The sequence below is a fragment of the Homalodisca vitripennis genome, chromosome 6 (assembly GCF_021130785.1).
Source record: "Homalodisca vitripennis isolate AUS2020 chromosome 6, UT_GWSS_2.1, whole genome shotgun sequence".
Lineage (NCBI taxonomy): Eukaryota > Metazoa > Arthropoda > Insecta > Hemiptera > Cicadellidae > Homalodisca > Homalodisca vitripennis.
The window spans coordinates 143,513,492-143,628,259 of record NC_060212.1 but is presented as its reverse complement, the minus strand read 5'-3'; the positions used below and the strand labels follow the sequence as shown (position 1 = coordinate 143,628,259).

The window sequence follows — 114,768 nt, the reverse complement described above, 5'->3', positions numbered from 1 at the left end:
CTCTATCCCTTGACCTGGCCTTTGCCACAGGCTAACCTCACACCAAAACGCAAGCTCTCTAGATACATCTATGGCTACGTTAGTCTGTTTAATTAATATTTTACACTTGTATAGGCCTACACACTAAAATACAATATACTTATAGAATAGGTAAATAGCTGCAGTGTAAACAAAATTGTGCGAGCATACCCACACAGCTGACAAAACAGAGACAAGGAGATGGTTGTCCCACTGCCCTCCTGCGTGTGGCTGCTCAGATATTTACTTCTGCTCACGTTATTTTGTGAGCAGTTGATCTATAGTCTGATGTGACAGCTCTCCTTTTTCCTGAGGGACAGCCTATGCCACTATTTTGTTTCAACAATTGCTAGAGAGCTGAAATTTTCACAGAATATTTTTAAAGCCTATTTAATGAATTGTGTAGAGTTTGAAAATGTTCGGTGCATAAATGGGCAAGTAATATAAAGTCAAACGTTTAAACCTTCATAGGACACCCAGTATAGCACATATTATTTTCAAAAAATTGTCGGATTCCGTACAAAATATTAATTGTACAACAATGTTTTCTTTAAAAAGAAGAATATTAAACTGATTATGGTGGGAAGAGACCGTACTGAACTATTGATTACATCAAATTATAGGCAATAGATGATGGAGGGTGGAAAAATTTATTCAAGTGTCTGTACACAAGCATATATAAACATATCTTTATATGTATGTACACGTGAGTTGTATCTTTTGCTTGTATATTATTTAAATATGCTGTAAACATATGAGTTGTGTTTGGACAATAGTGCAGTCATTGAAGCGAAAAAATACGGTCTTACCTCAGAATTTTTTTACTGTGAACCGATTTGCATGAAATTTTGGAATTAGGCTCATGTTACCCTTAACTTTCAAAAGTGAAAATGATCTGAACTCCGCCTATTATTTTAAGGGGTGTAAAACAACTCCTTGATGTAAAAAAATTGACATTGAGCCATTTTATTGCTAGAACACATGTCAATAGTAAGTGGTGAATTTGTAAAGGTGTTTTCTAACACAAGTACCTCATATTAAAATCATTTTCAACCCCTTGAAAATCTTACAACCCTTGCAAACAACGCTTTAAATTGAAAAAAATCACAAAAAAATACTTTGGTATGACATAAAAAGATGTAAGTATAGAGTAAGTAATATTTTATATTCTCTATAATAATTCTCAAATTTTTAATCCCCTTTCAACCCTTGAAAACTACCCCTTGATAAAAAATTGTTAACTTTTTTTTTATAAAATGAAAAGGATTTAAATATTATTCCACACTCTCGAAAATGATTATCATATTCTTAAGCTTTTTCTACCCTTAAAAAACTACCCCTAAATTAAAACAGTAAATATATATATGATTATATATTTAAAAACAATTTTAATTTAGAGTAAAAAATTGCCATTTATTGAATAAAAAGTTACAAATTATATAAATTCACTCAAATGTGTTTATATATACATATAAGAAACGTTGGTAATGTATTCATGCTTACGTTTCCAAAATATATGAGCCATATTATGTATATTATACACATTACAATAGTTTTTGGGTCTCTATTATGCTGCGTACTTTCACGTTGCTCCAAATATTCGAACTCCGAAATTTTCAGTTACTAAGTAGAAAAAATATGATAAGTTTTTTGGACCACAACTCCTTCAATTTTCATGCTATAACAATTTATAAAAAAAACCATTGTAAAGGTAATTAAGAGAGCTACAACATCCTTTATTGCAATATATAGTAAAAAACCTTTTTCTCAAACGGTGAAGGGTTAAAGGGCTTAAGAGAGACTGTGATTGCGCTGCCACGCGCTCTTTAAACAATCATATCTCCGTCCATTTTTGTGTGTCAGAAAAAACAAAAAAACCAAATTGTTTGTCAGAAAAATACCTAAATTTGTCATCCCTACACTTTTATACGTATCTGTAGTCATTTTTGAGATGTTATGAAAAAAGGTGTTTTTAAATTTGAAATTGTTTTTAAATCGTGGAATTTTTGGAAAAATATGTGTCCAGAAGCATCAAAAACTGATACAATCGATAAAAAAATCTTCATAATGAAGTTAATTTCTAGGCGAAATCGATTTAATTTTTAATTTTGGTGGAAATGGCACTTGTGAAACCCATTGATTTCAAAGAAAAAAACATTAGATGCTCCTCTTATTTGCAATACAGCTCACTTACTTTACGTGCAAAAGACGTTTAATAGTGCTCATTTTTCAAAGGTTATTTCAAGCACTACAAAACTCTTTTTTATTTAGAATGCCTAAAATGCATCTGCTCCCCGCTAGATGGCATTGACAACATCGATTAAATTTTCAGACAAAATAAAAAAACTGCTTTGATCTTTAATATCTAGCTTAATATTGCACTTAGAATACTTTATAAAAACCCAAATTGTTCATTTTATTTACCTGCTACAATTTTGTTTTTTATAAAACTTTCGATAAAACGTTTATTTTTTGGAGATATTTGCAAAAAACCGATGGAAAAACGTGAAAAAAATTGTGAATTTTCAATTGCCATTAACTTGAAAAAGTATTTGATTTTTCGAAAAACTTTATATATGATTTTTTTGCTTAAAATGATGCCTTCTATCGATATCCGAGGTTTATTATGAAACAAAAAGATTCACCCCCGAGAAGGGGTAGGCAACCACCCCCAGGGTGGTTGCGGAGTTCAAATCATTTCACTTTTGAAGTTAAGGGTAAGATGAACCTAATTCCAAAATTGTATGCAATTCGGTTCACAGTAAAAAAATTCGGAGCAATAATGCTTCAATGACTGCACTACAAGTATGTATTAGGGAAGAAGTAATATAGTGAGTGTGAAGTTACTTATGTATGCATGTGCGTGCACATGTATGTCTGCTGGGGGAGAGGTTATGCATGCCCAATACAATGATGTAATGAATACAGATAACAATCCTCGATGATAAAGTATGGTGAATATTGTACACAGTTTTCCCGATGTCCGTCTGTTAACAAAGAGTTGCACCAAGGCCCATCCAGTGTCATTGTCTCCAACAGTTGGTAGTTTTGCTCTTTTTTTTCGATAATTTCCATTCAGTTATTGCATCCAAATAAATTCCTCATTTTCATTTTGATAAAAAATGTATTTATACTTTATTTTTGTTTCTTACTTAATTTCTTTTAAGTTATACTAAAACTTCTTACAGTTTGAAATTCTACCTAAGTACTTTGTGATAACTCGTTCTCACGCTCAGGCTTCTGTAGCCTATGTGAGAATATTTCTCAAATCATTAAATTAAAGATATAAATTTATTTAGCACATTATATTTTAAAAAACCAGATATTCAATTTAATTATATTTTTAAAGACAATAAATATATTAATAATGTACCTTTTATTAATTTTTGTAGAGAATAACCGATTTTGATTTGATTTGACTGCGACTGTAATATCGGAGAGGTTATTTTTTAGTGTCTTTTTTCTATGGACGAAGACAACTGAACAAGCACAATAATATTAAAGTTGGTACAGTACCAGATGAACCATATTGATGACAGGATTTGAACCCATTACTAATCTGGATTTAAGATGTGGAGAACAGTAACCACATGATCCTTATTTACCAACCATATTGGTGTGTCTTATCACAAGACTAAAATACAGCTTTTACCCTTAGATTTCACCACAGCTATTTTTCAAAGTTTTATGCATAAAGTGCCAAACAGTTATTTGTCAATTTGGAAGCATTTAGGGAAAAAAGCTACAAACAACACACCTTGCTTGATAACTACATACAGCTTGTGTATGTTAACAATACACCAGATTTTAGTAATCTTGAATCAGCAAAATGGTAACATTTATAATTATTTAGCAAAAACATTTTTATAACAAGTCTCACTCATGCTTCTGTCACTGCTATCTTGCAAGTCAATCATGATATTTGGTTGATTTAAGGATCACTCTTGACTCTTAGAGCAGCCTGCACCAGTATAGTCCAGTGATATTTGAGGTAGTGTTCCTATATCGCCAACTATTTCTGTGACGACATGGCTATGGTCATATACCATTTGCTTGATCAACATCTGCAAACCAGATTAATGAAATCAATTGTATATATTTGTTTCAGAAACAGCTGATGATGCTTATTTGTTATTACAGATGTTGGAATGAATCAGTAATTTTCTATACAAATATAACAGTGTTGGGCATGAGGTGAAGAGTTTTTAGAAACACCAGCCACCATCGAACTATTTTTGTGTGTGTAGAGCTCTAGTAGTTATTTCAGTAAATGTTGTTTCCACAAGCTGTTATATCACTTCCTTTGAAAACAACACATAGCAACTCTTTGTTTCGTTATACTCCAAATCATTTCAATAGTTTGAAGTTCCGTGTGGTAGAGGAGCAGATGTAGAGCTGAACGACGATGGTTAACCAAAATTGCCTAAATTTTTAGTTTGCGTTTGTGCAGTTTATTCAGTTCTGGTTTTAAGCTAGAAGTTGTTGGAAAGGTTATATTTGTGTGCATTATTCACAACTAATCTAGAATTAGATTTATACTTATTTAAACTTTAACTTTTCTAGAATTAGATTTGTTACTTGATAAATCTTGCATTGTGGTATGGAGCATTGTCAATCAATATTCAAGGAGATTTGGTATTACTCTCCAGCCATTCCTTAAACAGGAGGTTCACTCAAAATCTTTTTTCAAATTCGTGATTTTCCTAGTAAAACAGATTTGACTCTAGACCATTTTCAAACCAAATATGAACAACTGTAATACTGTATTTAAACCTTATCCTAAGTGCAACGGTTACTGTTTCTTGTCACCAGCTGTATTTGCAGGAAATGTCATGAAGTTGCAGTTGCCTAGCAAATTTCATCGTTGTTGGTATATGCCTACCACCAATTTTAAGAATTTTTGTTCATATCTCTCTACTTTTCAATGTGTCGACACAACATCTTGTATACATAATAATTTTCCTTTCTCTTATGTTTAGAAAATGCACTTATCCAATTCAGGAATATAAAGAATTACCAACCAACATTACCGTGGGGAAGACAGTCTTAACAGTGCAGGTCACTTTCAGTATGAGACCACGGTAAACGAGGGGGTACCCAAAAAAAAACCGGAATTATTTTATAAAAATTATATATTATCAAATTTTTTACAATACGACCTTATCTCCTTCAAAATAATCTCCATTACAACTAATACACTTGTCCCAACGGTATTTCCATTGATCAAAACATTTTTTGTAGTCATCTTTAGAAATGGCTGCAAGCTCGAGCTTCGTTTTTTTCTTAACCTCTTCAACGCTGTCAAATCGTTGACCTTTCAAGCCTCTTTTCATGTGTGGAAATAAAAAAAAGTCGCATGGAGCAAGGTCAGGCGAGTAAGTAAGGTGCGTGGGGCAGTGGAACCATGCCGTTTTTGGCTAAAAACTGCCTAACTGAGATGGCTGTGTGTGCCGGTGCGTTGTCGTGGTGGAAGAACCAGTCTCCAGTCTGCCACAAATCGGGTCTTTTCTGGCGAACTTTTCGCTGAACCGAGCTCCAAGTTAACCCACTACTCTCTGATAGTTCCTCAATTGTCTGTCGACGGTCGATGAGCACAAGTTCACGAATTTTCTCAACATTTTCATCCGTTCGATAGGTTGATGGACGTCCAGAACGAGGTTTGTCTTCAATCGACATGTCGCCATTTTTAAATCGAGCGAACCACTCATAGATCTGAGTTTTCCCCATAGCATCATCTTTGTAAGCTGTATTCAACATTAAAATAGTTTCTGCAGCATTTTTACCAAGTAAAAAACAAAATTTCACAGCTGCACGTTGTTCACTTAAACTTGCCATGACAAAAAACGAAACAAGAACAAAACAGGGTTAGCGAAAACAGTCACTACGAACGAACAGAATGCACTAGGAACTGGGGTCACTGAGCTCGCAATGGGTTGCGCGACACACGCCTAGCGGCAGGAATGTGTACTACACGCTGCCGGCTGCCAGCAATACAATTCCGGTTTTTTTTTGGGTACCCCCTCGTACAAGGTTGTTTCGGTACAACCAGAGAAACTCATCTGAACTCTACTTTTAACTTGGTTTATCTTTTGGGGCAATACAAGCTTAAGAATGCCCTGCTATTTCTAAGGAATTTACCGCGAATAGATGCAACAGACTCGTCACATTGCGTCAAAATAAATATAAGAAATACAAATTATAACCAAAATATTTTTTGTTGAACTATGTTATTTTGTTTATGAATCTAAAATTTTTCCATATAGAAAGTACAATAACACATATTAGCAATTGGTAGTTGTGTACTAACGATTAGCCGTCGTACACGAATAGAATTATTTGTGTTTGAGATTCAGCTTCTACATATTACTAGTCATAATATTGTAAAATAGTGACTTTTCAACTGTATTTTAAGCACTTTTGTTATTTATCAGAATCAAGTGAAAAGAGCCATGGTATCGAGGATCAGAATTATACATTTTATAAATAAAAACGAATCGCTCAAAATGTTGCTAAGCACTAATTTCAAGAAAGGGTGGACCAATTCGGCTAATTCTTTTTTTAATATTAGTTGAAGTACAAAGAATGTTTTTAAGAAGAGAAAGATAGGAAAAGTTCCCCAAACACTTTAGAATTTGGAAAAGCAATTAGTTATTTCATAAACCAAATTTAACTGACGCTAAATAGTTGTTGACTCTTTAAAACTTTCTTTAATGTTTCAGCTGAAGTTCATCAAACAAACAAACATTTGTTTACATTTTAATTTTATAAAATATTAAGTACACAATGACATGTAGTATAATGCAGATAACAAAGACGAAGTTACCCTACAAGATGTATTCCAGATTGCGTCAGTGATGAATTAAAAAAAATATAATGTATTTGAAATGTTACTAAAACACTGCTCCATTTCAGCTTAGTCCAACCTCTGAAGTCTGACACTGTCACGGACTTCATTTGACAAGATACAAAATAAATCAGTGACGAGAAGCTCAAAATGAACTCTATATCATTTTGACATCAGAGACACCTAGACTACAAAAGAAGTCTATCTGGTATCCCAGCAGCCATACATTGCAATCCAAAGAATCCAGCAGCCATACATTGCAATCCAAAGAATCCAGCAGCCATACATTGCAATCCAAAGAATCCAGCAGTCAAGTCTGTGACAGTATCAGATTTCAAACACTGCACTAAGGAGAAGGTGAAATGGAGCTAAACTCAACATTCAAATTGAACCAGCTTATACAGGCATTCATCTTATTTACATCAATTTATTAAGGTATAATGAACATTTTAAATTATGACAAACAAATAAATATGAAGTGGGTGGTTGACGATCAAAATGAAGTCTGCTGAAATGTTTTACTGAAAGTAGTGGTTAATGTGTTTGCTATATTAAATAATAGAGGAATATTAATTGTATCATTTTAATCAAATCTTAAAATTACTGGTCAGCCAATTTTAAGATAAAGAATGAAAGTGTTATAGAAGCAACATTGGATCGGTTTAAAATTTTTTTATTAAATATTTATATCACATCATCTACAAAACATTGTCTTACAAACTATTGATACGTTAAGAGGAAAATAATGTAGTAAAATATCAGTAACTGAACATAATTTATTGAATTTACGTTGCAGTCTTTTCGTCATCAATAGAGTTCAAAAAGTAGTCTAGTCGTCTTCGGCATCTTCAAATTGGCCATCCATCTCCATTTCTTCCTCCCCTAATCTTGCACCATTCGACGGCCCTTCGTCATCTGTTATCAACAACATTTGTAAAAGAGCAAGATTGTAATGTACATAAGAATAGCAGCAACTTTATTATTCAATAACATTCAAAATTACCCAAACAGTTGCCATTTTGTATTGGTACTTTCGTATTATCCGGAGGCCACTATTACTTGAAGAGTTTTTCTTACCTGGGACCTTAAAAAAACTAATTATTAAAAAGAACAGACTAACATACTCTGAAAATTACATGTCATTATGACAATTGGTTCTCGTTTTCTACTTCCTAATAGGAAGCGATGTCTGCGAGAAGAAGGTCACTCTGTTTCTATCTACTACTTAATATAAGTTGGTTTATATCAATGGTAATGTTGTCAGTATTGTCATAAATGTTACTAGTAATACCAAATTTAAAGATAAACTTTACGAGCACTCACGTTATCTGAAATGACTTTAGGTACAATTGAGGGATGTTTTTCTTATTTTACCAGAAGTGCTGTGTGACGCTGAAACCTGCAGTGATGGCCAGGGACATTTCTGGTCAGTACTTTCAGATCACATCCTAGATCGTCCAACGTTGGTCATTTTGGCACGTGATCTGAGGTTGGGAAATTACCATTAGGAAATGATTCTGGCCATCAGTGCCGACTACAGCGGCACCTTCTGCACTTTCTTTTGGGAGGTAGAAAACAAGAACTGATCATCATGACTTGTCATTTTCACAGCAAGTGAAATAATCTGTTCTTTCTAATAATGTAGTTTTTAGGTCCCCGTTAAGAAAAACTTCCAAAAATAGTGGCCTTTGGACAATGACAAAGTACCTTTGTATTTTTCACTTATCTATTTTTAATTTGAGACCAGCTTGTTGTAAAACATTGAAATTTGGGATGTAGCTTTATAACCTAAAAACCTAATTACAGACAAAACATCAATATTTTACAAGCTTTATTGTTAAATGGCGGCTTCATAAAAACAACACATGATTAAAAATTAAAAATTATTACATTTTAGTTAGACAATTTAATAAAACATCCAATGATAAAAAGTTTACGAAAATCGGTTGATAAAATAAGGGAGATAATTCACTTTTATTAATCTGAGTGCTAAACAACATCAACTATCACGTAATATCAGCACTGCTAGTAAGCAAAAACAAACAGCTGTTTTAATTTTAGTTGATCATAACACAACATTGTTGGAATGTGATCATAATATCCTAAGTACCTGTTGTAGGATGTAGGTTTTTTTTTACAAAACATTACATAGAAAATATGTATACATAAAAAAAATAACTTAATTTACATAGGATTTCTATTGAATTTCACATGTTTTTATACTATAGAATAATTTCCGTAACTGAACAGTTTCTTTACAGTATTTAACAAGCTGTGCTTAAAATCCCACCACTATTTGATTGCAGATTTAAAACCATGGCACTAGATTTAGCCAACATTTTCAAATCCGATTTTGTTCTCTGCTTTAATAAAAAAAAACTTAACTTCAATTTATTAGTAATCCTACGTAAATAAAGTTGTTATTTTTAAAGATTATACATGTTTTTATTTTGTGTTCAAAAGAAATATAACTCCTACAATAGATTTATCAACTGATTTCCTTAAACTTGGCATCATTGGATTTTTATTAAATTTTCTAACTAAAATGTAACAGTTTTTTTTCTTACTATGTGTTGCTTTAAGATTTATGCTTAAAGTTTTTAAGAAACTGCCATTTTCAATATAAAGCTTGTAAAATTTGTTTTTGTAACTAGGCCTTTAGGTTATAAAGCTATACCCCCCTTCTAGGATCCACTGATTTTAAAGAACACAAAAGTACACATAAGTAAACATTTTCAATTGCACTGCAATATTTATAAACCAATGGAGAACATTTTAGTTGTCGGTCCACTTTGGGTCGCAGAATCAATGTGGGAAGCAGAGTTGCCAATTCACTTTTTTGTAGACACTGTAATCACAGTAGACATGTAGAAAAAAGTGAAAGTACCTGTGTTAAGTAGTTCGTACGTAACAAAGATGGAAAAGTATTGTTGTTTATATTTGTTTATATATATGTTATATTTATAGTTGTTTAATTTTTATTCATAATCGTCTAAATTCAGGAAATATAAAGCAACATGAGCACCAGTATAACACCCGTTTTAAAGATAGACTGCAATTTCCTGTACACAAATTAACATTATTTGAAAGTTCACCAAGTTATATGGGAACTAAGTTTTATAATAAGCTTCCTCCTCATTTAAAACAGCTTAAAATGTCTTGTTTTAAGAACTCAGTTAAAAGTCTACTAATTAGTAAAGCTTACTATAGCATAACTGAGTTTTTACATGACAGTCTTTACGATCACATGTTTTAAGTGTTTGTAATATTTTAATGTAATGTAAGTTTTATTCTGATGTAATTGTATTACAGATTTAGTATTTATTATTGACAAGCAACCTGTTCACACAACATCTGAAGTTGTAAAATCTGTGAATGTTTTGTTGCAATAAACTTCTTGATTCTTGATTCTATTGGGACAAATAGTTGTTGAGTTAACTATAACTTGGCAAGAAGTTAAGTTTTCTAGACATGCAGCTTGTTCTTAATCAGTTTTAGTCCCAAATTTTGCTCTCAGTAATTTTTTTATGTTATAGGTAGGGTTAACAATAATAACGCTTATTATAGTGAAACATGTTTCTTTATATACATAATTATGTTTAAAATGTTATAGTTCATACAGCTGTATACTTTTTGGTATAAAACATCACAAAGCACTTAGCACAAAGTCCAATGCCGCATTTAGTACTTTCTGTTCTTACATGTAACATGCAATTTTCATACCCACATCTTCTTCTTTGAGTTGTCGGAGTAAAACAGTGTATTAAAATAAAACCTAATTGCCGGCTATATTGTCTATCATGACTACTAGAGGCGACACTGCTTACCCAAAGTCAGCGTCATACCGAGTTTGCAGAAGCTTACGTGCCTTGGTAAATGTAAAGAATATTAGATAGCCATCTTTAGCATTTATACACCAAGCTTTGCAGTGAAATCTTATGGGTGCCCTTATGAGCTGCTTACATGAGTGTTTTATCGTAATACGGTATCACACTCTCAATCAAAATCTAGATGTTGTTTTGGCCTGAGCTGCTCATGAAACTTTTCTCATAGAAGATTCATAAGAGGCTTCAGCTTTCACATTTTGTCTTCAAGATTTGGTAAGCTGTTGTCTGGCAAATGCGTATGTTTCATTATTTGAATAAATCCGTCCCTTCATAATGAACTGTATACAAGATTGTTCTGTCAACGACACCATTTTCCCAGTAATATCTTTTGCCAGGAAGAGTATTGTAACCACACACAATCAATATGCCAATGAAGACTTTGACTTTTTCTGGAGTCAACAGTGGATCTGTTTCGTTTTTAAAGAGAGCATACTTTGTTGATTCCGTTATCATAGTTTGAATAATCTGGTTATTGCAGAATACTTCAAATGCCTCTATAAGAATTAAGGCATGAAAAGTAGTGTAGTCCCTATCAGGAAAAAAGTGTACTTATACTTGTCAAATCAATTTGTCTCCAAGTACATGGCTTTATTGCTTTCTTTTTTACTACTTGTCCCTCGCATTTCTTCTTTTTTGTCTTCTTCATAAGAATTTTCTTTCCGCTCACTTTCTCTAAAATTATCACCATATCATTCTAAATCTTTATTCTTAGAAACAATTTCGGCCCCTGCTCTACACTGCTGTCCACTCAAATGATCAACAAGACCACTTTCATCTTCAAACAGAATCTTCGTCTGTTAACACTACAGCTTAAGGTGGCTCAATGAAGATTCCGCCAACATCGTCGACTTCAATAATCTAAGTGCATCCTCCAAAGTTGTCTCTGAAAAATTTTTTTTGTAAGTTGCACGTAACACATAATATAATATGTATGCCCAATTTGACTAAATGTAATAACAATACAAGCACTATACCTCTAATTATATGTTCAATAGATATTTATTAAAATATTCTCATTTTGTTGGTATATTTTGGGTACTTACTTGAAAACACAGTCAGTCCATGGTCAGCAGAGAAACATAGAATGTGTAGAATAAACCAGAATAGTGACAAACAAAATGGTGACCAATCAGCTGAGAAGTCTGGTACAATGTTGCCAACAGTAGAGCCAACTGCTTCATCAAACTAAAACTAATTTTACTTTTGGTTTTTAATTTATAATAATTATGTTAACATTGTATATCATATGGTACCGCTAGGATTACTCGGATTAACTACCAGAATCGAGAAATACTTATATAATAACCTAGTGGTACCATGCCATATATATATATAAAAAAAACTAGTAAGTGGAAATTAAAAACTCTCATGAAATATGTGTTTTAGTTAAGATAATGTTAAAAATATAAAATATTTTTGAAATTAATAAACTTAAAAACTCAGATTTTCCAGGGTTAAGGGAATCGGCACTAGAATAATTATCTTAGGCAGCTAGGAAAATATGTCCCCATGGAACAAGATGAGTGGTAGGAGCTGTGCAATATTGGATAGTTCTGCCAACCATCTTATAGGTGGGACTGCTAAAGCAGTTGTCTCAAACATCTTGAAGAATTTGCTTTTTTAAAATGCACAATATTAGAGTTTAGTTGGTCATATTGGTATTTTAAACAGGGCTGGTATTTTGGACACCAGCCCTTTCCATTATTCCTTTTCTCATTTACCCATTAGCTGCCATTGTAGTTAGATATGGTTCTTAAATCTAAAATCACAAGCCTTGGACCGCTTTGTTGCCCGGACATCAACAAATATCACAATGCCTATTTCAGATACAAATGGTGGCAAACAAGGAAGGACTATTGATGTGATGATTTTATCTTGTATATTCCTTATAACATTTTACAGATTTTTTAAAATTTTTAGTACTTAGCTTTCTATATATATAGAAAATTGTATCTCCACTGCTTACATTTTCACTATTCACACTGATAATACTGTTATTAACAATATTTATCAACTTACGGTGGCCTTCAATGTAAGGACCATCTCCACCAGCGAAATAGATCCTCTCCCTCATCTTCTGCATCCTCATATTGCTCATCTAAGGGAAGAAGAAATTGTACCCCTTACATGGGAAAGTAGATGAATAATCTTATTAATAAGTACATTATGTATAATTATATTATTATACATTGTTGATGTCGGAGCAGTTAATAATGTAAGTATTACTGATTTCCCATAAACCACAAATGTACTGAATTTGTAATGAATTTAACATTTCAAAGAAAAATAAGAATCCCCTCCCTCGTATTTTTTACTCCACCTTCATTTCTTACTGAAAGAGGATATATAGAAACTGAAAAAAATGTACAATATATTAAATTCAGAGTCATTGTAACCTTTACTAAGATCGTTAAACAAGGATGTAATTTCTAACAAAGATTTATACAATTGTTTTAATTAATAATTCACTTTTAATGGGAGGACAGGTGCATCTTATATTAGTGAGTAAAAATGTCTCCCTTTTCTTATTTGGTAAATACTATATTCCTAATAGTATTTAATAATACATAAATAATACATTTATGCATTTTACTTCATTAATTTATTTTACAATTATTAACAGATATCACATGTCTCGCTTCCACCAGTGACCGCTATCGCATATCAACAGGCCATGTGATTCTCCCTTACATTAACCACTGGGTTTTCTGGTGATTTAACACTAGCTTCTGCTGGATTTTTTAAAACAATTTTGTAATTGTTTGTATGAAATACTTTTTTTAAACCGAGTGATATGCTTGATACATAACTGTATTATAATAGGTAATGAGCTGTTTTATAAAGTACCATATGTTTAATGAAAATATATGACACTTTTATATTTTGTTGTTTATTATTTCAGTTGTGATAATGTTAACGGCAGTAAAATAAAGTATCATTCTGGTGAGATAAATTGATTTAATATTTTAATACACTAATTCATAGCAATAATAAAATAATTTATTTCAATGCAGGAATGTTTTAACCCTACAGTTGGCATGAAAAGAATTTTTGTCGCGAAAAGTCTGTCCGATTTGGCAACAACGAATATTCGTCACCAAAGTAGACATGTACAGTTATTTACATTTTAGGCATTTAAAATCTCGCACAGTGTGAGAGTAGTGTCAAATGAACAGCCATGCTGTGTAGTGATGACAGCAGCGCTGGTGCGGTGTGGCTGACACGCATATGAATGAAACAAACATTTTAGACTTCTATATGTCTTGCCTTGGCGTCTGTAACTAGTATTGGAGATTTTTTTAGTTTATATTATTTGGAATGAGAGACATTCATAAATGGGTAAGTATAATCAATTTATGCACGTAACAGAAAGGAGTTGATTTATTTAAGGTTTATACACTGTTGTTTAGAAAACAAAGAAGTCTACAGAGGTTTAATTGAGGTTGGTTCTTAAGCTAGTGCCTAATTAGTTTACTAAAGAACTGATGTTAAAAGTAACTAGTTTTATAAAAAAATTAAAATCACTATACTATTTAATTGTATTTAGTATTTTACATTGAGAGAAGACTTCATTTTTTGTATATATTTTCAAAATAAATTTAAAATCTTAATTTCGTACATAAATTGTTTTTGTTAAAACCTCTACACAAAAATCTCATCCTGCAATTATTGAGTTTCTAAATATTTTAACAATATTTTTGTTCAAATAATTATTGGTTCTGCGAGGCTAAAATATTAGAGAGCTTCAGACTGTTTTTCGATAAGTAGTGTTGGAATCTCCGCTGAACACCAATGCTATTACTAAGTGCTATAGGAATAATATTTTTGCTAAAGAGTTTGAAGAGCTTGTAGCACTTTTGCTAAAATAATGTTCGTCACAGCTTAAACTCTGCCATATTGTAACGTATTGTAAGAGCCCCTTTTTCGCAGCATAGATTAAATGAACAGTGCCTCCATCTGACTGGTTTCTAGCCTCGGCTTTGATGTAGTTCCCGAAATTCAAAGCAGATTACAGTTATTTTTGTACACCATTTAGTGAAAATACCTTCTTCGTCATCGTCTTCCTCCTCGCTCTGTGGAGAGTCATTGGGATCTGGATGGAGGGCCTGACAGTACGACATTGCTCGGTACATATAGTCCAGCTGGGCTTTGTCAGCAGGTGCAAACCTCATCTCTGTTGTACCACCTGAGTCAGCATCATCTCCGTCTCCATTCTCTTCATCGTCAGAGTTGGTTTCTAATTTAAAAAATACAACAGACATTAGATTAAATTTTCCTCCACTTTTAATAATAATTTAATAATAGTAATAGTATTCCTACCAAGGAACAGCTCCGTGACGAGGAACATGGAATTCGTTATGAAATAACCGTTGTGTAGCAGTCACAGACTCATTTTTAAAGAAAGCTTCAATAACAAAAGCACGATGTTGAACTGTCCACTGCTCCATGACTACTAAAATGGCATTAGCTGTGTTTTTAATTGCCCCAACAATCAAGACTAAACATAATAACAGCAGAAAAACAGCTGTTTAAAAAGTGTCAGCTTTTATTGGACCATCCATTATATGCAAATTTAATAGCTATAATTTTTGAAGATTTGAATAAAGAATGTGACTGTTCAAATTTACTTTTATAAAATAAAATGCTCTTTCTGACCTTGATTTTTGGCTTGAAAATGCATATACATAACAACTGGTCCATTTATTATTATACTGGAAAATTCTTGTTTTCTTAAACTCACCCTCCAGACAGCTATCAACCATAACATACAAACATTCAGCGCCCAGTTGTTCGACATCTCTGGAGATTCCGTGGACTGCTATGGTAGGGTAGGACAGTGTCAACCCTTCTCCAGACGAATCATTTCTCCAGGCCACATTGCTGGCAACAAAAATTAAATGTTTGAAGAAATTCCTTAGCTACTAATTCATAACTAGTTACTAAATCCACCAATGAAAAGTTAATGTTGGCAAAAAAATGTACTAATATGCCTTTTATGTCTATATTTAATTTATACTAACAGTATTTAAATACTGATTTTATTCATGCAGACAAAAAGGGTATATATACAGTCATGAAAGGATTTTAGAATTAATTATTATTGGCATGACAATTATCTGTAATTTTTTACTTCAATAGTAGGATATACATAATTTTAGAAACAAATATCTGAATTACTAAATCATAGCCGCCCGTCTGTTACATTAGTTTTCAAGTACTTTTACTTGACACAAAGCTTAAGAATTTTTCTATGGTATTACAATTAGAACAATGGTATGATATTTATATTGTATAATGGCTGAGGCATATTGTAAATACAGTATGATGTTTATGATTCACTAATTTTCTATTTTAATTCATGTTTTCCTAGAAAATTAAATAGAAAATGTAATATGAAGACCTAGATCTCTAAAAAACTTAAGTTAGCAAAACAAGAAGTTATTAAATTTAGTAGAATAGCTGAAGAAACTGAGCATTAATTCACATCTACAGAATTAAAGATAGAAAAAAATCACATGCACACATGTGTGTGCGCACACACACACACACACACACACTAACATATATAAGAGTTTAAAAGTCATATTTTTACAAATTATGAATTCATCTTCAAATGATAATAAAACTATATTGAAAATAATAAATAGTGAAGTAGGGAAAAGTAATATTAAAGACTACAATATTAGTATAAAAATAAATGGTAAATCTATTAATGATCAGTCTATTGTATTTGAACATTTTAATTAACAACTATTGTCTTGTGCAGGATATTTTACCAAGACCAACCAATTTCAGAATTAATGAAACCACCCTTTCTGACAATACTAACCAAATTATGAATTGTACTCAGGACTTTAGATCTCAATAAATAGTTTGAAAAAGTGAGTCAAGTACAGGATATGATGAATATGAAAGGTTGAGAGTGAATATGATCCCAATATGTCTGATAAAAATGCTACTTTATCTTTACTTCCTACAATATATAAAATCTACATAAGGGTCTTTTGTAACAAATTTGTTGTTTCTTAGAAGAAAAAACAATTTGATTCAAGATTGTCAGCATGGGTTTTGAAAGGGAAAATACATTATCTCTGCAGCAACAAAATTCAATAAATCTGTGTGATCAATTCATTAGATGAAAACAATATTGAGTATATTTGTAGATCTAACTAAAGCATTCTATGATATATTTCACCCATCTCTTCTAATACAGTTATATGGCTTAGGCTTAAGGAACAAATCATATAAATGGATTAAATATCTTGAACATTGAAAGCAATTTTTTGAATTACTACACAATGTAGTAAGAATTTCAAAAACTTGTACAGATCCTCTATAGAAATAATTAAATATGGGATACCTCAAGGCTCGATTCTAGGTCCAATTTTATTAATTTGCTATACAAGTACCTTTCCTAGACTATACTATTTCGGTAAAATTTGCTTGTTTGCAGATGATATAAGTATAAATATAAATGCTCCTTCTTGGGAAAAAAATTGAAATGAGACTAAATAATAATTTGATACATCTCTCAATATTATACTCAAAATAATCTACTTTTACATTTAAACAAAACTACCTATAAGAGAAAAATTGGAAATTGTAACTGGGTTATTCATTGTCTTTCTTTGGTGAGTTTGAAATTTCCCAAGTGGAAGTGTTAAAACTTTTAGGTCTATTAGTTGACAAAAATGTAAACAAAGATCTTCATGTAAGTAAGGTACAGTCAAAAACATAATCCGGTTTATTTGCTTTGAAAGAAAATTAAGACATATTTGTGATGTTAATAAATTTTAAAATATTTATTTCTCTTATATTCATTCCACAATTAATGTTGGTATCTCATTACATGAGGCAACAACCTCCGACTAAGTATTAAAAATACAAGAAAAAACATTAAGAATAATACTTAATTTAAAACCTCAACCATCAGTTAAGGAAACATTTCATTTGCAGAGTTAAAAGTTCTTACAGTCTACGGATTGTACATTTACGAAGTTATAGTATCAGTCAAGACCAGAATGAGAGATCAAATATTTAACAGTACCTACCATCGATATAACACCCGGCAACGAAATAAATTGATAAACCCTTCTCATCGATTGGCACTTTTTTTTTGCATAAAACCTCAATATGCAGGAATTATGTTTTAATAAAAAAATACCAGAAAATATTAAATTAGAAATCAGTTTTCCTAAATTCAAAAATTAACTTAAAAATTACTTAATGAACAAAGCACTTTATTCATTCACTGATCTTAAGGAAAAAACGACAAACTAATGTACTGTGTATATAAAATCTGTGATTCATTTAATATTCTATATATTGGTATAACATTTATTAATTAGATTAATATTGGGTTTAATTTCTGTAATTAAACTTACTGTTATTTTAAGACTTGACACAATTCAATGTATTTCTTGTAATACTGATGAATAAAAAATATTTTGATTTGATTCAATCCATATCAACTTTTTAAAATTAACCCACAACAAGACCTTTAACTGGGCAAAAAATGAATGAACCTTATGTTTATAAACTTATCCTGTAAATTTAATAAAAAAATGTCTTGTATGAGATTTTGTTGTTAAAACATGGTTACTGGATTATAAACCACATAACGATGAAATAGCATTTCCTGTCTAGATTTAAAGTACAGTTAAAACATAGCTATAGGCCTGTCAAAACTATTTTTAATGTTAATCACTTTTAGTAAATCCTGGGCAGTCAGGTGGTAGGTAGTTTGGCATTATTCTTATTCTGTCAGACTATAGACACTTTGTGTCTGAGTTAATGGAGATTAACTTTACACAAGATATGTCTTACAGGAAGCTATCCATGACACATCTTACCTTGTTTGCGTTATGCTAATGCTACGTAATGACTAATGTCTATTATGAGGCTAATCTTGTTAATTATTTTTACACCTAGTTAGTTCAATTGTAAAAAGATCTTCACGTCTGTATATTGGAGTTACCGTATTCATCAGGAGTGGAATAATTAAGACTTTATTAGACAGATTTCCAACAATATGTCTAGTTCTCAACATTCTACTTGGTGTACATTGATAAAATTTGACAAGAAATGTTCCGAATTGTCCACTTATACAACTGACATACTTAGTAACTATTTGAATTTAAATCTTATAAGGATTATGTTAACTGAGTGGCCAATACCATCACACAGCCATGTACACAGCTGCAGAAAAATTCCATTTAACATATTATATATTTAAGAAATCTATATGAAAACATCTATGTGTAATGTTTTAGTTGTTGTATAAGGCTACATATTTCTTTGTTTGAAGTTTGTTTTTGACAATGGAAAGATTGTGAAGAAAACAGGATTTTCCAGACATTTACCATCGTTCAGTGATAAAACTCTCGTTATTTGATAGAGCACAGAGCTTATGCTTGGATGGATACAGATTGAAAGAGGAATTTAAGAAAGTTGAATAGGATCTTAAACCCAATGGATCCTCTCAATCAGTAATAAAAAAATGGAAACTAACTAGAAAATTCATTCTTGAGTCAGTAAATTAAAATAGCGATAAATTTGTGTTTATGTCAATCCCTTATATGTCGAGATTATTGGAGAAAATTAGAAGGGTAGGCAGAAAGTACAAAATTAGAACAGTGTTCAAAAGACACAATACTCTTAGACAAAATATCTTGAAAAGAAAACCAATATAGGGCGCACAGGATTCCAAAAACTGTTTTAACAGTATAAAATGTAGTTGCAATAGAGAATATATTGGAGAAACAAAAAGACCATTAAACGTAAGAATACAAAGAAAACACGAGAAACGGGCTAAAAGAAAAGTCTAAAACTGCACATCAATTCTTCAAAAAGCTTTTTAACAAAGTTTGTTGTGCTGTACATTAAAAGAAAGAGCATTTAAAATTGCTCTCTAGCTCGATTAGGAGTAAAGCCATGTTTCAAAATGTGTTGGTTGCTATTTTTTGGTGGATTGTTAAAAACTTCACATAGCCATAACTTTGAAACCGTCGTTTGAAATATTGGGGGGAGGGGAAATTGGCAATTATCCTAATCTATGAGAACTAACTTTCATACCAAATTTTATCAACCATGATTTTGTTAAACTTTCTATACACATTCATTATAGAATGCGCCTATAATCAGCTCGTACATTTTTGAGGTACGGCCATCCATATGTTTTTCCAGTATTTGACATGTAAAATCAATATATCTCTGAAAATATGCGTGGCCAAAGAATGAGGGCTGTATTGTAGTATAGTAGACTGTGTCTTAAATGTGTATTTAAAGTTTTATCAGAATCGGGTAGTAAGTTTTTGAGGTATGGACCATCTATAGGGTTTCTCAGAACTTGCATTGTTTAATGAGTACAGTCCTGAAAATAGCTGCTATAAATGGCGATTATCATCATAAAAGTAGTGTTTATTTATTTAAAATCTTTATTTGTAGTATTTATCTTCACATTATTAAATAAATATATATTTTGTATGATTTAAGTTGATGAACTAGGTTAGGATTCAGTTGGGAACTAGGTCCGGATAACTCGTTGATTTAATGGATGGAATCTATGGCCAGTTTCACATCAGCCTAATAGGCCCTATGGACAGATTGGATGTGCATGCTGCTATCATGAAAACAAATGACCATGGCCGATTCAGTGTGTGCCACCAGCCAGACATAGCTTTCCTGATCTTGATAACAATCTTATAGTGATAAAAAACATAGGCTTATTCTACAAAATTTATAGTAAATACGCTTATCATAACAACCGCTGAATGTTCTGATTGAGTAGTCTCCATTTAATCAGAAAGTACAAAAATTAAAATTAAATGAAAATCTTATAACAAGGAAACCATAACCATAACTGTGACCTAAGCTTAGGTTTAGCTAAAATGTGTTTAATTGTACATCAATTCACTTATATAATCCACTCCACACTAGATGGTTCTTAGGTCACAGGGTAATTGTCACATTAACGGCCGGAGCGACAAAATATGAGTTTCGCGTTATTAACTTATTGGAATCGTCCTACAGAACAAAACAATATAAGGTTTGACGGGGTTGAGATTAGAAATAACGAAGTTCTAGAACATAAAAAAATGGAACAACTGTTCAAGCAATATTTCCATGTTCTACATCCACATCGGGCATTACATGATCTTTTGTGACCATGTTTCAACTTCGTGATGACGTCATCGGATGCGGCGCCATCTTTGAAAACGTAAATGAAAAATAATACTGAAATGAGCAGAACTTTGATCGGTACTTTGGGATTATACCGACCACACCAGTATGAGGAACACAAAAATATAAATTTATATGAACAAACATTATAGAACTAAAAAACAACTCTTTAATTACAAAATTATTAATTGTTAATGGGTTTCCTGTTACACCCAGAATGCAGCAATATCAAGGATGAGTGAGTGAGTGGATTTCCGCCTTCAGCCGCAACTGCCGACCGCCATATGTATTCAGCTAGGTATGAGTAAAGATGGTGTTGTGCTGTTCCTCGTTGTTTTTTTATTACGCCATTTAGCGTAAAACACCGAGGGACAACAAAGCGACGTACTCGATAGACACTGCGGCACGAAAGTACAACAATGCGGCGCAAATGCTGAACGGGCGGTGAAACTGCAGTTACGTTATCTACTAGACCGCTCGACCTCTGTCTGGGGATGGAGAGGGGTTTGCAATAAGACAATTCCTGTTTTATATTGACGAAATATTGGTCTACGCTAATCTAGTAATCAGTAGAAGCAAAATGTCAAATAACGATTCATGTCTGGGTGTGGTCGGTATAATCCCAAAGTACCCAAATGAACGTTTTTCTTAAATTTCGAGCTACAAATTAATTAGTTGTTATTGAGTTGAGATGAATGCCTCCGGCCATCAGCGCGGGCTGCACCGCACTGAAGTCAACAAAAGAAAAACATCCCTCGAGATAGTACCTATCAGTAAAATATCAAGTTCTAGAGGGGCTGAGCAGAAATATAAATTTAATTGTAATGGAAAGGCAATTATGTACCGTGTAAAAAATTTAATAAATCATGAATACCCCTAATATGAATACGTATATAAATGGACATTACTAGAGAACACTTATCATTAGTGTGTTCCACAGAATGTAGGCCTACAGAAACTAAATAATCTTGTTTCGGTCAAAACGTAAACTCTTAACATGCCCGACAAAACACTCCGACACTCCAATTCACTACGATTGGTTGAAATAGTGGATGGTTGATCCACGATCGTCAAACACTCACTCGATCCAAACTACAATACACAATATCTAGTGAAGCACTGACTTCTGCCCCGGAGCGTTCAGATAACAGATACGCTATCAGTCCCAGCCGCAGATAATATTTACGACACACCAGTTCACTACAATTGGTCGAACTAGTGGATGGTTGATCCATGATTGTCACACACACGATCCAACCTACAGTACATGTTATCTCTGACTTCTGCCCCAGAGCGCTCAGATAACAGATACACTATCAGTCCCACCCGCAGATAATATTTACAGATATCCAGACACAGCACACAAACAGAACATTAAAACATTAAGAACTTAACTATTTATGTATATATACCCTCTAAAATCATTTTATTTAACATTTGCACCCCCTAAAACCATATGTATTTTTTGTTCAGGAGGATGAGCAGAATACGTTGATAACGCCAAATTCGTGACTTGCCAGGTCGGCCTTTAATCTTATAATATCCGGTCACAATTATTGTTTCCTTGTTATAAGATTTTCATTTAATGTTAATTTTGGTCCTTTCTGATTAAATGGAGGCTACTCAATCAGAACATTCAGCGGTTGTTATGATAGGCAGATTTACTGCAAGTTTTGTAGAATAAGCCTATCTTTTTATCACTATAAGATAGTTATCAAGATCAAACACCACTCCACACTAGATTAGTGTTGTGATGAAACTCAGAAGATTAGGTGGAGAATCTCGAATCTTGCTTTAGACCTATAACAGTTTACAAAATTCAAACATATCTTATACATATAAATATTACCTTTCAGATATGTAAAGAGTTCCAACACCAACTTCTCTACCCCTTACATAAAGTGTAGTTGAAGGTTGTACATGTCTTACACCCACAGTAGGCGCAGAAAAACTTGATAAGACAACCATGATTTTAATGTAGGTACTTGTTTTAATATAGTTCGATAATCAGTTGAAATTAAATTAATCTTAGGTTTGAAAACCTATAGGCTATGATGGACAATTCTAACCTATAAAAGGTAAAAATGTTAAAACTCTGGTTAAAATGCTGGTAAAATGTTTCGGTACAGGCAATGAGAGTAGTAAATTATTAGATTAGTTTATTCCGGCACTCACGCATTAATACTGGACTGTACATGTACTAAGCTGTGCAGAACATATGCACTTCAAATTGTTTACAAATTCCAATGCAGTTCAATTGCCGGTTCTTTTCTACTTCATATTTTCAGAATTTCTGTCCAGTCCTGCTCCAGTAATGACACAAAGAGTATGCAATGTGCATGTCAATTCTACTAGAAATGCCAAATTGTGACATATAAAAATAAATACATAACGTGTCTTTTGATTTCATTTATTTCAAACGGACCAAGTATTAAAATAGTATTATAAATTACAGTAGTCCATTCAATGAATGGCTAAATGACTGGTCTAGTAAGAAAGTTAATAAACGGAAAATCCAAATATGGGACGTTCTTCGGAGTACCTGTTAGTATAACATACTAAAAATCTTCAACTCTAAAGGTCGTTAAAGAAGGTTTCAGAGGTCCCGTGTTTGTTTATTGTCTATATCTCAATAGGGGTTGGTCTTACAGAACATTTATATGTATACAGCGTTAGAGCTGTTAAAATTTTGTTACAACATATTTTGTTTTTATAGCAATTTTGTTCTCTGTTACCATTAATGGCGTATAAATTGTTGTAAACAGGTAGTTTTCAAAAACCCCTTCATAGCAATGTTGTCCTTTTTCATAGTTCTGCGTTTAGTGCATCAAGTCTCCATTCCACAGAAAATGTTTCAAAACGAATATTGTAGAAAATTAAATTAACTTCAACTGGTGTTTTTTTTACATGTTGTATGAAATCAATCGAAAGGAAGAGAGTTTAAAAGATTTTTGCTGCAATGAGCAATTTCGGTGGAAACCAGGGCTTTGTAAAAAGGTTATTAAAAAAGTTCTGCACAATTTCACCTCCATGTACATGATTGAACTTAACCTTCAATCATTATCTGTATTGGCTGCACCTTTAAAAAAAATCTTCAACAGATGCATTGTATGTGGTACTTTTCCTGATGTCCTCAAAGTCAGTTATACTGTCCCGATTCATAAGTCTGGATCAACGAGTGACGTCGGAAATTATAGACCCATTGTAATCCAACCAGTACTTACCAAAATATTTGAGCAGCTAGTTCTTTCTCAAATTAATCCTTTCCTGCGGAGAATCATCACAGCAGGTCAGCATGGTTATATGCCCAATAAATCTACCGTAACAAATCTGGTACTCTTTCAGAATGAGATATCTTCTTTTAAAACTCGAGCTCAGACCGATTCTGTTTATTTTGATTTTTCGAAGGCGTTCGATAAGGTCAGCCATCCGCATCTTTTAAAAAAGCTGCAAGCTCATGGAGTATACGGGCCCCTCTTGGAATGGTTTGGAAGCTATCTGCAGAATCGACGGCTCCGTGTACGATTTGCTGGTGCATTTTCCGGGGACTTCGTTGCAACATCTGCTGTTCCACAGGGTTCCCATCTTGGCCCTACTTTCTTCAACATCTTTGTTAATGACATCTCGGAAGTTATTAAAGTGAACCACTTATTGTTTGCCGATGATATTAAACTGTATACTTCTATCTCCTCAGTTGACGACTGTCATCTTCTATAAGAAAGTCTGTTAGCTATCGAGACTTGGTGTGTGTATAATCTCATGATCCTTAACGCTGACAAGTGTGTAACAGCCTCCTTCACAAGATCTCATCAACCGGTTGTGTTTGATTACATACTGCACCAGAAGAAGTTAGAGATACGTCTGAAGGTTAGGGACCTTGGGATTGTTTTATCCTCTACCCTAAGTCCAGTTCTTCATGTCGATCGTGCCTGTGCTTCTGCTTCTCGAAGTCTTGGAATGATTTTCCGCTTCTCAAGAAATCTACACTGTCCCTATGCTCTAAGATCTCTGTATTGTGCTTTTGTCAGGCCCCACCTTGAGTACTGCAGTACTGTCTGGTTACCTCATCAAGAATACCTTATTGACGACATGGACCGTATTCAGAGGAGATTCGTTCATCTGGTTGGACTGAAACTTGGGTTTGGATACTGGGATGCTCCGCTCAATAACATTGCTGCTCTGCTCGGACCGATGACTCTTGGTGTCAGGCGTATGGCTCAGAATGTTCTCTTCCTCTATCGAATTTTGAACGGTTTTGTGGATTGTCAGAAATCCTTGGTTCAATCAATCTTCGTGTACCGTCTAACACTAGATCAAGGGACCTGTTTGGACGTCTTCATCATGCTACTAACTACGAGATGAACACCACGATTAACCGAATTCAGAGACTTGGGAATTTTGTTGCTGGGGAAGTTGACTTCTTTCATAATGCCATCGCCTCCTTTAAAAGAACTTCCTTGGCCATCTATAGAACAGCGTTACACTCCTTAACGCATTTTCGCAACGTAGCATGCTGTTATTTATTAATTTGTTTTGTAAAAAATATTGTATTATTATAGATATTTATATTTTAAATATTGTTATGATATTGCTTCATTTTTTAACTGTTGTTATGTTATTGTTATCAAATGATTTATTATTAAGTTAAAAATGCTAATTATTTACTGCTGTTATTGCTATTTATATTATTTATTTTATATCGCTGTTATTAAATTATTTATTATTATATTGTTGTTATATATTATTTATTTTTAATACGTTGTTGATATGTTATTATTATTACGTCGTCTGCATTTAAATGATTATTACTATGCTATTAATTGAAGTTATTCTTGTACTATAATCATAATTATTTACTATTGATTATTCTATTCAGCTTTTTCTACTAATTTGTGCAATTTTTGTATATAATGGGTTTACCGTGAATAAGTAAATAAATTATCAGCTGAAGAGGGCGGGGGTTAATTGGAATTGTCGGGAGAGGGGAAAGAATGAAGGAAAAAACAAATTAAGGGTAATTGTTACATAAAACATATTCTTGTTCCAAACTGTTGTTTATATAAATTAAAAGTAACAGATTAATGTTTAATAAGCCAAAAATGTGTTTGATGATCAAATAAAATGAAAAATACGCCATTCCATTGTCTAGTTCATTGCCGTTGACGCTTAAGGGACGAGAGACCAGGTTCTGAATCTCTTAGATATCTTTTTGGTACGTGTTTTTTTTATATCTTCAGTGTAAAGGTAGGATGGTAGTAAAGGATGATCTTCTTCATCATTTATGCTAACATCTTCTTTTTCAATAGGTCTGGCATTTGTGGAAGTACCACTGCAGTTGCTGCAGACAGAGAAAACATCCCAGCACCTGCAGAGTGCAATACTGTATAGTAATCATTGAACTTTCAGAATATTAAATTCAAAATCTCATCCGGAGCAGCTGGATCTTGGGTTGTACTGAGGACGAAGCAATACATTACATTTCGCTCCTACCCACAATCCTCTGAGCTAGGCTGATATTACCTAGCAACTGTTGAATCTGAAAGTAGCACCGGCAATTACAATGTTTGGCTCATCCCTCGGATAGTGGGAAGATAAGACCTTGGGTATCAGACTTCTGCCACAGAAACTTACCAGAATCATTCGTTCATTGGGTCACAGACAAAATTAAAATTGAGTTTATCAACAACCACTCCGATTAAAAATTATATTTTTATTGATTCTGTGACCAATTTTAAGAGAAACGTGTTTTACGTTTTAGCGTGATCATATTGTTTATATTTAATCGTTAGTTGAGAGTACAGTACGTTATTCCTTTAATTCAGAATATTTTTGTGTTATACAAAATATGTTTTGTAGAATAATATGAACTTTGTTTTAATAAAGTGACTGTTGCAACATACTCTCTCAGGTTTGGAACTATTTCCGACTCTTTGTATCTTCCTGTGTAAATACATTTGTGACATACAGCAGCGTTTTCCTTTTGTAGTTCTTGTCACAAGGTTCAGGAATAAGTGCCTAAATATAGTAATGTATCATACAGGAATTGTACAGAGTAAATTCATTGTTGTGACAATATTAGTTTTTCATAAATTTTATTCTTATTTATATATATATATATATATATATATATATATATATATATATATATATATATATATATATATATATATATATATATATATATATATTTTATTTGTCTATGAAGAATAATTTTTAATGTAATTGAAGTTATCATTTAAGTTAATTATTGAACTTTCGCATATAGCAGTTTCATAAAGTATTAGTTCATAACAGCAGATAAAAAAATGTTTTACACTAATTTTTAGCGACTTCGATAAAAATGCACCCCATCCTGTTTAAATTCGAGAACACATTAATGTAGTATTGAAATGCTGATTAAAAATATAATTGTTCTGTTAAATGTTTCTTAAAATCTAATACTTGTTATAGTACAAGTTAAAGCGAATACTTTATTACTGAATTCACTCGTACTTTTGAAATAATGAACACACCCACACCATGTGTCTACCATTGATCGGGTGTACTACGTCACAGGATCACGCCACTTTCCGCCTACCTAAATACGAGATTTCATTGGTCCATTCTTGGGTTGAAAATACGACAGCCTGTGGGGAGGCGTGGTTTTATAAATCCAAATTGTACTGGGAGTTCGCCGAGTGCGTGTGTGTATGTCAAGTCTTCTAGTGCAAGTGTTTCGTTGATTGAACTTGTAGTTTAATAATTTTGGTTTAGCGACATTTATTATCGGTAAAACCTGAGTGGACTAGATATTTTATTCCATCGTATACTTGGCTTTGTAGATTTGACAGGAGAGAAAGATCAAGGTTAACAACGAATATTTTAAATCATTGTGAGTATATATTTTTAAGTTTATTTTATAGTTTATTACTTTCTGGTTCATTGCATTTTAAATATTTATAGTGCTCAGTGTTTTTTCATCTTTTGTGTATAGTTAGTAAGAGATTGTGACATTTGCGTTGAGTTGTAAGTAGTAATTTTGTATAATTGTATTTAAAAATTTAGCCTTTATAGACTGTTTTAGTCACTTTTCATTCAAAACATCAACAAAAATAGTGAAGCGGTCCTTTTAAATTAGTACCTAAAATAAAGTTGCCTGATTGTCCTATTAGCCTATTTTAATGTTTTATTTCTTTGACAGTAATTATTGCTGTATGAGACCTTAATAACTTTTTAAATAACTTAATCATATAAAGGTTATTGACTTCGAAGGAAATATAGTATTATATGTATGAAAAGGTGACCTTCAGAGTTTGCCCATTTCTAATTATATAATTTTTAATTTCGCTGGTTTGGTCTCATGCCCAATAGTAAAATATGAAATTATGTTATCGCCGGACTTCCTCCTTTGGAAGCACCTATGACCCCAAATATTTTACTCCACAGATTTTGACTAATTTTGTTATTAAACATTAATAGTTATCCCCCCTAATTCCGCAGAATGTCATGATGAGAGATGTGTGGTCAGCGCCTAATGGGTGAAGAGAAGTATGATAAACGGATCCGGTTTTTATATTGCTTTTAAGTTAGAACGAATCGAACATAATTAAAACCCAATTATAATGATATACCTCATAAATAATAGTGTAAAAGAACCATATAATCTTCATACAAATAGTAATTAGGATAGGTAAATAGGAAAAATTGAGGGTAGGGTAGGGCTACGATAAGAATTTTTTATATATCGAAGAATGTAGTCTTCGATACCTAATATTCGCATCTCAAATCCTAGACTATCAATTGATATAAAAGTATCTTTAGTCCTCAATAACAATCATATGTTTTAAATTAAAATATGAATTTAATATTTACAGTGATCAAACAAGTTATTATAACAAAAATTAGGAAAACTGAAGACTACCATATTTGCTCCTCTTACAGTTACAGTTGTTTCTTTCCCACAAATTTCACATAATGGGGTGTTCGGTACGAGTCCAACATGTTGAAGCCACAAAAACAATATATTTTATTTATGTTTTATCATCTTTCAAAGCAATGTTGTGTAGTTTTCTAAAATTGACTGCCATTTATCAGGGATGCTACAGGTCAGGGAAATCAGGGAAGTCAGGGAAAAATAAACAGGACTGGAAATCAGGGAAAAGTCAGGGAATCCGGTCTCAAGTCAGGGAATCCGGTCTCAAGTCAGGGAATTTCGACGTTGGTCAGGGAAAAATATAAAATCCCTTTACACAAATAAACTTACTGCCGCCGCGCCGAGTCCAAGCCTGCAGACGACCGCTTTTTAGCCTCAACACCGCTTTTTTCCACCCATTAATTGCCAAAAACCCTGGGGATTGCGTCGAAAAAAGTCAGGGAAAAATGAAAAACTTGGTCTGGAAATCAGGGAAAAGTCAGGGAATTTCATTATTGGACTCCAGTAGCAACCCTGTTTATAATAATTAAAATTACTTTTGTAAAATTGAAATATTACCCTACGTGTATTATTTTAGTGTTGATATAGACTATTTAAGTTAAATTCAAAATAATTAATCAGTATCGATTGATTATATCGATGGTTATGATTAAGTAATATTGATTGCCAATTTCGATATAAAAACCGCTTATCGTACCCTACCCAAAATTGAATTTAAATAATAAAGAAACTATAATAACTAAAAAACAGTGAAACCAAGACTAATACAATGTATTGTCTTTTGATGCTTGTTCGGCTAGATTTCTCAATTAGTTTTATTTAGATGGAATCACATCAAATGTTATGTTTACAATCTGAAAATGCATTACGATGCTACAGATGATTTAAGTAAATTATTCGGATTAATTTATCATATCGCCTGCTTATACCGATGGTCGTAATTATGCAATATTGTTTGTTAATATGAATAAAAACCTGGTACACTTATCACAGTCTTTACCTTGAGAAGTTGTACTAGTAACAATAAAATAATAATGTTTAAATTTATGTAAACACAGGTAAGAATCCACAGTACTATAAATAACAAAAATACTATTTCAGATATATCAAATGAATCAAAGTAAACTGTCCCTATCAGCTATTTGTTATCTCTGATATATGTAGGGCATGTATGTATTATAGGTAGAAAAATGTTAATTGTAACCTTTACAAGCGCTTTTGTAATCTGAGCTTGGATTTGGGTAATACTTTGAGGGATGTTTTTCCTTCTCCGCCAGAAGTGCATGGTGGTGATGAAGTCCAGGGGTATATCTGATTGGTAATTTGTCAAGTAGATCATGTTGGAAGGTCTGGTACGACAAATCGTCAAGTCAGCAAGACAATTATTCTTTGTTTAAAGTTTGTTATTGACGTTGGAAGGTTTGAAAGGATAACAGACATTTGCCATAGTTATATGTTACAAAAGGTATAACACAACATTTCGAGGATTGGAGTCTATCCTCTTTGTCAGGTTGGGGGGGGGGGGTAGTAGTTATTAATAAATTCAAAAATAAAGGACAGTAAGAAGAAAAGAAAGGAAAGAAAATGGTTCAAACATACTCAAATGCTGCTTGGAGTCTAGTCCAGGCATTGTCACTGCATCTAGGATGGAAGTACTGACATGCAAGTCCTTCTTTTCTTCTTTCTGTTTATTATTTTTGTATGTATGTAAAATAATAAGTTGTCACTTCCCCCACCTGACAACTTAGGATAGATTCCAATCCTCGAAATGATGTGTTATACCTTTTGTAACATGTAACGATGGCAAACGTCCAAAATCCTGTTAACCTTTTCAAGACATAGATGGTGAAAACTGATAACTCATTCAGTAGTAACAAGCGTGAATATTTCCCAGCGCATGTAATCAGAGACAGCATGTAACTAACTCAGTGTTCAAATTAGGTTTTTGTTTTTGACATATAAAGAAGAGTTGGGTTGGGTACATTTCAACTTAAGCTATATTTTTTACTGATAGTAAATATGGACTTTACTGACTAAGGAATTTAAGAGGTATGTTGTCTTTTGTTATTAGAGGTAATATAGTTTCTGAACTTCATCAGTGAATCAAGTGAAATTTACTGATAAGCATTATATTTTCAAATATATAAAACGAGTACACAGTCGTATGTAGGCTTTTATTTAATTACTACATCGTATATAGCTGGTTTTTTAGCATTGAGAGTTACGGAAGTTTCAAGCGGATTTGACAAAATTTGTCTTATCTAGGAATTGGTTTTATCGAGGTTCATATTAATGAGGTTCGACTGTAGAATGTAGTATGGATTTGAACTTATACATGGGTTTCTGTGCAAGAACAACAGTTTAGAAGTTGCAGATTTAGAACATTTTGAACTAAACAAATTTTTCACAGAACATAAATGGGATTTAGCCAAAATAGTTTAGGGAGGTTGTTACAGAATGATATACTCAAATCAATGCATTTGATCAGATGTATGAACTGAAAATCCAACAAGATTTATGTAATGATGTAATTAAAGAGTAAAAAAAAAGCCATGAGGTTGCTAAGTGGTTAGCATTTCAAATTACTGCCTTTGAAACTTAGATTCAAATCCTGGGCACGGCTTTTTCACATGCTAACACTTGATTGACAGAGGTGATGCGATATAAGCGGTTCCAGACTAGAGTTTAATAAAAAATGGTTCAGGTAAAAAAAAAAAAATGGGATGATGATTTTATTAATTTTGGTGAATTTAATCAACTAATAAATAAGTTCGCACAAATGTTACATTCTTCTGTTTGCAGTACTCTCACTCAAGCATAAGTATTAAAATTAATATTTTTTAAATACGTCTTAATGGATATATTATAACTTTAACAAATATTATCGAGTGTATTTATTTGTGTTTAAATCGTATTTAATTAAAGTGTTTAATTTAAATTGTGTATTTATCTATGTTTACTACTTTGTACAACAGTGTTGTTTCTTGTGATATGTGGCCATTTGTTGCAGTGTTTGGAAGTTGTTGCTACAACTGTGACATACAACATGTCTATTTTCATACTTACAGTTATAAATACTTATTCCCTTGATAGTCTGACGCTATTGCACCAGACAGAATTGAATGTTATATAATTACAACCTTTGCTAGCTATTGATAGTCTGACGCTATTGCACCAGACAGAATCGAATGTTATATAATTACAACCATTGCTAGCTATTTTGCAGTTGAAAACAAGAACTCATTCAAGTTATTATTTTTTTAAATTCTGTTAGGGTACACTTAAATATAAAGATGGGGCTAGTAACAGTTATGGAGGGGTATAGTACCTGAATTCTCTGATTATCTGTTTTAATCCTTCTTCAAGAGCCACATATCATAATTTGGTCTCTGTCCATTGTATCTCTATATTGAGGAATATTGAGAAAATACTTAAAAGACGATTCATCTGATTGCATTTCTAATTTTTTTACTGCAGGTGACCTTAGCATTCTTAACGTTTTATTTGTAAAAATTGTCATATTACTAAATCAATTTATTTTTCATATTTATATAAGTTACGTTGAATTTAATTCAATTATTTGTTCTATTTTTTTTAATTTTTGCCTTGAAATTTAATCATTTGGTTTCTCTTTTTATTAAATAAAGAGTTTTATTATTTAGTATTATTCCATTGTAAAAACTTTTTAACATCATTGGATGTATATGCACCGTTTAAATATTCACAATGTTTTAATATTTGTTTGATGGTGTAGATAAGTTGCTTGGAGATCTTGTTGAAAACTGTTATTATTTTTTCCATAATTATATTGAGGGGAATGATGACATTGTCAATTTAAGAAATAGTCTTGTGCGAGTAAAGTAATAAAGGTAGGATTGGGAACATAAGGTAACTTTTGATACTTTTTACATTTTTATAATATTTTTAACACTGGCTATTTAGTTTTTTGGACATTGGAGAAAATTATTATTTCTTATACCTGTTATTGGGTTGAAAGAAGATGCTTTTAAACAATATAAAGAGATTTAATAATGGTTTTATACTGTAATAAGTTGACCTATCTGAAGAAATGAGACTAAAATCAGTCTTCATTTACTTCAGTAGATGTAAAGGTGCAACTTTTCAAGTGGGTGCTGATTACTTCAGTGTATACAACTTGATAAATATTTCATTTGGCTTCGTGCTGCTGTATTTCTCAAAGTGGATAATGAATCTTTTTTTTATCTGAAACTGATTTTTATCTACAAGTTTCTCATTGAAAGTTTTTTTCTAGAAATCATAATTTTTTAATTTTTGCATATTACTTACTATTTATACCATTATTTTGAGACCACAATCAAAAGACACATTTACAGAAATATTTTAAATGTAAAAGTATGATACAATGATAATGTTATATTTTAATATTTAGGTAACATTTGAAGCTTCTTTACACATTCCTCTAGAATGTCATATTACATTCAAACAGAATTCCATTGTTTCGAGATTAACATGTCAGGTGAAGTATGTGCTTTTGTCATAAAATGAAGGGTTGAAACAGGTTAGGGCTTCTAGAGTCATGTACTCGAGTTAGATTCTATAACGACTTGGATTGTAGATATTAATATTCCAGATTATTAATATTTAAATTATCAATGAGACATCCAAGACGATATAAAATATTTTTTTGATTAGTAAGCTCCGAGTCTTAATATTCAGTACAATTTATTACTAAATTGTTGTTTAATACCAGATAACTATTAAATATTATCTGGTTTGTCTAAAATAAAAATCACAGTTCTAAATAAAAACAATGGATTTATTTTAAACTGGCAAATTAATAATAAGTTCAACGTTTCAGAATTTTTCATCGCTCTATTTTCTCAAAGAATTGACAAACCGTTTAGTAAATTTAAAAGTTTCTTTGGCAAGAAATAAAAATATTAATCAAATATATCAAACTAAAATCAGAGCTCCTCTTCTAAAATAAAATAATAAAGTTTTAAAATAAAAATCAAATACCACTTGGAAATAACTAAAATAAAAATGTTCACTTCCAAGTTCACTCACAATTTAAAAATAAAAATTAACCTTAACTTTCAAGTCTCTGCAATTCAGATTACAACTCTCTCAAACAATTATTAAAGTTCAATTAATTACCAATTAACAACTCACAATAAAACAGTTCCAATTAAATACGAGTATTAATAAATTACTAAATTTCCAAATTTCAATTAAAGTTATTGACAAAGTTCAATTTTAATTCACCTTTCTTGCAAGTTTGAACCAAGTGTAACTTGTATGATTCTATTATGCTCTATTGTTCATTGAGAATTAATTATGCAGATTGCTCTGTAGTTTCTATGAATTTAATTTTTTCCTATAAAAAAAAGACAACAAAATTAATTTAATATCAGATCTGGAAGACTATTTCAATAAAACATACAATAAATTTGGTGCTTACCTCAAAATCCCTCGCAGAAAAAAAATTAAGAAACACGGCGCACTGTAATCAACTTAATACATGAAAATTACCAAAAGAAGGGCGAAAATTATGAGTTGGCACTTATATACTCCCCCCCTCTAATCAATTCTGCTGGACATCCGCGGTGTTCTCTCATTGGTCCAGCTGTATCAAACAAGGAGAACAATAGCCGTAACAAGACAAGTTCTAATCAATTCAAGGCAGTGAACCGCCTTCCTAACAATTTAAAATTACCAGTAGTAACTTGCGAAAGGATTACATATTCGTTTTTACCCTGACTTTTCACAATATAATTTAAAATTAAATCCCAATATTTCGTTCCCAAAATTTTCATTTAATTTAACTTTTAATAAGAAAAAAAAAACCAACGTAGCTTTAAAAACGCTACAGATTCATGTTCTGGGAGGGGAAGGGGGCAATAGATCTATCTATTTATCATAGGATATATGATTTCAAAATTCTTTTAGCTTGTAATTATTGTTAAGTAGCCCATTAAACTGGTATTTTGATGTTTATGGGACATGATTTTTGGTTTTCTGAAGAAGAAAAGCGTTTTTTTGTTTGTGTATTATGCAGTCAGGTCAGAAAATTAAAAAAAAAAAATCCTCTACACTGGTCTTAGCATCAGCAGTTTTAATAATCTCTAATTTTAATTTTCGTGTGAAAGTGTCAGATAATGCATTAATTCATGTACTTGAAAATATTGTACCTGTCTGTCTGGTTATTTGCATGATATTTCAAGAAACATTTCATCTCAATTTCAACCAACGCAATTGTTCATTCAGCAAAGAGTCATACAACATCAACCATCCTCACAGAAGAGAATAAGTGCACATCTAGTGTTTAGAGTAGATCCAGTTTCTATTTATTAAGCAAAAAGAATGAGCGAGCAGTTGAATGTCGCTTTCAAAAGTGAAAGTAGGGGTCTCGGGTTTCTGTCTCTCACCAGAGTCACATGTCTGCAACTTCTCCTTCTCTTTCCGGTTATTTCCGTTTATTATATGTGAGGAGTTTTATTGATTATGTATCAAACATTGATTAACATTAATTAATCTAAATGACTTATCAAAAACTTAGTGTAAGGAATATATTTAACACAAGTTTTGCATCTTATCATAATAGTATGAAAGTTGAAAAATTAAACAAGATTTTATGATTTATTATAAACCAAGCAATAGAACCCTGAATACTCAAATTTAGAATATTTGGGTCATGCTGTTGAGGAAAGTACAAGTAAATGATAGCTTCAGTATTGGAAGTGATGTTGTGGAAAGAGCAATTACTCCATACTAAATTGTGTGAGAAAAGACAGTGCTATTACTTTATAAATACCGAGAACGTAAATGAAGCCATGTTTAATTTACGGACTAGAAATAACTTAGTACAATCTACATATAGAGAATTTGTTTTTGTATTTGGTCATAATTTTATTTTATTTATTTATTTTATTACTCTTGGGCAATTTAATTGCAAAAATATGTGTGTATATTTTGCCTACACACAGTCTTTTATTACCTTACACTCTTACGTAAGTTAGTACAGAAAATGTTCTAAAATTGCTTACAAACCATCAAAGATGAAACTCTTTCTTTGGTAGGTTCCAAATATAGAATCTTTAAACAAGAGTAACTGACCTCTGGATGGAAACAATGTGAATGGATATTTCCTTCCATGTGACCTCCAGCTGTTATTGTGATGAAGGAATTTTATTGGTCAGCTGCTACTCAAGGTCATATAGATCAGTAGGAGCCCCTGTCACTACAGCTTGCAGGCTTCTCTTGAGTCTTTTGAATGGACTGACATCAGATGTTTGTTTGGCTCATTATGTTCAATATCTTGCCATATACAAGGACAAAATTTGTGGCTAAATAGTTACACTGACTAAACAAGAATTACTGTCTTTTTCGTTGAAGTGGGAGTAATTTTTTCTGGGTAATTGATTTATTTTGCGTTTACATAATTGATATTGTTTTCTTCTATAGCCTACTCATATATTTTGCAAGATACAGTGAAGTAACCTTTCCAACAATCTTGAAATAAATGTTAACTTATTGAATGTGATACCTTACTTTCAAATTGTTACATTAAGGATTTGGTATGTAGATTGTATTTGTTTTATTTCAATGGATGAGTTCCTTTTAGAGTATAGATTTGAACCATAACTAACTGTGCTATAATTTATAATTTAAACAAGTGTTCGAGTTGCTAACAAAATTATTTAACCATTTAATAACTCCCTTTATTAAGACAGAATACGTCAGCTGCTGGCCATGCATATTATGGAGCTCTATTATGGCTCTGCTTTCAATATGGAGCTTATGTTTTAAACTCCATTATAAGTAGGAACTTGTATCAAAGTCTATCAGCTTTTCACTTCAGAAACAGATTTTACTTTGTCAAATGCTAATTATCGTTAAACATATAATCAGTTAATATTAATATTCATAGTTTATTTTCACTATAGATTTTCACGTAAGAAAATCTATTTATAGCATTAGTACAAAATACATAACGTTTTACACAGTTATGTTTACTAAAATTTAAAATTAAAAGATTAAAAAATTATATTTTTTAGTTCTGTAATCAGAACATGGAAAAAATAAAAATGTACTAAATATCAAATTAATTATTGAACCCTTTAATTTATTAAAAAATGTACTAAATATCAAATTAATTATTGAACCGTTTAATTTATTAAAAATTTACTAAATATCAAATTAATTATTGAACCCTTTAATTTATTAGAAATGAACAGTAAAAAAGGACTAATTAACTTTTAATCCAGGTTATAAAGTGAGAGTACCACACTTGGGTGTAAATACTGTACATATGGCACTACTAGGTTCTTTGTTTATTCAAATGATGGTATTTGCTGTATGTAAAATGTATGCTGCAAACTTATGGTCCTGCAATGAATTTCCATTTGTATATACATTACTAACTTGATATTGTACAAAATTTAACTGTACTTATTCCTTTCTTCACCCTTTTTGATGGTGGCTGAACTGCATATACAGCAATTTCTATTTTACTTGTTTGAAAGTTTAAAATAATTGGATGATTCATCTGTGTCTCCTCCATTGTGCTTTCAGCAATTCACATTGTTATCATGTTTTAACTTATACAATGTACTACAACTTTTGAAATAAGTTCCCCATGCTCTTAAGGATATTTCAGTGTAAATCTTATACATACTTAATTGTACTGTGGACATTCGACAATATGGAAGTTGAGATCAAAAGTGGTTTAAGTAAAATAATTGCTTACATTAAAATTTCTTTGTAAAAAATCCAGTTATTTTGTATAATATCATACAGTTCCTAATTAATTGGAAAAACTTTTCATTTAAACACATTAATGAAAATTTGGACCATTAAAACCAATTTTTTAATGTATCAGATTTGTACACGAGAAATAATAATACCGACTACTATAGTGGTCTTGAATAATATCTTAAAATTGTCTTTTCTGAATGATATATGCATATATTGACACACTACTTTTCAATTGAAAGATATCTTGAATGACAAATATGAAACTGAAATTGATAAGAAGACATTCAACATTCTAAGGGGTTAATATAATCTTATCTGTGGTTATTGATAGTGACACAACAGCATTGACTCTTGTTATCTAACAAATGAAATACTTTATAAAAGGATTGATTGTTTAGTCAGCTTTACTTTCTCTCCAGGACTTCAGAGAATTACAGTAGTTACGGAAGTTTTAGATTGACATTATATTTACACTTAAAGTTCAAACTCAACAAATAATTTTAACGCAGGCAATGAGAGAGATATAACATGACAACACAATAGAAATACAATAAACCGGTATAATGTGGTATCGTTGGACCTGACATAACGTGACAAAAGACTTATCGCTCAAACGGACAGACAGATCCTATAAGCTCAAAATCAATTAAGTTCTGACTTGTACCAAGGGAAACATATATACAAAGTTTGAAGCCATTAGGACCTTTTATCAAGAGTTATCTCACAGATGGACGGACAGACAACAACATGATTTTAAGAAAGCCCTTTTGGGATCTTAATTAGACCACCAAGACAAAATATTCATAACCTTACAGCAAGGGAGACAGCACAAAAATAGTTTTTTCTTAATAAGCTTAAAAAATAATTGCATTTCAATATTGCCTGCTTTTGCACATAACTTTATGAGTGAATGTGTGAGATAAACTTGTAAGGATAAATCACTACAATAACAAGGAGGTTGATGTCAAGAAGGTGTTTATCAGGTCACCAGAACCTCATTATTATCTCTCCCAGTTAGGGTAAGCATAACAGTGTGGGGATCTGGTTGCAACATAACAGACTAGGTTACTCTGAGAATAGCCAATTGGAACACAACTGACTGGGAAAACCAAATACAAAAATTGGCAATTTTTCTCAATAGAGAGCTTAGATTTTATCTCAAAGTTTTGTTATTAATTTTGTAAGTAATTTCAAACAGTTTTTCCTAATAATAACTTTAAGGTTTCAATTTCTGGTTATTAATAAAAATGTAATATTTTATTAATTTCAAAATAAGTTTGAATTTTTTATTAAGTAAAATTTGGCAGCTATGATTAAACTATATTCATTGTCATATTTAATTGTGTTATTATTACCAGATATCAGTAAAACTTTTCTTTTTAGGGAATTCTTTTTACACTATTGGCATTTTAATCATATATACCAGTCATAGTATATATTATGTTGGTATAGTAGTTGTTGAACACGTCTTAAAGGAGAGGTCGGTTCAAAACCATCTGTAAATTGGTATTTTTATTCAAATTGAACTAGTTACCTCTCGTTTAAAGCCACAGACTTACTTCTATTCTACAATACAGTTCAAGATGCAATTAACACCTAAATATAAAATGCCTCACACGAGTTTCTTGGAGGAAACCAAAGACATGCAATGTTCAAACATCATCATATATCATAGTTCAGTTCTAACAAGTTCTTCCTTTTTGAAAGTAAAATAGAGTCAAGTACGCAAGACTACTTTATGAACATGAATTAGATACAATGGTCAGCAATTCAAGTGCTGACTAAACCATTTTAATCCTGTGCTTTGTAATTTTTAAACATATTACTTGGCTTCCTTAAATCTTACTTTTTAAATACAAGAATTTGTTTCAAATTTATAGTGTATTATTTACAGAAATGTTTCATAAAGCATGATCATCAGATATAAAAAAAACTTAATAATACTTACATGTTTGTGTTATAAAATGAGATCTTGTTGACTTGGGGAGTAAAAAATGCTTTAAAAGATTATTTTAAGCTCTTGTGCTAAATGTTTCCGTAATACATAAATAAAAGTGTCACAACATAGAAATTGTTTCAAATTTAATTTTGAATGGTATAAATGATGCATCTTAGTATTTAGAATCAAAACTGAATTTAAGAGTAAAATATACAACAACCATGTGCCGTTGGCTAAAATTAACAAATAACATAGACTGTCTTCAACAAGTACATAGTAAGGGGATATTGCTTCAAAATAAACTATTTTCAAACAACAATCTTGGTTACAAATTTGAGCAAACTAAGGCTAATTACATTATTAACAGATTACATTATGAAATATACAGAAAAAAATTACAATATTTAGTGATACAAATAGTTTGTGGTCATGTGACATTTGATGCACACTTTTGTTTGTTATATACTTAAATTAATTTTAATACTTAAATATATATTGACCGTTCAATAAAATAATAAACAAACGGGATAAAATACAGCTCACTGACGGCTAATTGAGTTGGATGAATTTTTGTACTACAACTTTTCAGAACTTCTAAAAAATTTACTTCCAGATTTGTCAAGAAATAAACAAACATATCATACATTTTGATATGAGCTTTTTAAAGTCATATAGTGCGATAGTAGCACTTGGAGGGTAAAAATCTTCAGATCCCAAGTTGGTATTGACCGTTGCTATTAACAAACCTGTGTTACTCTTTCTGGTGAACAACTTGTCTCTATTGACACTGTTACTTATCAAGCATAGTCTCCTCAAATATTCACAACTTTACAATTCCCATATGTAATGTTTTCTGTTCTCGCAGTGTAAAGTTCCATATGGCCCTCAGAGAGTTAACAACAACAACGTTTGGGTTTTAATCTTATTTAGGGCCTACACTGGATTTAAATACAGTAATATGAATTCAAACTCGAAAACAAGGAGAATCCATTTTTAAATGGTATAAAGAACTTGCATAAAACATTCTAACAAATGCACACTTTAGAACGCGTGAGTGCTAGAGACGATGTTCTAAAATGGCAAACAAATGTTCTAGAGATATGCCATATTTTATGAATTAAAATATTTTATACTTTAAGTAGTAAAACATAATTAATTGAGTGCTAGGGAAATGTTTGAAGAAAAACAGTAATATAAACAATTAAATTTGAGAATAATAGAAACGTCTAAACAGCTTAGTATTAATACGTTAATTTATCCTCAAACTTAATTTTTAAATATCAGTGCATGGAAAAAGCCTTACAAGACTACTTGGATGATGTCAGCCTTTATAGTCACCATATCTAGAGGCACATACTCGTAACCCCAAATTTTTATATTTATTCTATTAAGATATCTAAAATATTTACAATTTGATTTTTAAAATCTTCTTAATCTACTCTTAAACGATTGAAAATTCAGAAATTTGATCACTTTATTTGGAAGTATCTTTTTTATTAAAAAGTTTAGTTAATTATCAGAAACAAGATTTTAAGAATGATATTTTTAAACTATCAACTTCCACAAATTAATAAACTAATACCACAGAATATTGAAGGACCCGACAATATGTAATAAGAGTTATTGCACAGACGGAACAGAGTTTTTCCTTTGACACACGAGAAACCTGTGTATCAAGTCTTCAGGACTTGGCTATCAAGACTTATCACACTGACAGGTAGACTAAGCCTGTCGGATCATGAAAATCTTATACATTTTAAAACTTTTTACATATTGAAAAGAATATAGCTGTGGCTCTGCCAGAAGATATCTTAGTGGCAGGAAAAGGCCAGGATCATAAGGGTTAATAACATGAAAATCAGTTTAAACACTATATAATCAACTGTTTTTAATCCCTCCAAAAGAATTTATTGGATTCAAGTGGCATAGTAAAACAAGTATTCATTAAATTAATGATTTTTCAAGTTAGGCACTTTGCCAGGCTGCATGTTTGTAACAGCTTCGCTAAAGATTTAACCAGAGACTTCCCATGGAGAAGCATTCACTGTCATTGTACTTGATCTTAACTAGATTTACAGATAGTTTTATAATAAATTGTATGGCTTAATTCTGGTCATGAGATTATCTTTGGACAGACAGAGAAAGGAAATTTTGCCAACTCCTGAGTAATGGGCTTTGCTAATGCTCAGCATGTATCATTATAAAACTCAAACTTGTCTATGCCGAAATGAAATTTCATGCAAAGTTTTAAGTCATAGCTTAAGTCATCCTTGAGATATTCTATGAATAGACAGACAGACAGAAGAGAGATTTTGGTTTAATCCTTCGCTGACACTCAACCAAATCCGATGGAGTGACATGCACCATCATAGACTCAGTGTACCGTAATAGAAATGAATCTTCACAGAAAATTTAAATTCTCTAGGTCAGTTTGTTTAGAAAAATTGTATAGATATAGATACGACGTTTGTCCAGTACCTCAAATGAAAAACTTTGATAGCGCTCAGCCAATTAAGACATGTTTTCAATTTTTATTTTGTTATTCTGTTATTAATATTATTGATCTGTTGCTTTTGTAAAGATTTTAACACAGTTATGTAGTTACTATTACAGTTTTAACAATAAACAACTTTTTAAACAAATTATACATTTTTACAGACATACAAGTTAAGCCAGTAAAGTAGTATTAATAGCTGAAAGCATTTATTTTCAGTTTGCTTCCATAATGAATTGTAATTTATTGTTGCATTGTTTTAATTGCATTAAAACCCTTATTATATTTCAATGATGAGATATAATTAGGATTGTATTGGTCTTTCAAAACAACCTCATGTAGTCTTCAGTTGTAAATACAGTAATTGCGGCTTTCTAAAGGATATTTTTTAATTCTTTAATTCTAACAGTTTTTTTGTTCAATAAACTTTCAGACCACCATGGCCTTAGATGACGTTGACCTTGTCAATTTGAGTTTTGTGAATTTATAAATGGAGTTATAACATTCTAGTTAGCAACTAATTCTTCTCCATTACATAACTTGTGGTTTGTTTTTAATCACAGTAAAATATATCAGTGATATTTACAGAACTATTCAGCTTTCCCCAATAATAAGAGTATATTTGGTTATTTACAATCTTGTTATACCTAATTTTTATATACTCTTTTTAATAATTTAAATTTAGGACATGGGGGGTTTCTAGTGAGAAGGAAAGTTATCGTCCATTGTAATAGCAGAACTTTCTCAAACAGAGCATCACTAACGGTTGATAGCAAAGTTTGTTTTACTCGGGAGTTTGTTAATAATTTCTGCATCATGCCACATTGATAATTAACAGCTGCAGGCAATTAATACTAACTAATTTTAATGCCAGTTGTTCATTATCACTAATTACATGTACTGTGTCGTTAAAATCAAATTATACCCAAGATGACAGGAACTAATCGTCAATAAATATACAAGTTTTGTTTACTCATACGAGTTAACTGGTAACATTTTCAGCACAGAAAATTTAGTGATTGTTTGAGTTTGATGATGTCTTTATTTAAATTTTTATTTGTATTTTCGAAAACTAGGTGCAGTAACTAATACGAATATTAGTGGTCTCTACTAGATGGTAGGATTAAATAAAAATAAACTAATAGTTTGATACCTTTTTTTTTGGAAATACACTTTTTAAACGTGTTCTCACATGCTCTACAAGTTGTGGAGCTTTATATCAAACACTGAAGGAATGACAGTATTAGCTCAGGTTGAGTGGGTTTAAGTGGGTTTTAACTTAGCTGAGAGGCTCTCATCTTGTCTTCTGTGATATCTGGGCAAGGCTGACTGAAATTCTTAGTTTGCTGATTCAAGAATTACTCTTTACTACATCATGTTATCAATGTAATGCCTTTCTTTAAAACTAGATAGTTTGTCTTGAGATAGTTTTGTCTGGGTTATATTGTGGTTTGTAATGAAGTCTGATATATTTTTGTTAAAATTTTCCTTGGAAGATAATTCTATTTTGATTCATTCCAATTACTCAACCAAGAAATTTCTCACCAAACATGGTGGTAGTAGACTCTAATAGCCTCAGCCACACAGTATTTAGTACAATATAACTTTAGATCATTTACGAAATGGCTTAGAGTAATCAATTGTCTCCCTAACCTTACCAATCCCATTTTCCCTATCACAATATTTTCCATTGGTCTCTACAGACAATGACCATTGTTTTCCAGTTTGGCTGAATTTTCTATTTGTAGCTGCACTGAGGCCTTTTATAGGAACTGTGGAATACCAGGATAAACATCCATTATTAATGAACATACCTGTTTAATATTGTTGCATACTTAGCCTCCCCTATCCCTCCATACAACATATTGGCTTTCATTTAATGGATATAAATGAAGGATGCTCAATTAGAGAAAAGAGGGGTTTTGTGCAGTCTCCTTGCATTGTTATGAGCCTGTATTTGCTGCCTTGAAGTGAACTAGTAAATCATGTAGACAAAGTTTAAACTGGAATAGGTTCCTGTAAAGTCAACAATGTGTACAATAGAATACAAAACAATCTTTTATTCATAATGTTGGAATATTGTTTTATGGATGTTTTACATTTATTTAGTGTTTAACACACAATGCCATTTGTATAACTAGTACGGTAGAATTATTGTTACTATGTGTTGATTTAGAATGCAGTGATCAGTTGGATGGTGAGAGAGTAGTAGTGTTAAATGTTAACAGTTAAAATATTAAACATTCGAGTGTAGGCCGTATTGTTATTGTTTTTGCATTTTGATCAGAATGATAATAATGTTTAATTTTATGAAGAAAAAATAGACGAGTTACAAATATTCAAATAACGTATTTTCTATTCTAAGCATTTGGATCTGGGTTTGCACTTTAGCAGGGTTTTGGGGTGGGACCAAGGCTACGCTATGATACAGTCCGGAGTGTTGCGTTATAATCAGGGTTGCGTTATCAGCCGTTATCTTATAATATGGTTCTGTCCAGAGATAGTGTCACAGTTGTACTTAGTGTCTTCGGTCTCATTTGGTCATTCTACTCCCCACAATTGTTTCTGTTGCAAAAAGATATCGTTAGGTGCGCTAGCGGGCAGTTTTTTACAGTGTACTTCAGCTAATCTCTTATAGATGGCAGTACTACAGACGTTTTAGTCTCGTCTTTGAACCCTGTTATAGCAGGAGGCTGTCTTCTCTATAGATAGTCAGTCAATGTCCGTCCTCTGTCTATTTTTAGTAGTAAGTAAGGTGACGCTTCTTCGTTATCGTTCATACAGGCTTTAGTTTTGATTAAATTTGTATCCTTTCGTGAAAATAATTTTTATATCCATTGGCCCAAAATAAAATGAATGTGGTTTAATTGGGGTTTGTCTAATTGTTTATTTTAAGCTGAATGGAGATTAGAAATTGAAGTTAAAAGATTAGCAATAAGTTTCAATAGGTTTTTCTTGGAAATCGAACAATTAATATATGGTTTACGTAACGGATGACGATAGTTTCTAGGCAAAACGGTGGGAAGTTGTAGAATTTGGCTAAAAAACGTATAGTTATCAATTTACTTATTGTTTTAAACATATTGGTAAGTGAACTTTTGCAGGGAGCACACTTTAAATCGCTCTAATCTCAGCGAACTCCAAGTCATAATTTCCAAAGACGTCATTACCTCCAGATCTCTGGTAGTCGTAACTTCCCTCTTCCCCCCCCCCCCCAGTGTACTTAAATTTTGAAGACGGAATGGATTTGTCAAGAATGTATTAATAATGTCCAAATATTAGTATATTACGAATATAAAAAGCTTCCGACCTAAGCCGTGGAGGAGGTGTTCCTATTAAATAATTTAATTTCAGAGTAATAAGTATGTCATTCAAAAAATGTGATGTTGTGCTTCTGTATAACTAAAGATCTGGAGTTTCGAAAGTGAAATTCGTTATTGTTGAATTTGTAGGTTGAAATATGTCCTTATGTTTCATGTAAAGTTAGGGTGTTGATAGCGTATTCATTCTTTTCTTGTACTTAAAGAGTGCATTTAAACAGCACCATTTATTTCGTTTTAAAATAAGATAATGATTAGTTACCGAAAAAGGCTCCATTTTACATTTATTTCCATTTTTTTTCAACTTTATTTTTAATTTTAATCGTTTAAAATTGAGACTATATTTGAGATACTTGTAAGGGTCTGCAGTCATCATTTCGGTAACATGAAAACTTCTTTTGGATACCGAAGTAATGTTTTAACTAATTAGAGAACAGTATAGAGATTTCGTGAAAAAAAAAAAAAAAAAAAAAAAAATTTTAAATAGTTCTTTAGTGACGAACAAGTCTTGTTTGTAATGGCGTGAAAGCTTTTAGAAAACAAGGCGTAACTCTTCTAAATGTTAATACTAGTTAAATATAACAAACTAAGCTATTAACACAATGTAGATTACTGTATTATCGCTATAATAGCTAACCTATATATTCTGGTCCCTCTCGTTAACTAAAACCAGGCTATAATTTGTTGTCTAAATTAGACTGTTGACAATAGACGTGTATGGTTCGTGATATAGACCAACTACCGTGCAGCGGCTATGTGTGGTTTGGATTGAGCATGATGTCAGCTATAAAAATTGGCTGGTTTTACAATGTCAAATTTGTAGTGTTACTACTCACTACTATCTTTCAGAGCATGTATTACTTCTTTACAGTAGCTCCAATTTTATAAATGTTTAAAAAACAATGTTTTCTCTCCGCTCAGCTCGTCTGTCTCTCATCGCTTCCAATGTAATGTAAGCATCGAAGTGTAGAAGTTCTTCTGGTACGGTATAATTCTATGTACCTTAATTTTTCATAATTATAGATAAGTCGATTACTACTGAGCTATAATCGAATACTAATAGTACATGAAATGTTGGTGCTGTGAGGAAAATAAAATAACATTTTAATCGACATCAAATTAAAATGGGTTGATTTCAGACCTTTCGTCGCGCGTCAGACAAAAAATTGCGTTCATTCGATACCAAGTAAGTATCGATTTAAAAGTATCGATAAAAGTAGTTAGATATCGAATTAAATGTATCGATATGTGTGCTACCCGCTTCAAATTATCACGATTATAATACAGATAGATCATAATCGGTTTATGAATATCCGACACTTACACGGTCAAATAAAATGTGAAATGTGGCCAAGTTTAGCCCGGGCGTTCTAGGAATGAAAATAGCTTTGCCTCGGAATACCATAGTGTCTAATTGACCGCAATTATCACTCGGTCGTTACTACAGTTGTTGTTGAAGCGCGTTATTTCTGCCGTGTACAGAGTTGACAGATAAAGAAAAAGGGGGTTTGTCACTAATTAGGCTATTCAAGTTTTGAATCAATTCTAATCAGCTATTGATAGTGTTTGGAAGTGTAGTTTATTTTGTTTGTTATAATAAAAATTATTGATTTAAAATGAGCCACACTATAGTGTATGTCGACAAATCGATAAGAAATAAAAAAACGTTTGTTTCAAGTGATAAGGTATGTGCACGAATTAATGAAGATAAAACGTATTTCTAAAATTTTAGTACAATATGCTCGGTTTCCATTTGGGCCAATAAAAAAACCTACATTATTTACAGTATATAAAATTGTGGTATTTATTTACAATACCGTGACCATGAAAAATGGACTTTTTTTCATGGGTTGGGCATTTATAGCCAAGTATTATTATCACAGGTGCATATAAACTGGGGGGAAAGTATATCATTGTATTATATTGATGCCTTTCGGCCATTATTGCATTAAGAATGGAAAATAACCGACAAAATTTTGTCGAACAACACTTGGAGGGTTAAGGATCAGGGGCATCACGTGATCTGGGATTCGACTTTTGCAAGCTCGAGTTAATTTTTTTTTTCTAAAAGAGCAAGCAGTGCGCAGCACTGCGCAGCGGGCAGGCATCGTTGACAGGATTAACGTCATCATTTCAGTAAAATTGCCAGAGGTACTGTCAAAAACAGAGTTTTCAGAGGATTTCAAAAAATCGTAACTCCTTTGATTTTCGTTGCCGACGAATTTTTTCTTCACTATTGTTTTCAGGAAAAATTGTAGTTTTCAGGAAAAAAAATTAACATACCTTTCCATGGTCACGATTTTTGTAAATTGATACCAAAATTGTAGTTAGTTCATAAAATAATCGAAATCCAACACAGTACGTGCTTACATTGTGTTTAAATAGGAAAGTATTTTGTGGAAAAGTTGTTTAATAGGATTTACAGATTCTAGATATTTTATACTCATGTTTAACTTAGATACTTTCATTATCGCTTGGTTTGCTGCTGTTACTACAACTTGGTGTATTATGTTCATTATAATTTAAGCATTGTTACGTTGTTGCTAATATTTTGCTTTTCTTTCCAGGTGAGTACAATTCCTCTTCATATTTTATATCCTGTGAGTAATTAATTTTAACTTATAAAAATTATTATTAATATATGATTTTCAACAACGCTAGTACAAAATAAAATATGCACAAGTTTATTCAACACAGATTTTAAGGACGTTCGACGTATTGGAAAGAAGATGTTGATTCAGTACAGGAGGTTCCTGTGGGTGATTAGGCTCGGATACTGTGACCTTGGAAGTGGCCTCGCCATCAATTATTACACTAATGTCGCATTTGAGCCGAGAGTCAGCTGTTGGCTCTCAAATGCAAAACTGCGCATGAGAGTCGTCTGTGGTTTGCTGCGGTTCTGTCGTATAGTAGAATTAAAATTCAAGAAAATCACCTTATTAAATAAACTAGTACTGTAACCACTTTAGGAAAACATAGCAAGTCCTCCATCCCAAGAAATATATCTCCACTACAACAACAACCAACAACTACCATCCAAGGGTTTTTTACTTCAGTTGCAAGTGTTATGAAGGGTGTGGCTGTCAATTTATGTATTGCAAACAACACTTTCATTGGATATGACGACGAAATCGAGACAGACACTACCAACATTTAAATTGTTCCAAAATATCACTATAGTACTTTTTCTGCAACAGCGTACTGTAAACTTTCTTCACTCGCTTGTACATTTACCTTGAACTCGGTAAAACTATGTTATAACTACGTAACGCTCCTGCTTGAGTGGTCAGTACTAAAAGAGTCTACGCTAGTGATGTGGAGAAATGCAGAATTGTAGCCCCCAATAAGCAGAAGCGATTTATTCCATGGCGGCCAATATCGCTATAATTGTTGGCTCAGCGTGTGGGTGTACAATAATACAGCTGCTGGTTTCAGTGTGCTGTATAGTCTAATATACCAAGCAGTCTAGTCTCGCTACGCGATGACTGACCTACATTATGTACTTGGCAGGCGACCCCCTGTAACCACTCCCCCTCACCCCCCCCCCGGCCCATGTGGCCAAACTGTCACTGCTCCAATAATTACTCTACATTTACGTAACTGAGGTTGAGACGATGTAGTGTACGTCGTGTTGTCTGTCTTGTGATTCACCTTCTTCATTTTTACGATTGTGTTTACGTCTCTATTGGTACTCAAACTGTTTACTGGCCTAATGCGAATATATAAATTAATCATGAGGCTACTATAAAATCCCAATTTCGTCCACTAATTTTTAAAAGTTGAGAATGTGTCTAGTTCACCAAAGCCTACTCTTTGCCATATTTGGAATTTTCAGATTTTATTTTGTGGATGTCCCCATCAAACATTTCAAATAGTAATCCCCAGCACTTTTGACTCTCTTTTAGAAAGGGAAGATAAAACTAAAACTTTTTGTATGAATATAGTTTTTAATAATTTTGTTTATTTATTCTAATAGTGCAAGAAAGTATGTAACTTACTTGTACTGGCAACTCAACTTACCAACCTATTTTATTGTAAACATAAAGTATAAACTATTAATTGAAATCCTCATGTGTAGACCAAATAACGTAATCAGCGTTTCAAAAAGGCCAGAGACCATCTAATCTTAAAATTGTATCTCAAGCTGAAAAATTAAAATATAAATTAAAAAATTAAATGTATAAAACTGAATTAATCAAGAGGAAAATTTTCTGTATTATTCCACATTTTACACAAAAGTTGTGCAGTACACGTAGTCGGCTTTATTGTAGTGGTTCACGTTGTGATGGAATGCGCTCAACCAAGTATAACTGTGTCTGTCAGCATAGTGGACTGGTCTCCATAGGATTATACGCGTATCTTAACGAAAAGTAACTACTGCATTTGAAAAATAGCTGTATAGAATACTGGCAAAAATCATTTGTTAAGAGTCGGCAGTTTTTGATGGGTGACTGTGATAAATATTTGCTTGTTTATAAAACATTTTAGGTAGACTAGGGAGACTGATCACACAAATTATTTGCTTGGTTATCATTTATTTTTTGATCAAGATAATTGAATTGAGAATCTCGTACATCTATATATATATATATATCTATATATATATATATGCATATATATTAAAATTAAATTATATATATATATATATCTATATATATAAAAATGAATGTTTGTATGTTTGTCCTTTATGGAATCGTGAACTATTGGACCGATCATGATGAAAATTTGTACGTATATGTATTTTTCCACGGAGAAGGTTTATAAGCTATGCCCATCCCTTTCCCGATTCAGGATTCCGCCCCACTGGTTACAGAAATACCCATAAGAAATGCATTGCAGCAAACATATGTTAACGTCTTTTCAAATTTTTAATCAGCTGTTCTTTGTAAACATATATTACACTTATAGTTTTAAAGCATAGAGTAAGCTTAAGAGAAACGACAAATTTTGTTTAAACTGTTTTTGCAATCACTGTTAAACATAGACTTTACTATCCAGATAATACAATTCAAATTTGACGTAAAAATTCACCTTTAACTGCAATATTTATTTAATATAAACCATGCTCATGCTTGATCAGAAGAGTAATGCAGATATCATAATTACTATCTTACGTTGGCTACAAATATAAAGAATGTTATAAAATCAACCTTAGTTGTTTTTTTTGACAGAAGTATGGTTCTCAAAACTCCGTGTGTACATATTCTCTCGATCGAGACAACAAAGCAAGCTCAATCGTGGCATCGGAGATATAACTAATTTAATCTAAAATTTATTATAGTAAAAAAAAAATTTACTAAGTAATATAAGGACTTCGGTTCTTAAGATTTGCGTGCGAAGCCGTGGGTAACAGCTAGATAGAGGCAGGAATATGGTACATATAAAAATCTTGAGTCACGATGTATGTTGCCAATAAACTCCAAAACGACTGAACCAATTTCAATCAAATTTCACATGTATCCGTAATTTAGTCTAACTTAGAAGATAGGATAGTTATTATCTGAATTATTCGCTTATGTCGTGAATATAAACGAATAAAATGAAGAAAAGTTTTCAAAGCGCCTGCACATTATAACCTGCAATTACGAGATAGATACGTATATTAAACAGTGAAACACTATTTGAAGGCGCTAAGTTATGATGTATAATTGTCTAAACTAAATTTTTGGTTGAACTTAAAGGTTGAGTGGTAGACCACTTTGTAATAAAATACATTATGCATGTACAATACATTTTTGACATATTTTCTTGATCGTGACATCAAGGTAAAATCTACATCGGGGTTGGAAATATAATTTACTTCAACCAGAAATGCTCATACGCGGGCAAAACTTACGAAAAGCGTGCGAAGCCGCGGGAAACAGCTAGTATATATATATATATATATATATATAAATGAATGTTTGTGTGTTTGTCCTTTATGGAATCGTACACTATTTGACCGATCATTATGAAAATTTGAATGTATATGTACTTTTCGACGGAGAAGGTTTATATGCTATACTCATTTATAAAACTCACCACGAGGTGGCGCTGCAAAATATAAAAGTTTTCAAAGCGCCTGCACATTATAAACTGCAGTTACGAGACAGTTACGTATATTAATTTGCCAAAGACTATTTGAAGGCACTTAGTTAGAATATATGTTTGTCTTTATGTTAAATATATGGTTGAACTTAAAGCTTGACTGTTAGACCGCTTTATAATAAAATACATGTACGTGTATAATGGCTATGTAATAAGCGTACACAGATTTTCTTGATCGTGACAACAAGGCAAACTCTACATCGGTGTTAGAAATATAATGCACTTGAACCAGAAGTGTAAATATATGGCCAAGACTTACGTAAAGCGTGCGAAGCCGCGGGTAACAGCTAGTTTAAGATATATTTTAATTCCATAGCTTACGTAATCTGAGTTCAAAGAACGTAACTAATAGAATGTTACATAGCCCGAAAAAGCCCTACAGATTCATTTCAGGCTAGGTATTTAGTATATATTTCCACTGACATAAACTTTGTGACAGAATGTAAGTATATAAATATGTGTGTATAGTGTTTGAAACTAGTACTGTACCTTCACAAATACAGTGAGTTAAGCCATTACCTCAAGATTAACCATCCACTTAAACGCCAATGCATTCTTAAATTTACAATTTATTTTTTAATACCAGCAATATTTACTTATTGAGGAACATACTTGTACATACAAGATCGTTTTGATGCATTTGTTCAGTGATCGATCAGGACTACTTTGTTTAGGGCGGAAGGGAGTTGTTTGCTTGAACCACTATATTATGTGAAAATATTCACATAATATGTTTACGTTTCAAAGGTTTGTTCTTCCCCAATTGCATCACTTCTAAGAAAACTACTTACTACTGGGAACTACTCATCTTCCTCTTGTCGCGGATTGAGTTCGATCACCTTGGAAAATTACAATCACATCACATCCCATGGTAGATTAGATAATCCTGTGGCCGCCGAGTCCAAATTGTCATATCCTGTGTTGTGTACTCTATTGCGTAATAAAACTACCGGCTGTGATTTGCGAGCGACCGCAGGCCACACATAGGGCGAGAGAGACGTGGGGTTCACAGCACCTAATCTAATAGCACCTAATCTCACAGCACCTATAAATTTAACCGTCTAATAGCACCGATTCTCATTGCACCTAATATTATAGTAACCTAATCTCACAGCACCTAAGGAAATGCCCGAGAGTCGCACGGCACCTAAAGATCGTGCTGGAGTTTTATAGCACCTAATATCACACCACCTAAAAGGGAGTGGTGGGGATCGCCGGAGGAGTAGGGGTAGGCCGCCACCACTATCCGTGGCCAGTGGGCGACCGTCCGTTGAGTCGCGTGGTTAGGGAGAGCTCTGAGTTGGTTATTGACACGTGCTGTGCGGGTTTGCATAAACGCGCTCGCCGGAAGAATTGAAGCCGGTGGACGTTTCGTTTAGGAATTTATATTATGACATATTATGTTATTTTTACCGGATCCCGGCGACCTCTCTCTCACACACACTAAACATCTCACTTAAAACGTCTACCACATTAAAATATACCCCTTTATTACATCTGAAAACGTTTGACGGCTTAGGTAGTATTAATCTATATATAGCGAAATTGAGATATTTTATATATGTTTATTGATTGTGATAATCAAAAATATGAAGAAAAACACAGTTTTCTTTTAAATTTAAGCTTTCTCCAAATTTAACTCCTCCTAATTCAAAAATAATTACAGTTAAAAATATAATATATAATTTGTTGTATGTCCTCTTAAAGAACGACATACTGATAATTCAGAGTTCTAAGTTAATAATTAAAGGCGTAACAAGTTTTTTGGGAAACTCATTAGACTTTGTATTTATTTATAAATCACGCAATGCTTATTACTAATAGTCTTTACTTATGAGTGAGGGTGCAGAACAAGCGAGGTACACAGTAAACTGTGGCCGGAACCTTACTACATTATGGCTTAATGAAACACACATACCAACTTGCCCCGTATGCCAAAATCACAAGATAAAATATCGACAGTTTTATTTTCACACAAACCACAACAGGAAAATGTTTAAATTAGGCTTGTATGATTCTGGTAAATATATTAATCTAAGGAAAGGCGATTTAAATTATCCATTTACCCAAAACAAATATTTAATTAAACTTATATTTGTAAATTTCACTAACAGATAATTTGAGGGAAATTAATATTCCTCAAAGCGAAGCGGCCGAATACCTTTCCATAATCCTAATCACCATCGTCTTTGTTATCGGTGTTATATTTTCACTGTTTACCTCATGTTCACTGACACAGTCTTCCGACGAATTTCTGTTCCCTCAGTCAAAATATTAGTAGTCTCTCTACAGCCTCCCCCAGCAATCATTTATTGGTTCAAGCGTTATCAATAACTATTTTTTTATTCTCTACAACTTTCATCCAACAATCAGGCGTAGTCTTTTCCAAAGCTTCTTTACAAATTTTGTGATATAATTAATAGTGAGCGACTTATTATATTTTGCGATATGTAAATTAATTTAAGCCCATATTAGTTCAATCGCGTGGAGCTTGACTGTCACTAGAAGTTCAATTTTTTCATGTCTGAACTAAAGTGACTCCTTTCTAGTAAACCATCCTGTAATTTCTGCTTATATCTTTTGCTCATAGGTGCTTTAAATATTTATTTTGAATTATACAGTGTATTATACATAGCAATAACTACATCTTTCATTAATATAATCCACCCATAGGGGTAGAAATGGACTTGGAATTCTTAGAAGACCTTCCTTATGTCCTATGTACATAAAATGTGGCACACACATGCCTCATAACTTTCACAGAAAATCAATAGCGTCTATATGAAGATTAACTACCATAGCGAATGAAATATAAAATTGCAAACCCTAGAAAAAGTATATTATTATTTTCATCTTCCCGCTATCCGAAAAAAAGTTTAAATTTCACGCACGCACGCACGCACGCACGCACACACACACACACACACACACACACACACACACACACACACACACACACACACACACACACACACACACACACACACACTTCTCGTCATATAAATTGGTTATACAACGTATGTTAAAGAAGATAAACCTAGATTACTCGTTTTCATGGAAGTAGTACCCGCTATAAAAAACTACGTTTTGCTTTGTAACTTCCCTTCCTTACTTCCTTGTAAACTTCCTTTGTAAACTGGGGGAGCCCATTGTCTTGATAATGTTTTTTTAGTCTGCCTAGATCAGGTTATTTCATGCAACATCTTTATTTTCTTTCTCGGATCGTAATGGGCTTATTTTAAATATTCAAAAGAATACTTTGTCTGAAACATCTAAAACCTTGCTAAATCCAAAAGTACAAGTGAAACATTTTATTTTAATTTTTCCAGAATCCTCTATTGATGATCTGACAAGCCATTTGTTTTTCACATGATTGGAATGTTCGTACTTAGTAATGGAAGAGTATTCTCTACCCAAAAACTCGTTCATGCATATTTCTTCCATTTCAGTTCATAAATAAACATTTTACTCTACAGTTAAAAAACAACGTTCCACAGTTAGTGAGACTAAAGATCGAAATCAAAATTATTGGTATAGTGGGGAACTGGACCAAATGAAAGAAATTTTTGTTTTTGGAGAAATCGACAAAACTTTCTACTAGTGACAGGCTTCGTGTTAACTATTTAAATCTCTAGAAATGTTATAAAAAGTCCGTAGAAGATTGCGAAACTCACAATGTCGCAAAAAATATAAAATAGCAGTAACCAATATAAGGCCTGGGGAGAGGTTTTTTTAACGCCAATATAAGGCGTTTTCGGTGCAGATAAACGAAAATACAAACATTTAGCATCTCAATCGACATTATCAATAAATATCACTCTAAGTAACTTAAACCAATTTGTTTTATCAATTCGGTTAACACCAAATAAAGGGTAGTATCAAAAAGCCTCATGTTAATAGAATGAACTTAATAAGAAATTACCATATTTTGAAAGAAAAAACATTTATCTTTGTAGAAGTCTCAATTGATGAGGTCATTAAAGCTGCCAAAAGAGTTAAAAAACTCAGAAAGCAAAGACATTTATAACAAATCTAACAATATATTTTAAAAGAATTTACCATACGTTTTTGAACCCATTAAACTATATGTATATCTGCCCGATTCTTAAGAAAGGGTCTAGGAGTTTCCCTGAGAGCTAATTGCCCAGTATAAATTTTACCTGTCCTGTAATAATAGAAACTGTTTTACATGATGAACCTTTTGCGTATCTGGAAAATAATATCAATCTAAATTTATTACAATAGAAGAGGTAAATACACCATTGATGCAATTTATTCACTAATTAAGGAGGTCCTAAACACTTTTTGGAGATTAAAGCCTTTGCTCAGGTAACATATTTTGACTTGAGCAGGGCCTTAAAACTTAACTATTAACGGTATTAAATGGGAATCCGGCTTTAAAGAGTTCTTTAAAGACTATTTATCTAACCGCAGGCGAAAAGTTTTGTTTCTATTAATGGAAATCGATCCAACAATTTGGTGATCGGGATTGTTGTACCTAAGGGTCAGTCCTGGGCCCTATTATGTTTTTATTATATATAAATTAATTTCCTACCGTTATTAGGTTAAAATCTCTTTTGCTAACGACACAACTCTTTAGAATATCCATACAAACTTTGACAAACTACAAGTTCTTGTCAGTGAATCAGTTGAGAAAGCCTCAGTGTGGTTTAAATCAAATAGATCTTTACTAAATGAAGTCAAAACTCAAAACATTTTTGTTTACTTTACGACAAACCCCTACAATTGACACACCAAATTATTTCTTTTCTTGTGCTAAAATTTCTAGGTATATTTTTGGTAGAGTAAATTTTTTTTACTTAGACGTATTATAAATTGTGTTACTGAAAAATATTTTTAAATCTGCATACTATGCATATTTTTTAATCAATAACAAGGTATGGCCTAATATTATTGGGTAATAGCGCTAAAAATTAATGAAATCGTTTATCCTGAAAAACAAAGCTATCAGAATAATAACAAAATCACAAACCACTAGAACACTGTGAATCACTTTTTATTAAGCTTTGGTGGAAACTTTTATAAATTTATATATTTTTGACTCAGTATTGTATATTACAAAAAACATGTCATCATTAATTTTGAATAGCAACTTGCATAATATTATAATAGCAGAAATGAATATAATATTTGTTATTGAGCATTGCAGATTGAACAAAAAACAAAATAGGCATTTTATAATTACTCAGAAGACAAATTGCAATATTTGGTGTATTTTTCACGAGGCACTCCTGCTGCGTGCCTCGTAACTGTGCAGTGTGCCTGATTCAAAGGTCTACACATGTGGTATTTCCTTGTGCCAGTGCACTGAGAGCTGAGACACACTGCATGGGTTGCCAGGTTAATCTCCAATGCCCGTTATGTAGGCAAGTGAGCCAGATAATAATTAGAGTTTATTTCTGATAATTATAATTTTTTTATATACAATAAAAAACCGAGATTGAAAGCCTATTTTTGTTCTATATTTAAAAATTTTATTTCTTTCCTATGTAATACATCCTGTATAAATAGAATACAATGAAATGGATATGTTATTAATAGTATCATATGGAACATTTTAAGAGGTATTGAGATTGCGTCCTAAACAATTAATAACTTTGATCCTCAAAAATCAGGAAGATTAATTTTAACAACAATCAGTCTACAAGTAGACTTCGGCAAACTTCTTACGACGCAGTGGGAGGACTGAGAGTAGTCGATCTCACTCAGTATATACCAGCAACAAAAGTGTTAATATACGTTTTGATGTTGTCGTCTTGCACTGTATGTCATGTTATATGAGTCTTCTGAAGCCCTTACTGTATACTTGTTTCTCAGTTTTTTCAAGTAATGTTCTAATAGTCCTCATCCTCTTTTTTAAGATTCCCGACTTGTTTAACATGGTCTTTTTAATCTATGAATGTTCAGCTTTGACAATGTAATTTAAACATTAATTTAAATTTGTTATGCAATCATTACTAAGAGAGATATTCGCGCCAATACACCAAAATTCAGAGATAGCAGGCTGATTAATAATTTTTATAAAGACTCATAACAAGTTGTTATTTTCTTTGAACAGCCAAAACAAGACAACGCTCTTATAAGTGCGGTTACTGGCGCAATCTGTAATAAGATATATATCCCACTAATATTATAAATGCGAAAGTTTGAATGTTTGGATATTTGGATGTTGGATGTTTGTATGTTTAGACGTTAAGATGTTTGTCCCTCGAATCACGCTGAAACTGCTATAACGGATTGTGCTGAAATTTGGAACCAGTATAGCTTTTGGTCTGAATTAACATAGAGTAGCTGTTAACACTTTCAGCTGAAGTTTATCAAAGAGGCAGAAACATGTGTTTACATTTAGATTTGAGTAAATATTGAATTATTGTAAAGTGCTTAATCAGTAGTGTAATGTAGATTGCAAATACGAAGTTATTTAATTTTTAAATTTAGATTGCGCCAATGATCAATAATCCATCTAATACAATAGAAATGCTATTTTTTACGCTGTTATAACAACTGCCTTATTGTATAAAGCTGTGAATGTTTGCACATAAACGTAATCTAATCTGGTTAGTTCCTTTAACATTGTGTATGGCCTTTTTACTATTGTTTATTGAAAAGCAAATGGAGATAATATTGCCCCTAATACTTGAAGCATATACCCCTAATACATATTTTAGCGATCGGTAAAAATATCAAAATCACTTAATCATCAAAATTTAATCTAAGTTAGATTCCGAAACCAACATATGAGACCATTGTTTTGGTTAGCGCAACAGCATAAATCAATTGTGGAACTATAAATAGATTAGAACCGGGGGTGAATTTAAACGACCAGAACAGACCCATATTGACCGCAGCAATTTTTGACTTGTACGATACACTTTCGTCATTGGGATAAAAAGGCTAACTCTTATTGTTACTGAAGCCATCGAAGAACGTCAATAAATTAACATGGAATGTGGGAGGGAAATACTAATCTTATAAAAACTGTTTCACTTTATGACTTCAGGATCCCAAATCTCTGTTCTTTAAACTTAAATCTAAATTGAATCAGGAGATTGGAATAGCTTTGAGTGACTATCGATTATCTCTAGACTGTTTATTATGTTATAGAAAAAGAATACATAGATCTATTGTACAGTTTTCAACAGAAGATTGCGTGCGAAGCCGCGGGTAACTGCTAGTATATATATATAAAAAAATTTTGCTGTCTACGTATCTACTGATCAAGCCCCGTTCTGAAATTTAATTTATTTTAAAAAATGTTTCTGCCTGTTTTTACGAACATGAACTGAGTGTCAACAACTTTTAAATACTCAGTTTTAAAATTCGATTATGAAACAATGTTAGAATAGTTTTCAAATTGTAAAATATTCCAGGCAACTATTTTGATCCACCTCTTATTATAACATTTCTTAACATTTCAACGGATTACTAAAAATTTGTCGAAATAAGAATATGTTGTGATTCATTGTTATGTGTAATATGTAGGTCTTATTTGTAATCATACTATGGATATATTTTCATATAAGCCCATAAGCCAGATTGAAAGAATTTAGACATCTTCACCTTTTTTAAAATGTATACTCATGCCATTGATAGACAACAATATGCACTTTTTAATAAAATATTAAAATAATATTCTTAAATCAATTTTTCAAGTTCAAGTTAAAGTTCAATCTTCTTTATTATCTAAAAATACAATTTACCTCCCAGTGCACCTCAAGCCGCGCGTGCGGGAGTTCAGTTGAATCATAATTACAATAAAGTTATCTTAGTGTTCATTGTCCAATTCATATTTCCATAACATTGTCTTCACTTAAACTAAATTCATAAACTAGCCAAAAGCAGTGTAAATCTAATAAATGGTATACCACGAGATTATTATAATATTACTTAGAATAAAGCAGCATTAACAATATGTACAAAAAATGTAATTATAAGCATTACAAATTTATAAGCAAAAATAAATAGAAAACAATTGTATGGGCTCCTTAAATTCACCCATTTGTTTCTTAAAAGTAATATCAATTTTTCAAATTGAGCCTTAACGGTATCCTCCATTTTGACAAAACTTCTTCTTGCAATTTGGCCAAAATGTCCTTAGTAATTGTTTATTTTTGCTATTTACTCTTACCTGAGCAGCATTTCTTACACTTCCATGATTCACGACGTGCTTGTCCCATGCGATTCCATGTGCTTTCTAAAATATCAGCACAAACGAAGTGTAGATTTGTTTTACATTGAGAACAAACATCTTGATAACACGGAGAACACCATTGAGTTAAATATTAAAAACTAATATAATCCATTTTTTGTACAGTTTGACTTTTTTTACTATAAAAAGCTCAGGTTAGTTATTTTATGGAATGTATTATACAAATTGCAGTTTGACTTATAAGTTTATATAGTAATTATTGTAAAATAAATATATTTTTTAATGCAATGTAAAGAACCGCCTATTTATTAACGCTTTATGAAGAATCGAAAGGCTTTAATTGAAATGGTTTGTTATGCGTCCGTCTGTACGATAACTCTTATTATAAAGGCTCTAGTGACTTCAAACTTGGTACATATGCTCTTATTGGTCTAAATAAGAACTCTATTGATTTTAAGATAAAGAAGAATCGTCTTGTGCGCTACCACTTATGTTACACTCTGTCGAGTCTTTCAATGCTTCTAACATCGTTCGGGTTATTTTAAGTAATCTCGTATTTGGTTCACAAAACATCATATATGTATAGTACTTGTATTCATTATAACACTTATCTAGCAGTTTTGGCATGAAATAGCTAGATTTTTGGCTGAAAGTATAAAACTCGTGAGTCAATTTTCACTGTTATAGAACATTGGGAGGTTAAAAAGCTAAACTATAGTTCTTATAATGGTTGAAATTCCCTATGGATGTTACATTTTAATCCAAATAAATTTGCTTTTTATGCAAGTCATGATACTTACGTGTATAAAATATTTACTTTGTCTGACGTAGGGAAATTGCTGAATAAGTGATGAGATGATTTAAGGCTTTGCCTATTTTTTATATAGATTTGAATGCAAATTCATACCGGTTTTTCAGTGCACGGAATATACGATTTCAACACATTTAATTCCAAGGACGATAAAAACTTATATAAAAATTTAAAACACAATGAATTAGATGAACAAATAATTTACATTATTGGATTATGTGCAAGATTTGCGGTTTGGCCTAAACATTCATTCAAATTCAAGGTAAAAAATTTTTGGTGCCATTATTAGTTGTAATCAACAACCGCCGCGCGCCATGCGCACGGACCCTTCTCTTGTGCGAGGAGACAATTGCTATCTCATGTCGCCTCGCCTTGTGCTGTTGACTGCTCGCCCTGCTGTAGAGGACAGTAATGCGGGTCGTCGGGAGCGGGGTGAGGGGCAAGGTTGGATTCTCCTCCATCCCCTCTGTCCCCCACCAAGGCCCCTTTGGAACAAAGCGAGAGGTGCTGTGACAACTGAAACTTGAAACAGTCTCACGGCACCTAAACGAACCGTGGATCGTTGCACAGTACCTAAACTTATAGCGCCTAATATCACAGCACCTAAATGACGACTTTTTTTCTGTAGGTGGTATGAGATTAGGTGCTAAAAGATTAGGTGCTATGAAGCCGCACCGAGAGAGATCTGATGATACCTGACGTAACCGGTACTGGAACCTAGGAATGTGGCGTCAATGTCTCAGTAGCGTAGCTATAAGGGGGGGGGCGGGTTATCATTGGTGGAGTACTCAACAAATGTTGTCCGCACGGTCTAAGGCAGCGGACCTGGAGCTGTGATAGGTTCAGGATACTTATGTGACCAAATCACTGTTTATTTTATTGACCGGGTCTATATTTTACTCTTTTCGGTAAAATCCAGGCTGGTGGTTCGTCCTCATGGGCAGAATTAGGGGATTGAGGCCTCACTTAGGAAAAACACACTACTGAAAATTATAACCTAAAGTCTAGATTAACGAATAGTATTAAATTTCACAGTACATTTTGTTTATTTACAAATGTGTTAGTCTGCGATTTTCTCGTTCTCATCATAGCTACCCATAAGATCAATTTAAAAAAGTATATGTCCTTTTTACCTTCAATTTTGAAACCTTCAGACCCAACAATTCATAGAGTTCTTCTTTGGAATAAGAGGAACCTTGTGTCAAGTGTCAAGTCTCTTAAGACAATTCTATCTAGGGTTATCGGACGGTCGGACAGACAGACAACGACTCGGTTTTAAGCGGGATCCTAACCCGTTAGTTAGTATTGCTCTATAAGAACATTTTCAAATCATAAATTATCTCAATGTCATTGTTTTGGTTACGGTATTGAAAACAAATTTAAGATACAACGTCGAAAGGAGAGCTCCTTGGCAGAATTGGGTCGTCCCTGGTTTTCGAATGTCGAAATCATGCAATGTAATGGTCACAACAGTCGTCCCGGGGATCGACGACCTAGGCTGGCGAATGAATTATGAAGAATGAATGTTAATGATACGTTTTTAGAAAGGAAAGTTTATTACTATTTGCGTACATTCGTTTACGTATTAAATTAAAATGCGTATTAAAAGGGTGTAATGGCAAATTAAAATAGTAAAATACCAAAACACCGCAGATAATGTTGTTTGAGATGTTATCTTTTCTCGCTACAGACAATTATTAATTCATATACAGATTATTAATCTATAAACACTTGATATTTTCACAAGTGTGTCGAGGCTGGACAGTAGTGCGCTGCTTCTTATACGCATCGAGAACTACTGGATTTGTTCAAATATGAATATTTATTCATAATTGGAATAATAATCTTAGAAAATTCGAGTAGTTTTGTTGAATGTCGTTTTCAGTAATATCGAAAAACTAAGACTCAATACGATTTACATAAGTTATGGCTCTATCATGACATCTACCACAACTTTTTATGGTAAATATAGATCTGTTTATAATTTACATTATTCTAGGGGGCAGACGTCAGGAGGTTTTATTGTGTAATAAAGTAAACAGTTAAACTAAATCTGGCGGGGCCAGATTCTCTATGTACGGCCCTGCATTCTGTAATTCCCCAGCACAACAACCACAGGAAGTGTGGGACGTTGATCTGGTACCTGATTGGAATGTCAAACGTTGTTGCTCTACATTAGGTATGTTCGATTTGAATTTACGTTCCTTCCACAATGCATATGATTTTGTGTAAATTAAGTGCGTAATAATCTCTATAGTAGTTTTTGCGGGAATTGTGAATCTCGAATCGTACGTATATAATAATTATATGTTTATATTGTTACTTCTGTTGTGTAGTCTATTCTATTAATTGTTAGTTCTTATAATTGGACTTCTAGGAACTAATTTGATAAATAAATAATCATCAAATTATTATTTACGCAGAGCCCCAAGAATAGATTGATGTACAGTGAAAGCAGATATGATTTCAAAATGGGTGGGATTCGGTACTCAAGTTATATAAAACTGATTAAGCTAATTTAACATATCAAAGATTTAAGACTTTTTAAATCTTGTTAAATTAGAAAATCTGTGTAACGAAAAAGATATAAAAGAGGTGTTTCAACTAAATTGTATACAGGTTGATCAACATGCTAGTACATAGTATTTATCACAATAACTAGATTTCAGTTTGTACATCTTTTGTTCCTTCGTTTAAGACTGGGTGTGATCCTCAATACAGAACCGTCGTTGTCTGTAGGTGTCGATATCATAAACTGGATTGACAACTGTTACATACTCAATAGATGCATTTCGGTGATATACAGGCGCTAGAGTGTTACTCGCTCAAGCAGTGTTCAGAGCCAAAGTAAAGAGATGAGCTCACTCAGGCCAATGTAAGCCAAGGTCAACTCACTTCGTGGTTTGGTTAGTCCTTCAGTGCTGTACAGGTGACTCAGTCCAGTTTGTTGTTGTTGGTTCGGCATCAAAGAAAACTATTCTGTGCATGCTTCATGCTGCATTCCTTTAAGTGAGCGTGCTTTGTACTGTTACCGTAGTTTCCGTCGAGAGTGGTAGCACGTGTGAAGTTCAGAGTGGGTAAAAAACACGTTCCCGTGTAACCACACAAAATTCGCATTTTACAGTAGAATTTGTTAAAAACACGCGGAGGAAGGAATATCAATACAAGCAGTGTTTAAAATATTTTTAAGAATTTATTCAAATAAAGAAGGAGCATTGCTACTTAATTAATTGGTGTTGCCATTAACGATTATATTTTTGAATGTGTAATTTCTGCAAGTATATAAATGTTCTTCTCTCTAAAGTGGTGTTTGCAACAAGATGTTTCTCTTTTCAAAATAAATTGTGATAAATTGAATATTCAATCCGCCAAACATTCATAATTTACGGAAGTTCAATTGTCTTTATAATACTGTATAACTATTTTAAAATTATCAAAATACGTTAGAACATTGTGATTTTGTATATTTTACTGTTTAGGATAACAATCGATTATTTTTCTGAATGTGTAATTTCTGCAAGAATATAAATGTACTTCTCACTGAAGTGGTGTTTGTTAAAAACATGTTTCCTTTTTCAAAATAAATTGGGAGAAAGTGAATATCGAATCCGCAAAACATTCAAACATTTACGGAAGTTCATTTATCTTTAAAAGTAGCCTACTGTATAACTATTTTTAAATTATCAAAATTCGTTAAAACATTGTGATTTTGTATATTTTTCTGTTTAGGATAACAATCAGTGTCGTCTTTGCACTGAACTAACATTTTGCAGTTCGCATAATTGGAATGAAGTAGGTTATATAAAATATACATTACTACTCCCTCCACTGTTTTTCAACTCGTAATTTTAAGAGTTTTCAATGTTTTTCAGTGCAGAACGTGGCGCGAAACCGATGAAGTATAATCGGGACAATTTATATCTTGTAGTCACCCAGTTGGGTGCTGGGTATCATGGCTTATGCGGTTTTTCAATTTTAATTTATTATATTAATGTTGGAATTCCAAATTTAAAAATCTACGCCAGTGCTCTTTGTTGCAAGTCTTAAACCTGTTCTGGAAGACAGTAATGCCGTATTGTTACATAACTGGATTATTTGTAGCTTCCTGCTTATAGCGGTAAAATCACCTTTAGAAGGTACTACTGTATAACGTCGAAGGCACACTTCAGGAATTGAAACGAAAGTGTACCAGAATTGTACGGGTATAACATTCGTGAAATTATTACAAATCGCGTTGCTGGAAGCTGGTCCGCATTGTCTTGACGAGGTATTATCTAGCTAGGGCACGAGATGAAAAATTCTCCACTGCCGCTTGACCTTAACCTTGGCCGATAAGCCGTGTTATAATTAGCTGGGATAGATAACCGACACTTCACACGCGTATAGGGTGTGACAGCGCTTAGCTTATCTGGGGTTCGAACCCGAGACCTGGCTTTACCTCCGCGACCTCCACTGCTCTGTATACTCAGAATCTGTACTAGCAGGAGACGTGACGATTTCGTGACCTGAATTAGAGCTCAGTATATGTCGATGTTACTTTCTCAACACTGAGCAGGTTGTTATTTGTGCGTTACAATTTCTATTTTTATAGGAACAAAGCGTTTATTAGACATAACAACAATGGGCTTCGGCATTGAGCAGTAGACAGGCTAGTCTTTTCTGAAATAAGCTTAAACTATGTTCATTTATATCTATTGCTTCGTTTTCCCGTTACGATAGTGGACGTGTTTCATTTCAGCGGAGCACTATTGCAAACAAAGGTTGATATGAACATCGAAAAATTAATTAATTAATGTTGCATTGTACTACTACATGCATTTGAAATAAATGCACAAATATAAAATCCTAAAACTAGTGTATTTAATTCTCTGAATTCGCTTTAGGTGCCATTTTATATTGAAAACTACACAATATTTGCGTAATTGCTATTTGTAGTGCTAATTTGACAGAATTTATTATATTTTTTACTTCCATTGTTTCACTAAAACCTCAAACTGTGATTTTTCTTATTTGCTCAGTGAATACTGTGAATTACAATCTTATTATTGTAAATATAGACGAATATTTTATTTATTGGATCTTTATAAAAACAGTGTATTGTCTTAACGAAAAGCTCAAAATTACAACAAGAAACACAATTCATTGGTTTGTAATGCAGGATTGATCGATATGAATTGGTAATCTAATTTTGATCGGAATACAGCATTATGTGAAGTATCACGTAATAGGTGCTTTCTACCCTTACACTGCCCAACCGTATCCATATTTCTCTCTCTTTCTACTCCCAACAGGTCATAAACCGGTTTCCCTTGGCAAACAATATTATACAACAGGTTGTTCCCGAACTGACAGATAGAGCTTTTATGGGCGCGAACACGTGTTTATTTGGCTGTAAAACCGATTCCGGCTGCTTAGCGTGTCGGTTATTTAGTGTTGTCATCCCACGGTTTAGTCGTTGTTAGCGATTCATGCAATTTTCGAACACTACTCGTATCTAGTGAATGAAAAACTTCGTAGAACATTACACACTTTTTTTAACAACGACTTTTTGAACCGCTAGGACCTCTTTGTTTTTTAATCGTTTGACAACAAATGTTCCATGGAACCATAACGGATATCATATTAGTTTCGTATAAGAATTCACAGTAACTTATATGAGAATAGTTATGCGATCTATTCTAATTTTAAAATGGCGGGAATTGATCAATTGTTCACTATATAATCCTAACTAATTCAAATTGACGGTTCACTAAATGGTACGCGTTATTTCTAGTTTATGGACGAAAATCATGCAGGTTGTCTTATGATCATAGTTGTCTTAAAAGCTCGCTCTATCAAGAAGGTACCAGGTAGGCGATAATAGTGTTGTCTTCTCGACGTGCACACGGGAGAAGATCGTCTTCGCGTCTAGAGTTCTACGGGAGTACTATGAATTGTTCTCATATGACAGAGCTTCGGAAGCTGTTGCGGATCATCAGATAATCTGTATATATATATATATATATATATATATATATATATATATATATATATATATATATATATATCTGAAGCATGGTTCTTATTATGTCGGGATTGTGGGTACCTGGAAAGACCTATCCCATCAAGTTTAATTTTTCTTTGAATAAATTTCTCCTATTATTTTCCTCGAATCCATCCAGATTGTACAACAGTCAGCCACCTGATATCTCATGTTGAGTGATGACTTACAGCATTTGCGCAACGTGTATTGTTCAGAGTCTTTATCACATTGTATGTATCATGCACTCCTCGCAAGTAGCTAGAATTGTTAAGGAGATATCAATGACAATTTAAGCAAAAATAACTTCCAACTAGATACATACTGATACTACTGTCGAGACACTAACAAATTATGATAAATAATTACATAAAAGAGTTCATAACTAAGAAATGACCGGCATAATTAATCCAAGTCAGGTTAAACTCTCAAGATCAATGACACAGTATAAAGGAACCGGAAGAATTAACCGCGCATTGATTGGACTCAAGCCCACAGACGTCTAGTAATTTTTCATCGATACAGCATTAAATAGAAAAAAGAGCCGCTCTTATAGGGTCAGACATATAGTAAGCTTCCATCAATGACACATCATTAAAGCGCCGGCATAAACCGCACCGCTCTCATTGGGTTTTGAAGCACACAGACGTCTAGTACGCTTCCATCAATGACACAGTATAAAGTAGCTGTCAGAATTAACCCCGCTCCTATAGGGCTCTCAAGTACACATATATCTAGTAAACTTCCATCAGTGACACATATAAAGGGCCGGCAGAAATAGCCCCGCTCTTACAGGGCTCTCAAGCACACATACGTAAGAAAGCTTACATCAATGACACAGTATAAAGGGGCCGGTAGAATTAGCCTCGCTCTTACAGGGCTCTCAAGCACACATACGTAAGAAAGCTTACATCAATGACACAGTATAAAGGGGCCGGTAGAATTAGCCTCGCTCTTACAGGGCTCTCAAGCACACAGACGTAAGAAAGCTTACATCAGTGACACAGTATAAAGGGGCCGGTAGAATTAGCCTCGCTCTTACAGGGCTCTCAAGCACACAGACGTAAGAAAGCTTACATCAATGACACAGTATAAAGGGGCCGGTAGAATTAGCACCGCTCTTACTGGGCTCTCAAGCACACAGACGTAAGAAAGCTTACATCAGTGACACAGTATAAAGGGGCCGGTAGAATTAGCCTCGCTCATAGAGGGCTCTCAATCACACAGACCTCTAGTAAGCTTTCATCAATGAGACAGATTAAAGGGGCCGAGATGTTTATGAATGGTTGGCTTGTTGATTGAGCAATATGACGGAAGCAGTGAATCATGCACTTGATTAATAGCCTAATAGATGGTATATCTCTTCTTGTAAGCACAGTTCCATCATACTCGTATAAAGAGCTTAAAAATCAATATTTTATCGAAATAACATTTCGACAAAGAGTTCCTGTTTTCGTGCCGTTCCCCATCTAAAAAAGAAAGTTTTAACATATATATCTTCTACACATTGGATTTTAACTAGAGCGAAAAGAGTTGGAAGTCGAAAGCTTAGCTTAGCGGTTGTAAGGTCTCCGCACCGAGGTTAGTATGTGACATGGCATGTTGGGAAAATTGTTAACTATTTCGTACATAAAATAGTTTATATAGTTTATACATGTGTTAAATTACTCGCATAATATAATAATATGTTATATTACTCAGTGCAGGAATACCGAAAATCGAATTTATGATTAGAAATAATATGATATCAGTATTATTTTCTAATCATAAATTCGATTTTCGATAAATTCGATATATAATTTCTATTCCTGGTATGTTTTAGCACTCTGTAGGTACATGAGTTTATAAGCGTTAGATTAATTGAAATTAAAGTTTAATTTAGAATATTGTGATCCATTTGAAAATTTGCATCGTTTACATGCAATACTTGTACCAATAAGGTACAAGAATATGCCTTCTGCAGAATAATATGCCTTGAGTGTCTTGTACGGATGAACCGTAAAATAAGTTAAATAATTATTTCTATGTAAATAAGCATAAGAAAGAAGTTATGTATTTTAATATAATTCAATTATTTTTTGTCCAGTCATTTTTGGCAAGCAACGTTTATTGATACGACAAACTTCTCAAAAATATCGAATGGCTATCACATTCTTGTCATATATATTTAGAGAATAAAATCTGTCGTTTCCAGGCAGAATAAGATCGTATTTAGCATGATTGCCGTATTTAGGAACCACATAGGTTATTTATTTATATAAATAAATTAGGTCATTGGTCTGTTTAAATATAGAAGCTGTACACTCCTATAGACGTGACGCATCTCGTGTTACTCTTTCAGTTCTCATATTTTTGAATGACGAGTATTGAATAGGATTTTAAACTGAAATATAAGCCTCAACCTCTCCATCTCATATGACTATACCATTGTCTCTGCAGCTTACGCATAGAAAATAAATAATTCTAAATATATCGTAAATACTTCAAGGGATTGATTTGGTATAAGTTCTTGAGCCTGGTGCCTAGTTGACCTTTGCGGCGCTTTGCTTTGGTCACTTTGCTCGACCTGTCAGATATATGACTTTGGTGGTCTTTCAGAGAAGGATTCATAATCAAGGCTTCGGTGCACGGTTTTCAGTTCGGCGCACAGAGAGCACATGGCGCTCGGTGTAGGACGGCAGTTGAATTTTGAATGTCAATTTTATCTGGATGCATTCACAGTTTAGGTAAGTATTTTTGACATGCAATTAACAATGCGGATAGATGCACAGAATACTATTAAATTATCCCGCAATTTGCGAACGGGTTGCGGTGACGATGTACCCCCAGTGAAAATGCAATCCTCTTCCTCCTCCTGCAGGTAGAAGCATGTAGCCTTTTCCTGCTTGCTTTTTCCAGGTTTCTCCTACAGACTCCATAGTCCTGGATAAGGCGGAAAAGGAGAACTGTTCCTACAGAAGAAAAGTTGCGCTTCATTAAAGCGTAGCTAATGAGGGTACCCCCAGCTATTCATAAACCCACCAGACTTAATTGGTCACGGTAGATATTCTTTCAAGGCCAAGGTTCAAGGTCCGTTGTCACTTTTGATTAAAGACTACAGATCTCCAAGACACGTATGAATAATTAAGAATATCTCGGAAAGCAATGACATGTAAAATATTTTTTCTAATAACCATGTGTTATGTGGTGTATTATGTGTAGTTCTTAGTATTTCAGATATATACCTGACATGCATGTCGTGGTCGTGACCACTTTTCATAAGGACGTCGACCCCGCTCTCTCCGCGGTGGCCTTCCCACTTTCTGCATAATTGTTGCAGCCGCGATCGCCACCACGACCTCAAAATGGCAACTAATCCTCTCCTTTCCCATTTCTCATAGCCGATGCGTTTGGAGCTCTGTAAGGATGGATTGTCAGGTATATTTCAGTACACGTCCGCATTGTTCGTAGTGAAGGGGTTCGTGTCGACCCAGATTTGGAACTTCCTAGCGGCTTAAGGTCATCTCTTCTGTCGAGTCAGTCGACCGTCAAGTGCTTGGATTCGGCGCCACTTCCGAACATAACGCTTGGATACATCTACTTTCTTTTCTGTCCATTTACTGTGAAGTAATGTGCAGACTCTCCTGAATACCACGAAGCCTATCAACCTGGTGGTTCAGTAATAAATTGATGGATAACTTTAAACGTAGTTTGGAAATGTGTCTTAACTCTAACCTAATTTCAACGAACAATTGAACACCTATAACGTAATTCACACGAGCGATGTTATATTTAGCCGAACGTTTAGTGATATTTATTGAAGAAAAATCGTGTTTATTCACATGTTTAATAGAATCGATTAGATTTTAGTGTGAAATAATACGATAAACAATACTAATCTACCTAGACCTCCAAATGATCCACCTAATAAAAACAGTTATTAGATATGTATCAACTCAATGTGTGCCACAGTAAAACGCGTTTCAACGTAAAACGTGTTCTGCAAATCGACACAAAATTTGTATGTATGCATGAGATCAATATTAAAATAAATTGTTCTGTCATTGTTTTATTTCTCTTGGATTCCTCATTTTTGTTTTCGAAGCACGGACCCCACTCAACACAAGTCTGTTTACACGCGAGACAGTCCCCGCGTTTTCGCGAGTCGCGTGACGAGCTCGCGTGACAGCCTGTCCGATGATCGCAATAGTGCGCGTTTCACCCTTGCAACTCGACAGCATGCATAAAACACAAACTCCCCTCTCCTGCTGTCTTCTTTGTACGGCGAAATTGTCGATGGTTAGAGCGTGCATAATGTAAACCTCCAATCACGTGCAATAAAGTCAGACAAGTGTTAACAGTCAACTTCTCACAAGCAGTTGTCTGCAAGTTAAAACCGAGCTTTTGAATTTCGTTATTGGCCATCATGATTCGGACAATTTAATACATTGTAATTATTATTTTTTTTTTTTTATTTGGCACGTTTACTTCTGCAAACGTGCTTGCCTCGAAAACGCATGCTTCTAAGAGATACAAAAATGTAATATACGCCGGTAATTAATTAAATAACATGGTTTCTTATAATATGGAAAATAATATTTCATATTTTTACATAAAATTACATGGACTGTCTGATTTAATTTTGAAGGGGTTTGTAAATAGTTATAAACCCCGTATTTCCAAAATTACTGTGTGATTTTTGGACATAATGCTTGCTTTTTACAGCTTTTGGTAGACTTAAAACTACTTCTCCTTATAAATTCTAATTGTTTTGAACTACATCGATTAGACAAACCCTAAAATGATACATGCCGTTGTCTAACCAGCCAACAACTTGCCTGCAATGATTTGGGACATGAAGCTATATCACTGTCAACATGATTCTATCAAAGCCAATGTTGTATGTGTATACCATGCGTTATTCAAAGACCTAGATGCTATATGATATCACGTATATTGGTGTAATACTAACTAAATAGAACATAGAAACGAGCGTATCTGTCGACCAAAGCACTCAACCTGTCCAGGAATGGTGTTTGTGACCTTTGCTGAATGTCAGACCTCGCTGAATGAATCAATTGCGATCAGATTCCTTTCTCTCTACACAATACCTGTAGTGCGCTCTGTGAACCCTTTCCGGTACTGGGGAAATTAACAGCTCGTTGTTGTTAAGTGGGTTTTCCGTGCTTTAACAGGTATTTGGTTCTTGTTAAAACTTATTGATTACCACCGCAACTTTGAATAGTTTTCGCCTTGCAAGGGTAGGAGCAATGACAGGCTTGTAGTATCTTAATTTGCATTGCGTCATAAATGCCATATGAAATATTATTAATTACTAGTCTAGAAGTAAACAATTTGTTTAGTGAAGTACAGTAAACAGATGACAGTCGAACTAATTATGTAGCTGATTCACCGTTGCAGACTGAGTCACGCGGAAGACTGCTTATGGAGCCTAATGTCACGGAAGTAGATTCTTGGCTTTGCTTTTTCAATTACGTTAAAGCGTGGGGTTTGTATGCAGGATTTCCAAAAGGGAGTAGGGGTTTACCGGAAGTGTCGCATATAGGCTAGTTTTGACAGTGGAAGAACGATAGAAAAGCCTCAAGATTGTGTCAAGTCTAGTATAAATAAAACAGCCTGTTGGATACAGTTAAATTGATATATTTCAGTACATTTTTCTATTTGATTACTTATTTTCGCGGACCCGCATGTGAGTGTTCTAACGACATTGGATGGGAGAAGCAATCTCGCATCAGTTGCGTGTTTAGTGTTATCACAACGATTGTTATGGAAACAATGCGATTGAGTTACCTTGAGCTTCGGTCGTTGCAAGTTTCCGCCAAACTGATAATGTCACTGTACCGTGTTACAGATGTATCGGAAGTTCCTATTGTCAAAACAATTTTTATGGTCGTTCCCATATAGGTTCACATAACCTGACTCTCTACTGGCTGAAGGTGTATAGTTAGTTAATGACGAATGATTTCCTTGTAGCCACATGAAGGCGTAAAGTTTGCGAATTGTAAATTAAATCCCTGTATCCACATGAAAGTGTAAAGTTTGCAAATTGCCACTGAAATCCCTGAAGTCAAATGAAGGTGTAAAGTTTGTAAATTGCCAGTGAAATCCCTGAAGCCAAATGAAGGTGTAAAGTTTGCAAATTGCCAGTGAAATCCCTGAAGTCAAATGAAGGTGTAAAGTTTGCAAATTGCCAGTGAAATCCCTGAAGCCAAATGAAGGTGTAAAGTTTGCAAATTGCCAATTGAGTCTTTGTAGTCACATGAAGGTGTAAAGTTTTCAAATTGCCAGTGAAATCCCTGAAGCCAAATGAAGGTGTAAAGTTTGCAAATTGCCAGTGAAATCCCTGAAGTCACATGAAGGTGTAAAGTTTTCAAATTTCCACTGAAATCTCTGAAGTCAAATGAAGGTGTAAAGTTTGTAAATTGCCAGTGAAATCCCTGAAGCCAAATGAAGGTGTAAAGTTTGCAAATTACCGATGAAATCCCTGAAGCCACATGAAGGTGTAAAGTTTACAAATTGCCGATGAAATCCCTGAAGCCAAATAAAGGTGTAAAATTTGCAAATTTCCAATTGAGTCTTTGTAGTCACATGAAGTTGTAGAGTTATTAAATTACCATTTAAACCACTTTTTGTCACTTCAAGGTATAATGTTAAATTACCAGTTAAACTTGCAATAACATGGGGGTTAGTGCAGTTGCTAAATTATTTTGATATTACTTACTCGTTCTGACTCAGTAACTAAACTCCATTGGGCAATTTTTGTTTTACGAACCATTTATAACATTACTTCAGTTTATGATCAGATTGTTATTTGTTAGCCGTTCTCAAACTGGGATTCGAACCCTAGTCTCTGGGGGTGGTATATCCGAGACTGCCATAAGCTGGGATTGGGGCATGCACATTAATTATGCTTCCCCATGCCGCTTTGAAATAATTTAAATTTTAATTCAGAGTAATACGATGAGAACATTAGCGTTTCTTTTGAGGCGTACAACTTAGAAACAATATTAGTGCAAAGATTAAGTGTTTTAGAGTAATTGTAATATAAAAATACAAGTGTATATCGCGGTGTTATATAGTGGGTAGTGATAGAGCGATGAGTGAATAACCCACTGGCAGTGACGTGGTTAGTCGTGGCGTGATGTGACGTCACAGTGGGGGTAATCGTATGATCGTGAGTCACCTCCCGGTTGTTACTATACGTGGTGGTGCCACATCCTACCACGTGCACATGACAGCCCACTATCTCACCGTTCGAGTGTACGACGCAACTTGGTGTTACTTATTTGGCGTGACCTTGACGAGACAGGTTTATTTGAGTCGAGATTTGACGGGCAAACCCTCCGATTATGGTTTCGATATCTAAATAACTTTGTTTCTGTAGAAATAAGTTGACAGTGAGAAACAAGTCAACGGTCGCATAAGTTATTAATTTACTCTGAATGAATTTTTAAATAGATTTAAGTAGAGACTTTCTATGAAGAGAGAAACAGTCTTTACATGTAATTGATTAATGTATTTTTATTATATTCGTTTCTATTACTGTTGTGTGTGGTAGTAAAAGACACTTTTTCCAAATGTTTTTTAATACCAAGTTTTCTCAAATTTAACGTAGTATGCAGTCTATGTCAATTGTTTTTCTAATATTTTTCAATAAGTCAGAAAACTAAGAACGCAAGAGATTAAATATGCCAGAATTTTGCAATACGATTACTAACTTCAGTATTGAAATCGCGACAGCGTTACTGAATGGGATCAGATCCGTGATAACCGGTCTCAGCGGCCAAATCGTCAAGTCAAAAACTGGGCTCTCTGTCCGACCATCATCCAGAAGTATAATAGGTATAATAGATTTCCAGATTATTTAAAAATCAGATCTTCTCGTTCATTCTTTAAAAATAAACTTAAAGACTTCCTTGTAAAAAAACTGTTTTTATTCAATCTCTGAATGTTTTGCCCCACCCACCCATACCAGTAAAACATATCCACAGTACTGAAATTTTAATCTGTTACTTAGTTTTTAGTTAGCCAGTTAGATTTAATTAAACTACTTATATAAACTTTTTTACTTTACATTTAGTATATAGTTAGGTGCTTTATGCATACCAGTACTGACTATTTTTGATACATGTAAATGTCCATGAGAAGTAAATTATTTAGAATTTTGTACATTAGTGCGCGGCGTCGGGGTGTCTGACTCCTATTATAATTTTCAACATAAGTATATCAACCCCTCCCTCCACCCCCTACCCAAACGTGTAAAAAAAACAAACTTGACTTTGTGTAAATGTGTATTGCAAAGAAGACTGTAGGTAGAAAATAATATTTTTAGCAGTTAACGTATCACAAAACTATTAAGTAGCCCCCTTCCTTTACCCAACAACTTAAAGATCGTTTGTAAATCCCGTAAGAATTTAAACTAAGATTTCAACACGCTCTAAGAACTAAGTGATAGTTCCTGTTTATAGATTTAAACCTGTTTTCGACACAAGTTAAGAGCTACGTGATCGTTAATATTTATAAATTTAAACCTTTTTTTTCGACACACGCTAAGAGTTAAGTGATTGTTCCCGTTTATACCTTAATACCTGATTTTAACACACGCTAAGAGCTAAGTGATTGTTCCCGTTTATACCTTAATACCTGATTTTAACACACGCTAAGAGCTAAGTGATTGTTCCCGTTTATGAATATTATAAACCCGATTTATACTATACTCACAAAGGGGAAATATTAAACGAATATTTTGAATAGACTTAAAAAAAGTTAGCAACCCCAGTTGACTATACTAAAATAAATAGTTGCGTTTCAGTATCTACATTATGTAGCCTACTTCGTACTATTGTTGATAATTATTTTGCTTGGATTGATAGGTTCTGTTATTTTGTCTGTCATAAAGTCAAAATATAAATTAGATGGTTCATAAATTTGAGCATCCAGTCCAGTAGGCATTTACTGTATAACTTGGTTGAACGAATATACAGTATTGTTTAAATATGGCTTTGAGCTTCATACTGATGGTGTCTACATTTTGCTCCTGTTACAGTTTATTGGAACGTTGTGAAGGGTAACTCGACATTCTGCCTGGAAAGCAAACTACAAACAGAGCCTGAAAATGTCTAGAGTCCCATTCCAATTCAGCTGATGTCTAAGTAAAATTTCGTAATGCCAAGTTTTTAAATACAAACTTAAACTAGTAAATAATGATTTAATAATGATTTATTTTCTCAAAATACATTACAGAATTGTACAGAAACCATGTTTACATCCAATATTACCATAATATCTACTAATGTACAATAGAAATACAAATATAAATATACATTCTAATAGAGAAAATAACTAACCTCCAAGGCAAAGCCTGTGTGGAGGAAATTAACACACAATTTTTCCTAGAGTGATGGCTAAATCTTCTATTTAACATAAAATATATAGATCCAAACTTTAACTACTATATGTACAATACATTAACTAATATACAAATTTCACAAAGTTGTTACTAGTGGAAAAATTAGGAGCCTATAAGTTTTATATAATAATACAATTTAATTATGCAATAAGCCAACAAAAAGCATAAAAGAAAAGAATCTCAACAGAATTTAAAAATGATTACTTAAAAGATTTTCTTGAAACTTAAACATAAACACACAAGAGGAATACAAAAAGTCCTTGAATTTCCACATACAATTTCGTTATGACATACACAAAAACCTGAAAAAAATCCAAAATTGGGAACTTATTGAAATATGGCATTGCTGTACATATAACTAATCTATTAATTAATTCTATTGCAACTTAAATACATGGAAAAAAACACATGGTAAAATACACACACATCATAACCGAACCAATTTACTATTTACTAGCAAAATAGAAAAATAAAAAGATATGTTACCTTTCTAGCTATTTACAAGTAATAATTCATCAATATTTTCTATGCTTAAAAGCCAAGACCTCAATCTAGAATTGAAGAAGGTTAAAGGGTTGGCATTACGAATTAAAATGGGTAATTGGTTAAAAATTCTTGGAGCTAGGAAGCTATAAGTTTTAGTAAAATAGGTATTAGCTGGTCTAGGCACATACACATCTCTTGCATTACGTAATTTCGTCTTATACACATTCAAGTACGTATTGTTTCTACTACGATTAAAAAACAACCTTAGTACTTTATAAACATGTATCGACTACTGTTATAACCACGGACTGTGATGATTCAGTTGTCACATTTTCATATTTTCCGTTCAGATGAATCACAGTTCTTCAGTGTGGTAATGACTTGCACTTTGAGCCCTACTGCACTTTGCTATAATGTCACGATTTTAATATGAACAGTGACGTGACATTACGGTGGTAGGACTTTGTCCTGTCACGTGTCTTCGTGACTTATCGTGCACTGGTCGTGATTTATCCGAGAACGTGTGCTCCTGATCGTCGGATCTACTGCATCACAACTGTGCAATGTACTGTCTAAACTTAAGTTCTGAAAAGTACAAGTACTTGAGTAAAGTGTAGAATTTTCAACGCTAAGTTTGGTGTTGGTAATATCAATGTTGTATGGAATTATATATTTTGAAATGAAATTAGTCAATGGAATTGGTTTTCAAAAATTAACACGTTATGTAACATGTTCTTGTACTAGTCATATATTATTAGGAAGATCTGTTGGATCAATTAAGAAATGACAATTTAAATACTCGTACGTTGTGCAAATGCATTCCCGAAATCACCTTTACTAAATCTATGTACATTAAATAGGCTTCTTCAAAAATAAGAAGACTAATCATGTTGTGTTGCCTTGTTGTTCGTCTGGTAAGCAAGATTCCGCCAGAATCACTACAAAAGTGTGGTATGAGCTGTGGTAAAATGGAGGGGGGCAGAAATGATTTGAAAATGAGACACTAGTAGTAATAGGTCTACAGGAGTCTTTGGACTGGTGGACAGCTCACTAGTGTGAGGGTACAGCACCTGCAGCCTTTGTTGTTCTTGTTTAGTACCTGTACAATGCCACTTCACGGTTCTTTGACCAAAATCTATGACATGTTGTTACCATTTACGATCTCTCAAGCCAAAAATGGTACCTGAAGAAATTGCCTTTTTTCTGCAAATACATATTTAAGTAATCGACGCGTCATTGGTGTAGATAAATATTTATTGTACACTAAATTTTCTATATGAATACGTGTAAAGCCAAGTGGTATTACAAAAGAAGCTCAGTGTAAAGGTTCAACCATATTTGTGCTGAATTACCTAGGTGTAAAACACATTAAATAGTTCAGTAGACGAGTCTGTAAGGTTTATAGTCTTGTAGTCAAGTAGATGCAAACATGATAGGGTTGTAACAAGCCCATTAAACAGTATCGAGTTTCTTACTGCTCAACATATTTGAATAGAAGAACGCTGGCGTCGACAACTTTCAGCGGAATGGTTTGTAGGCGAGGGGATTTTTTTCTTGTAGTGTTTTAACGGTAAAACGCACTCTTAATCGATCGAATTGTCTTTATGATAATTTAAAATTATATATTAATGTTAAGTGTCGGAATCCCTTTAACAATATGCAACCCTTCGAATTAACATTGAGTGATGTACAACGTTCACTGTACAAATAATTTAAAATTAATGCAACAATAAAGTGATTAAATATGAATGAATTATGTACGTACATTTTTTGAGGTAATGTTACGAATTTATTACCCGATTACAGAAAATAACATAACAAACTTGATGCTTAATTTTGTATGAGTGAATTTTCCCTGCATTGCCAAAATAAGGGATTTATTTCCTCTTTACTGGAGCACATGGGCTTTCCATTATTGGAACATACGGTAGTGATTTTGTTAAAACCGTACCATTGTCTGTCAGTCCGTCTGTGAAATAACTCGATACAAACATAATAAGAGATTTGAAACTTGGACCAAAGAAAATTAAAGATATGTATTGTATATTAAAAAATCAGAATAAACAAATTGAATATTGTAAAATTTAATGATGCGGCATCTTTCAGCAAGTTACCTTGTTGGATTTGTAATTTAATAAAAAGAAACACTTGGATTTTTATACCTGCAATGCCATATTCATAGCGATGTAAAGTGTAAATTCCGCTACATTTAATTGCGTTCCGTTGGCTGCTTCGATATTCCGTTTGATCGGTTTGTTGAATTTTATAAACCTCATATTTTGTTTCGAAAATAGTTTTTTTTTTAATAACTTGATATTTAAAATCTAAAATATGGCAATAAAATAGAATTAATGCTTATCCCTAATTGTGATTCAATTTTCAAAAGAAATGATATGACACAATTCAGTAAACGGTTGACCCGGTCTGACTCAGACGTAGAGCCCGAGCGTTGGCGGCTCTGCACTTTGGAGCGATGCACCGGCCACCGGCTGTACTTCCGGTGTGGGGTCGGCTCGGTTGGTAGCACTGATATCGTGTGATAATGGTTAGGGGGAAGGGGGAGGCGCCTCAGTCCTCCAAGTAGACCACATCGACTGGTGTACTCTATTCTTCACTAGACCACTACAGTAGTTAGTACTGGAACGAGCCTTTCCTCGAACGTACACTCAAGTAAGTTTCTTGTCTTTGATCCGCAGCTGTCATTGAATTGGTTGCTATTTTAGCTAATAAAAAATAGCTATTTTTAAACATTAATGTCTCACAACTACTTGAATTATTATTTTCTTCAATTATTTGCAACTTTTCTAAATGGAAGTTATTTTTAAGTATTACCGATTAGGTTGGGGTTTTAGATGTTGAACATTTTGTTCAGTTTACTTTTAATATTTTATCTGCTTATTATTAGACTTATCGTTTAATGTCGTCGTCTTGTGCTTTCATGACTGTCGGTTTTTGAGCAGGTACAAACATGAAAATAGTGGTTTTATTAGATTCATCAAACATCCTCGCTTCTTTGAATATGAATTGTGTGTTTTTAAGATCCAACGGTATTGTTAATAAAAACCTACAAATATCATACGTTTGCTGTAAACATATTCTAGCCTGATAGGCATTATACATTTTTTGTATCAGTTCAAACGCATTCCGACTAGTATACATATTTGGTAACCTCCGTTATAGGTATAAAATAACTTTAAAATTTCGAATTTACTAAACTTTACTATACATAGTAACATAAACAGGTTTTACTACTGTACATCCAAGACAGCGGAAGTATTTTCTTAAAATCAAGATTTAAATAATATCAAGAACTTTGTTAATATACTCTCACTTAATCGTCTTCAAATATAGCCTGATACTGTTAGACTTTTTGTTTTGTCAATGACAAAAGAAATTTAAAAAATAGTTCACATCTGATTAAAGTTATATTAAAAGTAATTCGAGAAACATTAGTTTCCAAATCTTGGGTGGAGTTAAGGAAAGTCCTCATAATGCATTGGTAAGGTTATCTTTTGTGTTTTGAGTAGTTGCAATTATTTACATTTAGGTCTAATATAGCATAATAATTTAGAGAGTCGTGATAAAAATAGCTTCAGGACGTTTATTGTACAGCATTGGGTTTCATGTCCACACGGGCAGTAGAATGTTAAGGATGAAATAGAAAAGTTTTGAATTGCTTAACTTACACAAAGATTGATAGTAAGCGAAGGAGACCAGAGAGTATATAGATCGAACACTTAATCATTGCTGTTCTTCACATTGCAGTAACTACAGATTTTAGTATTTATCCTTCTGCTAGCAGGCAGCATCTCTCAATTCCAGGTCGAGTGGCCACGGTTCTAGTATTCCTCTCAATAATTATTGAGGTGGTCCGACCCTCGAGGCTGAGACGCGACGGCGGCGCGTCGTGTTGAGGAAACAACTCGTGGGATAATTACAGGCTTCCTGCCCTTGGCCGTGACCTTGGGCCGGCCTCAAGCTTTGATCGGGTCGCAGGACAACAGTTGACGGCGGCAAAAACTGCCTCACGTGTCCTTTCGAATCCTTCCTGGTATCGTAGTTTTGAAAAGTAGGTCAGGCGGGAGAACTGCTGCAAAAACAGGTTTTCGTATAGTTCTGCCCGAGGCAGGTTTACAATAGTGAGTGTGGAGGCCCGCCAAAAGATCGTACAGCACTTCTTCTCGTAGTTCACTGGAAGGTGAGCGTTCTTGGATTGTTGTTCTCTGTGGTGCCTAGGTTCCTCGTGCACTTTCTCAATGTCAGGTAAATTTGCGTATTATTGCTTAAACTTTCAGTATTTTAGTAAAATAGTTTAATCTAAAATGACATAGCAGGCCGGCTCTGTGTTTATAACTGTACTACTGTGTTTCAATGCACTTGGTTAACGTTTTAAAATTGTTGTCTTAATAGTATTCTTTATAGCATATAGTTTTGTATTTTTTAGGGAGCTATAATAACTTGTTTACTAGTTATTTTGAAGGTGTTTTAAAGGCTTTTCATGTAAATTTTAGTAATATTAAGAAGAAATTTATGAACATTATATGTAAAAATAGGATTAAATATAGGAGGGGGGGGACAAACAAAATATATCCAGTTATTATTTATTCAGTTTAACAAGTTTAAGTTTTGGGGTGGTGTGTAATTTGCATAGTTCAGATTAACTCTATTTGTATTATTCATACTCAATCATGATTTATTAAATTTAATGTATGAGCTTTATTCTTGTCTAGCTTGTTTTAGGCTATTTTTTGATCAGATCTCCCAATTCCTTTGTTCAAAAGTTGTCCAATTTGATTAAAAAATCTTATTAGTACTCTTGAAAGTAAAATTATATACACTTGAATGTGAAATGATAATTAGAAAAAACATCAAATTAAATCAGTAGATTTAACTGACCCTTTCATTTGAGGCATTTGAATAATGTAAATAGAGGAAAAATATATTGGTAAAATTTTGTATTATTAATTCTTTTCACAGTTACTTTTACATATAAAATATAAAGTGAAATACTAAAAGTACAAACATTTGACTAAAATGTAAAAATTGTTTTAAAATAATATGAAAACTCTGGTTTTAAAACACAAGATAGATGGTCGGGAGTAGCTCTTAAAATAAATTATCGTCTAATTCAATACTGATGATATTTACCAAAAGCAAATATACATGACCAAATGGATCAATAGTTAAAATAAGCAATTTTTCTTGAAAATGTCTGGGAGCTTTTATTATCTAAGGGTTTCTGGTTCTTTTATAACAATGATATGTAATGATTTTACAAATTTAAAGTTTTTAAGTTGATACCCATAAAGTCTTATTAAAAAAAGTAACATATTTGAACACTCATAAATTTGAGATGTGTAGGCTTATATGTCTGGTTATAATATGATAAATGTACAAAATGAGCTGTAAAGTTAGAAGTATGTTGCAAGACCCTCTATCAAATGCTTTTATTTGTTTTTACATTATAATAATAAGTTGTATTGCAATGTAAAACACCAAGACTACTTGGATCAATGTAGTATCATGATAAACAGAGTTATGATTAAAATTAGTTACAATACATGCACATGCACTGCTGGCATGTGATGAGGAGGTTTGTCAAAGGCATTAGAAGACATGAACAAAACATGGATGGATCGACTTAGAATTTTTTTTTTCTTACAATAAGAAGCTTATGAATTGCACTTACTGTAGTCCTATAAGAACCTTAGCTCTGCTTCATGCAACCTTAGCTGCAGTGACAGGATATTCAGGATGGGTAAGGTTAGGGGGTAGGGACCACCTCCTATCGAGATCTTTGAGGAAGAATTAGGGCACTCAAAGTCATGTCCTCCCCCCTCCCACCGGAAGAAGAGGAGGCCAGCTCTGAACCAGCCTCTCCAGTCAAAGCAGACGGGGGTGGCATACCCTTGTTGAAGCTAGCAAGAACCTCTGATACTTAGGAAAAGACCTATTGAATTACCCTTGCACCCCAGAATCTCGACATTTGTGCTTAGTGATGTGCCGCTTCTGGACATCCATAAGGTTGCCCAGATTTAAGTGACACATCGGTTTTTGCTGTGCCCAGTGGTAGGTTCAACTGGAAGGTATGAACCAGCCAGAAGTGATCTCTGCTGGGGTAATTGTATTAAATTAGTATCACTTTATTCAGTTGTTACAGATGAAGAGACCTTCAATTAATGAATATTAGTTGTAAGCATTTTATAGTTTTTGTAAATGTTAACAACCGTAGGCGGCATCACATCCTGGATGGTAGGTCCAGTGATGGCATCATGGCCTGGCTAGTATACCCAGCTTGGATGTGGCAGTTAAAATTGAGGATTGGTGTCAGAAAGTTGTTTTTAAATGCTCCAATTGAAACCAATCAAATTGCGTATCTAGCGTAGTTGTCATCGTTCCATAAACAATATGACCTTCATCTGAATGTCTCTATCAACTTGTGTACACTGTGGTGTTTATAAACAGTGTCATGTGATTGATATAGAAACAGTGCTGTGTGATTGATAGTGATGTCTTATCTCTATGTCACAATTAATAGGAGTTGATAAATGAAATCATTGATGACTTGTTGCTACTAGCCTCCTACTGAGACAGTTGAAGATATGTTTATTTTCATGAGTTGTGGTTTTTTGATAATCAATTAGTTAGAATTCATTAAAGACCCTTTGTAATTTTGGGACCTAAATATAAAAAAATGTTTTAAATACATAAAAACCCTGTTAAGGATAGTAAAGTGTATTATATAACCAGCCAAATTAAGTCAACAATAATATTTATTTGTTAATTCTGTAAAGATCTCATCAGAAATATGTAAGGTAAAACATGATTCTAGTAAATGACCTGACAAGACTTAAATGTAAACTTTTGCTTTATTAAAATAATTTTTGGAATATTCAGTCTTAAGCTCAACAACAATAAAGTCTACTCCATTTGAAATCTTGGATAATTCATTTTATTTGTTGGTCCCTTGAGCTTAGAATTATCTAAGCCCATTTTATGTTCATCTAACACGTAGGGTGGTTTATTAGGGTAGTCTTCCAGGTTAGTAAACTCTTTAAAGAATCTGCATCCAAAGAATATGTAGATCAGAGTTTTAAAAAAATGTATCATTCTACATAAAATTTATATTATTGGAAAAATATTATATAATAATTAACACCAGTAAATCCAGTTGGTTTTAAGCAATTCTTTGAGTATCTCAGTCTTTCCAATAAAGGCTCTACGTGGGTTTTACTGTTCTAGTATAAAATTGAACCAAAGCAAATGAAATATACAAGTGTAGTAAATTCAAAATACTTCTGAATGGTTACCTCATACATTATTATATACTATACTGTATCTATTCTGGATCATCTTCACTAATATTACTCTGTGTCTTGTTAAAAGGTTATTCTGTTTAAAATATCTAATTATCTGGTTTTTATTTTTAAGTAAGTGTGGTTTATTGACGAAAGAGCCATCTTCAGTTATTTACTAGACTGCCAAATAAATTATGATTGTATTTTTACATCATAGAAATTACAGTTACAGTTGGAAATAATTAAAAGTTCTTTCAAAAGAAATTCTTTTCAATTATAAATTATGTTATCCCAAATATATTTCAGTCTGTCAAGAATATTGTTTAAACTATATAGACAATTTTTACTTTTCTTATATAAAAAAATGTAATTTTATTTTATTGTTATTTAAGTTGTTTATTTACAGGACCAATTTAAGTAAGTAATTTTTTGGGGGATTTTAGTTCAATCCAAGCATTTAGACTTTTCTTATTAAATTATTATTTTTACAAGCACTGAAACCTGATAGAACATTTAGAATTTAGGGATCGAGGATCAATGATGAAAGGAAGGAGTTGAGATGAAGAATTCATTGGCTGAAGCCAAAATGATGTGGTGTGTGTCAACACTTGGCTGTATGCAATAGATCGGATTGTTTAACTGTGTGGCAATTGTATGTAAAGAAATCTAATTGGCTCCATATTGTTTGGTGGAGGTGCGGTGTCACGGTTGTTAACCCCGGGTTGATAATTAATGTTAATCATTAACGGACGATTACTGGCAGTTCCTAATTAATGTTAATCATTAACGGGCGATTACTGGCAGGTTGGTAGAATGCGCCAGGGCATCCTTGGCCTCATACAGCTACAAGCTGTCCTTATAGTGGCGGTGATTTGTTACAATCTTGCTACAGACCTACCTCAAACAAGGAAACCACGTTCTCAACCAGATGTTGGCAAAATTGGCTTGGAAACACAACCTTTTGGAAGTTTAAACTGTTATCATTAAATTCTGTGAAAATTCTAGTAGTTGTTGGTCCACTTTTTAATAAAAACTTTGAGTTATTTGTAAAAAAGATTAATCCAAAGGAATATAATTATGTAATATACATTACATAATCATTTTTTTAAATAAATTATATGTTGCAGTGATTGTATTATAATCAATGTAAATTTAAGTCATAACGATTGATGGACTTTTTAATAACTGTGTAGTGTTAAGTTACGAAAAAATTAATCTAAAGAAATGTTATTTATAGTACTGTATGTTGTATATGTTTTTAAGATGTTTTCAGATAAGCTTTAAAAATTATAAATAAAAAATATGATTTGTGGCAGTGTTGTTTTGCATATTATTTTCAATTTCAGTAAGATAAAATGTTAAAAAAAGAAATGTTTTCTATATTTCTAAAATATACCTGTACTTTTAATTTAATTGAATAACAAGATACTTATGATCAGTACCTGATATTCCTACAATGATTGATGAATATGAAGGATTGTGTACTAAATTTTGTTCTTCCAAAATTATAACCTAGAACACTCTAACAAATAGAGAATATCTACAAAATTTGAGAATATCATTTTCTTGTTTACTTGTATTTAATATATTTTGTTGATTATTTGTGTGCTATTTAAATTTATATCAATTATTAATATTACTAAATAATGCATATTTACTAGATACATGATATACGGAGGGTAATTTTTATTTACACATCTATTAAAGTATGGATTTCTTCCTGGGGCATAACCTAGTAAGCATGTTTGGTTGTTAACTAAACGTTAAATGTTTTCAAAATATTTTATTAATTTTGTTTAATAGTTTTAAATGTATGTGCACTTAAAGTATTTACCTAGTCCATTATTTTAGATAGGTAACTCTGTTGTTTTAGTAACAGAGTGGCCAATGACCGGACACTAGAGTGATTATCAACAATAAAAAATGGGTCGAAAACCACATATCTGCATTACCTATAACTACCTAGTCCATATTTTTAGATAGGTAACTCTGATAGTTTTAGTAACAGAGTGGCCAATGACCGGACACTAGAGTGATTATCAACAATAAGAAATTGGTCGAAAACCACATATCTGCATTACCTATAACTAGCCAAACGTACCTTGGCCAATCTCTTTGTGGTGAAAGTATTAATAATTGTATGAACACCTCATCAATCATAAAACAGCCCACAATCTCTAATGTTTATTGTCTGATCTGTTACAGAGATGATGGACAATATGTGGCTGGAGGGTGCGATCCAAGCGATCAAGGCCCTGGCCTTTGTCTGTGATATTGTCACCTATCCGCTGTATCTACTGCTGCAGCGGCCCTGGGAGAAGAAGCGTCTCTCCAGACGGCCCAAGGTTTGTTCATTCATTCTCACTCGTTATTACTTATATGAACATTTTTATCATGTCTTAAATGAATCTGTAATACAATTTAAAATCTATATTTTTACTGTCCAATTGTCATCCCAGTTCAAATCATTTGAAAAATTAATGATTTATTCACAACATTGGTCAGTATTTGTTTTCATTTCATGTATATCACTCAGTACAGGCCTCAATTCTACAACCGTATTGTATTAGCTTATAAATGGTTGGTTACATATGGATTGAGTGTAACATTAACAATGATCTTGCATCAGTCAGAAAGCTAAGAGAAGATTTTTGTGGATTGACTTTTATTAATTCAGAAAGCATTAGAAGGAATTCTTTTGTTAACTCTGAATATATTTTTTTTTAATAAATACAAAATGGGTGTATTTAAAAAGTGTTTTTATATTATTTTGTTTTCAAATGGACACGAAGCATTTTGCTCACACTACCTTTTTAGTAATTTTTATTTTGAATTATATATTTTATTTTCCTTCAGTTGGAAATCTTCTAAAAAAAATCATCTGATTAGAATAATTAACTATGTCTCAGAAAGTACTACTTTAAATTATCTGTAAATGAAACTGAATCAATAAAAATATTTTATAAGTACCGTACAATTTGTTGTAGAATTTAGATTACACAGAAGGTCGCATGTGAGGAAATTGCCACATGAAGCATATAAATATAAACTTTTTTGTACTTCAGAAGAAATGTTTCTGTTAAAGGAACAACACGAAAATGTAACTAACATAATGTATTATAGATGAATGATTGTATTTATAAATTTAAATGTTTGTATCAGGGAGTATTGCCGAATTGTGTACAGGAGAGTAAAACACTAACAGATGTCAAGGTCTTGTGCAGAAATATATGAGGAGAAATGTTTATAATAATACTAGAGAATTTTGAAATTTGCAGTCAACTGCCGCAGGTCAACTTCTTGTATGTTAAAAATGTGTACTGCGGGTTTAATTAAAGATGAGTAAAGTACCTATGTATAGTAAGTGATTTGTGTTGTAGCCAATGGATTTTGACTTAATCAACATTAATAATTTTATCAGACATCATCTATTTATCTAAAAATGAATGTTTGTCTTTATGTCCTTTATAGAATCGTAAAATATTTGACCGATCATTATAAAAATTGTTATTTATATGTATTTTTTCACGGAGAAGGTTTATATATTATGCCCATTGATGTAACTCGCCACCAGGTGGCACTGCAAAAGATAAAAGTTTTTGAAGCGCCTGCACACTATAAACTGCAATTACGAGACAGACAGTTACGTATATGAAATAGCCAAACACTATTTGAAGGCTCTAAGTTATGATGTGTATTTGTCTTTAAGATAAATTTCTGGTTTAGCTTAAAGCTTTGAGTGTTAGACCACTTTATAATAAAGTATATATATGTTTACAATAGCTGTAAACATACACAGATTTTCTTGATCGTGGCAACAAGGCAAACTCTACATCTAGTTATCAATAAAATGATTTACATGAAAGTCAGTTCAAACCCAGATCTCATTAAGGTTAATTACTAGGACCAATCAAAAGAATTTGCTGACTTGCCAGTAGTAGTTCCTAGATTTGGCCATTGGATTGCGCTGTGGTCAGTGTTCCTATGAAATTCTGAAGTATATGTAATCCTTTCTGTGATTGACATCATAATTTTTATTGCAGCCCCAATAGAAACAACAAAACTGTTTTAACTTGAATTATGTTTAAATATTTTATTGTATAAATACGTGACTGGTTGGCAGTAAGGGCACAGGTTGATCAGAGAACTAACAATTAATTTGCAGTGTTCTATTCGGCCGTTTAAACAAGTTTTGAACATTATTTATTGTTTGTTTAAGAAACGGATTCTTAGGCAACGTAATGTGTAGGCTAAGTCCTCAAATGCCGAGCTCTAAACTAAACTGTTGTCGTGATGTGAGCCAAGGTAATGTGCTACATCATTGAGGGTCTAATGTCCTACATCCTGCCAGCCATCGCCCACTCCATCACTCAATCATTATCTGACTTGTACAAACATGGTTGGGTGTGGTAATTTGTTTCAGTTATATAAGGGACTTCACCTTTTCTTGAGATGTGATACATTTTCGTAAATATGAATAAAATGTTTAGAAAAAAGTAAGTTAGGTACATGTGATAGATTTCTATTCAGCAGGATTTGCTCAATTAGACTGATAAAATACTAAAATAGTAGTAAATGTTATTAAAACAATAATTTTCCAACATAGTTTATCTTTTGGACGAGGCCTTTCGAAACTAAAGGTTTCATCGTCAGGCGACACAAATTTTTCCAATTGCTCCAAGAGTCCTCAAAAGATAAAATTCGGTCATGAAAAAGCAACATTTTACTAAATAACATCAATATATTCATGAAATAGCTGTAATACAAGCCTACCTAATTATAAAGCTGAAATCATTTCACACTCTGTGTCAAGCCAGATAAGACCAGCTGTTGCACAATCAGCTTAGATATGATGTGCACTTTAAATAAAAAACAGAATGTATTACCCTTGACTCATTTTACTGTGGCACGAGATAAGTTATCTTAACTTGAGGTAGTACTCAACAAATTTAAGTATTTATATCTATGCAAGCTTATTATAACAAATTGGTTATCGCTTTATTCAACCTTCCGAGAACAAGCCTCAAGGGATAACAAATTTATCTAGTTCTCCTTATTAAAAGATACAAAATTAATTATACTACTCCAGTCTTAAGTATGGTAATAACAGACTCAGGATTGCTTTACAATCCAATTAAAATTTGCTAATAGCTGTATATAAAATCTAATATGAGGGTGTGTCAAATATAAATGGAAATGGTTATCTAAAAAATGTTGAGGTACAATCGGTTGATGCACATGTCCAACAGAGAACTGACTGCAACTCTGTCCTACCTCTTTACTATCAAAACAAATTAGGAGTAAATAGGAAGTACTTGTCTTTATGGAGCAGGGGGTTATAATCAAGTTTTTGACCTAGGAAAGAATGAACCTAACCAGTATGTTGTGGGAATTATAGTCTCAGTTCAGGTACAATACCTTGCTAAGAACCCGTGTGTTTGCTTGGGACAAAGAATTTTCTGAAGGGCATGAAAAAGTTGAGAACGAGAGCCATGATCGTCACTCTAGGAGGAGTGTAATCGAGGTCATCATTGAGGTAGTCAAAAATCTCATTGAAGGCAATCGGCGAATAACTCTCATTTAAATCATAATGTACAACAATATTATTGTGAACTACTGGATGACCAAAAATATCATTTCTAAGGAAAAGGAAGCAGTAATTGGTTAGAAGTGACATTCTTCAGCATGATAATACCAGGCCAGGCCAGATGCGGCTAACGCCATGAGGCAAAGATTTATGATGTTAGGATGGGAAACAGTGGAACATCCACTCTACAGCCCATACTTGTCACCTTGTTACTTTCATCTTTTTGGACCTCTTAAAGAAGCGTTGTAGGTCAGCGATTCGAGAACAACATTTGTGCTCAAATTACGTGCTCAAGAGAATGTCCCAAGAGTTTTTACTATGATGGAATAGAAAAGTTCTCATTTCTATGGAAAAAATGTATTTCAAGTGTGGGAGTATATGTAGGAAACTAATATATATATATATATATATATATATATATATATATATATATATTTGTAAGTTTAGTCAAATAAAGTTCTTTTTATATTTTTATTACTAATTCAATCCTGTTTATATTTTATACTCCCTCTTATTCATTTTGTCTTTTTTCTTTGCTGCATTGACATATAGTTTAAGAAATGAATTATTATAATACTTTGTACTTAGCCCATAAAAAGTATACACATTTGTCATACTTCCTAACAAGTATGCTCAAAGTACACACATTTGCACGCATAACAAGTTAGGTTATTGAAAACAACAAACACATATTTTACCCTCAATATGAGACATAACACAGTTATACGAAAAAAAAGGTATTTAATCAATCTGAAAATATACATTTTTAGCATGAATTCTATAGTAAGTGGTGTGGGATGCTTCTAGTTATTCAACATTTTTCATTTCATAGTTGATTTGTGTAATTGTTTCAGTGTTAAAAAAAGCAATTTAGTAAAGTCGGATGGGTTTGTTGGCAGGATGTGCTGCTTATTGGTTTAATCAAGATCTTACGCTCTTGCAAAAAGTTGAACTTTTTACTCTCTATTACCTCCATCTTCTTGTAAAACCCTTCAGATTGACTAGATTGAAATTGTTTCAATAAAACTGAATGTTAAAGTAGTACTACATTCAACAAGTTATAAATCAACAATTGACAGTGAAACATCATAATAAATGTAAGCACAGAAAAATAATTATTTTTGGCCTTTGGACATTAATTGTTTTTAAATATAAAAAATATTGGAATCATTTATAACATAAATCATACCATGGATATCTTCTGTAATACATCTTCTGTAATACATTAACATAAAAAACAGGATCGGTTTGGCATCCAACATGTATATCTTTTTATTGCCACATGGAAGAAAAAACAACTTCTCAAAACTAAATTCCGGTTATGATAGCTGTTTATAGCAGAAGTGATAAAACTATCTCATATATTTCATGCTGACTATTATAAGGGTCAATTACTTTGTTTGCAAAGATAAGTTGAATTGACAAATTGTGATAACATCAACACTACAGGCCATTGGAGGTCTAGAGGTGATGCCTCTCAGAGATAAGAAGACTCAGGGGTCACCTCCTATCAATGGTTCACTGTTATCAACATTTTACTAAATTAGATTTCTTTATCATTTTCTAATCATTGAGATTCAGCTTCAATTTGTATGACTTGTTTAGTCCTTGCAAAGTGTACTGAATTCGTATGGATTTAATATGACAACATCTAGGTATTTAACAAAATAAATTGGAAAGGATCAATTATGGCAGTACTGAAACCTTGTCTTAAAGCAGACCCATTTCCATCCACGCTTGAAAGTCAAGGAACGGACAGTCAGCCAATTTGTGTTGTGTAACCATTTTTTGTGTGTGAAAATTTTTAGAGAAATTTCTTGTAACTTTCAGCTACACTACTTTTAGTGGAAAATTGAAAGGGTTACAGCTCATATTTATTTTAGCTTGACACAGTCAATCTGCAGACACATACATACAAATTAAATTAACTTCAGCCAATCATTGAATAACGACTATTAAGGTGAAAATTGTGACCTTCAGTCTCTTTATGTTGTTGGCTGTTGGCGATACAACTATTATTTATGTGCCTGAAGGTTGGTTTTAAGTGTTTCAAGTTTATAGAATTTTGAGAAAAATTACCTCTTAACACATTGATTGTAGCAGACGCTTTGATTAAGTAATGGTCTCACTCAGCATACACTAGTAGTGAATATGTTAAATGACAATCGATTTAATTTTTAGGAGAAATCCCTATATTTATTGAAAAACTGCAAATTGGTTATCCACTATTGGACTATGAGAGGAAATGTGCTATTGACAGTTATTCTTGCTTAAAATATTGACTGCACTGGATATGACACATATTTTACTCTTAGCAAAACATCATTGTCGATCCCTTTAGTTTTTGTTATTGTTGAAACGTTGGGTTCATGCATATTTTTACAATGATAGTGAAGTAAATTCTGTACATGATCAAAGCAATCTATAAAAATGGATAAAATTAATTAACAGTAATTAGACACAGCCACTGGTTTGGTGGGGGGGGGGGGTTAAACTGCTAGCTTTTGTTATTATTGGACTGTCATTCCCTAAGAGCTTTAGTTGTTTTGCCATGGTTGATTGACTGTACCTACGTACAAATCCTCCTTTTCTTTAAAAGTTATCATTTCGGACTGCCTTGTGGTATTCAGTGTAAACAAAATGAATATTGTATACTTCTACTAAATTTCATGCGTGTATTAACACATAAGCATGTATGGTAACATAAATATTTATGAGGAGAATTTTCTCCAAATACATATCGAACCAGCTTAAAGACAGCCATAGTCAAACATCCGAAATGGTCTCCAAAAACTGCTTGTAACGATTGCTGATAATATGTTTCTGTGTTCTAGGCCAAGGCAGTGACAAGAGATGACAAATCAATCACCTACCGTAGTCTGGAGAGTATCGGAGAGATCCACAGCCAGGTGCTGAGGGCTAAGGTTGACACCATGGAGAAGATGTTGCTCTATGTTGTCAAGACCTTCCGTGACAAGAAGTGTCTGGGTACACGACAGATTCTGGCAGAGGAGGACGAGGTCCAACCCAACGGCAGAATATTCAAGAAGGTAAAACATTAAGTTGTTTTCTAACCATTTTATACTGAGAATAAATTAAAATCATTCAAGTAGAACTATAAACAAAGCAGTTGGCTGATACAGAATTATTTGAAAGTAGATTACAAGAATATGAAATCAAAAGGTATTCTAATCCAAGCCATCAAAGAAAGTGCAGGAGCCAAGATCATTGAAGCCCCAAACATGTTCAAGGAGATTGTAGTTGTCTAAGTGATAAAGTGGATGATTGGAAGTGTCAGGTCGGCTTGAACAAGATCCCGCTCTTCACTACTTTCAGAGTATCTTGTGTATTGTAAATAATGTGTAAAGTTTACTTTTTTTCACTGATCTCTCGGAAAGAATTATTGTGTACAATGAAATGAGAGCTTATTCAATTCTGAAATATTAATCTGTTAGATAATATTGGAAGATGCCTCCAACTGTAAAATTATGTGTACAATTACATTTTCTTTATTCTTTATTACAAAATTACTTGAGAAGTTGATTAAAGAAATATCAAAAGTAACATTTTAATGTAATAAAATGAAATAGTATTAATCACAAAAATATTACTTTATTTTAATAACGATTCGTCCACTTAGTTTTTGATTGGCATTGATTCAATGTGTATGTCCGTTATCTGTATTAGTAGTTAATTCCAAATATAAATAGCAATAGATATTTCAAAATTTTAGATTGCCCTGGAGCTTTGTATAAAACAGTAAACTAAATCCTCCAGCTTACCTGCTATACAGGTAGTCTGTAGATTTGTGTATTAAATCTTACCCGCAAGTATAATAATTACAACATGGGCTGGATTTGTGAATGGCTGATTATAAAAAAATAAAATATTCAGGTAGTTTATTTAAAAAAAAAAACTGTTGATGTTATGCATTACTACAGTTAATTGATTTTCTGTTCACAGTACGTCATGGGGGAGTACCAGTGGCAGACGTATGAGGAAGTTAACCAGTTGGCCACCCACTTTGGACGAGGTTTGAGGGAGTTGGGTCATATGCCACGTAAAAACATCGCCATATTCGCCGAGACCCGAGCTGAATGGATGATTGCCGCTCATGGTTGCTTCAAGCAGAATTTCCCATGTTAGTATACTGTTTGTTTTGTCACATAATACAATAATTACATGAATTACTGAAAAGTACTTATACTGCAGTGTTACGAAACAAAACATTTACATCATTTCACTTTGAGCTTCTTCGTCGTTGAATTTCTTTGGATCTGTCCAGACGAACATGAATCCAGATTCCAGGAGTTGAGTCTGAGACAGTGTCCGATACCAGACGTTGTGATAAAAGGAACGTGAACTGGAGCTAAACTCAAAATTCAATTGAATCAACCCTTCCTACCACAGCTACGTTATGTGTAAAACATTCGGTTACTCCACCTACAGGGTTATATATATTGATGCACATCATTTGCCAATTAAATAATGTATTAAGGGCATATGTTTTGTGCCAAAAGATATACAGATTGTAGAAGATTTAAATTAATAAGTTGAATTAGTCTTACTAGTAATTCTCGGATGACATTTGCTGATGTTTAATTTTTTTCTTGGTTGCAGTGGTAACGCTGTATGCGACGCTGGGAGAGGATGCGATCGCACATGGTATCAACGAAACAGAGGTGACGATTGTGGTGACCACTCACGACCTGCTGCCCAAGATCAAGAATATCCTGCACCGCACGCCCCGCGTGGCTACCGTTATCTACATGGAAGACCAGCTGCACTCCACAGACACTAAGGGGTTCAAGGATGGTGTCGACATCATTCCCTTCCAGCAGGTGGTCTCTAACGGCCAAGCCTCCTCTATGGGTGAGGTTTTACTAGGTTACATACATAGCATATAATGATATTTACTAAGGCTGCAGTTTAGTAATCACTACTATACTCTACCAAAGTAATGAAAATATTGATTTATTAAGGTAGAACATCTATTAAAGTTGAAAGTTTTTATTTAGTTATCACTATCAAGTCTAAAATAATATAATCCAAAGTTTGGTATACTGTAAATCTTTTTAAACTATCTAAAGTTTAAATTACTTAATTCATCTTCTCAAACACCAAGAAATTAATTTTTACATCATACATTTTGATTGCTGAAGAGTTTGTTTTGGTTATTCTTTATAGGCTCAGATCCGCAGAATAACAATTTATGTCTAGAAGTTTACTTCTGTGACATATTATCTCACTTGACTTGTAATGTGTTCAAAGCTAACTATTGTAATTTTAAGTTGAAACACAACAAAAAACTGAAATGCATGGAAATATCCATTGATGTTTCTTGAATTGTATAATGTCAAGTTCATAGGTTTTAAGAAAATTAGTTATCAAAGCAAATTTAAAGTAGTACGATAAAGACCTTATCATTGTTTGAAAACAAATTAGTTATAGTGGTATATATATATATATATATATATATATATATATATATATATATATATATATATATCAATATATGATAACACCACCAATATTATAAATAATACTCATAATTGGTAGCTGATAGGTTTAAAATTAAAACATCTATTTCAAAATATTCAAATTGCAATAAAAAATTAAAGTTTTTTATATAAGATAGTTTTCAAACTAACCTTTAAACTTATTATTTGGGTTTGCTGCTCGAGTTTTTGTGGGGGGACTGAGTTGGTCAAGTTAGTAGGTTGATATACTGAACTTATGCATTGATAGTGAGGATTAAAAAAATTCTTTATTTATCAGTATTATTTATAAGGATGGGCTGATAACAAAAACATTTAATTCCAATTCTAATACTGATACCAAAATTGTGGTCTTGAATCTCGATTCTAAATTCGATACCAGTCTGTTGTTTGTAACTAAGAATATAACACACGAAATGGTATTGTTTTGTTACCGTTAAAGCAAATATGGCCAGACAAAATCATCCATTCTTAATTATTTAAAATCTGTGTAAAATCATATCTAACACCTATGTTTTACAGAGGGTGTTCCCCCGACCAAAGACGACATTGCCATCATCATGTACACCAGTGGGTCCACCGGAGTACCCAAGGGAGTCCAGATCACCCACAGCAACATGATGGCCACCATGGGAGCATTCTCAGACGCTGTTACCATTTACGACGATGATGTATTCCTTGGCTTCCTTCCTCTGGCCCATGTCTTTGAATTGCTGACGGGTACGTTGCAATGGTTTGTTCATCAAAGTAGGAGTTTTAAAAGTGTTATCAAATATGTCACCTATGAGGTTCTCTTGAGAAAAACTACTGGACTATTTAGTTAGACAAATTTTAATTCTAAGTTTTCATATGTGATAAATTATTATATTCACGTTTCATATTCACTCATGTGTGTCTGTGGCCCAAATAGTTCTTCAATACGGATCATTTATATTGTTGTGGGAAATGGTTTTACACAGTGAGACCAAAATATTTCAAGAATTTGAGAGATTTTTTATTGATTTTGTGTCCTGGAAAACTTGAATATTGGTTACAAAATGTTCTATTTGAAAATAAACTAAGCCATCTTTTGATAGTCGAACATCTTATTGAACCAAACATAATCAATGCATTTGCTTTATATAGCCAGTATAAGTTTCTTGCCAACATTTCCAGAGGTACTGTTAATTTGAAAATTCTATAGCCATTCAGAAATGTTATTTTAATTCGATATACATATGACTCTTCAAAATGATCACAGTGTTTTACGTTTATGGCCCTTGTTCAATATTTAGACATAGTTACTTTTTATTTGTACGTTAATGAAGAATGGTTTACTTTTTATATCGATACTGTGCTATGTTAGTAGACTAAATGGTTTTGCAGTGTTGATAGAGAACGCAGTTTCAACGTATCAATTATTTCAAGATAAATTAATCAACTGATGTTTCTGTACAACACGTGTAAGGTTAGGATAGTGAACAATCACCAACGTGAACAATCACCAACGTGAACTATCACCAACGTGAACTATCACCAACTGTGTCAAGATTACTTTTAAATTTATTATTTAATGTAGTGTGTGTTTTATAACAGTCATAGCATTGGAAATATAAGTGTAATTCAGGTAAATCTAATCTATATATAATTTCAATAAATATTGAATCGCAAAAAGTACTTGCTCCGCCGGAAGTCGAACCCGGATCTCTCACTTGCCGGGTGTGAATGTGCTACCATTACACCACAGAGCGCTTAATTTTTCCGATTCAATTATTTTGTATTTGGCCGTATCTGTCATTCTTTTATATATATATAAAAGAATGCTTTTATATATATATATATATATATATATATATATATATATATATATATATATATATAAAAGAATGTTTGTGTGTTTGTCCTTTATAGAATCGTAAACTATTTGACCAATCGTTATGAAAATTTGTATGTATATGTATTTTTCGATGGAGAAGGTTTATGCCCATTGGTGTAATTCGCCACCAGGCAGTGCTGCAAAATATAAAAGTTTTCAAAGCGCCTGCAAGTTATAAACTGCAATAACGGCACAGTTACATATATTAAGTAGCCAAAAACTATTTGAAGGCGCTAAGATGGTGTATATTTGTTTTAAAAATAAATTATTGATTGAACTTAAAACTTGAATAGAAGACCCCTTTATAATAAAGTACATGTAAGGATACAAATATAAAAACATACAGTACTGACAGAGATTTTCCTGATCGTGTGGCAACAAGGCCAAATCTACATCGGTGTTGTAAACATAATTCGCTTGAAGTGCTCAACCACGGGCAAAGCTTACAAAAAGATAAGCGTGCGAAGCTGCGGAAAACAGCTAGTTTATTATAAAAGAAGGTTATCAAAGAAGTTGTTTTATTAGTAAAATTTAAGATTTGTTCTGTTTTCTAATAGTTCTAGTACATTAACATGGAAAGTTGCTTTATTATTTGAAATTAAGTATTTTCACACTGTCCTGACTGTTTTTACAGAATCAGTTTGCTTGTTGTGTGGAGTCTCCATCGGCTATTCCACACCTCTCACCATGATTGACACCTCCAGCAAGATCAAGAAAGGCACGAGGGGAGACGCCAGTGTGCTTCACCCCACATGTATGACGGCTGTACCGGTCAGTATTGAGTACTTTTACTTATTTAGGTTTTGTCAATCTACTTAAATTACTAATAAAATCCCTGAAATAGATTTGCATCAATTACACATACAAGAATTAACTTATTTATTATGTTAATACAGAAAATAATTATATAATAAGTACAGTGAAAATAGAGTATTACAGCAATATTTTTTCAAAAGGATTTTTGTAGTTTTTCTGTTTTTATGTTCCTGTGCATATTTACTTATCCAGTATTTAACATAGAATTTGCCACTTTTTTTTCATATGAACATAAAATAATAAATTATATTTTTCTTATAGGTCATAATAATTGTATCCCCCCCTTTATATTGCTCAATAAAACATCAATTTCCCACAATCTTTTCATTTTCTAGAACTTAAAAACAGTAATGTTGTTAATCCTTCTGAAAGAAGTAATAATCTGATCGCAATCAGCTGTAGCTTTGGTTCAGTTTGATTTGAAATCTTGTCCATGATTCTACTTATGTTCCAGTGAATCACAGTTGTATGATTCCTCAATAAACGTCCAAGATCTTGAGCATAAATTAGTTCAGGACCTCATTTTTCAGAGTTTTTCTGTCATTTTATAGTCTTGTCTTTGTCTAAGACACAGCTTTACCAGTTGGTATACATTATTTGATCAAGACGAGAAAAAATTTAGGATTATTATTTAAGTGTTGTAAGTGATTTTGTACAGCCAGGCTTAAGAACTGGCTGTATTAAAATGACCTTGAGTTTTACCTATGATAACAATGTTGTACCTCATGCAGTTTTAGTTTTTACTCTTATTTTTAGTAATTATTTTAATTATATATTGTCTTGATGGTATAGAACCAAAATGGTATATCAATATTACCTAGTCTTGATTTGACACAATTTAGTTTATTTTCATAACAGTCATTGACAGATCTTAACCTGTATCAGTTGAAGTATGATTAATTTATCGACTTTGAATTTGAGTTTATTCTAATTTTACATCAGATACAATAATTTGGGTTGTCTTTTCAGCTAATTCTGGACAGGATATACAAGGGAGTAAATGAGAAATTGTCGAAGGCTGGCCCACTCAAGAGGGTACTGTTTGACTTCGCTTTCGAATACAAAAGGACCTGGATGAAGAGAGGCTTCAGCACACCACTTATTGATAGGTAACAATCACAATTACATATGTCAATCATTCTTTTTATTACACATTTTGATAAAACTGCATGAATTTATTGTGTAATATTGTTTCTACAGTTATGGTAAATAAGTTATTAAAAAACCAGATGGATATATTAATAAACCTAATTAACTACGCTTGATTATCTAATAATTTTCTAGTTCAACTATTTGTGGTTCATCAAAGAAATGTTCTTAAAATTAAAAAAAAAAATCATTTGGTACAGGAAATTGATTTATAGTACAATTGATTATATAAATATGAGAATTTGAAGAGTTACCAGCTGAATTTTGTAATATACTTATACAGTAGCTGTATTTCTTAATTTTGCATTTTTCTCTGCAAAAAATTGATTTTTTTTGTTAAGTAATTTGAAAAGTATATAATTTAGTTTACAGAAAGGTACAAAAAATATACATTATATTTTTTAAGGTGAGAACCTTTTACAAATCAATTCTCATTTTTGGGGTTAAAATAAAATTATTGTTAATACTAATTTGATAGGATAATAGGATTTTGGACGTTTGGCATTGTTATATGTTACAAAATGTATATCATCCGTTACAAGTGGCAATGCCCAAAATCCTATAACCCTTAAAACCCATTGTCAATAAAAAAACTTCTAACAAATGACTAATTTGATGCTGATGCATATATATTTTATTTTAATTAAATGAACTCCAGTTGCTTAAAAAAAACCGGATTTTGTAATTTTTCCTAATTAAATAATGTATTTTTATCTTTGTTTTTATTTAAATCACACTGTTTTACTCGGGATAAGTTGTTTGTACTATAAAAAGACACATTCTGAGTAGCCTGCTACATCTGGATGCTATTGTTGTGTAGGATGGTGTTTGCCCAAACCCGCAAGCTGCTAGGTGGTCGTGTCCGCTTGATACTGTGTGGCGGGGCCCCGCTTTCACCCGACACTCACGAGCTCATCAAGGTCTGTCTGTGTGAGGGTGTCATCCAAGGATACGGCCTTACGGAGACCACTTCCTGTGCTACCATCATGAGCAGTAAGTGCAATTTCTCTTTTGATCCCAACTACTTTTAAGCATATTATTTTTTAAACTCTCAAGCTGCCACATGATTGTTTTATTAACCGGCAGGTTTTTTTTGAGTGATTTGCATAATACTTTTATAAAATTAGAACATTTTTTTATTTTTACCTAACTATATGTGGTATCATTTTGTTCACAATGAACTTAGAGAACACTTTAATATATAATACTGATAAATATTTAAAAATTGAACATTTTTTAATGTCATTTTAATTTTAAAATTGTCATTGTAAAAGAATACAGGTGGAGATGTATCTAGAAAAGATAGTTGCATAAACAAATCCAAAATTCTAAGATAGCCAAAACATCCTAAATTTGTTCTAGTTCATAAACTGGAAGTAGTATATAAACTCTACTCTTAGTAAACATGATTAAATATACAATTATTTTTATCAAGTCATCGGACTTGTCAAATTATTTTTCAAGCATTGTTAGTACGCTATAAATAAATTTTTTATATCCTTTTTATTTATTTATAGCCATAAAATATAACTATAAGCAGTACATTCCTAATAAGTATACTAATACTGGACCTAGCCTACACGTTGTTGACTAACCTTGTAGAAAACACTACTAAAAATATTTATCTAAGCTGTATTAATTGCACAAAACGCATCACAACACATTATTTAGTAATCATTATACTTATTTAAACCCAATTATCACAATTTAATAATATTTTACTTAAAACATTGAAAAATAACTAGAAAGAAGAATCGCTTTCAGAGCTAAAATGGGGTTTTGACCATTACAAATTTAATCATGTGCACACTATTGCATAAATTATTTAAATATCCAATGCCATTTGATATGGTGTAGTGCATAAATCTGTTGTACTGTGCATCTTACTGTAAACTTGTTTAGTTGTTTCAAAAAAATAAAATACTCTTACATCGATAGTATAAATTTACAAGAGACAGTAATCTGCTAACAATGCTTGTTGCGGCATATTTAAATGAAACTACAATTTTGCTATATGTTGGGATAGGATTTATAAAATAATATTTAAGGAATATTACTGAACAGTATCAACACTTATATTTAATGTGATATAACAAACAATATTCAAAAACATTATTAAATTAAAAAGATTAATATTTTGATGGTTAGAGACATCTTACTAGATGTAAGCAATTTGCTGCTGTGTGTTCCATCGCGGAAATAAATAAACTCTTGTATTCAAACTAAAATGTCTCAAACTAAATGAAAAACTCTAGTTGATTTTTGGGTAAGAAGTTTAAAACAATTAATAGAGCGTATTACTCGTTAGGAACCAAACATAGCATGTTTTTGAAAATTATTTTCTCTGTAATTATATTCTAAGGGTTACACTAAAAATAACCATGGTAATTTTTACAGTTTCATAAAAACCATGACTATTGTCTAGTACAGTGTTATTTTTCCATTCACTTAAATACAACCATTTTAGTTGTGTATATGTTTTTACAAAATGTATTATTTTTAGTGTATTCAATTTTATACAAATCTCACAAAATTTAATTAAATTTTGATAGATTGTTTTTAGGCTTAGAGTTGAAATTACCATATGAACCTTTCTGGTTTCCTAGTACGGTCAAGTAATTTCTTTTGTAATTTTTAATTAACTAATTAAAATCTATAAAAAAAACTTAATGGATAACTTAATAGTAAAGAAATTTAGTTCCTCAAATTTTTAAAATTTACTATACAAATATAGTTTTTATGTTTGTTATTGTTGTTTATTATTTATCCACAATATTTGGATAAAATGTACAAGATAGAAAATTAGTTGTGCTTTTTTACATATGGCCTAGGTGATAATCCGATATGTTTAGTATGGATGATGACTGCAATAAATTCGTGATCATGAACAACAAATATACAATTAATAATGTTGATAAAGTTACAATTATAAATGGAAGAGAATTTCATATTTCAAATTAGTGTATTATTTGTGAGGGAATTTAATTTAACAGTACATTATGGATGACTCATAGGTTGTGAGATTGACCCCAGTGTTGTGTTTCAGTAAACGACAGATCAAGGGGCAGAGCAGGAGGCCCTGCAACAGTGTGTGAGGTCCGACTGGTCGATTGGGAGGAAGGCAACTACAGAGTCTCCGACAAACCCTTCCCTCGTGGAGAGATTGTTATTGGAGGTGCAAACATCTCCCCTGGCTACTACAAGAATCCTGAGAAAACCAAGGAAGACTTCTTCGAGGAGGAGGGCAGGAGATGGTTCAGGACTGGAGACATTGGGGAGATCCATGAAGATGGTGTCTTGAAGATCATAGGTAAGCTAATACATTTGTATAAAAAAAGCTATAAATAATAATATAAATGCTTATGTTGAGGTTTTGTAACAAGTAAAATTACATTTGAGGTGCCTAAAAGTTTAACAAATATTTTATTGTTTTCATACCACATCAAAATAATACAGGAAATTGCGTAATAAACAATTTCAAAAAGAGGATAAGTTATATTATATTACTTGATATAGCAACAGTAATGAGGGTTAAAACGTTCAAATGCTCTTTGCTTTAGTATTAAATTTGTTTTTTCCCACATTTTAGACCGCAAGAAGGACCTTGTGAAGCTGCAGGCCGGAGAGTATGTCAGTCTGGGTAAAGTGGAGGCTGAGCTCAAGACCTGCCCTCTGGTGGAGAACATCTGCGTCTACGGTGACGCAAGCAAGGACCACACTGTGGCTCTGCTGGTGCCCAATCCGAGTCAGCTGTCGACATTGGCACAATCGCTCGGTCTCGGCGCAGACCTCACCTTCGAACAGCTCTGTGTCAACCGCAAGGTGGAACAGGCAGTCATTGGTCAGCTCGCTGCACATGGCAAGAAATGTGAGTTGCATCCACTGATTTCAAAATATAAGGGAATTTTTCAAATTTATAAATGTCACAAGTGATTTTTTGTGAAACATATTCAAAGTAAGAAAACTTTTATTTGAGAAAAGTGATTGACCTCTTGATCCAAATCTAGTTTACCAAGAATATTCCAGCCAGTTAATAATTAATTTTACTAGTTTTAAAGAAAGGATCATAGTTATCTTTACAAAATGAGTTTGATTTCGAGTCAAAAAATTAAGTAAAAAATATTACACGTTTTGGATAGTGCAAGGAAAATATCTGTGTGAAATATAAATGTAGCACCATTATAAACCAAAAATAATAACAAAATTTTACATTTTTAAAATTAGGATTTTTGTATAAAATATATATATATATATATATATACCACATATATATATGGTATTGTACTAATTCATTATTATGGTACATTGCTGATAAATCATAGTTCAATTGAAATCATATAAATAAATATTGAATATTCTTAATAATGTTAGAAGATATACTTTACATATCAAACACATTAAAACATTTTAATAGGTTTATTTACATATTTAATTATTGTCTAATGACTGATCATGCAGAGTAAATCTTAGTAATAAACTGCACTATTATTACAGAATGCTGGGTAATACTATATAATATAATTTTTAAATATTTAAAGAAATTATTGCCAGAGATGATTCTTAGCTGTTGTTAGATTTGTTAAGATTGGGAAAAAAATTCTTAATGTCTTAATATTCAAGGGCTATGCAGAAACTAGATTACGTTTTGCTCTGTAGTTGCTAGGGGCGGGACTATTGCGGCCATTTTTATGTCAGGGTGTTTCTCCGTTCAGTGGCTATCTAGTCGTCCTTGTTGTTTCACAATAGCAGTTAAAAATGTGTGACGCAAATTAAAATTGTGAATGAGGTCTCGGTAATATAGTTTTTGTAGGCTGAGCAAAAAAAAAACCAATTGAATTTTATCGACAACTCTGTGAAGTTTATGGGAACAATGTGATTACTGAAGGTGGAGTGTGTCAGTACTGCATTAGGTTTAAAAATGCCCGAACTAATGTGCATGATGAAAAACAGAAGTGAACGGCCAAAGCACTGTGACTGATTAAATTGTCCAAAGTTGATGAGAAAATTAAAGAAGACCGCCGATTCACAATAACAGAACTCTCACTTAGTTTTCCTCAAATTTCAAGGAGTTTGTTACACGAAATAATTTTTTTTTTTTTTGTTCTGCGTAACAACGCAGAAAATTATCATACATTTTGTGCAAAATGAGTATCGAAAATCTTAACAGAAAGTCATCAAAATCAGTGTATGGCTGCTTCATTGACAGTTTTGGACACTTATGAAAAAGATGGTGACTTGCTGCTCAATCGGAATCATACAGGAGAAAATACTTGGGTAAAACTTGAACTGTGAAACCAAACGACAGTCTATAGAGTTTGGGCATATACACCCCCTAAAAAGTAAGGAAATGTATACAAACCTTGTTGACACGGAAGATTATGGAACTGTTTTTTGGAAAAGGAAAAGAGTTCTTTTTGTTGATTTCTTAGAATGTGGCACAACAAAAAATTCTTTGTGAAACCTTGAAAAAGTTAAGGAGATCAATACAAAAACAATTACAAAGGAAAGTTAAGTTTGAAAATTTTATTTTTGCACGATACCACACACGGTAAACCGGACTCGAGAAGTCCTGGATGCTTTTAAGTGGGAAGTGTATTCACATCTGCCTTACAGTCTTGACCTTGCTGCTAGTGACTACCACCTGTTTCCAGACAATTAAGGCTTGCGACGCACCGCTTTGATGACGTCATGGAGCTGCGGGAGGGTGTGCCTACCTGGTTGAAGTCTCGGGCGGCAGAATTTGATAAAACTGGAATTTTAAAACTAGTTCACCGCTATAAGTGCCTAAATTTTTTTGATGACTATGTTGAAAAATAGTAGTTTAGTGTTAATTTCAAATGCATATAATACAATTTCTTCTTTTACTTTGTTTATATCAAACTCTACTTTCTAGATAACCCTGGTATTATAATTCTGCATGAAGGCTCAGGTACAGATTCTGCACAAAAATCTGTTTGTTCTGTCTCACGTAATAGTTTGGACTTACATTGGGTTAACTGTATATTTTTGTACCCTAAATATTGACTCACATTGTCTTAAAGAGAACTGTGAATTTTTCTTTAAAAAGAAGTGAAATTTACTTTAAATTGGATGGAATATTTATTCTTGGTACATCAGTGCTCAGACTCTGAGTCACTAGACTACATATCTTGGAAGTAAATTTTGACAAATTGTTGAAACACAATGGTTGACAGTTTTTTTTTTCCATTTAATTACTAATTTCACTTTTAATTAGAATTAGAAGGTTCAGGCTGGAATGATTTTCATAATAAGATTTTAGAAAAATTAGGCAACTTGTTTATTTTTTCCTTATTTAAATCTTTTAACTCTGACATTCCGAGCAGAGTGTACTGATAAAGGCATGTTCTTTTTAGTCATACTATATTGTTAGGGTGAAAAATCAGTCTTATTTGTGAAATATAAACTGATTACCATTATAAAATATGTTGAATTCAATCAATAACGGTTGATAATGTTTACAGGCAAACTAGAGAGGTTTGAGATCCCAACTGCGGTGAAACTCTGCACTGAGGTTTGGTCTCCGGACATGGGACTAGTTACCGCTGCGTTCAAATTGAAGAGGAAAGACATTCAGGAGAGATACCAACACGAGATCAACCGCATGTATGCTTCATGATCACTTGCGTTCCATTCAGACGTTTTCACCTCAACTGTAACATAAGTGTAAAATTGTCTCTCTTTCTGTATAAATAGCACTACTGATTTACACTTTTTTTTAAACACTAAGGGGTTATTTTATTTGAATTGTTTTTCCTTTTTTTTGTACTGATATTAGTAATTAGGATTTGTAAATAGCTTAAGAATGTATTGTAGTTTCCCGCACAGACGTTCTTGCCTGCGCTCGGGATGAGCGTCTGTGGAGCATATGAGATGTATATATTGTCTACTTAATTTATAAATATAATTAGGTATATCGGTTCTATTTCTTAGCTTTAGCTCAATGAAACATCACTTGTATGTCCTCGTTAAGTGTTTTATAATTATTTTAGTTACACTTTTATTTCCACGGAAATGTCTTCGTTTCCAGAGACCATGTGAATTTTTCTTGTGGAAAAGTCTTGATGATTTTGTGTTTGTGTCCGTAAAATGTGGTTTATTTTTAAACCGTTTCACGCTCCAATGCTGTTTATTTTCTTGATTCGGAGAACATAAATTCTCAGTTTGTCCTAGCATAATATGTATGTAGTACTAGTTGTGATGTTAAATCCAATGGATTGATGTTAAAGGCTATTTATTGTTATTCATTCAGCATGATGCCAGGTATTGTATACTTAAAAAAGTAATGTATAACGTCAGTTTCTGGTGTTAATTAAAGAAAGTTAGTACTAGTTTCGTTAAATTCGTTATTGTTTTATACTTGTAACAATTACATAATTCCTAGTTCACTACTTCAGGTTACATTTTAATTTATTCCATCATAATAATTATTGCCACTAAGAGCGTGTTATTTCTAAATTTGTTTTGTATATTGTTGATCTTTTTATTTATTTCCTTCTACTTGGTACCTTATTATCGAGTCTTGTTAGTATATCAGTAATGGTTGTGATTTAGAATTATCTTTTAATTGATTGTTAATTTACAGATACTCATCTTCTTAAAAGAACAGGTAGGCAAGTGCAGTTTTGAATGCCAAGCATTGCAATTTGTATGTACTATATAATATTGATGTATTTTGTACACATTTACGAACAATATAGATTCCGTTTTGTTGGACCTCGGAGATCATTATACTGTGCTTAGTTTTTACAAAGAATATTATAAAGGAGCCTATTGTATGTAATACAAAGCTGTATTTAGATACTTAAATGTGTCAATTGGATTCGTTGATTAGTTGCAATGTATGAAAACTTGAAACTATGTTGAAATCAAAATTAAAATAAAAATATTCCTGTGTTAAAGTTTGTATTTTTCCTCTTCCATAAATGATCTTAACTCATTTCTATTATGGTATTGCAGTTCTCTAGTTTAAATATCACGAGTTGGAGAACAAATTAATCAGGCCTGTGGTTAGCCCGCAGATATTAACCAATTTTGGGCAGTGAAAAACTTCAGTGCTGAAACTAGTGTCAGTGACAGATAAAGCAGCAGCAGCACAGTCCGCAGCGTGCACACAACTTACTCGCGGCAGTGTTGTATTGATATACTGATTACTATTTTAGAATATCGAAGAAGTGAAAAACACATGATCTCAACTGCTATTTACAAAAAGAAAACTATTATAACAGAATGCTTGAGCACATTATAACATAACTTTGGAACCATTCTACCAGATTTTGTATTGCATTACTATGAAGACAAATCACCAGACCTAGCAGAGCATCCAAACACATTCTAACAGAAAATGTAAAGAAATGTAATAGTTCCTGCTAATCACAGAGCAGAGGGACACACTATTTATGTCTTTTGCCCACAATGGGAGGATTTAAATCATGTGTTATACATTTTGGGAAATATAAAATTAAATTAAAGAGCAATTTTATTTACAATTTGCAAAATAACATTTAACCCTTTTAGTACTACATCGTCTACGTTGTAGACACAGCGTATTTTTATATATATTAGTTCAGTTTATGCAATTTACTGGCTGCAAACGATGACAGTTCATCCAAAAGCCATAGAGTAACGATATTTGTATATTTGATTGCCGACGACCAGCTGTTTATACGTTTTTGACGTGAAATAAAAAGAAGGTCAGTTCGGATGTTTACGTTGCAAGCGAACTGACGCTGTGCTTTGTTTACTCTGTTTTATCTTATTTTATCCATTAAATTGTGTTTTAATTGTGAAATACTACTTCATTAGTATTCCAAATTATTGCATTACTTCATTTTTCATTTGTGTTTTCCGTGTGTATTATATTTTACTAAGTTGCAAACTTGTCTAATAAGAACATTGCAGGTGATGATGAGTTATTACGGAATGCTGTTGAAGATGTTCTGGACAATGAAAGCAGCAGAACTATCAGTGATTCTTCATTTATAAGTGAACCATTTGGTTTTTATGAGCAGAATGATGTGGAAAGTGATGAAATCCCAACATCTGATGAAGATATTCACAAATCGTCTTCAAGTGAAATTGACGAAGACAAAGACTATGAATTTGGTGCGGACAACATATTGTATTTTTCATCCACGCTTCTTATTTGTTGTGTAAAAATAAAATAAAATATATGGAATTTGTTTAGTTTTAGTTGCTTTTCCGATGGTAGCATCATAAAAATAATATAAAATCGTTTACATACTAAAATTGTATGCCAAATTAAAAAAAATTTACAAACATGAACAAATGTATTTTTTTATTTATTTCTGTTTATTGGTTATTTATCTTCAATACCAAAAAAAAGTAACAAGATATGACCTCAAATAAGGAAATAGTAAGGAATTTACTAAAACTCTGCATTTATGCACTAAAATGATTAGCACTAAAAGGGTTAAATGGAGTTTTGTTTTATTATAAAAACTCAAGTCCTTTCTTTCCCGCAAAATATTTTATAAAATATAATTTTTTAAAATTTAACTTAATACTATATACATTCAAGGTAGGAGTTCACCACACTTTGTTTTGCTTAACAGGCTTGACACATGTCGCCTCATTTTATTCTCAAAATATCCAGCAGTCAGGTAGACACATTTTTACTGCTCCCAGACGTAAGAGGAATCTGCCAACCTACTTAGTAGTAACTTCAATGACGCTCAATCAAATTCCATGGATGCATGTTCATTGTACTATTTCTTGTCTATGTAGACATAAGTTTCATGCTAAATTTTAAGTCTACAGGTGAAATCTTTCTCATGATATCCTATTGATAGGCTATTTAAAGGCTTAGCCATATAACCATCATCCATCAATTTTGCTGTGTAAAAAATTACATCACATGCGAATATGAAGAGGAATTTTGCCAAAACCCTTAATGATAGCTAAGCAATATATACAAAAATGTTTAGTTTATAGCTCAATTAATTCACAAGATATCTATCACCCTATAGAAAAATAAACTGATAATTGAGTTGAAGGATCTGATTGATATAAGATGAAAGATTTACTAAACAATCCACCAAATATTGCATGTTAACATGTCATATGATTGAGTTCTGTTTAAAAATTTGTTTCTTCTAATATATCTTTACCAATAAAACTACTTGCTGTGATTGTGAATACGAATTTCACGGAACATGTGTTAAGTTGAGTAAAGTAGATATTGAATATTTATCTAGTGCTGGTCTTACATGGAGATGTGGCCCATGTAGCGAAGCCAGACGTCGTAGTATGTCATTAGAATCTGAGGCTACTGAGGGTAAGCTAACATTGCAAGATGTTTTTAAAGCTATACAGGATTTGACTAATGAACATAAGAACTCAATTAAAGAATTTAATAGGTCTTATGAGGCCTTGAACGATAATTTGGAAGAAAAATACTAAAAACTTAAAAGAGCAAACTGAGAAAATGAAACAGTATTTGGAAAGAATTGATAGGAAAGAGTACACACTTTGGAAATTAGGCTTGATGAGGCAGATCAATATTCACGCAGGAATTGCGTAGAAATACAAAGCGTCTCAGTAAAAAATAATGATACCATCCAGACTGTCAAGGATGTAGGCAAGGCCTTAGGTGTAGATATTGAAGATAAGATGATAGATGCCTGCCATACTCTGGGTAAAAAGTTCTAATACAAAAGGACACTCCAGGCATAATTGTAAAATTTGTCAGGAGAGTAGATGCAGAGGCCCTGCTGAAAAAGAGACGAGAGAAAAGAGACTTCTCCACCAGACACCTGAACTTGGCATCGGATAACCCTATTTACATCAATGAATCTTGTCCCCGACGAGGAGGAGGTTGCTGGGCATGGCGAGGCAAGTGCGGAGGGGAACGAGGTTACAAGTGGCTTTGGGTGCGAGGAGGTAAGATCTTTCTCAGAAAAGAAGATAATGGACCTGTAACTGTTGTTCAATGCCAGGCTGACCTTGACAAAATGTAATTGCTGTACTAAAAGTATTGTATATAGTTATAGTGTTGTATATATAGTTAGTTATAAGTGTTATATGGTATCTAATAATCTATTTGATATACGTTGATTGGTAAAATTAACGCCTAATGGATTACATTGAAAGTATTGAAATCTTAAACCAATGTGCAGGTCTGGTCATTGTCCATCAAAAACATTAGAAGTATGAGAGCTAATTTTGATTTATTTATAGTGAACTTATCCGTACTAAAGTGGCTACCTAAAAATAATAATATTATCGGAAATTTGGATCAATGCTAATGAAACACCATTCTATAAAATTCCAAATTATATTTTACATGCTAATACAAATGAAGATTATAGGGGCTGGCGGTATTGCAGTTTTTGTACATAGTAGCACCACTGATTTTGAATCAATACCAATTCATTTTGAAACAGTGATATAATGCATTTTACTTTTAAGCAATGGGCTATCTTATAAATTTATATTGCTGTATATAAAAGGCACCAACATCCCTATTAAAAATTTCATTGATGAATTAAGACAGTATCTACAAAAAACCAAACATTAAGATGTGTAAGGTTATGTTGATTTTGGGTGACATGAATATAAATATTTTAGATGATAATTCAGAAATTGACGATTATAAACTAACCTTGGCTTGTAATGGAATAGAATCACTTATTAACGACCCTACTAGAGTAAATACGAATTCAAAAACATGTTTGGATCATGTACTTGTAAAATCAGCGAACAAAAATAAAATTGGAAATTGAGGCGAGTGTGATTGATGTTTGGTGTATCAGACCACTACATGACAGCTGTCTGTATGCAAGTAGGGGCCCCTCCCGCGCCATCTGACTTGCTCGAGGTCGCGCAGTTGTCTTATCGCGTGTCAACAATGAACAGCTGATTAAAAACCTCGAGATGGCAGATTGGAAATTGACGTTTTCCAGCAGCGTAACGCTTCTATAGCGTTTGACGTATTTTTATAATAAATTAAATCTTATAATTACAAATTCAAAAAGGGTTGTAACATCGAAAAAATCTAACATAACTAAACTTAACACCTTGGATTGATTCAGCTATATGCAAGCGTATTAAAATTAGAAATAATCTATTTAAGAGTCTTAAGAAAAATCCTAATAACGAAGTAATGCAGAAAAAGTTTAAAGAATTTAGAAATAAGTTGCTGATTGATATACGTGATCTAAAAAACAAATACTATTCTGAGCTTTTAAAAAACTACAATGGTAATTCTAAAAAAACATGGAGTATTTTAAAGGACATAACGGGTCAGAAAAAATGCAATAATTCTGTGATAGCTTTGGAAGTAAATTGTAATATAGTATCTGATCCCGAAATTGTGGCTAATGAATTTAACAAATATTTTTTATCTATTCCTGGTGAACTAAGTAAAAACAATTAAGAAACCAAATAATATTGATTACACGAATATAGAAAGATTATTTATGAAACAATGGACCACTCAATCAATGTTTCTATTCCCTGCAACTTTAAATGAGCTTATAATAGCAATTAATTCCTTAAAAACAAGTAGCGCAACAGGTCTGGATGGTATTAGCACATCATTGGTTAAAGATACCTATAGCAAATTTTGCAGATGTCTTGCTTTATATTATAAATTTGAGTTTTGAGACAGGGGATTTTCCAGAAAAGTTGAAAGAGGCTGTAGTCATACCAATTTATAAAAACGATTCTAGAAACCTCTTGTAATAACTACAGACCTATATCATTACTGTCCACATTTGCAAAGATATTTGAGAAAATCATGAAAAACTAAGTTATTACAATTTCTCGAAAATACAAATTTTTTCAGTTTGCAAACCAGTATGGATTTAGACAAGCCATGAGTACGGAAACGGCTTTGCTTGAGTTTATGAGTAGAGTGGGTAATGGGATTAACGATAGGAAAAATGTAACAGGGCTTTTTTCTAGATATTACGAAAGCATTTGATACAGTTGACCATTCAATTCTTTTAAATAATTATACGCTTGCGGAATCCGAGGGGTTGTTTTTAAATGGTTTAAGAGTTATTTATCATGTAGGAAGCAATGTGTTAAAGTAAGTAGTACCTTAAGTCAATTTGGTGAAATAAAATATGGAGTACCTCAAGGGTCAGTTTTAGGTGCCACATTGTTTTTAATATATATTAATGATCTATGTAATGGAAGGTTTTACGGTAAGGTTACTGCATTTTGCAGACGACACAGCACTTTGTTATGTTGAGAATTCATGGGGAGAAATTGAAGTAAAGATTAACAAGGATCTGAATGCATTAAGTGGTGGTGGTTTTCAGTTAATAATATGATATTAAGTCCTCAAAAAAACCAAATACATAAATATTTCGTTAAAAGTGCCTTATCCACGCTTTAAAAATAAAATTATGTATAAATGTCTTAACTGTATAAGCACTAATTCTCAATGTGATATAAATTGCAGTCTAGTGGAAGGGGAGGATTCGCTGAAATATTTGGGGTTATGGCTTGATAAAGATTTAAACTGGAAAACTCATATTTCAAAACTTAAAACAGAAACTAAATAATGTAATAAGAATCTTCTATTATTTGAAAAAATATGTGTGATACTAAATTGTTAAGAATGATATACTTCTCCCTGGTGAACAGTAGGATGGAATATGCTATATCGTGCTGGGGAGGAACGTACATAACTAATTTAAAGCCTATAATAACAGTTCAAAAACATTTTATAAGAATAATCATGAAAAGAAAGAAAACTGAATCATCCTACCCTTTGTTTTTGAGATTGAATATTCTTCCGTTAAGATATATGTTTGTTTTTAAAGTTTTAAAAAATATTTTTCTTGAGAAGCAAAAATCATAAGTCAACAAATAAATTTAAACTTAAATTAAGAAATGCAGAAGACTCATTAGTACCAAAACCTTCAAATACTTTCTTTACAAAAACTTTTATTTATTTAGCACCAAAACTTTTTAATCTGTTACCACAGCATATAAAGAGTCAGTATTCAATTAATATTTTTCTAAAACAGCTTAAAAAGTGGCTATTGTCAATGAAGGATATTGAAGAAGTACTTTTTAAAATTAATGTTTAAATATGAGATTTTTCCTTTCCTTGTAATCTGTTTCCAATAATGATAATATGCATAATTTATTTTATGTTCTGGTTGTGTTCATTGTGTTTTCCATGTTTATTTGTTTAATTTTTTACATTTAGGCTTAGTTGATTATTTTATGTATAGTTAAGATTTTTTATTAATTTAGTTGCGTTTATCACGAACTTCATGTAGAGTAAAAAATAAATAAGTTTTACTAAAAATATTACTGTACTGTTTGTAAAGCTGCTAGTTTTCTGTTAATTTTATGATATTTATTACTCCAAAACAGGCTTTGCCTTGGAGTTTTTTCTCTTTATTTCTCATAGTGATAGTGTTATAGTAGTTTTAGTTGCATATGTATGTATTGTTAACGTGTGTAAGTAAATTTAATGTGTTTTGGTTAGTTTGTAAAATTTTATAAAAAATCGTATCTGTAATTTATTTGTGAGAAATAAAGTTTCTTTCTTTCTTTCTTTTCTTTCTTTCATTGTGGTTACTTACAAAGCCAATGTAAAAATATTGCTAATGCTCACTCAAAACCCATGGAATGACATGTACATTACATAATCATCAAACTTGATGTTCGTTTTATAGAACTGAAGTTTTCAATCTTTTTGTTTTCTAGATATTGTACAAGATATTTTTTCCAACCTCTCAAGTGATGGGCTTTGTTAAGGCTTAGCCAATGATGGAGGTTTGACAATAGAAATAACATTGAATCATGAAACTAAATTTTAATTTTATTTTACCTCAACATCAAAAATACATAAGCAGTTTTACTATTATCAAGTCATATTCAAATATTTCTTTAAAAAATTGTGCTGATTTTACATTGAATAATGTGAAATGATTCAATACCACTACTACCCAACATTATCTGGTTTTAATTGAGACAGTAGAACCTAAAATTAAACAAAAAAATACCTTTTACAAGATTTTTGAAAACATCTATATATCATTACAGTTGTGGCTGCAATTCTTAATGCATCTTTACAAAATGGTACAAACATTCTACAAGTGAATATCGAAGTTCGTTGTTGGGACCAAGGCAGCGGAGCCTCGGGATCAAAACCTTTTTCATACACAACTAATGTAGACATCTTATGGTTGGATGTGTCTACAGTTTAATCCAAAATTAAATGCAACGTTCTATGTGATTATGATTACTCTGGATGGAGTTTGGTATATTTTGTAGACAAGGGGGTGGAGCCGGTGGAGCCCCAGGGTTAAAACCGTTTTATTAATAATTACAATAGACGTCTTGTAGTTGGGATGGATTTGAGCCAAAATTAACATGGATGTTTTATAGGACATGGGTATAAACAAGGATGGATCATAACTGGCTTTGAAGCCAAGGAGACGGAGAACCTAGGCCATAACCATTAAATGCAAAACTACTGTAGACACTTGTGGTGGGATTTATTTTTTTTATTTAGCAAAAACATTCTATGATAGATTTTAACTAAGAATTGTTCTTCCTTTGAGCCAAGGCCTAGACTCAAATCCATAACGTACAATTACTCTGAACACCTTGTGGTTGGATAGATTTTACCCAAAATTTATAATCTATAGAACAAATAATAACCAAGGAGAGCTCACAGCTGGTTTTGAAGCTAAGGAGACGGAGTCCCCAGACAGTTAGATATATTTTAACCAAAATTGGCACAAATGTTTTTTAGGACAATGTCGACCAACAAAGGTTTGTCAGTGCGTCAAGAGAAGTGGTAGAGCCCAAGCACCAAATCTGTTATATTTCACTGATTTTAACCTTATATGTTCTATATAACAAATGTTAACTGAGCATAGATTAAAGTGTCCTTTGAAAAAGGATGGATTTCTAGGATCAAAACTATTATGTTGTTTACATAATAGTTTTGATTGTAGATCTATTTTGATATATTTTATCCACAATGGTATGAATGTTATATGTAATTAATTATAAAACAGAAATTAATATTTTTTTTTAAACAAAAAGTTCTAAAGGGCCAGGAGCTACCAAGTCAGGAGTGCAAGAGGCTAGGATGTGCCAGAGTCTGGAAGATTCTATTTGCTAAGAGCTTCCAAATTTCAGGAACTACAAAGATGGGGAGCTGCCAGAAGCCAGGACATACACAAGCAGATGAGAAGTAAGAGTCAGATCTCCCAGAGGCTGAGGTTTGCT

At 32.7% G+C, this 114,768-nt stretch overlaps 2 protein-coding genes across 4 annotated transcripts; one reads left to right on the top strand and one right to left on the bottom strand.

The window, feature by feature from the left end:
• Positions 1–7,519: 7,519 nt before the first annotated feature.
• LOC124365584 (methylosome subunit pICln) lies at positions 7,520–23,225 on the bottom strand. Its single transcript, XM_046821576.1, has 5 exons — positions 22,781–23,225; positions 15,491–15,630; positions 14,763–14,986; positions 12,769–12,847; positions 7,520–7,777 (listed from the first exon to the last, which is right to left on the bottom strand). Exons 1-5 carry the CDS (start codon positions 22,897–22,899, stop codon positions 7,692–7,694), a joined length of 648 nt encoding a protein of 215 aa, XP_046677532.1. The 5' UTR covers positions 22,900–23,225; the 3' UTR covers positions 7,520–7,691.
• Positions 23,226–27,579: 4,354 nt separating this feature from the next.
• On the top strand, positions 27,580–106,439 carry LOC124364972 (fatty acid CoA ligase Acsl3). 3 transcript variants are annotated; one of them, XM_046820828.1, is made up of 13 exons: positions 75,159–75,174; positions 78,269–78,272; positions 85,821–85,960; positions 92,037–92,252; positions 93,166–93,343; positions 93,823–94,074; positions 95,223–95,420; positions 97,190–97,326; positions 98,341–98,480; positions 99,341–99,513; positions 101,567–101,830; positions 102,110–102,388; positions 105,003–106,439. In XM_046820828.1, the coding sequence occupies exons 3-13, from the start codon at positions 85,823–85,825 to the stop codon at positions 105,155–105,157; spliced, it is 2,130 nt and encodes a 709-aa protein (XP_046676784.1). In that variant the 5' UTR covers positions 75,159–75,174; positions 78,269–78,272; positions 85,821–85,822; the 3' UTR covers positions 105,158–106,439. The 3 variants fall into 3 exon arrangements, with proteins under 3 accessions (XP_046676782.1, XP_046676784.1, XP_046676781.1); XM_046820826.1 differs by lacking the exons at positions 75,159–75,174; positions 78,269–78,272 and adding an exon at positions 27,580–27,802; XM_046820825.1 differs by lacking the exons at positions 75,159–75,174; positions 78,269–78,272 and adding an exon at positions 78,829–78,987.
• Positions 106,440–114,768: the final 8,329 nt, after the last annotated feature.

Excerpts from the sequence above, each read along its gene's own strand:
- LOC124365584 (XM_046821576.1), bottom strand. The coding sequence starts at position 22,899 with ATGGTTGTCTTATCAAGTTTTTCTGCGCCTACTGTGGGTGTAAGACAT. Across the intron at positions 15,631-22,780 it reads ACTCTTTACATATCTGAAAG|CAATGTGGCCTGGAGAAATG; the intron begins GTAATATTTATA and ends TTTTGTTGCCAG. Across the intron at positions 12,848-14,762 it reads AATGGTGTACAAAAATAACT|ATGAGCAATATGAGGATGCA; the intron begins GTAATCTGCTTT and ends TTCTTCCCTTAG.
- LOC124364972 (XM_046820826.1), top strand. The coding sequence starts at position 85,823 with ATGATGGACAATATGTGGCTGGAGGGTGCGATCCAAGCGATCAAGGCC. Across the intron at positions 97,327-98,340 it reads CATGTATGACGGCTGTACCG|CTAATTCTGGACAGGATATA; the intron begins GTCAGTATTGAG and ends TTGTCTTTTCAG. Across the intron at positions 101,831-102,109 it reads TGGTGTCTTGAAGATCATAG|ACCGCAAGAAGGACCTTGTG; the intron begins GTAAGCTAATAC and ends CCCACATTTTAG.